This window comes from Pagrus major, chromosome 18 (assembly GCF_040436345.1).
Source record: "Pagrus major chromosome 18, Pma_NU_1.0".
Classification (NCBI taxonomy): domain Eukaryota; kingdom Metazoa; phylum Chordata; class Actinopteri; order Spariformes; family Sparidae; genus Pagrus; species Pagrus major.
The window spans coordinates 11,150,325-11,294,503 of NC_133232.1; the positions used below are offsets into that span (position 1 = coordinate 11,150,325).

Consider the following 144,179-nt stretch of genomic DNA (forward strand, 5'->3'; position numbering starts at 1 on the left):
TATTACTTCTTCTACATAAGGCCTCATTTACACTACCTGGTGCAAGTGGCCATTTTACCTGTAAGCAAAGACAATCTAAGTTTGCAGGCTGTATACATTAATTTGAATTGAAGTTCATGTACTATAATTCAAACACATGACACATTTTATATCCTTTTTAGATGCATTACTCAATTATTCCATGTGGTGGAAAGCCTGCAGTGGAACGCTGCACAACATGCTGCAGTCAGTTCCGCTGCCCCCTTTGTCCCAAAGGCATGTTTAAACCGAGCCAACCAGCTAGACTTCACCAGTATTTGGAGGTCCACATGAAAAATGCCATTGCATTTGAAGGTAATACCATTGCATTTTAGATTAAAGATACACACATGTGCTGTGTTCATGTGACTTGTTTGTCATTGTCTAATATAAACATTGTTAAGAAATGTTTATTTATTTCTATTGTTTAATCATTTTTTGAGCCATGGAAAGCTGTTCACCCACTGGACAGATGCATCAAAAGCCCTCCTGCGAGGTGAGGTGCCACAAGTGTTTAGGCTGATGAAAAGGAAGGTGGATGACATTACTGAGGTCAGATTTTAATTTTAAGTTCCATCTGAGTTTTTCTTTTGTTTCAGGTCAGAAACCAGCATTTCCATTTCCCTATTTTTTTTACCAATCTTTTTTCCAATTGTACTGCAATTGTGGGGTCGCTTTAAAGAATATGCCATTCACAAGTTAAGGTCAGACCTGCTGTCTGCAATTTAAAAATAAAGTGTCTAGATAATGCATGATTGGATTGGAAAATTAACATTTGTTGAGTTAATATGTCTAGGAGGGCACTGATGGGATCTTTTCTTTTTCTTCTTTTTGGAGCTTGTGTTTTGAATATTACAATTGATCATTTTGCTTATCTTTGTATTTTCAGGAAGAAGAGCAGCAGGCTGAGGTCTCAGTCAGATCTGCCGATGTGGACACACCAGTGGAAGGGGTAAGCTTTTTCACAGAATCTATTGGTCAGATACTGTTGGTGCAGCAGCTATGGTACAGACATCTTTCTTTCTGTTTTTTCCATAGGACTCGGTTGAAGATCGCATTCTTAACGATTGCAGACATGCAGCAGAGTGGGTTGAGGCCAACAAACGACTGTTCTCTGCCAAAGTGGACCTGCCTGATGTTCTGTGCATGGGGGAGGAGAAACAGGCTGAGGCTGCTCTGCAATATGGGAGGGTGTGGAAAGAAGAGTTGGATGAGCATGAAAAGGAAGCAATCCTGGAGCCCTTCAAGTTCACGTTATACAACACTGAGGACATTGTGTTCGAGAATAAAGGGCTACAGAACATTTGATCATGGTGTGACTGTGTGTTTTTTATGTTTTTCTCATTGATCACTTAATAATTCACTTGGATTATACTGTAGATATCAAGAGTTAGGGTAGTATTTAGTGGTAGCTACTTGGGTGTTCCAGCAGCACAAGAACATAATTAGCATAGACATAGAACCAAACATGACATTTATGGTGGTTAAGAATAAAAATACAGAATAATACAACAGAAAAACAAATCTAAAAAAATATATAGAATTAAAGCTGCAAGCAGCGATGAACGGGCCCTCGCAGTCCACGCGCGTCGGGGTGGGCTGCTGTCGGGGTGTGCTGCTTACCCGGCCCCATTGCCCGATTATTGTGCACACATGTCTTAACTGTCCGTGTTTGGGTAGGCTGCTCCTGACTGTAGTAAAGAATGTGTGCTGAAGTTCAAAGAACTCCCTGCAATCTACATGAAGAATAAATATTGAGACAACTACACTGCGTACCCTACAGATTGTTAAACAGAGGTTTGTATTCATTAGCAAGGCAGCACTGCCATCTGTTGGAGAAAGCCTGAATTTACAATCAAAAGTGAAGGCAGTGAAGCGGTTCTGTCGTCATTTAGCAATAAAAGCGCCATCTATTGGCCAATTGGCACCAAATTTTGCAGAAACCGTCAACGGGGGATGGAACACAATTAGCAAAAGTTTTGTGGTAATGGGAGTGTATTTGGTCAAGATATGCAAGACTGTCTGTTTGACCACAATGTGCAGGAAATTGTTGTTTAATATTTTGGGCGTTCTTTAGACTATCACAATTCTTTTAATAACTTTTTGTCAGGAGGGTCCACAGATGCTGTGTGCAAAGTTTGGTGCAAATCAGACAAATTGCCTGGGAGGAGTTCGAAAAAGTATGTTTGCGACATTTTGCGAATTTGCGAATGGAATTCTAGCGTGAAAGTGGGCGTGGCCTACATCATACATTTCATTGGAATTCAGGGAACACGTAGATATAAGGTTTAACAATGTGCGCCATATTATGTGGGAGTTATTAGCCAAAAACGGTTTTGTGTTGATAATAGCGCCACCTGCTGGTCATTTTTGGTGTGTGAGTTACAGGGGCCGGTCTATACCACCCCAATCAGTTTCATATTCATAAGTGTTATGGTGTGGGCACAGTGCCAAATATAAAATGAAACTGCCACCAGAGCGCCACCTAGTGGTGGATTGGTAACACCTTTGTCAGCTGTCCTCAGGAGGGCATTGGCAATGAGTGTACCAAGTTTTGTGTTAATCCGACCAACCGATGTGGAGATATAAAATACTTCAATTTAAAGAGCGCCACCTAGTGGTCATCGGGCAAAATTTAGCACAGAGCATTAGCGCCTCATGGGGAAGTATTATCCTGAGTTTCATGTCATTTGGACACACCAATGCGGAGATATGCAACACTTCCTGTTTTGACCCGAATCTACAGGAAGTTGTTGTTCAATAACTTGAGTATTCTTTGGAATATCAAAATTCTTTTAATAACTTTTTATCAGGAGGGTCCATAGATGCTGTGTGCAAAGTTTGGTGAAAATTGGTGAAATTGCCTGGGAGGAGTTCGAAAAAGTAGGTTAGCGACATTTTGCGAGATGGGCGTGGCCTATATCAGGAGATTCAGCACAATTCACTGAACGTGTGGATAGTATGTGGGAGTTATAAGCCAAAACGCACTTTCCTTGATTATAGCGCCACCTAGTGGTGAAAATTCAGAATGACAGCAGATTACAAAATTTTTCGCCAGGTCTGATCTATATTCCAAGTTTGGTGAGTTTTGGTGTATGTTCAGGCAGTGAAAAATGCGATCATTTGCGACAAAGAAAACAAATAAATCAAAAATAATCACTACAAAAACAATAGGGACCTCGCAGGTTTCCTGCTCGGGCCCTAAAAAGAGCAGTGCAATAAAGTCAAAGCTAAATGATAATGAAAAGGCAGTGAAGTACTCTATATACTGTATAGTACACAATAAAATGTATAGGCCTATGACATCTTATGAGATGCTGGCTTATGAATATGAGTAATAACTTAAAAGAAAATTTGTGCACTGAGCAATGTTATTCCTGCCCTCCATTGTTTTCATTTATCAACTATTTGACCTTCTCTTTTCAAGATCCTCAGCTTTGTAGTAGGCTACAAATAGACAATTGAGCCCCGAGTCATATCACCCACCGTTTGTTTTTCGTAATGACTAAGTTGTAAAATTACGCAGTGCAGTGTATATTAGTCTACATATATGGCAATCATTAATGAGAAGTGTTTTGAAAAAGACAAAGGCTAATGCTTCAATTGTCCAAATCAAAAGCTTTATTTTTTTCTTTGAATTAATACAGGTTATGGATGGCTTTTTGTCCTAGATTTGGACAGAATAAATCAAAATGCCCACGTTGGGGCTCATGCGCAACATAAAAGGAAAACAGAACAAAAACGACAAACAAAACAAAAGTTTACTATATAAATAAAAACGATATATACTATAGACAAGGAATTGATAGATTTTACGTCATATTGTTTACTAATTAATGCATTTGTGAAGAAAACAATTCAACCGGAAGTGCATTTGCGATTTTATTTTGAAATGTATCCCGTGCATTTCCTGTCCTGACAGTGGAGGTCGCCTGAGAGTGGAGCCTGCGGCAGTAGCGACCTCACAGTGGAGGTCTGCAGCCAGGACCTTGTGGGGCTTGGCCCAGGTTCAATGTTTAAATATTATGCAGCCTATGTTGATTTGATGCATTTCATTGATTAACTGTAAAATAAAATTGTCTTTATACTTTTCTAAAAACGTCTCTTGCCAGTGGTATTTCGAACCTGTAGCAGCCTGTAACAATAGTAAAGGTATTTAACTATTTTCTTTCAAATATTTAACTATCTCCTGGGGCGAAACTCCCCAGGTGGCGTTGTTGGTACAACTTTTCCACCCTTCACTTGCCACACAGACACTAATGGCAACTAAATCCACAGTTGTCTTACTGTCTAATGACCGTAGTTTAGCTGAAGCTAATATGAAGCTTCGTCAGTCATAGTTAAATACATCAAACAGCAGACAGTGTATCCTTGCTGAGCCACTGTTGAGGAAAAGTAACATACATTTGGTACCAAATTGTTACCTTTGAAACTTTGAAACTGTCACTTTGGAAGCAACCACTTGATTTTTCAAAGTCACACTGCTAAGCCCATTGTTACATTTAGCTGAACTTTGAAATGCATTTTTATCTCGAACAAGGACTGTGAATTTTGTCCCCAATCACCTAAACCAAAATTTCTTTGACAAATATGGCTTTGTCGCCATTAAATACAAATACACAGTGATGGAGAAAGTATTCAGATGCTTTACTGAAGCGAGGGTACTAATACCACACTGTAAAAATACTCTGTTACAAGTAAAAGTCCTGTCTTTGAAAATTATACTTAAAGCAGAGACAGACAACTTTTATAATTACCCCCTTCTCGTGTTTTCCTGCAGTATGATTGTTGACGCTGCTGCTGCAACGACAGCGTTAGCAACATGGCTACTGCTAACGGCCTGGGTACTGTCCAAAGCAAAAAACAAGAATCTCAATTTGACCAGAAACCCTGATCTCAGTGCTCTAAAAAAGACAGAGTAAAACATAATAAGTTGGCAGGTTTTGTTATTTACTTATCTGTTTGACCATCTCAAGTGTTGTTTGTAAGGGGAAACAGCCAGGGAAATAACTCTGACACAACACCGACAGTCTATATCGAGTGAATGCCCGTCCGTTCACTCTTGTTTTGCCTTGGTTTCTATCACACTCCCTCTTCACCCCCTTTGCCTCTTTCATCAGCATGGTTCTTTTTCTTTTGCATTGTAAAGTTTCCACAGTTAATACAGTTGTTCCACAGTTACCTGGAGACAGCAACCAGAGAAAACAATGTTTTTCCTGTTTTGGTTGCACAATGGCAGACATGCTTCCTTTGTGCTGTAATTTGTCCAAAAAATCCAGCCCAGTGGCAGACCGAATAGCATAGTGAAAGAGATTATTATAGGGATCCAATCTATACATGGATGGTTTCATTTTTCTACAGCTGTTACTACGACGGCCAACAAGGACTGAAGAAAACACATGGGGCAAATTAGAAAGACATCGTCATGACAACACATGCGCAGCATTTAGGAAATGCACTGCAAATATACCCAGCACAACCAAATACATGACACACTGCAACAGACCAAAACACTTTCATAAAAAAAATACAAATACAGAAACAATGCAAAGTCAAAAACACACAAACCCTGAATACACATGCAACAGAAAAACGCTGCATATTTAGGAAGTGCTCCAGGCCTCTAGGGGCAGCGTTCGCCACTGACTGCAAGAACCAGGACTTTATTTTGTTAACAGAAAACTTGTGTGGTTGATGGTGACTTCAAGGATACGTAAGAGAAACTCTCAGTCCTGCTGTACTGAGCTCTGCTGTACGCTATTAGCACCCTTAGTGGTTAGCTTCCACAGCCAATATGGCTTACTAGCTCTCCTCTTTTGCTGATTTCAATACATTTTTAGTATTTTTTTGATTTAAGCAGTGCAACATATTTTCAAGTCCTGCCAGCGAACCATTTGTTGCTGAGGGGATAGATGGATCGATACTGAAAGAATGTCAGTATTTCCAAGGCCGTGCTAAAAAGCGCAAAAAGAAGTTGACATAGGAGCAGATGACATAAAAGTTCGTAGAGAGTTGGAGGAGCCTTATATGACAGATTGAGTTACGGAGAATAGATCAAAATGGAGAAAGGAAATTCAGTTATGTCACTGAACACATCAGAGGACAACATAGAACACTGTATGAAAAGCTTGGAGTGAAAGAGCTTGGACCTGACTAGCCGGACATGGTAATAAAACAACAAGCGAAAGACAGAGGACGACGAAGTACACCCAGTCTTTTTCGTGAGGCTTGTTATAACATAGTGGATCAGCATTTGTCAAAGGAGGACCCAGGGCTTCAGTAATAGGTTTCTTGTGGCTTTAATCAAACATTTCAGGCAGCACAGACATAACATAACACAGGCCACCAGGGGGCCTCTACATATACCTTTCCTGGCAGGTAACTTCCTGCCATGTGCACTCTTACTCCGAACAAAGATTAAGCTTTCCACCATCTACACAAGACATCTCTCACCGATATAAAGAGGTGTCTGGCCCCCGGGGAAGCCTTCTGACCAAAAACCCTGGAGCACAGAGGACAGTTTAGTGTTTCATACTGTACACAATGACTCAACCAAACGCACACACTTATGGCACTATATTCTACACATGTAAGCCACAGTAATTATGGCACATGTTCCACCAAATACTAATAAAGTGATACACCATGTCCAATCTCCCTCTATTCAGGATCCTGACTATCTCCCTTTCAGGCGGAGCTGGTGTGATGTGTAAACAATGTTGTGTACGAATCCAATAAAGTGCAAATATCTCTACCGAAGTGCAAGTGCCATTATTCATGTGCATTGTTAAGTTGATTGTGCATATATGTATAAAAAATAATTGTAAAATATTTCCAAGGCTCAAACAAATCTGTCCCAAGTAAAAAATGTTTAATTTGTGATTACAGTCTGCAAAACTGAGAAAAATTGTTTGTAAGAGGCAAGTGAGAGTGTAACATATGTAACTGCATGTTGACTGTTGTTTCTTACTTTCTTTAAATAGAGAATGCTTTGACATTAAAATGTGCATTTCTTAATTAATTAATTTTATCTCATATTTTTCTGTTTTATTATTCATCTTTATTATTTATTGTGTTGTAGTTTATACTTGCATCATCATCAGTATGCTCTGCTGCAGATTGCATAATTCCAGGCCATCAGACTGAGACGGTTCAAACCGTAATAAAAGGTCGTTATGATAGGATGAAAAGGATATTGAACATCAGTCAAGGTGAGACCGAGACCCTGGTGACACACATCACCGAAACTATCACATGCATGGTAAATAACTTAGACTTTTACACAGCAGTGGCACTGGCAGTAAGTGAAAATGCGGTCATTAAGCGGGTAATTTAACGCCAAAATACCTTTAGAATTGCATTTAAAAATACATGCCATTAAAATATGAAACTTGTATCACAACTCTGTCTCGAAAAAAACTCACCCTGGAGTGGTTTAATTCACTTTTCCGACCGCGTTTAGCCCCGTTCAGAGCTGTCATTAAGCCAACAGGCATCCTCGCTCCCGAGACACAGCACGACCGCGCTTGGGAGTTCACGCACACAGCTGTGACGTCACCGTGGAAAATGAGACTTTGGGGGGGCTTTTCTGGCCTTTAGAAAACTTTTTGACAGTTTAAAAGTCCATGACTTAAAAATATGGAATACAAAGATTAGCAATTAACAGTGGTTACAGCTGGAGGTGTCCTGAGAACAGTTTTACAGGCTTCTCTTTTACTATTACGGTCTATGGGAAAAATGCTTTCTGGGCCCCATGGGATTTTTTGTTGCAATACCACGAGTGGCCACTGGGAAAAATCGGCGTGTCTGCTGAGAGGCGGCGCCATATTCAGGTCTTATAATAGATCCATGGTCTGAACCTGGCGTAGGCGGGTGCCGGAGCATGGTGCAGCAATTCTGCCGAATTCAGCACAGAGCCGACAGGAAGTCACACACCAAAACAACATCATAACATCCGGTTAAATTTCAAAATAAAACACTCTGTGTTGACGCCAGCACAAAAACCTAAAAAAGAGACAAATACAAATACTCTTCTTCTAATCCTTGGTTGGGAACACTTCGTGTTGTTGTGTTTATGACACATACCTATAACTGCAGTCACACGTGATTATGTAATTATCGCGGGAACTCCTTGGTCTCGTAACTCCAGCTGTTTGGCGATGCTGCGCGTAGCGGACTCAAAACGCAGCCGATGTGGGTTGCCGGACGCTGGATGACGGAACAAAACCGTACCGGAGCCAGAACGCGGCGGACATGCATCCAGTGGAGTCTTTTGGCCCTGCGTGGCCACGATGAAAGTGTACGCTCAGAAAATCTGTGTTTTCAGAGGACTTTTCACATTTTGACGTACTTATTGTAGTAATTTGTCAAGCTAAAATGTTAAACATTTGCTGTTTCAAGCTTCTTGAATGTAATTTTTGCTGCTGTTCTTCTTGTCATTTATAATAGTGAATGCAGAGTCTTCAGGTTTTGGACTGATGGTTTGACAAGCAAGGCTCTGGGAATTTGTAAATAAATAAAAAATGTTTGCAAAACTTCTTGAGTTTTTAATGAGGGTCATTTTAGTGTGCTAATTATACACATTTTGTGGAAAAACCATATCAGACAAATATTACTGTTTCAAGCAGAGTTTTATTTATTTATTTCTTTAAAGGTGCAGTCGGTAACATTGAGGAGAGAGAGGACTTAGCATTAAATTTGAACAAGTACAACTTTCAGATCCCTCCCCCTCCCTCTCCGCTGCACTCCTGCCCTGGCTGCCTCCAAAGTCCCTCCCCAGGAGGCTGGCCACGATGTTAGACATTACTGTTGTGAATAGTCAACATTGCTGGCCAACAAACAAGCAGAAATAAATCATGTCGACATGAAAAGTAATCTACAGCAATATGTATTCAGTAAAAACCCAGCACACACTGATTTCAGTAAGCTACTTGTTTTTTTTATAACCAAAACTGTCGGGAATATTGCTAAATGGCCAGTAAACCACGTATGACAACATTTAGCTGTGAGAGCACAGAAACGTTGTCAGACATTCCATCAGACACCATCCTGGCTCTGATTGTTTTTTTTTGTTCGGTTGTGGTGGATTCTGGCAAATTGCAGTAGGAGCAGTAGGTGGGGCTAAATGAGCCTGTTTTTTTTTGTTTGTTTTTTTACAGATTACTAGTTTCATGTAATGCTGTCTTTACATAGTGACAGTTTTAGCAAATATGACAAAAAGTTACTTTTATAAGACTTACCAACTGCACCTTTAAATAGACTGGTTGCTTGCTTTGGCGTGTCCTACTGGTGATATATGGTTATAGCGCATCTGACAAATGACTTTTATATACCTATGTGTGGTGTTAACTCAACAATGATGAGACGCTGGAATAGTAAACAAGTGCCGTTTACTTCAACAACTTTTAATGTAACATAGTTCTCAGTAACAGCATAGTATTGTATCGTACATAGTAGTCGCCATCTTGTTGCACTCTGACCTCTCTACATACAGCGCGTTAACTACGACCTGCTTTATACAACAGTGCCCCCTTGTGGTATAAAGTAGCAATAGTATATCTGTTGTATATAATAGAACACAGGATGTAATTGTCCTTTACTGAGAGCTCGTCTCTAATCTTGTGATATGGAGCCAGTGTGTCAGTCACTGATTTAATAGAAGAAGGCCAACCACACTCCAGTTGAGAACGTAGGGCTGTTAGTTCTGGGCAAGAGGAGCAGGTGGAGTCAAAGTCAGCAACTGGGAGGGAGCTCAAGGTGGCTGAAATCTGTGCCATTAACTCAGGTTCTGCATCCAAAGTGGAGTCAGGAGACGCAGACAAAGGGAGACGTGAGCGACAGTCAGCCATGTAGTTCTGGGAACCTGGACGGTATATGACATCATAATCAAAACAGAGCAAGCGAGCAGACGACACGCATTCCAGCCTGATCCCTTTTGTGCTGAGCAGGGTTGTCAATGCCTAGTGGTCTGTGCGGAGTGTAAAATGTCGTCCCCACAGGTATGTTCTCTATTTTTCCACAGCCCACACACAGGCAAGTGTTTCTTTTTCAACAACAGAATATTTACGCTCTGTTGCAGTCAGTGTGCGGGAAGAAAAAGCCACTGGTTTCTCTGTACCATCGGGTTGCACTTGTGCAAATACAGCACCAAGCCCATAATCACTGGCATCTGTGGATATCACAGGGCATAGAGCAGGGTCGAACAAAGCAAGTGCAGGACTGTCCACAAGAAGTTGCTTAACTTCCTCAAAGCTGGTTTGTGCTGCAGGAGTCCATGTGAAAGTGTCTTTGTTACTGGCACATTCACGCATAGGAGCCACAAGAGTTGCAAAGTTAGGCAAAAACTTTGAATACCAGTACACTAAACCCAGAAAGGGTTTAGTGTACTGTAAAGGAGGGGCTTTCAAGACAGCATCAATGTGCTCTTGGTCTGGAAGGATGCCATCTGCAGTTATGGTATGCCCCAGGAAGCATAGAGAGAGCTTCCTGAACTGACATTTAGCATCATTGAGTACCAGTCCAGCCCCTTTCAGTTTTTGGAGGACTGTGCTGAGGTTCTGGTCGTGTTCAGCAGGGGTACTGCCGTAGACAATGAGGTCATCCAGATAATTTTGGACACCAGGGAGGCCTTTGAGGATGTCGCCATCATTTTCTGAAAAAAAAATGTGGTGTTAACTCAACAATGATGGGACGCTGGAATCATGAACAAGTGCCGTTTACTTCAACAACTTATAATGTAACATAGTTCTCAGTAGCAGCGTAGCATCGTATCGTACATAGTAGTTGCCATCTTGTTGCACTCTGACCTCTACGTACAGCGCGTTAACTACAACCTGCTTTATACAACAGCGTCCCCTTGTGGTATAAAGTAGCAATAGTATGTCTGTTGTATATAATAACAGAACACAACAATATGACTTTAAAATACCATCCCCTCAGCTATAGGCAGCTTATTGGCAGGACTCAAAAATATGGAGAAACTAAAATTTGCATTGAAATCAGCAGAAATGGAGCTAGTTAGCTGTGAGCAGCCAAATACTGAGGGAACTAATAACGTAGCCAATAACTTACTGCAGAACTAAACACACAGTAGGACAGAGTTTCTGTTCTGTGGAACATGAAGTGTTAAATAATGAACTGCAGTTAATGTGACAAGAAGTGTACCCATAGTAAATAACTGCACAACATCATGGATCTAACATTTAGCACAACACATGTTTTGTTAACAGATATTATTATTTACAGGTGTGTGTGTGTGTGTGTGTGTGTGTGTGTGTGTGTGTGTGTGTGCGTGCACATGTGTGAGATGTATGGAATTTTTAGGCACTGCACAGCAATAAATGCATTTTATTCTTAGAATGATCAGTTAAAGAAAAAGTTTTGTTAAGTGTAGCATAAGGAGGAGAGTGTACTCAAAGGTCCCAAATGCCAAATTGAGCAGCACTAGTGGTTGCAGTCCAGCACCAGCATGTTAGACCAAATGCTTCAGTAACCAGCAGAGTTGGGAACAAGAAGCGTGCGTTGGCAGGTGGAGAGTAAAGGCACATCGAATGTGTGTGTGTTGCAACACTGCTCACTGTGTCTATTTATAAATGGGGCAGTCCAACGGTTCCGAAGGGGGCTCACATGAACTAACATACATGCGCTACCAGAACAGCTATCCAATACAAAAAAACAAAGAATCTCGATAACAACACATAAAGAGGGACTGTGACGTCACTCTCTGCTACACTAAACTGCCTAACTGAGCCGGTATAATAAGAAAATAAAAAACGGGACATGGAGACATAATGTTAGTGCACTGAGCAGCAACATGCTTGTAAGTGTGGCTCCGTCTCTTTTTACTTTTTAAACACACACTAAAATTATGGAGCGCAAGCATGTAGTTGACGCGTGTCTTCTGCCACAAAAACTCCACAGTTCTTCTTTCTCACGAGGGTTTATTGAAACCTTTCTTCAAGTTACAACAAATAATAAAAAACTGTGTAGCAATCCAAAATCAGGCAATAATCTTTAGCACAATTAGCACGACAGCACGGTCAAAAACTAGTGTGCTCTCCTCGCCTCCATAATCATAACTGAACCAAATTACGCATACATCACGTTACGCACGTCTCAGCCAATAAGAAGAGAGCAGCTGTTATTAACTAATAGGCACTCTTATAACCTCAAATACGGTATATAAAGGATAAATCCAACACATGTAAATTATTTATCACCTTATGTGTAATTCACAAAATGGCTCTAACATAACCTGCCCCTAATTGTTAGGTTAACAACATACCAATTACCAAATACAAACACATAGAGCCATTGTCTAACAATAAATCCTGTCCACGCCTTTTTTTTTTTTTTTTTTTTTTTTTTTTTTTTTACATATGATTCAAGGTCATTAAATGTCTTTATTCAAAACAAATAAATGTCCTTGTCTTATTCAGTCTCTTTAATCTTCACGATGCCTCCTCCAAGAGACATATCTTGGTGATGGGTCTCTCTAACGTGCTTGTCTTCGTCTGAACACAGACGCTGCGGACCGTCCCCTTTGAGTCCGGCATGATCTTGACAATTTTCCCTATCAGCCAGGAATTCCGTGGCGCGGAGGAGTCCACAATGAGGACGACGTCTCCCAGGCTGAAATTCCTCCTTGTTGTGCTCCATTTTTGTCTTTCTTGTAAAAGAGGTAGGTACTCTTGTGTCCACCTTCGCCAGAATAAATCTGCCATATATTGAATTTGCCTCCAGCGGCGACGCGCATAGAGGTCATCCTTGGAGAAGACACCTGGAGGAATATTTGGCTGTGTTCTCATCACCAGCAAATGATTTGGGGTCAAAGCCTCCAGATCATTGGGGTCGTTCGAGGTTGTTGTTATGGGTCTGTCGTTGATGATACTCTCCACTTCACACAAGAGTGTCTGTAGACCCTCATCATCCAACGTCTGTTGTTTCAACAGGGAACTTAGGACTTTCCTGACTGTTCTTATTTGGCGTTCCCAGACACCTCCGTGGTGGGACGCGGCAGGCGTGTTAAATATCCATTTAACTCCTCTTCTCAGCATTGATTCTCGGATCTTAGGCTGGTCCAGGTCTTTTAAAGACTCCTTCAACTCTCTCTCAGCACCGACAAAATTAGTGCCGTTGTCAGACCGGAGAACAGACACTTGTCCTCTTCTGCTTAGAAAGCGACGTAGTGCATTAATACATGAGCTGGTGTCAAGGGAGTGGGCTACCTCTATGTGAACTGCTCTACTGGTTAAACATGTGAAAAGCACACCATATCTCTTCACCTTGCTGCGACCTCGACTGACCTCAAATGGGCCGAAGAAATCCACGCCGGTGTTTGTGAAGGGTGGCTTATCTGGCAACAACCGATCTTCTGGCAAATTTGCCATTTTTTGTTCACCTGCCCTAGCATGTAGTCTTCTGCATGTGTTACACTCTGAAATCATTTTTTGTATCGCTGAGCAGGCCTTAGGTATCCAGAACTTCTGTCTCAGTCTGGCAAGAATGTAGTTTCTCCCTGAGTGTCCTGTCGCTTCATGTATGTGACGGAGGATGAGTTTGGCGATCCAATCATCTTTGTGCAGGATAGCCGGGTGTCTGGCATCCAACGGCATCGCAGATCGGCCTAGCCGTCCTCCTACTCTTAGCACTCCATCTTTCAAATAGGGATCCAACTTAAAGATATGACTATCTTTTCTGACATGATCCTTTCCATCCAGCAGGGCTTTAAGCTCCTCTGCATATTTTCCTCTCTGACATAGGCGAATTAACTCCGTCTCCGCCGTGGCGAGATCTTCAGTGGTGAGCTCTTGTTTTTCAAAACTTTGCTTGTATTTGAGCATCTCTTGCTGGAGCAAGGACTCTGCTTTAGATGTGTCATTTTCATGTTTCCGTATTGTTTCTTGGAGCTCTTTTCTTTTCTGCTTCATGTTGAGCAGGATCCCCTTTAGGCGCATCAGCCAAGCTGTCGCTTTCTTGAGTTTATACCAGCTTGAGAAGTGATGTACAAACTGAACCATTGTATCCAATTTTTCATCTGTTTGTACCAGAGACACTTGAGCTGACCTTTTGACCTCTGCTTCTTCTTCTTCTAAGTGAATAGGCTGGTCTGGGCGTTTAGGCCATTCTTCCTCAGGTCTTAGCAGGAACTCTGGCCCCTGTATCCAGTTCTTGCTCTGCAGCAGACTCTCAGCACTTAACCCTCTCGAAGCCTGATCTGCAGGGTTGTCTGCTGTGCTCACGTACTTCCACTGAGATGGCTTTGTAGCTTCTTTAATGAATGAGACTCTGTTAGCTACAAATGTTTTGTAGCGTGCAGCATCATTTTCAATATACTTAAGTACTGTCACACTATCTGTCCAGAATCTTGACTCACTCAGCTGTAGCTGCAGCTCACACTGAAGCATCTTATCCATCTTCACAGCTATAACAGCCGCTGTCAACTCCATCCTGGGAATGGTGACCAGTTTGAGCGGTGCCACTCTTGACTTTCCGATCATGAATGAGGTGAGCTTCTGGTCCTTTTCGTTGGTCAGCAGGAGATAAGATACTGTACCATAGCCGTCGTTGCTGGCGTCAGAAAAGTGGTGCAGTTGTGCTGTTTTGATGACGCCGAATCCTGCAGGTTTGATGCACCTGCTAACACAAAAAGATGACAACTTTTGTAAATCTGACAGCCACTTTTTCCATTTCTTTGTTTGTTCTTCTGACACTTCGTCGTCCCATGCTTTTTTCTCTTTGCAGAGTTCCCTCAGAAGCAGCTTGGCGGGAAGGACGAAAGGTGCCAGGAATCCCAGAGGATCGAAAGCTGAGCCCACGACTGACAAGATTCCTCTTCTAGTACATGGTTTTTGCTGTACTTCGATCTTGAACTTAAACATGTCAGAGTTTGTGCACCATTGGACGCCTAGCGCCCTCTCTGTGGGTAGCTGGTCATTATTCAGATCAAGATCTTTAATTCCTGAAGCTCTGTCTTCTTCTGGAATCGACATTAGCAGAGCTCTGGAGTTGCTTGTCCACTTGCTCAAGTGAAATCCTCCACTGAGGCATAGTGTTCTCAAGTTCTTAGCGAGCGCAACAGCGTGCTCATCTGATGACACTGAGCTCAGGTCGCCGTCCGGCCACCATAAGAAACGCAGCAGATCTGAATCCTCATTTGGTACCTTCACCTGGTAAAACATGGAGTCAATGTCTGCCATCATGCCCACCGTATCCTTCCTGAACCTTGTCAGAACTCCTACAAGAGTGTTCGTGAGGTCAGGGCCTTGAAGGAGTTTGTTGTTCAGTGATACTCCCTGATATGATGCAGTACAATCAAAGACAATTCTTAATTTCCTCTTTTTGGGATGGTAAACTCCGTGATGAGGAATGAACCAAAGTCTCCCATCATCACGGTGTAGTTCCTCTTCTGGGACTTTGGTGGCGTATCCCTTGTTTACCAACTCTGTCATAAATCGGTTGTACTCCTCGTAGAAGTCAGGATTCCTGTGCAACTTCCTCTTGAGGCTTGTGAGGCGCTGCTCGGCTAGAGATCTGTTGTCCGGCATTTTTATTTCTTTGTCTTTCAGTGGTAATCCGATACAATAGTGACCATCGACTAGCTGTGTGGATCCTTTGACTGAGTCGAGGAACTGATGATCTTCTTGTGACATCTCTGACTTGTCGTCATATCCTCTCTCTGGGAAGTCTGCATTGTACAGCTGAGTCAGTAGGTTTTCCACATTGGACACAGAAATGCGATTGACTGAGTGACTCACAACGTCTTGGTTAGCCGCAGCAGTGCCTCTGAGTGGGCCGTTGATAACCCATCCAAGGGATGTCCTTACTGCATAGGGCCCGTCACCTCTACTGTTTATTATCTGCCGAGGCTCCATGGCTTTATAGACATCAGTGCCAATAAGCAGGCCAACTTCTGCTTCAATGTGCAAGAGGCGAACTTCATGCAGGTAAGGCCACTGATCCACGTCTCTCTGCAGAGGAATGTTGTCTTTCTTCACTGGTATACTTGGTTGAGTGAATACCTGTGGAAGGTCTATGTAATTCTCCTCTTCCAAGCCACACACTTCCATATCTGACAGGACATGAGTGTTTACCTTCTTCTCAGCTCCCATAGTAGTGAGTAAAAGCTCTGCTTTTCTTCCTCGGAGGTTAAGCTGCTGCATAACTTCATCAGTGCAGAAGGTTGCCGTGCTTCCTTGGTCTAAAAATGCATAGACCTGCATTACCTTGTCACTTCTTTTGGACTTTATCTTCACTGGTACTATGGGGAGAATAGCTTCTTTATTACCTGCCCCAGTATGTCCTCTGCTTTCATGCTCTGCTTCTACAAAAGCACTGGTTACCTCCCCAGTAACTTCTGTGTTCCTACTTTCATCCCTCTCTTGCAGGGCTGGAGCATCCTTTGTGACGTGCAAAATGCTTGGATGTTTTCCTGGACATTCGTTGCATTGCATCCTTTTACGACAACTCTTACTCAGATGTCCTTGTGTGAGGCAGCCAAAGCAGAGTCCCTTTGTGGCTAGGAATCTGATTCTGTCTTTAGGAGTTTGTTCTTTTATTTTCTCGCAGACCTCCAATGCGTGATTCTTTTTACAGTACATGCAAGGACCTTGAAAAGCATCGGCTGATTTGACTGGACCATGCTCCCTCTGTTGTAGCTGTTGAGCACCACTCTGTCCTCCAGCTGGAGAGACAGTTGTAGCAAAGCTGCTCTTGGGGTTACTTCTCTTAATGTTTGTCTTGGGCTTCCCCTTTTCTTCTATGCTGAGGTCCAAGATGTCTCCAAACAGCGGGTCGTTGATAACCTCTGCCTGCCAGTTGATAAAATCCACTACATCAGAGAACCTGGCTCTTCTTCTTGATCTTGTTTGGATCTCATATGCTTGGTTCCTCCACCGCTCTTTCAGCTTAAAGGGTAGCTTTGAGATGACAGTCTTCATATTGCTGGGGTTATCCATCTCAACCATGAACTCCACGTCACTCATTGTGTTTCTACACCCTATTAGGAACAAAGCGTATGCATGTAGAGCTTTCCTGTCTTCTGTTTTTATCTGTGGCCATTGAAGAGCTTTCTTCATGAAAGCTGTGGCTATTCTCAGCTCGTCCCCGTAGTGCTGTTGGAGTAGCCTCCTTGCTTCGTTGTAACCGTCATCTGGTCTCATATGTTCACAGCTAAGAACAAGGTCACGAGGTTCTCCACTTGTAAACTGCTGCAGGTAAAGCAACCTGTCCTGTTGACTAGCAGTCTTCCTCTCTATCACTTGTTCAAACGCCCTTATGAATGAGTGATAGCTGAGCGGGTCTCCGTAGAATATTGGAACATCTCTCCTTGGAAGTTGTGACATGCGCTGATGCTTCACCAACATCTCTGTTATCTCATTTTGACGCTGCATTATTTTACAGATGCCATCAGATGTGACTGCTTGCTGCGATTGACCTATAGGTGCTGCTGAACTGGCTGCTCCATGAGTTGAAGCCCTGGCATGAACATTAGCAGTCCAGGCTGGTCTCTGTGTGGCTATAGGTGCATGTGCTGAAGCCGTATGATGAACATTAGCAGGCTGAGATGACTGGAGCGCAACCATAGGTGCAGTGTAACTCACTCGCGTACGTGTCTCCTCATCTTCATCTTTAACTTGACAAGCGTCCTTTCGGCCTGCTTTGTGCCTGCGCTCTGATTCATAATATTCATTCATTCCGTCTTGGCCATCTTCATAGTCTGCATAAACCTTTATCTTTGCATTTGATGCAGCGATCTTGGCGTCTATATCCAACTGTTCCTTGCGCGCCTTTAAGCGTACCTCCTCCATCTCAATATCTTGTTTTTTATTTAAGAAGGCAGCTCGTGCTCGCAGTTCTTCACGTTCTGCTTCCAACTTTAGGCGAGCAGAACTTGTGGTGGACACCTGTGATGAGCGACTTGCCACTGAGCCATTTTTTCTCCCTTTGGATGCACGACTGATAACCTCAGAGATGCTGTCACTTGGCTGTATATCATCGTCGCTGTCATAACTTTTCTTTTCTTCTTCAGGATAATTCTCTATCCTATCGATCCAATCCTCTGTTTCTTGAACAAAGTTCTCAATTTCCACACATTTGGGCATAAACCAGTTCACCTGGTCCTCTTTCAAATCTTCATCCTCAAGAAGAGGTAATAACGCAGTATTAATCTCTTTAAATTGTCCATAGAACTTGCCAAAAACAAACAGTGCTTCTTCTTTAACGGTTTCCACATTAGCTCTGTCTTTCTTTAAGACATCAATATCATTCCTTTTGCGAGTAATCTGAGACAACTTGCCTTTTCTTTCACTCTTAAGCCTGTTCAATTTTTCTTGTACAGCCTTTGCCGTGGGCTTTGGCGTCCTCTTCTGGCCGTCCGCCGCAACTTCCATTATTTACGGATGCACTCTTAATTAACTTTAATGCACACAAACTGTCCTCTTGCTTGCTTGACGACAGCTTCTCACTCTTCTACAATATTTCCGCGGAAAGGTCCAAGAGTTTAACTTCAAGTGTGCTCTAAGAGTTAGCCACCGCGGCTTAATTGCGTGACGGCTTCAGGCTCACCTGCCGCCGGCTCCCGTTCGGCTGCTGTACCGTGATCTCCGTTACTCACTCCGTGGCTTATCCACATCCAGAACGTGCACCTGGCTTGTTCTATTTTCTTTTATATTCCTCTTCTTCTCCTATAGAGGTATCCGTCCGTATGCGTCGTTATCTCAACGAGCGTAGTTTTTGACTAATGTAAGTGTGGCTCCGTCTCTTTTTACTTTTTAAACACACACTAAAATTATGGAGCGCAAGCATGTAGTTGACGCGTGTCTTCTGCCACAAAAACTCCACAGTTCTTCTTTCTCACGAGGGTTTATTGAAACCTTTCTTCAAGTTACAACAAATAATAAAAAACTGTGTAGCAATCCAAAATCAGGCAATAATCTTTAGCACAATTAGCACGACAGCACGGTCAAAAACTAGTGTGCTCTCCTCGCCTCCATAATCATAACTGAACCAAATTACGCATACATCACGTTACGCACGTCTCAGCCAATAAGAAGAGAGCAGCTGTTATTAACTAATAGGCACTCTTATAACCTCAAATACGGTATATAAAGGATAAATCCAACACATGTAAATTATTTATCACCTTATGTGTAATTCACAAAATGGCTCTAACAATGCTTCTCTTCCCACATATCACAAAGAACAACAAGTCTTTCCCTACGGCAACTCTGAGGGGACACACAGATGGACAGGGTGATGATTGGTGATGGATGATGGCCCAACCCTAATATACTATATCAATACATTGTTATTGTTCAGTAATGCTGCAGTAATGTAAAAGCAGGATATAATTTTTGTACAGGACTGCAATTAATGATTATTTTCATTATGGTCTCATCTGCTTATTAATTTCACCATTAATCGATTGATTGTTTGGTTTGTAAAAATTAAAAAAAAAAAAAATTCACCTTGACACCTTCGCAATATCTGTTTTGTCCAACCAACAGTTCAAATCTACAATAATTAAAAAAGGATATAAATAAATAAATAAATAATTAAAAGGAAAAACAGTAAATCACAATGTTTTTGTCATTAAAAATGACTTTAACACTTAGTTGCGAATGAATTGTCTGTCAATTAACGTATTAATGAATTGCCTATCATTCAGCTGTATTTGTATGAATTGATGGGAAGTTTAATTTTTAACCAAACATTAGATTTTTCATATGTTTTGTGTGGGAAAAAAAAACTTTATTAGTAAGGTTAAAAGAAAAAGATTAAATTTCATTAACAAAAGTACAAAACCTCCTTCTGAAAAAGTAGAAAGTGGCATCAAAAGACTAGTAAAGTACAACTACTTGAAATTTACTTAACTACAGTACATTCTACCAGTACACCTACAGTGAATAAAAACTCTTTCAATGTATGTATAGGCACCTGAGTCTGTCTCAGGACAGACATGAAAAAAATGTGAATTTATCCTTTAAACAAGCGCTGTGTTCTGTTCAAGTTAATAAGTTAATAATCAAGCCACTGGACTCTGCTGCCCTCTATAGGCTTTTTTCATGACAGCGCTCCAGTGAGGGGATCAGAGAGAGAGAAAGAGAGAGAGAGAGAGAGAGAAACAGAGAGAAACAGAGAAAGAGATGGGGGATCAGAGAGACAGAGGGATTGCTTTAAAAAGAGTCCCTCTTTGAGGAAGTAGGAACTAACACAGTAACAGAGACAATAACGGATACTGTCAGCATCCAGCCATGCAGCCACCACCCAGAAAGGTAAGGTAGCATTGAGTCTAATGTGGAGAAAGAGTTGGTGCTGAGTTGGTCTCTACTACTCAACTCCTTTTATTTGTGTGCCTCTACATTGCTTTAAAAATTCAAAATACATTGATTCTTCATTTAAAGAGTATTTCAATTTAACATTAATACAACAAAGTGCATTTCACAAAGCATGTTTCCAATTATGTCTGAGACATAGGTGAGATAGATTTGTGTTGCACAAACGATAGTGAAAGCATCTGTTGCAAGAACAGAATATGTATATTGGTCTATTGAGTGAATGCAATTTATAATACATATACTGACTCTTAAGGTGTTTGTTACATTTTCTAAATAACTGAACTGTACAAGATCATTTAGTGTGTATTTTAGGGCATTTGAGTCCTTGTAGACATTTGACACATTGCATCTTGCACTCCGGTCAGAATTGAACAGAAAACATGTCAAAACTTCCCAGCTTCCAAGTTTGAAGTCAGGTTACAGGCAGCTTGTATCGATCCATTCTTCAGCTTGCAGTCTGCAGTAAAATCCACACATCCTTGAGCTTGTGACATGAAGTTGCGGAGCAGTCTACAAGTAAACAATTGTTTGCACAGTTGATCTTGGTACCTGTAACTGCTTTGGCTCCAAACAACTTTCCTGACTTGTTCAAATCAATAATGTGCTCTTTCAGATCAATGCTGAGCTTGTTAGACTTTCCCATTGTAGTGTTTGTGGCCGAGTCTAATGGGTGTATGAAACGAGCCCTATTAAAATGGACACAGAAAAAAGTAATCAGCTGTTATCAATCATTATCGCTCAGAAGTTGAAAGGGCCATGCTACAAAGCTAATTTGATTGACACAACTTTCTATAATCACCAAAATTGATCGTTTAAGTTACTGTATGTATATTTTTGAGCCAGCAGATTTGGTCCCACATTCAGAAGACCTATGATAATTCATTATTGAACCAACTTCATGAATGTTTTTTGTGACAAAGTAGTATCTGTTCCACTCATTCAATCACAGAAAAATGAGAGTTGTAGAAATCATTGGAACTGCAGACTGCCATGATATGCATGTTTTTTTCGAGTGGATGTAAAATTTTGACCTCGACTGTACATGCTGGCTCACTGACATGGTGAGAAATGGAACAAGTGTGTGTGTGTGTGTGTGTGTGTGAGTGTGTGTGTGTGTGTGTGTGTGTGTGTGTGTGTGTGTGTGTGTCTGTGTGTGTGTGTTTGCGCGTGCGTGTGCATCGTGCGTGCGTACATGTTATTTTGTGCAGGTAAAGGAAAGCCAGCAGGTGAAACTGGTATTCTCAGAGCAGCTCAGCAAATTGCAGACCAAACAACATCAGAACACTGAGCTGCTGGAGGAAATCAGGTACAAAAGTTTCAGTGCCTCTGCATGAATCCACTTGAATCATGAGACAGACGGTGATGGGCATGTAGCTCAATACAGACATGGACAGTGAAAGCATGTTATTTGACATGTCTGTTGGTGTTGTGTGTTGTGTTTTTCTGTGTTTCCCAAGGTCTTTCAGTAAGCAGCGAGCAGCTATAGAAAAAGAGTATGGTCAGGTGAGTGCACAAGCTATTCTAGGCAACTATTAGTCTTCTTACAGGAACCTTTCATTTTTTACTGGAAATGCTCATCATTTATTGATTTGAGGTCCCATATCAGCACCTGAATGCTGTGCTGTTATTTATTGCTTCTAGTGACACTGTGTTAAAAGTATGTGTGTGTCAGTATGTTTCAACACACTCTTATGCCATTCTAGCTCGATTTATATGTTTTTTTCCTTCTCATATTTTTATTTATTTTATTTATTTACATGTTCCAAGTTTCCACTTTGTAAGGAATGCTCCAGAGTTTTATTGTTTTTTGCACCATTGCAGAGAATGTGTCACATATGTGTGTCCACACTAAAGTTTTAAGTAATTTTTTTCGTTTATTACAAGCAGACAGAGCTATTTGGGGCTCACAATTTTTTGGTATTGTTGGAGCCATGAGACAAAGGGTAGATATATCAAAAAAACTGGGAGGTACATTTAAAGAACAAATAAACTGCAGCCATGAAAGCTTTTTCTTTGCAGCTGTACCTCAGCATAGTTGTGCTTTGAGCTAAGTGCTAACGTTTGCTAATTAGCACTAAAGTGCACCAAGCACAGCTGATAGACTGAGATGAGGCACTCGAGAATGTGCTTAAAGTGACATCCTTTCGACTGTCGCTATTTGTGAGAGGACATTCCGCTAAAACAGTGAACAATACATGTTAATTACTACAATTTGTTGCATAGAGTCCATTGAAGGCAAAAACAAGACCAATGTGATAATGACAATAGCAGGTCAAAGCAGTAACAAGTCATTAAAACACACACACACACACACACACACACACACAATCCGTAATGCAAGTTTAGAGACAAAGGCGTCAGAATAAAATTACATGAAAACCAAACATACTCATCATGAGGCCTTGCTAGTTGTTGGACGTAATACAAAAAGAGTGTAAGGTATTGGTCTGCACCAAAATCCTTATCACATCATCATGAGCTAAATAAACACCTTTTATGAAAAGCTTATGTTGTTTGTCATACTAGTTATCAAACTGTGTATACGCAAAATGGAAGGAATGCATTTACCAAGTAAGCCTCATCTGGTTCTCATTTCAACTGGCGTGGTGTGTATTCAGTTTTTACTGACTCCTCCTACAGCTGTGATCCAGTTGTAAACTATGCATTTTCAGGCTCTTCAGAGGTTGGCTGTTCAGTACCAGAAGAGAGACTGGCAAAGAGTGCATACAGACGCTGTCACTTCTGGGTAACTGTACACACATATTGTACACAGCCCTCTCATCTGCTGTTTTCTTTTCCAGGTTTTTGATGGTGCTCTTATTCTCCACAACATACCACTAGACTGGTGTATCTGGCTAATCTGCTGTCATTTTTAATAAATACCGAAAGTTGCTGCCCATGTGCTGTTAGCGTAATTTTAACACCGGAAATATGACTTTTCACATTAGAAGATTGCCAATGAACATATCTTACTTTCCTCATTTCACACTGTCAGGACCAGAAGGGCAATCAGGGCAACTGTGGCCCTCTCACAGCTGCCAAACATCTTATTCTGCTATTGACTCTTGTTTGGTGTTGTTTGGTGGATTGGATGATTGAAGACTGAAGAAACAAGACATATTGGCAATTTAACAATTTATTAATTTAACAAACAGGAGCCTCAGTAGCATGTGGAAGAACCATACACAACCACAACAGCCTGGTACCCCCTCCTTATGCTGGTCACCAGCCTGGTCACACACAGAGCGGGGTTTCTCGGAGACTACCTCCAGAATTTGGGAGTGGAGAGGACTGCCAGAGTGACCAACACAACCACGCTGGCTGACTTGTAACAAATGCTGGTTGAAGAATGGGATGCCATCCCACAGCAGTGTGTGACCAGGCTGGTGACCAGCATGAAGAGGAGCTGTTTGGCAGAGAAGATTTGGCAAATTTTTCATGGGCGCAACCCACATACTCAGCTCTGCTGCTCATCCCACTAAATGTTCCTTACAACAAAGAAATAATCTACCAAACACAAATTTCCTTACTTTTTGTGCTATGTTTAGCTAGCTAGAAAAAGATAACCAGGCAGCAACAGCTTGTTAGTCAGTGTCCCATCTCTTGATCTTTAGACTACATTGGAAATGTTTTGACATTTGGTGGATTGTAACCTGGCTATTTACACAGAGCACTATCAGTAATATTAGATGAAACTGAAAATATGATGACATATGCCTGATTTAGTAATAAAGTTGCAGCAAGGTAGGGCTCTTTATTGACATCTACAGTACAAATTGAAGTAAAGCCAACATGTGTATGTGCAGGAATGTCCAAATGTGTTATTAACATTATAATATTCTAAGAACACGATACACATGTAGAGTCCTGCAGGAATGAGTCCTAAAACCCAGAGATATGTTAGTGTTTTTTGCACTTCTGATTTCCTTGACTCTTTCAATGGGAATTTTTTTTTCTGAAATAAGGTCTGTGGTTGACACATGTGGCTAAATGAGACTGCAGAAGTTGTCAGGACAATAAAGGCTATTACGCCATTACTTACTGGTCCGTCTTTACAGGCGGACTTTAGTTGCAAACTATTCCAACTCAAACTTTACAACTCATTGACAGATCAATTTATTGTAAATGTGTATATAGTATAGTGTAGTAAGACACTTGGTGGTGGCAACATTAAAGTCATGTGACTGCTATGTACTGCTAACACTCACATGAGCTTTTTTACTTCAGGCAGTTTCATTTATGCTTCAAAATCATGAAAGTGGTGTTCATCTGTGAAGATTATCTTGCTGAACAAAGTGTGCAAGTATCACAAACTTGTTTATTAATGTATGCAATAATCAAATTTCAATGGAAACATCCTCTTGGCTTTTTGACTGGCTCATTAGTTTCACACATATTTACAGAAAGGTGAGTGGATGTGCACTATAAGCTTTTAGTGAAAAGTGTTAACGACACTCAGCAATTATCACTCACTAGCCGTGTGAAAAAAAAGCATTTTCATGTGCATTTTGAAGACCATCGCATTTGAAATTTTATGGAAATGGCAAAATAACAAAAAACGTCCTCTTATTCGCAATTTAGTTTGCAGCTCACTTCAGGTGTTTTTTGTCTTTTGCAAATTAGAGTGAATGCGCAAAATGTTTGATGGAAACAGATTTGCAGAATAAACTGACGTAGCGAACGTTCAACTCACATGACTGATCAGCTGTTTCCGTGTTGTTGTCGTCGGCGTCTTATTGCCCTTGCTGTGTGCATTGTAATCATTGCATTTCTTCGTCGTCTCCGGACAACATGCGACATGGCCAATAATAGCTGACATGCAAGAATAATTACAGCTTGCCCTATGGAAAGTAATCCCTGAAGACCTCTCTCCATTTTTGTTTGTTTACATTTAGCCTCTGTTAACTTCCACATCCATGCATGACATAACCACGTAGCCTACACTGCATCACCCTCTAAAGAAATTACACTTTACGTAGCCTAGTTCATTCGCTTAAAACAGGTTATGGAAATGCATCAGATTTGCATTTTGATTTTCTTTTTTGGGAACTTTCAAGAGTTTGCTTAAAATTCGCTTGACATTTAATGGAAACATGGCTACTGATTTATGTGTTTACAGGAGTGTGTTTGGCGTGTGGCGGTCAGTGGTAGATGGAATAGCTCAGTCTGCTACATCACGACTTGCTGCTGCAGAGGAATACCGTCGACTGATTGGACAAGCCTCCAGAAGTCTTCACAATGCAAAGGACATCCACACTAAGAGAGTGAGAGAGCTCCACACAGTATACACATTCAGTTATCAAATACTCAAAACATAGGAGCTGATTAGGTGCATTTTCATTAGTGCAACACACAGTGACCATGAAATATTTACCAACAGACACCAATGGCCAAATAAATAATTTGCTTTGTGTGTGTGTTAGGGTCTGGAGCAGCTGCAGAGGGTTCAGGGGGAAGTAATGGATTCTCTGTGGGAGCTGCACAGGATCAAGAAGCGCTACCACCAACTCAGTCACATTGCCAATGTTGCCAGAGAGAAAGCTGCTGATGCACAGGCCAGGTCAATGTGTGTGTGTGTGTGTGATACCTGAGCCAAAGTTTTATGTTGAAAAAATCCTAAGACAGATTCAAATAAGTCTGTAGTACACGAGTCATGAATATAGTCATATGCAGTTACTAAAATTGATGATGAAATGTTATTTAAAAAAAACATATAAACTCACTCACACACACACACACACACACACACACACACACTCCCTTAAGAGGAATGAGGATAAAGGACTTTGGACACCCTGGCTGGCTGTATTTTTTGTAAAAGCTGAGCTCACGTTCTTGCACATGCACGCTCAAACATTTAGGACCATGGGTACGGCTTCAGAGACGGATGGAGAGTAGAAAACAAAGAGAAAAAGGAAAGTGACCTTGACACACATTAGGTTTAGAGTTTAAATATTGAATAGACCTCATAAAAAAAGTGCTGCAGCAGCATTTAGTATGTCTTTTTTTATTCTATGTCGAATGTAATCAGGATGTTTTTAACTTTGTCTTTCAGAGCCAGAAAGAGCGAACATGGGATTTTCCACTTTAAAACAGGACTACATAAGATGGCCACAAAGGTACTGACTTGATTGATTGTACTGCATTTCCCACAAAATGGAAATGAGAAGACAGACCAAAGTAATACACCATTTTTTTCCCTGTCTCTCCCCTTAATGCTGCTGTGAGCGTTGTTGTCATGGTTTTGCTAACTTCCTATCCGTTTTGCTCTTAGCAATCTCCTCCCTCCTCTCTATGTCACCACATGAACGTGCAGAGGCATTCACCTGACATAGTTGCAAACAAGGGGGTTCCTGCTCTCTGTGCATTCACAGGCAGACAGGACTGCTTTTTTATGGAGTTTTCTGTCCTGATTGGATAAAGTGGGCAGGGATACCAGAAAATTTCTTTTTTTCTCTTTTACTGCATGAGCAGGAGGAGGAGAGACATGGGTTTCTGAGAGACAGATTACATATCTTAATATTTCCCATACATCCTGACACTATACCTGTGAGATAACAGTATTGAAGATAATTCCAAACCCCACCCAGGCAACATCACGCTGACAAGATCAGGCCAAATTACGGCCAGACATTGTCCAGAAATGCCCTTTCACACTTTCACACGTGCCAGGTTTGGTTTGGGCAAGGGGTGGTGCCAGTATGCAGGAGGAGAACTTATCTGCAATGTTCAAGCCCTGCCAGAGCTTTACAGATAGAGTGTCTAGCGAACCCCTGGAAGCCCACTTCAGTCTACTCGCAGAGAGCACACCAGCCTTGGCTTCTGCACTGCTCCACCAGCTCCTGGTATTTGACCAGCTTCCTCACATGAGCCTCCTCCATGTGTTATTGTCAGGGCACAGTCAGTCCCACATGTTCACCTGCTTGGTGGAGTCTGAGAAGATGATCAAGTCACGGCGGAGTCTTGTGTGCACGATGTAATCAGGGAACATCTTTTCCAAGATCCACTCTCAGTTGCCAGTCAGGAATGGGGCTTCTCTCCCACCTTGAGAAAAGGGATAGTTGTCTTCCTGGGGTGTTGTTTACTGGACTGAATGGCTGCAGTGACTGTTTCCACAACTACTTTGAGCACCTGGTCGTGGTGCCAGCGGTAACATCTGTCGGTTAAGGATTTGGGGCAGCTGCTGAGGAGATGTTTGAGGGATCCTCTCCCAGCACACAGGGGCCAGGAAGGTGTCTCAGTCTTGCCCCAAGAGTGAAGGTTTGCTGGACTTGGTAAGGTGTCATAGGCAACTTGGACCAGAAATCGCTTGCACGGTACCCCCCTAGGCCCAGGGGCAGAGGCTGATCTTTCTGCCTTAATGACTTCCTGAACTTCCCTCCAGCTTTGTTCTGTAAGGGAAATTCTCCTTGTTGAGATAGAGAGTTGCTAATTCTCTGAAGAATTTCAGAATCAGTATCATGAATCAGATCTCTTTAATACATGCTGCATGGAGAGAAGACCCAAAGTGTTCTCTCTAGTCTTCCAAATGTTTCTGACTTAAATACAAACAGAGTGGGGGTTACAACATTTCTTCCCAAAACAATGACCCCTTGATATTTGGTTGATTGTATCTTTCCCAGGACAGAGACCCTTTGATGCTTTATTAGAATGTAAATGTCATCTACCATCTATCTTCCTGTAACACCTCAGGCAGAGACAATTGCCTCTCATCTGACTTTATGACCCTCACACCAAAAGGGGATTCTCCCCTTTTGCTTTCACATCCTGACATGGTCTTTACAGTATATTATATATTATATATATTGCTTACTGAATGGATAACTATTTAATTTCTCACATTCCTCCCTTTTGACACAAAGTGTCAACACAACATTTCTGGGAATTAAATTCAAATTAAAATAAAACAAATAATAACTACATTAATAACTACAAAATAAAACAAAAACAACAAAAATCACTGACTTGACTCTTCGTTACAGTAAATAGAAAAACAAAAAACAAAACAAAAAACATCACACTCTAAAACAAATAAATGAAAAATACAAAAAAAATGAAAACTATACCAACTCATCATTTGAATCATCATATGGGTTTCCTGGGGCCCATTCCATCATGGAATGAACACTTTGTTCATTATCGTTGGTTGACTCAAGTGGTATTTTAACATATAATGTCTTTTCTCCTCCAACTACCCCACTTATCCATCTGTATATGAGGGCTCGCATGCACGTGAACGCACAGGTACAAAAACATAAACCAATACCAAACACAATCACAACAGGAATTAAAACATGAATGATGAGAGTACCCCAGGGGCCAAGGTGGTTATTTAGCCATTTGTTGAAACTAAAACCTGCTGATTCAGAAAGACCAAATGCATCGCGAATCTTTTCAAGTGCTGTGATCACACTGGTAATATTTTCAGAATTATCAGGGATGAGTGTAACACATGCCTCACCAGTAAAGTTTAGTGTCATGCATAGACCTCCGGTTTTTGCCAAAATATAATCAAGCGCCATCTCGTGTTTTAACAGGGTTAATCTGTGGGATTTATCATTTGCACCTAGATACTGGAAACCTTTTATTGTTTCATTCGCAAAAGCAGACATCGAATGGCTAAAACAGTCATATTGGCACTGTACATTCTAGACTTCATCCACCTGATAAAGGAGTACCAACTATTTTTCTCTTTATAATTATCAATTAGTTCACCAGCATCGAACCCCCAGGGTTTCCAATCATTTTGTTTAAACAATTCTCTCTTTTTCCTGATCAGCTGCTCTGTTGTGACAGGTTTGATTTTATGTCCTTTTGGGATCTTCTGATCCTGCGTCGGTAGCATGTTAATGCCACCTGTCCTTTGTATGTCTTTTTTCGCTCTCATTGATAACATTCAATGATCATTCTCATAGGACGGCCAGTGAGTACCTCATAAGGAGACAGTCCAGTTGGCGGCCTCTCATAAACATTAATGCAAGAGGTAAAACCTCAACTCATGATAAATCTGTTTCTGCCATTAATTTTGTCAGTTTTGTTTTCAGGGTCTGGTTAGCCCGTTCTACTACACCTCCACTAGCTGGATGGTAGGCACAATGTGTTTTCAGGTTTATCTGCAGGCTTTCGAAGAGGCTTTGAATTACATTATTTACAAAATGAGACCCATTATCGCTTGTTAATTTTGAGGGAAGAACCCAACGTGGAATTATTTCTCTCAACAATGCTTTTGCTACTGAGACAGCTGTAGCATGTTTACATGGGAAACATTCGATCCATTTTGAAAACATGTCAACAATAACGAGGCAATATTTATATCCCCTACATGGAGTAAGTTCAATAAAATCCATCATTAAATGCTCAAAGGGACCTTCAGGTTTAGGATGGGCTGACAGGGGCATTGCTACACCTCTGCCAACATTGTTAGTTGCACAAATGACACAATTTTTACAAAAAATTTTAGCAAAAGTTGAAAATCCTGGCGCATACCACAATCTATTTACAATATCCAACATTCCCCCTTTTGATACATGGTCATGACCATGTGTCAATTTTGCCAGAAAAGGGAATATGGATTTTGGCAGTACTGGGAGGCCATTCACGCCAACCCAGAGGCCAGATGCAAGTTCTATACACTTTTTCTTTTTCCATAGAGTTTTTTCTCCAGCATCAGCTCCTGTTTGAAGTAAAGAGACATCATTAAGGGAAAAAACATCATGTTGGACAGACAAAGGCATTTGCAATGTGGGGGAGACAGGTGAAAGAGCAGCTGTCTTTGCCCTGTGATACTGGGTCAACAGCACCTGTATGAGCTTGACATTTGCATACCGCTACAGACGCAGGTAGAAGTAATGCAGACAAAAGGTTAATGATGAGACTTCTATGTGCTATAGGTTTGCCTGTAGAAGTAAGAAAACCTCGATTTTTCCATAAAGCATGGAAGTTATGACACACATTAAATGCATATTGAGAGTCAGTGTAAACTGTGATGTTCTTTCCTGTTCCTAGAATAAATGCTCGAGTTAGTGCAAATAATTCAGATGCCTGAGCAGACAGGTTATTTGGAAGTTTAGCACTTTCAATTACTGCATGCTCATTGCATACTGCATATGAAACACAAGGGGATCCATCTGTCAGATTCCTCATAGCAGAACCATCTACAAAGAAAACAGGATCAGGGTTAATGAGGGGTGTGTCAAACAATGCATCTCGTGGTTTTGACACAGTGTCAACCACTTCCAGACATGGATGTGGTTCTCCATCTTGAGCTATAGGGAGCAAAGTTGATGGGTTAAGAACAGTACATCGTTTTAAGGTGACATGAGTCAAGTCAAGTCAAATTTATTTATATAGCACATTTCATACGACAAGCGTAAACTCAATGTGCTTCAAAGATAAAAACAAAGATACATTGTATAACATAAAATAGCATATAGGATAAGAAAATATTACATGTATAGAAAGAAACATTTAGGACATTATAAAAACACACAAGAATGTATTATTATCATCATTTAAAAAGGGAGCTAATAATAATAATAATAATAATAATAATAATAACAATAATAATAACAATTCTTAAAGCAAAGGATAAAGACAGCAATAAAACATACGCTTTAAACATAACTAAAAGCTTGCGAAAAAATATATGTTTTTAGTTTGCTTTTAAAAGAGGACAATGTTGTAGCAGACTGTAGTTCATGTGGAAGAGAATTCCAGAGAGTAGGACCATAGTGGCTGAAAGCGCCATGAGCTGATTTGGAGTTGATTCTAGGTATAGTGAGGAGATCTTTATTTGATGATCTAAGGGATCTCTCTGGTGTGTATTTAGTTAGCATGTCAGCAACATAGGAGGGAGCTAAGCCATTACAACATTTAAAAACAATAAGAAGTATTTTAAAATCAATTTTTTGTTTTACTGGGAGCCAATGAAGAGATGATAAAACAGGAGTGATGTGCTCAAACCTTTTGGTTTCTGTTAGTACTCTGGCTGCAGCATTCTGAATAAGCTGGAGTTTATTTAATGTCTGTTTTTTCAGTCCAGCAAAAAGAGCATTGCAGTAGTCCAGTCTACTGGAAATAAAAGCATGAACCAGCTTTTCAGAGTCTGACTGAGACAGGAAACATCTAACTTTTTATATGTTTCTATGATAAAAAGCAGTCTTAGAAATATTAGAGATATGCCTTTGGAAGGTAAGATCAGCATCTAAAATCACACCCAAGTTTTTGACATGCTCACATGGTTTTACAGACAGTGGAGTTAACAGGGATTGAATATTTTGCCTCAGAGCCGTAGGACCTACCAAAAGAATCTCTGTTTTGTCCTCATTAAGTTGTAAAAAAATTTTGACCATCCAGAGTCTGATTACTGCGATGCACTGGATGAGATCATTCACTGGGCTTAGATTATTGATAGAAACAGAAATGTATAACTGTGTGTCGTCTGCATATGATTGATATGAAATATTATGTTGCTGTATAATGGACGCAAGTGGAAGCATGTACAAGTTGAACAACAAAGGACCGAGAATTGACCCCTGAGGGACTCCATATGAAATGCCAACCTCATCAGATTCACAATTACCAATAGACACAGAGAAGGATCTTCCAGTAAGATATGAAGAAAACCAGTTAAGAACTGTGCCTTTAAGGCCTAAACAGTGTTCAAGGCGCTGAAGAAGAATTGCATGATCGACAGTATCAAAAGCCGAGGTCGAGAAGTACTAGAATAGAAACTTCATGATTGTCTGTACTAATTTTAAGATCATTAAGAACTCTGATCAGGGCAGTTTCGGTACTGTGGTTAACTCTAAAACCGGACTGGTAAACATCAAACAAATTGTGGTTTGACAGATACCTATATAATTGTTGGTGAACAACCTTTTCAAGAATTTTCCCCAAAAATGGAAGGTTTGATATTGGTCTGTAATTCTTGAAAACAAGTGGATCAAGATTACTCTTTTTTAACAGTGGTGTTACAATAGCATGTTTGAGACATGAGGGGAAGATTCCAGAATGTAGGGAGGCGTTAACAATCTCAAGGACATCCTCTATCAAACAGCTAAAAACATTTTTGAACAATTTTGTAGGCATTAGATCAAGAGAACATGTTGCAGAACTGAGCTGCAGCACCACATCTTGTAGCTCACTAGACTGAATCAGTGCGAAGCTGGAAAGAGTGCTGGCAATGCTGTGTTGGGTGAAAAGAAAGTGGTCACACCCATCAGTCAAGGAAGCCACAATTTAATTCTAACATTGGAAATTTTATAGTTAAAGTATGTGGCAAATTCTGAGTGGAGCTCAGCAGGAATTGATCTAAGCGGATTAACCAGTTTGTCGATAGTACTAAACAGCACTTTGGAATTATGTAAATTTGCAGTAATAATTTGAGAGAAATAATGTTGTCTAGCTATTTTAATTTCTTTGTTATATTTACTAAGCAGGTCCTTATAGATACTGTAATCAACCTGCAATTTGGTCTTACGCCATTTGCGTTCAGATTTGCGGCAGGTACTTTTTAGTGCCCTCACTCTTTCCATATTCCTCCAAGGTGCTTTTATTTTACCAGAAATTAGTTTAGTTTTTATAGGTGCAATATCATCCATAATTTGTGTCACTGAATTTTTAAAATTATTGACCAAATCGTCACATAAGGATAGAGAGGACAAATTAAGACCAGACAAATTAAAACCAGACTGTGACCTACTACACCTAACAGAGTTTGTATATCTAGTAATAAACCTGTCAGATGTCTCTGCACAAATGGCCCGTCTTTTGACTAGTTTTAAATCAGGTACATATTCAGTCAACAGAGCGACATTAAAGAAAATACAAAAGTGATCTGAAATGCCAACATCTAGTATGCACTTAAGGGTTAAGTCAAGGCCTTTAGAAATAACCAGGTCAAGAGTATGACCATGATTATGTGTTGGCTCGGTAGTGTGCTGCATAAGTCCAAAGGCTGATAATGTGTCGGTGAACTGGTTGGCAAAACAATCAGTAGCATTATCAATATGAATATTAAAATCCCCAGAAATAAGGATTGAGTCATATTCAACAGTAATTTTAGATAAAAGCTCACCAAATTCAGATAAAAAGCCTTTTTTGAGTCTTGGAGGGCGGTAAACTGTGAGAACTAGACATGGATATACAGATCTGATTATTATAGCTAAATATTCAAATGTAGAATAGAAACCAAATGAGATGTTTTTACATGATAACATATCTGAAAAAATAGCAGCAACACCACCACCTTTCTTGTTAGATCTGGAACAGTGTGAAAATGGAAAATTAGATGGTGAAGCTTCAATCAGCTCCTTACTACCAGTCTCATCAAGCCAGGTCTCAATGAGGAGAATACAATCAAGTTGATGTGATTTTATAATATCATTAACAATGAAGGTTTTATTGCTAAGGGATCTAACATTGAGGAGAGCCATCTTTAAGGAGCTTGCCGAGTGAGAAGGAGTGTCAGTTAAGGCAGATTCTGGCCTAGGATGGCTACAGTTATTCACTGACAGTGTTTGAGGGTCAAAGCACACAGTGGCAGGACTCATGCTGTTAAGACTTGCTGTGTTATTTTGAGAAACAGAGGCCTGGATCGAGTCTTGCAGTGGTGCATATCAGAAAGAAAATGCTATAAACTGAATAAAATTAGTGGTCAACTGATTTGTGCCCTTTCTGTTAGGATGCACACCATCTGCTCTGTATAGGCTTGGATTAGTCCAAAAGTAATGAAAGTTTGAGATGAAGTCATATCCTGCTGCATAGCAAAATTTTTTAACCAGTGATGGAGACTGAAAAGTCGACTAAATCGTTCTGAGTTTTTGGAGAGAGTTGGAATGGGGCCGGACAACAGACAACATTTTCCCAGACTCTCAATTGTGTAGCACAGGGACTCCAGGTCTGTGTGCAATTTGCTGGAATTTCTAGCCATGACGTCATTCGTTCCCACGTGTGCTAAAACAATATTAACAGTGGGATGTAGGTCAATGAGCGTCGGAATGAGTTCGATTAAATCGACTACCTTTCCACCGGAGAAACAATAGGTAATAGCACCCGGGAGAGTCAAATACCTAACGATAGAGTCACCTACTATCAAAATCTCTGGATTGCTGCTTACCGCACTGTTGCTGTAGACGGCTAGTTTCGGTGGAAGCTGACAATCCGCACTAGCTAGGCTAGCCGGGTTAGCATCGGCGTCGGTCATGCTCAGCAGATTCATCGGTGCAGCCCCCTGGTTGGAGGGACCATTGCAGGGCTGGGACTGTAGACCTGCCGGGGTGCAGGGCTGGGACTGTAGACCTGCCATGGTGGCCGGAGCTCTGGATGTCGGAGCAGGAGCTCCATCACTGCCCTCCGGTGACAATGTACACACTCGGGGGCGCTTGTCAGATGGAGAGACGGCACCGGTGCTAGTGTTGCTGTCAGAAGATCTCAGCCTCTTGGAAGCACCACCAGCCCTGAGATTTCCTTCGGCACAAACTCCACTCAGCATCAGCGAAGGCGACGTTGGTAGAGCAGCCAAAGGAGCAAAGAAGTTTGACAGCTCCAATTCAGTGGAGTCATCCTGGGAATCATAGAGGGGAAAGGAGCGTCTATTTTTGCCTTTAACCACCGAGGCCCAGGTAGAACAGCCAGGAGACGGGTCGACAGAGTGTTTTACTCCCGCTGGTAGTGTGGTGGACTCGGGACACTCCAACGAGGATAGCCGGGAGCCGAGGACAGCCTGACGCTGGAGAAGGAGTGAGATGAGCTGCTCAATGGAGGCTAACTCACTCCTGATCTCAGAGACAAACAAGGAGGTGACAATCGTCATGATGCGAGCCAATGTTGAATAACTGTGGGTGATGAGACACTGTTAGTAGCACATTTGTTAGTGCAAAACTCATGCTTTGATTAGGTGAGTAGTTTCAGTGTTAAAAGAGCAGACAGCATGCAGAACATGACCAGTTAGAGGACAGATAGTGATATCAGCTGTGGCCATAACTTCTTTGGTAGCAACTGCTAGAGCTCTTACACAATCTTACTATAGCTCTCTCTGTGGTGGAAAGTTATTCTGATTAATGACCTATTAGGCCCTGTTTGCCACCATGGGCTAAGTAAGGGTTTTGACATAAACCACCACATTCAGAAAGAGTAGTATTTCCTCTTTTTTCAATTTTGTGTTTGGTAGGCCTAAACAAAAACAAAAATTGCATCAAACTTGATTTAAGTCAGTAGAGGCTGTCTCTGCCTCAAAAGTCAGTCAAAGTCAGTCTTGGTCAAATGTTTTCACCCATGTGTGATGTCATACAAGGGTTGGGAGATCTCCACAAAATTAAGAATTCATGGACAACAATAGCCTGCTAAATCCAATAAGGCAATCGTTTGTTTTCCTTGTTTGCAATTTTGGAACATCCAAGATTGTCTGGATGTGGTCAGGACCCAATTTTCGACCCTCCGGAGTATAATAGCGCATTAAATTTTGGGAAATAAGTTGCAACTTGTCCTTGTAAACTTTAGGATTGTTTTCTGCCAGAAAACAAAGTGGAGACACTGTCTCAGTTCTTCACAATGTCCCTGTATCGTAAAAACACATGCAAATTATCAATATACTGAACAAAAGCACTACCACACAATGGCTGCTAATGCAACAAGTTCTCAGCTCCATAGCAAATAGAGTTGGACTGGTGGAAACCCTATGGCATCTTCATCCAAGAATAAAGTTTACCATTGAAAGAGAAAGCAACCCAGAACTGTGAGTCGGGATGAACAGGAATGCTAAAATATGCATTTGCTAAATCAATAACTGAACACCCACAGTCTGATAGAAATTTTGACATTACTGTTACAACATCTGCTGGATGCTCAACAACTTCACGCCTAAAGTGTTTTACTGGTCTCCACCCCCCATTTGGTTTCTTTACAGGCAAGATGGGGGAGTTACATGGTGAAATTAGGGATTCAACAATGGCACCTTGATTTATGATAGACTGAATGACAGGAGCAATGACTTTAACAGCTTTAGGGCTGAGTGGATATTGTCTTTTACCTAGTCTAAAAGTTTATTTCGACTGGACAATAATTATCATAATAATAATTTGCATCTTTTGTATTCCCAAAAATCAAACTTGCTTAGAGCCCTCAAGCTATCAGATACTGTTAGAAGCAATGTTTAGTCTTTAGCAGTCAATCAGTGTTTCTCTCTCTGTGTGTCTATGTGTGTGTGTGTGTGTGTGTGTGTGTGTGTGTGTGTGTTATCATTATTTGTGTCTAAATGTTTTTCTCTATGTGTTGCCCAATACTCTGACCTTCCTCCACTGTCTCCTTTGGCTGTGTCAAGGGGAATCCTGGAGAATGAACAGACACCTTTCGGTGGTGCATGTGGCCAGGATTCTTCTGGACCTCGTCCCTCTTGTTGTTTAAGCTCAGGGGTAGCACGATCATATGACGTATGCCCATAGCCTTCCCATCTGCAGCATCGGTCTTTTGGTCAGTTCTGTTGCACTCTCCTTGATGCGTTGGATGTGCCCCCAGTCTCCTTCTAGTCTTGCTGTTTCTGTTGAGACTGCCATCTTTGTCCAGGACTCTGTGGCCCACCCATCTCCAGTCTTTTGGGTGCCAGGTAGTTCCTGCAACCTCCTTGAATTTGTTCGGCTGACATAGGGAACATTGTCCCCTCTGTGATCTTGACTCCGCAATCAGTAGTCAACAGAAGCTGCTAGTGGAGAAAAAGTCTTTCTTGGAGAAGAAAGGTTAATTTTTGTCTCTTTAGGAGGTAGGGAGAGGGCTGACAGGTCAGAGTGTATTGGTTCCCCTCCCCCCTCCCTTGCAGAGTCTTCCTGGGGTACTTGGCCTCATGTGGAGAAGGTGTCGTTGAAGGAAGGGCTGTAGGTATGGAGACAGTATATGGAGGAAGTCCATTCATAATTCTGGCCCTACATTCTTGTTTCTCCTTCTTAGACTTAGACTTAGACTTCACTTTATTGATCCCGTTGGGATGACTCCCTCTTACTCAAGCTTTCTTTTCCCATTATTGTTTCAATCCCGCTACTGATTTTACAAAAAAAATCATCAGTCTATCTTTTCCTGTCATTATTTTCCTTTTACCTTTTCTTCTAACATACTCTACACCATCTTAACATTCTGTAATTTGCCTTTCACTGGAAACACCCCATGGGTGACACAGTGCCAAAGTTGAACATCCTCAACCACATTATTTCCACATTTGTCTGCCCTTATTTCAGCAGGGCCTGTAAGACGGGCAGCTAGAGTTTTCAATTTCCCAGATTTGTTCCTCCTGATTTCAATTGACTCACTGGGACAGATGTGCTTAAACTTCCAATGGGCTTATCATTCACATAAACTTCACAATCACACTGATCTTCCCATGCTAGCGTATGGCTGGATCTCATCGAGCACACACTACCTTTGGGTAACTTATTCAGCCAGGTGGTTTGTATGACACATTCGTTCTGAGCAATGCACCCTTGTAGCATACAGGCTGTATACTAGTCACTGAATGTCACCACAAAGTTTATTCTTTACATTCTTATTTCATATATATATATATTTTCACTCATACGCCCATTTTATTGTAGTAGGGCTTATCATATAATACTATACTGTATCATATCATTATATTACAGTATCTCATATAGGCTCATATTATTATTATATTACCTGTTATCAGGTTTGCACCAAACACTCTTATTCAATTTCTTAGTCGCCTATAAGGACTATCTAGAACTCCTTCAGCCTCTTGAAATTAATATTGTATATATATAATAATCAGTTCTTTTGCAAGCTTTACTTGGTAGATTACAACAGCCTCTTGCTGTGTTGTTACTTTAGTTTCTTTTCTTTTTTTTCTTTTTTTTTCTCTACGGTTTTCTCTTTTTCAACACAAAAGTCCAATACCACACAGGAATTACATGGGAAAAAAGGCACCTCTCATGGACCCTTACACTCAAAAGTCCAATACCACACAGGAATTACACGGAAAACAGGTGCCCCTAGGGCCCTTTACACATATGAACTCACTACCACACAGGAATTATGTGAGCAACCTAGGTTTCAAAATGGAGCAAATGATTCAAAACGGTGTACTCACTTATTAGATGGAGCGTCCGCTGTCCGCCACCCGTGCCTGACTTCAGGTGGGATCCAGTCCTCCATTTGTCGGAGCGGAACTTTCTCCTTGAGACTCCTGCCGTCAGTTCAACCTTCAGTCCAGGCTCAGGCGTCAATCAGCAGAGCGTCCATCCCATCCTCGTCGCCAAAATGTAAGGGAAATTCTCCTTGTTGAGATAGAGAGTTGCTAATTCTCTGAAGAATTTCAGAATCAGTATCATGAATCAGATCTCTTTAATACATGCTACATGGAGAGAAGACCCAAAGTGTTCTCTCTAGTCTTCCAAATGTTTCTGACTTAAATACAAACAGAGTGGGGGTTACAACCAGTGCCGGCCCTGACCAATTTGGTGCCCTAGGCAAGATTTTGGCTGGCGCCCCCTTGCATCACAGTCAATTTTACAATTAATTTTCATACACTCACACAGAAACTACATGTATGTATTCAAGATTTAATTTCTTTTAAGTCATATCCAAATAATATCACACCAAATAAAAACTTAAGAAAGAAAAAAGTGCTAAATTAAAAATACAATATAAATAAGGTATTGCACAAACATATTAAAGAATATTCTATTTACATACAAAATAAAAACAGTCTATTCTTTGGGAGGAAACCTTTTGCATCAGAAGCAGTGCAAGCTATCATTCTTTTTTGAGTACATCAGCCAGCTTCTTTTGATTTTTTCCCCCTGACTAAGACTATGGTAAAAAAAAGTCATGTGGACACTTTCTCCCATCTTTGTTTTTGGGAAATGTGTAACTGTTTTTTATTTGAAATGGTCCTCTGTGAACTAACTCCTTTCTTACTTTGTCAGTTAGAAGAGATGGCCAGTCAACAGGGTCTATTGGTGCAGCCTTTAGTCCTGATGCTGTGTCACTCTGGTGTGCTGAGGTAGAGGGGACAGGAGCACCTGATGCTGTGTCACTGGGGGTGGTGGTGAAATATTTTAAAAGTGCATCTGAAGAGAGAAGAGAATATATGTGACCACTGGATGTTACATTTTAATAAAAAACAGATGCTTGGTGTGTGCTATACATAAGACTAATTTAGACTAATAATGAAAACACCTGAACAGGCCTGACGTTAACTTTCCAAATGTCCCTGATGAATTTAAGGTGGAGTAACATTAACTTACGTCGACTCAACTATTTACTGATTATTAAACAATGCTACTACCGTCGGAAGTAAGCTAGCAAGTTAACACTTTGCTCCAACAACGGTAACTACGATGCATTAAACTATTAATTTCATTCACTTCATCACACTGACGTTACTGTACCTCTTTCTTTTTCACGTTTTGCTTCCTCTGTTTTCCTTCTTTTCCTTCCCTGGGCGCCGGATGGTTTCAGTCTTTTGGACATAGTGGTTCCGCTACAGTACTGATTTAACTCTCTCTTGGTCTTTGGGTCACGGTCCGGTCAGATTCAGGCAGCTCGCCTCTCGACCCCGCCCCCCACCCTCATAGAGGGCAGGTACAGTGCAACGAGCCAGCCAGGACCCAGAAAAAAGGCCTCTCCATTATTTAATAGGCTTTGCTATAAGGTTATGTTGCTGTGGGCTTATATAATATTTCGAAATAATATTAGTAATAGCACTGGTAAAAAATAGTAATTTTTTTTTTTTTCTCCCCCCGTTTGCGGCGCCCCCCATGGATGACGGCGCCCTTAGCATTTGCCTATACTGCCTATGCCCAGGGCCGGCCCTGGTTACAACATTTCTTCCCAAAACAATGACCCCTTGATATTTGGTTGATTGTATCTTTCCCAGGACAGAGACCCTTTGATGCTTTATTAGAATGTAAATGTCATCTACCATCTATCTTCCTGTAACACCTCAGGCAGAGACAATTGCCTCTCATCTGACTTTATGACCCTCACACCAAAAGGGGATTCTCCCCTTTTGCTCTCACATCCAACATGGTCTTTACAGTATATTATATATTATATATATTGCTTACTGAATGGATAACTATTTAATTTCTCACAGTTCCCTGATCCTTGATGTCAAACTCAGTTGCTGGAGGAACTGGGCTTATCAGGGCCTTGTTGTGGCCAAGGTCCTGCTCTCTTGCTGGATCACTCAAGGCGTTGCGAAGGAAGGAGTTAACATCATCCGCTGAACACCCAAGGTAGCCATCTGTCAGTGTCGCCATTAGCTGTTGTTTGTACAATTTCGCACACATCGTTGCACTGCTGCCGTTCACTCTTGGTGGTTGCCTGCTGGTGGCCATTGATCTGCTGTCGAACTACTCTGCATGCAGGCGCACAGAGGTGCTGGGCTCTGTAGGGTGAGTGCTAGCCGTGCCCCTCCTGCGTCTCACCAGGAATTGGTCCTGTGCGTTGCACCCATTTCTCCCTGTCCAAGCACTTCATTCTGGCCTGATGGAATTTAAGGTCATGCAGATTCTTGCACTCTTTGCCGCACATGCATCTTGCATTCATTGTCGGCTGATATTTAACTTTAACAAACTAAGTTAAATAAACTAAAGATGTGTAACGTTAAGTTACTGTTCATCCTTGCATAAGCCTGAAGTGAAACATCGGTCTGACATATATGTTTATGCCCAGCTTGAAGGCAGTGTGGAGATCGCTGTTAATTAGCTGTGGCAGAGTGTAACTTTAACCAGTGGTGCAGGTATACGGTATATAACTACATATTTTTCAGTCGGCATTGTGTATACACACTTCTAAATCCCCTCTGGTGCGCATCTTCATTACATTGTTTGAGGGAATTATAGGTAACTGCATACTTTTGGACAACTGTCACTAATGCTAATGTAGCTCCTCAGGGATTTAAGCTGTTATTTTTCTAATTTTGTCGATCTAACCTGTGACCTGTTAAGGTTGTAAGGACTATGGTTGTTGGTAGCTGTTGTTGATTTTGTTCAAATACGCCAAATTGTAATTTTATGGGTTCCTGTTCTTCAGATGACAGGCTAAACTACATAATATGTGCTAACAGCAGTTGCCACTTGTTGCCATAGCAGCAGCAAACATCACGTAAGGTTATGGGCTGATGGAATGTGAATACTGTACTGAGTGCAGAATCAGGCTTTATAATACTGTGATTGTTGCCATATATTATTGTGAATATCTTTATTTTTAGGGCCCGAGCAGGGAACCTGCAAGGACCTTATTGTTTTTCGAATGATTATTATTGTTTTTATTTTTCCCAAATGATCGCATTTTTCACTGCCTGAACATACCCCAAAACTCACCAAACTTGGAATGTACGTCACACCTGGCGAAAAATTTTATAATCTGTTGTTGTTGTGAATTTCCACCACTAGGTGGCGATATAATCAAGGAAAGTGCATTTTGGCTTATAACTCCCACATACTTTGTCGTGAAAAGAAATTTGAAATTTGTTTTCATGCACCCTTTAAATTTCAACCCCATATTATTCTATTCGCACCTTTGTGTTCACTGTGCATTTGCCAAACAACATGAACTTAGTCTTACTTATATTTAATGATAATTTATTCCAGTCAAACCATATTTTTAGTTTAATGGGACATCTTAATGGGACAGTGCTTATCATATAATGAAGTAAATGTAGTCAATAATTTGTTGTATGCATTATTTACATCTGCTTTATTATATTCATGTTCTTCATGTTTTATAGAGTAGCTATTGCCTCCTCTGTCCTAATTCGTCTATATTGCCTATATATTGCCTATATATTGGTATTGCTATATTGTTTATAGCCTATACTATTTACAACACCAAGATCTAGTTTGTAAGCTGTCATGACCCGGCTCTAGGCAGGACAAACATGATGAAACGTACGGGTAGAATAAGAAATGAATAGATTTATTCACCAAAGGAATAGTTCAACATAACATAATCAACCAAATGAACACAAAGGAAATACGAGGATGTGCGGCGGAGCTGCGCCCAGCTCTCCCGCTGGAACAGAGTGATGCAAAACAAGGGAGAAGAGGGAGGACCGCCACACTCTTGTAGCCTACACCTGGGGACTGGCCAAGCCCACACAGGTGACACAGCACCACCCACCAGCGACCTGCAGACAGACGCACAGAGACAAAGGAAAAAGGACAAACACACCAACACAGACATCCAACAGGCACTACCGGCAGGAGGCCGTCACAGCCCCCTTCCTAAAGAACGGTGACCTAACCCCAAAACCACAACCCAAAACATTCAACTTTTTTTTTTTTCTCTCTACCTTAGGGTTACAGGAACACCCCAGCTGTCAGTGGCCATCCATTCCTCCACCCTGCCTGTCATCGACATCCTCTCACCTCAGCAACCTAGTACCAAAAGGAAGCACTTTAAGAGGAAAAGAGGGAAGAAGACAAAAGGGAGAGAGGAGACCAAAACATGCACCAATAATTTGTAGCACACAGCCTTATCATTGAAGGGCTCTGGAAAGTGCGTCCACTGCAACATTTTCAGAGCCTTTAATATGTCTAATGTCGAGCCAATGGGACTGCAAGAACAACGACCACCGTACTAACCGCGAGTTTGGACACTGCAACGAGTTCAAGAATGTGAGTGGGTTTTGGTCAGTGTTAACCACGACAGGTACCACACCAGAACCCAGGTACACTTCAAAATATTCGAGTGCCCAAACTAGAGGAAGTGCCTCCTTGTCAATCGTCACTGGTTTCTCCAAACCCAGATCATCCATCTGCAAAAGAACTGCGCCCACTCCCACATGACTAGCGTCCACCTGGAGGGCAAAGGGACGGTCGAACCTTGGAGCTGCCAGGACAGGTGCTTCACACAGAAGTGACTTTACCCTTTCAAAAGCCTGTTGGCAAGAAGAGGACCAAACAAAGGTAAGACGTGTCTTAAGTAAGTCAGTCAAGGGTGCCACTACCTCTGAGAAGTTTCTACAAAAACCTCTATAATACCCCACAAAACCCAGGAAGCGCATTAACTCCTTTTTGGTGGCGGGTAGAGGGTAACACTGGACAGCTCTCACTTTCTCTGCAATAGGTCGAACTTTCCCCTGACCTACAATCCGGCCAAGGTAGGTCACCGTAGCCTGTGCAAACTCGCACTTGGCGAGGTTGATGGTCAGGTGCGCCTCAGCCAAACGCATGAACAATGCATGGACGCACTCAACATGAGAGGGCCACGTATCCGAGAACACCACTACGTCGTCCAAGTAAACAGTGCACCCCTCCAAATCTCCCAAGACCCTTGTCATGAGCCTCTGGAAAGTGGCTGGAGTGTTTCGCAATCCAAAAGGCATAACATTATACGCGTAAAGTCCATTTGGTGTTATAAATGCAGAGAGCTCACGAGCACGCTCGGACAACGGGACCTGCCAATAACCTTTTAGTAGGTCAAATTTACTTACAAACGCCGCATGCCCAACCTGGTCAACGCAGTCCTCCATGCGAGGTAGCGGGAAAGAATCAGGTTTGGTCAAGGCGTTTAACTTTCGAAAATTGGTGCAAAATCTGGCTGTGTTATCCGGCTTCGGCACTAAAATGCACGGGGAGGCCCAACTAGAAGAGGAGGGAACAGCAATACCATTTTTCAACATGTATTTCACTTCAGCATCAAGATACTTCTTTTTCTCAGGGTTTACGCAGTAAAATCTTTGCCTAATTGGCTGCACATCTCCCACATCTTTGTCATGTTCAATTAAGGAGGTCTGCGTGGGGGTGTCACCAAACAAGCAGGGAAAGGATTTAACTACCTCGGACAGATCCGCTTGCTGTGACTCAGATAAATGTCCCAATAGGAAGGTAGGTTGTTTAGAGATTCTGAGTTTTTTAGCCGACCTTGCTGCATCGCAGTATCAGATTCAGGCAGTCCATCCTCTACCCCGTTAGCCACAGACTGCGGAGAATAAACCTCAGACACTCGACCCACCGAACACACTGGGCCGGAGAAGCCGGGACAGCTTTACCTGGAGGGACACATTCATAATAGGGTTTTAATAAGTTGACATGACACAACTGAGTACCTCTTCTAAGATCAGGCGTAGCTATGATGTAGTTATGGTCAGATGTCCTTTTTTTTATTTCATAGGGACCAGTATACTTAGTAGCGCCAAGACCCGGTCCCCCTCACTGAACACACGCTGCCGGTCATACAATGTTTTCATCTTACCCTGCGCAGAAACCAAATTTTTCTTTGCTAATACCCCTGCAGCATACAACCTATGGCGGAACCCATAGGGTTTAAAGGGCCGCGTACAGTGTGTCCGAACACTAGGTCATTAGGGCTAAACCCTGTGCTCTCTTGGGTCACTTCTCTCGCTGCTAACAGTAACCAGGGAAGCCCCTCCTCCCAGTCTCTATCCATCTGCACACAATAGGATCGTAACAGCGATTTCAGAGACTGATGAAAACGCTCCAGGGCCCCCTGACTTTGAGCATGGTATGCAGACGCTTTATTATGTTTTACGCGTAACTGTCGCAATACCTGTGAAAACAAATGAGAGCTGAAGTTCGATCCCTGATCTGTTTGAATACTCTTCGGGATGCCGAATATAGCAATGAATTGAGTCAGGGCGCGCACAACGGAACGCGCTGTGATCGTGCGTAAAGGATACGCTGCCGGATAACGGGTAGTTTGGCACATGACTGTGAGCAAATAGGCTGCACCCGACCTAGAACGCGGCAACGGACCCACACAGTCGATGATAAGGTCAAACGGCTCAAACGGCTGTCCGACAGCAGGGATCGGGAGCAGAGGAGCTGGCCTAATCACCTGATTAGGTTTCCCCGCAAGCTGACAGACATGACAAGTTTTAACGTACTCTGCAACATCTCTCTTTAACCTAGGCCAGAAAAAAAGAGTTTTAAAATCCGATCGTTTTCCTCACTCCCCAGTGTCCAGACTCATCATGGGCCCGTCTCAGCACCGTCTCATGGAGCCTGGAAGGCACAACAACCTGAAGGACAGGATCCCCAACAAAGTCGTCCCCATGCGGCACCCACTTCCTCATCAGCAGTCCCTTAAGCAGTAAATAACAGTGAGAATAATTCTTTACCTCATGTGCGGGCAACGCAACGTCAAACAGCCCGTTCAGGGCTGCATCTGCACACTGCTCCCTCTCTAGTTCCTCCTGCGTAACTGAGAGAGAAACATCGGACAGGGAGAAACACAACCCCTCTGCTGCCTCACCATCGCCCACTCCATGCTCGGGCACTGCTGGAGGGAAATTTCGGGACATGGAACGCGTCACAGCGCACGCCGTAAACACTTCAGGGAAACTCGTCGCATCATCATCAGGCTGCTTCCTCACCAGCGGAACGGAAGAAACCACCGGCGGCGGCGATGCACCACCCCACACACGCCCACCTGCAGCACCGTTCCCCAGGATCAGAGTGATCCCCTCGACTGGCAGTGCCAGCCTCACACCAACTGCTATCTCACCCTGGAAAAGATCAGAATGTAACATAACTTTGTGCAAAGGAACCTGTAAAACCTTCATTTCCATGCCCACAAGAGGCACCCAACAACCTGTGTGACTCTCGTCGGAAAAAGGCAGCACGGAAGCCTGAATGAAGGAATCAAAAGCCGCTGTGTCGCGCAGTATTTTAACCGGCACCTTCAAACTGCCCCCCACCAGAAAAACAGAGCCATCAGAAATGAACGGCAAAAAAGAAGCAGGCACGGACTCACTCTGTTCCGTCTCGCCCACTGCTGGCCCGCGACGCAGAGAGACGGCGCAACAGGCACCCTTCGGTTGCCCTGCTGGACTCCCCTGGGGAGCCCTCGCTTTAAGCGCTTAACAGTCAGCTCTGAAATGCCCTTTCTTATGACAATAACTGCATGTTTTCTCAAAACTCCTACCGTTACGTTCTTTAGAGTCAGTTTTACCCAAACGACCCCCATAACTCCCCAGAGTCGCCTCGGCACGCTCTCCAAAATTTCCATGAGTGCCACCATGGGTGAGCCACTCACCAAAGGAGCGCAGTAGCGCCGAGATCGAAAAGTGGCCAAAGGTATGTCGATTGCTGCTCAGCGGCATAAACCACCTGCTCAGCGGCATATACCGATCCCTACACTCTTATACCGATCCTCGGAGTGGTGGCCAAAGGTATGTCGATTACTGCTCAGCGGCATATACCGATTCCTAGACTCCTATACTGTTCCTCGGAGTGGTATGCCGCTGTTATGCCGCTGATATTCCACCGACACATGACGGTATGTGCCGCTAGAGACTGTTATGCTTCTGAAAGACTCTTGGATGAGTACCGCCCCCTGATGGATATGCAAATATAATGCCACTGGGCTGGTTTTACGACAAGTACTGCCGTAAATGTATAAATTTTTGTAGTCTTTTTTGACAATGTTAACTTAACACATTGCCGTAAATAAAGGAACGTAGGCTATGTATTTCTTTTGGATGTTATGTAGGTGGCATGTAGGCATATAGACAGTAATTACACGTGGGATTCTTGCGATATGATAGCAAAGTAGTATGTCTAAATTTGTGCCTATAAACTACTTAAAGCTAATGAAAGAGATAGCCTTAGCTAACATGGCTACTGTTAGCCCAGCCACCGTAGCCAGGCTGACTAATCGATAGCAGAAACTTTGAGCCAACCAACTAAACAATACTTACTGACAGGTTTCCTTTATTAGGAGAACACAATAATACATTACTTGATATAAAATCTACTTCGCCGAACATTAACCATCGTGGCATATTATGTATCATGTTCACTGTACATTGAGATATTTTCTAACTATTGTCAATCAATGTGTGTGTGTGTGTGTCCAACAGTCTTTCAGAAGCATAACAGTCTCTAGCGGCACATACCGTCATGTGTCGGTGGAATAACAGCGGCATACCACTCTGAGGAACGGTATAAGAGTCTAGGGATCGGTATATGCCGCTGAGCAGCAATAGACATACCGTTGGCCACCACTCCGAGGATCGGTATACCAGTCTAGGGATCGGTATATGCCGCTGAGCAGCAATCGACACACCTTTAGCCACTTTTCGATCTCGGCGTCACTCAAGGAGCATTTATGCATCAGCACATAGTCATCCGCCAGTGAAGCCGCCTCAGTCACACTTCTTACCTTGAGATCATTGATGTGTTGCGCAATTCTGTCGGGTATTGAATTTTTAAATTGCTCCAACACAATCAACTCAGACAAATCCTCAAACGTCTCCACCTTCAATGCGGAACGCCAACGCACAAAGTGACCGGTCAGGTCACGAGCAAACTCGAGATGCGTCTGCTTCTCCATTCTCTTCCACGTACGAAAACATTGGCGATAGGCTCCCGGAACAAGCTCATACACTTTCAACACCGCCGACTTCACACATTCATAATCTTGTCCATCCGACACGGACAGCGCAGAATACGCTTCCTGCGCCCTGCCCGTCAGTGCGCACTGGAGCATCACCGTGCGGGCTGATTCAGGCCACCTCCTCGCCTTGGAGACCCGCTCGAACAAAGAGAAAAAAACCTCCGGCTCTTTCTCATTAAATCTAGGCAACCAGCGAAGATTTCTCAAAACATCAAAACAGTCAGGTGACTCCGGCGGTGGGGACATACCCACATCAAAAGACTCATCCACCATTCCCACCGTTTTACCACTCTTAATCAAATCCAGCCTACACTGCTGCAGTGAAAGCTTAGCCTGCTCCATCTCACAGCGCATTTTCAGGGGTTATTTGTTTTTCAATTTCCGTCCTCTGTTTCATCTTATCATGCTCCAATTGCAGCAGTAACATTTGTTTTTGCTGCTCGAACGTCAAATTCGACGCCGCCAGAGGTGGTAGCCTTAACAAAATCAGCCACATCAGACATATCCACCAAAATAACGCAAACACCAGGACACTCACCCTTGCTGCTACTTACCAGGTAAACTCCAAAAGAGGAGCCCCCCACCAAAGCAAAACAAACAAAAAAGAGCCGAGACACCCCAACCCCTCACTACCTAACCACAATAGTACTTCCAAAAGCCTCACCTGGTCTTCGTCGGCTTGCCGAGCTTGAAGCATCACCAACCCCAGAATATCACATCTGACCTCAGCTGGTCAGCTGCAATAAACCAAGTTTAGCGCACCCCCTCCTCAGGATTACCAACAAAAACAAAAAACAAAAAAGAAAAAAAATTGGCAAGATCTGCTCGCCCGCTGGCTAAGCTAATCAGGGTGCTCGAACAAAACAACACGAAAATATTGTTTTAACATATAGCAGCAAGCATAAGCAAAGTGCCCCAAAGCAAACAAAACTATATACCATAATCCTACCCATACGATTCAACACAAAACGTGGCGAGCGACACACAGTCGCGGCTTCTCGATTCCCACACTACCTATAGTGACACCGGAGGTGCAATTCCATTCACAAATTATCCCGAGTCCATTCACAAACCTGGGCATCCAACCGGTGCGTAATCCCGGACGAGCCCCCACATTTGTCACGACCTAGCTCTAGGCAGGACAAACATGATGAAACATACGGGTAGAATAAAAAATGGATAGATTTATTTACCAAAGGAATAGTTCAACATAACATAATCAACCAAATGAACACAAAGGAAACACAAGGAGCTGTGGCGGAGCTGTGGCGGAGCTGTGGCGGAGCTGCGCCCAGCTCTCCCGCTGGAACAGAGTGATGCAAAACAAGGGAGAAGAGGGAGGACCGCCACACTCTTGTAGCCTACACCTGGGGACTGGCCAAGCCCACACAGGTGACACAGCACCACCCACCAGCGACCTGCAGACAGACGCACAGAGACAAAGGAAAAAGGACAAACACACCAACACAGACATCCAACAGGCACTACCGGCAGGAGGCCGTCACAAAGCTAACAAAATATAGGTTTGTCCAGTGGCAGCTTGGCATGGAGTCGATGCATGATTACACATTATGTGCAATAAACTAACCAACTTGAGATAGTCCCGAGTAACAAACTAATATCCAACCAGGATTTTTATTCCGACACACAGTAATCCGCTAATTTATGCGCTTCAACACACGCCTTGATACGGACTGAGTCAATGAGGAAATAGGACAGTAGCCCCATTCACACTGCCTTTTGAGTGCTTGGATCCTGCGCAAATTACCTGCATCCTCTGTGTGAATGTTTCAGATGCCGCGAGGGGTGAAATTTCGCTGCACTTCTGATGAGGCACTTCAGAGGTGAACCGGCGTCTGTGTGAATGGATAGGCGCGGAGCGGGGGCGTGTCGATCTGATGGTGTTCACTTTCTGACAGCTAAACAGAGCCTTCGCTCAACAAATAAAAGAGAAATTACCTGCAAAGCAACGTTACAGGACCAAACAACAGTAATGTACTAACTGGCAGTGTCTTTGGCAACTTATATGAGGAAAAAAATATCGCAGTTATACGTGGAAAAGCCTCTGTCATCCTGTCTGTCCTACCGACTCTGTGTCACATTTCCGCCCGAAAAACAGCGTATGCCCCTAGCAAAATACTTTAACTCACCAAGTGTTTGTCTTCTTCCACTATTGTGTCGTTGTATATAATTTAGAGCGAAAAACATAACTATGGTATGTATGGTGGGTCAGGATCTCAATCACAACACATTATAACAGCATCCATATGATTATAAACAGTCAGCGGGTACTGATAGGTAGACACCGGGGGAAACACGTTGAAAAAAAACACAGACGTTATCATCTCGATGCTTACCGTCACGCCTCTTTTGGATCCGCAGTGCCGGCTTGCTGTATGAATTGACACACTGGTGCGGCTTTACGCCGGAGCTACTTGGTTCTGTGTGAACAAACAAAGATGGAGAATTGGCGAACCTCCGCTGCGGAAATAATGCGGAGTCTCTGTGTGAAAAGGGCTACTGTGTCCAGTGGGAGGAGAGAAAAGCTCAGGGGCCTGATGTGTTCACTGTAGTCTGGACTGCTCACATGTGCCACCTGGTGGTTGTTGGTGCGCAGTGCAGCTAATGCAAAATCAGCTGGATAAAATGAAAGCCCCCCCTCCTTTCCTGCCATGTAGCGGCACCTTTAACGCCGCGGCAATAGCATCCTCTGAAAGGAGAGACATCTGTAGCTTGGGTCGGTTTCCTCCTCACAGAAGACACAAGTTGGGGTTCTAGCCAGACTTGCCATCGGGTCTGTTCCCAGACGTCACTGGTTGACCCAGAAATTAAGGTTGCAAGGTACATCTTGAGGATGCGCTGGGATGCATCATCAGTGATGTTCCTGGGTTCATCAGGGATTTTAGGGCTTTCAACACCAGATCCCCTCACCCAGGTGACACATCGTTGATAAAGTCCTGGATTGCATCCCAGCAGCAGCAATCCACAGGATCGCCCTCTTTATCCAAAGCCACCAAGTGGCTTTCTCTGCAGATTTAATGATCGTACATATGGCCCCCCTCTTTGCAGCTCTGGTTATTCCAAGCCCTGCCAGAGCTTCACAGTTTAAGCACCCAGCAACCCCCCGGCAGCCCACAATCTGATGAATCAATCACTGTCCCAACAAGGGCCTTCTGCCTTAGCCGTGCCACTGCCACCTTCCTATTAATACCATATGTAATTCACTTGCTCGTGAATTCTCAAGATAATGACCTGCACTCAGTAGAGTGCATATATCTGCCAAGGAGGTATGCAGTCCCTTTTAATCCCCTCAAGCCTAATCCAGTATCAAATAAAAGATATTACAATCTGCCAGATCGAGATTTTTAATTGTCCGTGCATTATTTAATGAAAAATTAACGAAGATTTCCAAAATCACCCTGTCTCACAAAACATTCCTGGGTCCATTAATGAGGTCTATTGTTGGCTGAGACCCACCCTCCATCCAAGTTTAGTGGAAATCTGTACCGTAGTTTTTTTGTAATCCTGCTGGCAAATCAACCAACCAACAAATGGACATGGGCAAAAACATAACCTCCTTGGCGGGGGTATTTACTCCTAAGCTTCCTTCTATAGAGCTCAACAGCGCAACTTTTTTAACAGCTCTTGTTCTAAAAGTGAATTTCCCACTCTTCCCCTCCAAATTCTTATTAAAATTTTAACCCTGGAACCGAGCCAACCAATTACAAGATGAATAGTGACAAAAAACCTTTAATTTGGAGCAAAAAAATTGGAAAACATCAAAGAAAAGGCAATGGATCAAGACTGTGTACATAATTATTTCATGACTATTATGTGACTATTCATCACATAAACTATTGCGACTGATTCTTTTCCAATGATTTACAACACTAGAACATGGCCTGACTTATTGGGATGCTCACCCCTTTGGACACTTTTCCTCATCTTTTAAAGAAAATGCAGCATGTCAAAAAGAGAAATGGAGGCTCTGTAGTAAATATAATGTAAACAATGTGATCCTGGTAGCAGTAATTTGCTAGCCAACATGACTTTCGCAGGTGCAGTAAACATTTCCATGGCAACAGCAAGCTCCACCAATCGTCTAGAGACACTGCTGTTACACTTTAGGTTTGTGAGTAGTGTGGTACTCTAAAATATTTTTAGAGGAGAAGATTTTCTTAAAACAAGATTGATATCATACAGGCTTGTGGTTTCTAGAAGGAGCATAAACCATTGCGTCATTCTCATAGCATGTGGTAAGTCGATCTTGGATGGTTACTTATCAACATGCTCAATTCAGAGTGCTACACGATGAGTCTATAATTAAGAAAAAATGTTAGTATTTTATGAACTTCTGGTTCCCTCGTCCTGGAGTCAATGGGTTCTTTGAGTGGGTTTTGGTTAAATGCGTGAAATACGGTCTGTGGTGAGCACAAGCCTAGGATATTTTCACGTATTGTTCTACGACATAAAATATGTCGGTAAATACCCCACGTTTAATTATAAAGCGTTTATGTTGCTAACAAGTGGTTCAGTGAAGCTATTGGTGGGGACATTAAATGTCATCACGACGAACACAGAGACTGATTTACTCACTAGTCCATCTTTACAGGTAGACTTTAGTTGATAACTATTCAAACTCTAACTTTACAACTCATAGACTGATTGTCACAGTCTGCTCATCTCCTGTCTGCTGGTATCATTCCACTCACCTGTCTCTGCTCCACTCTGCCAGTCAGCCACACCTCCTTATCAGGCCAACTCTCCACACCTGTGACAGCCCTGGCTGCATTTAAGCCTGCTCCTGTCTCTGCTTCAGTGCCAGATTGTTCTCGTGTCATGCCTGACTTTCCAGCGTTTTTCCCCGGACTGATCACCTGTTGCCGACCTCGTCTCTGCCCTGGATATTACCTCAGCCTTCTGTCTTCGACCACGAGTTTCGCCTATCCCCTCCAGGTTACGCACTGCTCGGCTCGGTGGCCACACAGCTCACCACTGGACCTGTCTGCCTGCTAGGTAATCCACCTGTTGTTGGCTTTGACTTCAGTCAGCGACGCCAGGCTCACTCCTTCTCAGATCTCGCAGATCACTGTGAGCCAAGACTTTTCTCCCTGTCACTGTATAAACTGTTAAAGACTCCAGTGATAAATAAAGGTCATTACCGACTGATATCCTGTCTGCCTGTGCTGCTTTTGGGTCCTCACCATACCCGTGACACTGATCAATTTATAGTAATGTGTGTAGTATGGTGTAGTAAGATAATTAGTGGCTATGACTGTTTGGAACTTAACTTTTGAGCTCTATTGTCTCGCCACTGTTTTGTTTGCGTCCCCCTGGGGAAATAAACTCTTCAAGATATAGAGCTTGCATACTGTCAGTGAGCAAACTCAGGAGCTCGATCATGTCGACTCCTATCTCATAACTGCAAAGCATATCTCTATTGTGGAACAGTTTTTTTTTTTATCTGACAGAGGAGGTAAGATACAAGCAAATTATGCTCAAAAAAAATATACACCCTGCTTTGGGCACTCTGGCTGTTTACCAAAAGTTGACCAAAGTTTAACTCTGTGGAACATTAAAAATCCTGATGTGTCCAGGACTTTAAGCCAAAACAATAACCTATAAAAGAGGCTAAAATTGCAGTTTGTCCATTATCAAATACTCTATAACAGGTTTTTTTTTAGTGGTTTAAACTGGTCTGTACTATATAAAAGTTGCACAGTTTTGCATTACTAGTCACCTGCTCACTTCTGCCTGCCCAGTCTACCAGCCATTCCCTCCTAACCAAGTCAACGCCACTCACCTGGTCTCACAGCTGCTCCTGATCACCAGTTAACCCAGTTCATTCCCTGTTCCCCCTATGTTTCTGTTATCTGGACCTTTATGGGAACCTGTCAGTCTGTTTATTTTTCCTGTGTATCTGCCTGCCAGCCTGAACAATCTCCACATGCTCTCATTAAAATACAGTATCACTAAAGCTATCCTGCTGCCTCGCCTTTCTTCTGTTTGGGTCCAACCCCTGTTGCTCACTTACCAGCTTTGACACAAAAAAATATTATATTTGTTCCTTTTTCATGTTAAAGTTTATGATGTGTGGTGCATTCATCACTTGAACTAAAACAATAATTTTGTGTTTGTGCTTGTGCAGCTCAGTGCCAGGCAGACAGAGTGTGACAACCGTTTGACTGAAGTTCGTAATGAGTATCTGCTGACTTTAGCAGCAGTCAACACTCATCACCAACACTACTATACCAGTGACTTACCACATATTATGGAGGTAAAACACACACACACACACACACACACACACATGCTGTAACAGTTTGGGGCTGTGTCTCTTTGTTGATATGGCTTGGTGAGCATATCAGAAGACAATAGCCATAAACTCACAGCCACATACAGTATGTCTGGGGTTTCCACAATACTGTTTTTTTTTTATACCAACACATCATTTTTACCAGGCCCGGTTTTATGGGTACTATTTTATCACACATAACAAAACCAAGGCCACACATAACCTACACTCAAGAGGCTAAAGGAAATGGAGGCTCAATAACATGCATCCATCCATGAGCAAAATAATAACAAAAAAAACAAGACAATGTCTTATAACGCTGCTTCTCTTGTATCTTGGCAACACAGTATGTCTTAAAGGTATATTGTTCTAACTGTTACAGCACACACATAAACTGACAAATATAAACTGGAGAAAAGGAAGCTTAAAAAAAAACCTGTATCCGTTGTATATCTGATAAAACACTGACCACATCACTTCCTGACATATTGCAGGCTCTTGGTCTGTTGAGGTTGCACTGCAAAGTGCACAAACAGTCTACTTTCCCCTTTTTCACTCAGTCTCTAAAGTCCTAGAAAATATTTGTTTGCTGTCATTATCACTTCCTTCCTGATGCTAAATTTTCAAAAAAGAAAGAAAAAAAAAACCTCCCCCCCATCCTCATTTTCCTCATGATTAGCTGTCACATTGAACTGCTCAGAGGTGCTTAGATTAGAAGTTGTAGAAATGTTCACAGGTCCTCATGTGACTGAACAAACTGGTTGATCATGATTATACATCCAAAGGGAATACATTTGCAGTTAGCAGTATATTTTTATTTAACCTTTAGTAACCATGATAGTTGCATAAGATCATGGTATCATTTTTTTAAAAACAGCCGTATAGAAAACCCAGTAAATAACACCCAAAGGCCCCAAAACGCCTAGGCTGAATTGCAAATTTGTTGTGTATGTTGTGCAAATACCCCACCATGGATTGATGATATTAATTAATTAATACAAAGCTGGTAATTTCTTTAACACATTTCCAAGAATCTTCCAACTAGTTTCTGCTAAACTTTTGCTCATCATGCCATTTTAATTTCTAACTAGTATCTGCAGGTCAGTAAATTGAAGTGCATTTTTAACAATTTTCATTTTCACCAATTCCCATCAATTCATCAGATCAGTCCTACATTACATACCTTTTGTCCTACATTTTTTGTTTATAGTTAGTCGCCATACATTGCTAATAGAACTTCATAAACATAAATCAAGTGGCTCATTTTCCATTTTAGGTTGAATTCTTTAATTGCTTATCGAGGCCTTATAATGTCTTCACACTGCTAAAGTTGAATGTCACTGTTTTTAATTTTGAGACAACAAAACACAAGCGAAAAAATTAATATCAAGAAAAAGGTTAATATTTACAAACATCTGAGTGTGACAGAAAGAGAAACTGATTGTTGATTGCTGAATTGGTGAAAATTAAGCTACAACAGTTTTAATTTAGTGGCCTGCTGAGGAGAAGTTGGATAGTTGAATTTGGGTCTCCAATATATCAATCCAGTCACATACAATTAGAACTAATTGAAACTGACTCTTGTACTTTATTTTCCTCCTCAGCAGATGGACGGTGATGTTTATGATGATTTGAGAAGCCATTTCACCCTGCTGTATGAGACGGAGATGGATACCTGTCTGGCCACAACCAAACAGTACAGCAGGATATGGGAGACTGTTGTCAAGGTGTGTGTCTATGTTTGTGTTATGTATACAGTATGTTGATTTGTTTAAGGTTATGGGTGTTCAAACACAGGGATTAACTATGATTTTGTGTTTTTTTGTCAAAAGTTGTTACTTTCAAAATGTGAGTGGGTAGAAACCATTTTAACACCTAGGTCTTCATTTTTGCGATGGTACAAGGCTGGCACAGGGGAAAGCATTGGAGGAAACCACAACCATATTACTACTCATAAAGCAAAAACTGCAGCAGGCTGTGCTGCTTTGGTGGCTTCATGTGTACCTAGAGACCTTTCCTATATTTTCCAGCCTTCTCTGACAACTTATGGATCTGTTCTTTTGAAAGGGATAGTGTAGGACATAAGGATGTAATGATACAAAAAAACTGTACGATATCATCACGATAAATTGTCCACGATATATTTATCACAATGTTGTCACAAAACAACATTCACAAAAAGGCGATTTGAACAATGTCCTTTTAATAATAAATCGGATATGTACAGCATTTATTATTTGTATACTTTTAGTTTTTACTTGAGGTACCTCTGCTTTCCTTCTAGTAAAATAAAAGTAGCTGGCCATAAACGGCCTGCGGTGGAACTGATGCAGCAGATTGTGAGCCGTCAAACAGAACAATACAATGACAGGGAGAAATGGTAGAATGCATTTATACTAGGGCTGTCAATTGATTCAAATATTTAAACCCGATTAATTGCATGATTGTCCATAGTTAACTTGCGATTAATCGCACATTTTTTATCTGTTCTAAATGTAACATTCCTTAGTAATACTAATACAATGTAGTGTCCAACTTTAGGCTACACTTGTAAAGGTTAACTATACAATGTTAATTGGCCTGCAAGCTGTAGCCACCCATTAGTGAGGGGGAGGAGGGCTCTCTGCATCAGCTTTGTGCTTGGTCAGCGAGTGGTATTTAAGACTAGACGTAGTCTGGTGTTAACTCAGTTCTTCACATTGAGAGTAAATACAAATAACTTTCAAGAGAACCATCTGACAGGGCTGTGAAGCTGAACTTCACGTTCAAAAGACCCTTTTCTTTATCCATTTCTGCTCAAGGAGGTTTGTTTCTGCTTGCCATCCACAACGTTACTGCTGCATCGCTTCCTGATTTCCCAAACTAAGGGGCGGGCCGAGGGTCATAATGTGCATTGCGTTAAACACACGTCAAAAAATTAACAGCGTTTTGAGGAATTTGCGTTAACGCGTTATTATCGCATTAACTTGGACAGCCCTAATTTATACTGATTTCCTCTTGTTGGATTTATGAACTTAACGGGCAAAATAAACTAAAGTGATATGTTAGTAGATATGGTCACAGTCCCATAACGGTATTGCGCCATTCTTATATCACAATATTGCGAAATTCTGTATATGGTTACATCCCTAGTAGGAATAATTACTCTTGATTTGTTGCTTTTTTGTCAGGTGACAAGAGAGAAAAATGTTCTGCAGTTTCTTCAAGAATCTGTCTCCTTCAGCAAAACACCTGAATTCACCTTCCAGTCAGCTCCAAGTGACAAGGTGTGTTTGTATGTTGGTGTGTAACTACTGGAGGGAAGGAGCAAGGTTTAGATATCAGCAGTTTGGAGTAATCAGGACCAGGAGAAACATATGATGAAATTAATTCAAAATGCTGTTTTATTTGTCTTAAAGTGAAACTCACGCCAAAATGCAACCTAGGCTTTTTCTGTGAATGTATTTGAGTCAAACCTTCATGTAAAAGCATAATTACGGGAGAGGAAGGAGGCGGCTGGCACAACCGGACTGTGAATGGACAGGAGATGGCAGAAGGAAGTGACGGATCAGGAAGTGAGTTAAGGATGGAGCCAGGTGGCGGGAGAAATGAAAGTCGGAATGAGGTGAAAGCGGGGAAAGCCAAGCAAAGAAAACGCAAGAAAACGGGACAGAAAGGTAGAAGCTCAATGTCAGAAGAAACAGATAATGAGCAAGTGAGAGGGAGTGAGGAAGAGCATAAAGTAATCATCAGACTGGAACAAGAAGGTACTTCGTTTGGTGAGTGGAACCCGGTTCTCCTTACCAAAGGGATAAACAGGCTAGTGGGAGAGGTGAAGAGTGCGAGAGTTTTGCGCAGTGGAGCATTATTGATTTTTTGTAGAGACAGTGCACAGCTAGGGAAAGCAATTAGGATGAATAAAATCGAAGGGAAAAAAGTTCAAGCAACGCTAGCTAAGAGTGGGGGTCTCACTCGAGGAGTGATCTTCGGTATTCCCCTGAATGTGTCTACTGAGCAGATAAAAGAGAATGTGGAGGGTGCAAAAGTGAGGGAAGTCAGACGCCTGAAAACTACTCGTGAGGGTCAAAAATGTGATAGTCTATCGGTAGTGTTTACGTTTGACGAGGATCGGCTCCCTGATAAAGTGTTTATCGGGTATATGAGCTACGATGTTAGACTATACGTGCCTCCGCCATTGAGGTGCTTTAAATGCCAGAAATTCGGGCATGTTGCAGCAGTATGCAAGGGTAAACAAAGGTGCGGGAGATGTGCTGGGGAGCATGAATATAGGAAGTGTGAAAGAGAAGCTAAAATCAAGTGTTGTAATTGCGGAGGGGAGCATACTTCTGTGTACGGGGGATGCGAAGTCAGTAAGAAAGCAGCGGAGATGCAGCGAGTGAAAACATCCAGCAGCATCACATACGCAGAAGCGGCTAGAAGGGTGGGGATGCAGCCAAAATATAATAGTGTCAGGGTGACGGACGGACATGAAGCGAGAACATGTTAGGGGTGTAGAAGAGTTAAGGAAGATACACTGATTGTGGGGAAGAGACAGTTTATACTGTTCATGGTTGATGTAGTTAACTGTACTGCACAACCTGACAAGAAAACGGAAAAAATCTATATAATAGTGAGAGCGGCAGAGAAATATCTAGGAGTCGAGACCATCGGGTGGGAGGAAGTGGAGGACATCTTGAAAGGAGGGTCACCCAGTTTGCAGACACCATCACAATCATCAATATGGGGTGGGGGATCTTCATGGTCCTAAGTATATTGCAGTGGAATGCAAGAAGTCTTGTAACTAATGGGCAGGAGTTTAAGAAGTATATTTCAGATTTGCAGGATAAACCCAGTATAATTTGTGTTCAAGAAACATGGATGAGAATGCAATGGGATTTCATAGTGCATGGGTACACGGCAATAAGGAATGACAGGAAGACTGGGAAAGGTGGTGGGGTAGCCACTTTTGTTAAAGATGGGATAAGGTTCAATACTGTTCAATTAGGGAGAGAACATGAGTCCATAACAGTAAAGATCTGGACAGGTAGATATGAGATAGCAGTAATTAATTACTATAACCCATGTAACAAATTAAGTGTAGATATATTGAATATGGTATTGGGGGAAGTGCAGGGGAAAGTACTGTGGTGTGGGGATTTTAATGCACATAGCACTCTTTGGGGGGTTAGTATGTATGAATGATGGGAGGGGCACGAGGTATGACTGTGTACGAAATAAGGAGAGTGTGATTGATTTAACCTTGTCAAATGAAATAGCTGGCGTCACTGACTGGGAAGTGCTGGGTGAAACGTTGATGGGTAGTGATCACTATCCAATCAGTATTAAGGTTGGAGTAGAGTTGCAGCGAGAGGAGGAAAGGAGGTTGCCAAGATGGAAAATTGATAAAGCCAAGTGGGACATGTTTCAGGCACTGAGTAGAAACAGTTTTGAGCAATTGCATGAAGAGGACGGGTCAGGTGTGGATGAGTGCAACAAGAGAGTAGTCACAGCGGTAATACAGTCGGCTAATAAGACGATACCAAAAGTATCAGGGTGCAGAAACAAAAAAAGTGTGCCATGGTGGAATGACAGTTGTTGACTAGCAATAAGAGCACGGAATAGGGCATTCAGGCTGTTAAAGAAACATCATACAATGGAGTCGTTAATTCAGTCTAAAAAATCGCAAGCAGTGGTTAGAAGGACGATTAGAGCAGCTAAGCGCAGGGCCGCCCCTGGCCAAATTGGGGCCCTAAGCAGAATTTTATTTTGAGCCCCCCCCCCCCCCCCATTACAAAATGACTGTATCATGAAAGGCCATTTAGGTTTACAACCTTTATTAGTAGGAACAAATCAAATGAACAGCCTCTTTCAACAATGGAACAAGCCTTTTACAGATGCAGGCTGCTTCAGTAGACATGGTGCTTGATGGCCCTTGTGACGTACTGGGCGCTGGCTCCGTGTCACCCTTAGTAACAAACTTAAGCATTGACCCTGTTATGACAAGAAATCCATCATACAAGCAGATTATTAAGATTTGTTTTGGTCTTAATGGTAAATTACACAATGAAATTAATGTAAACACTAGCCTCACAAAGATTAAAATTAATGCAAATAATAATTATATTCATTATGATTTGATTTTATTATACTATTTTAATCCCACAAGGCGGCGCCCAATGAGCATTGTTAGGGGTCGGTGCCTTGCTCAAGGGTACCTCGGCAATGCCCAGGATGTGAACTAGTATTCTCCATTACTAGTTCACATCATACTTTTTTTTTTTTTTTTTGTCCGAGCGGGACTTGAACCAGCCACATCTGAGCCCCCAAGCCAAGTCCCTACGGACTGAGCTATTGCCGCTATTTGATACCTCTATATTTAAATATTTTTATATACTTATTTTTACATTTTGTACTTAGGTTCTATATTCCTATACTGCTGTTTGCTGCTGCAACGCTTTAAATTTCTCCATTGTGGGTCAAATAAAGGATTATCTTAAATTCACCAAGAGATGGCGACATTTTACCTCCATAAAAATAGCCCAAAACTTCTATTGATAGCATAGATTGATAGGCTATAAACCTGAGCCAACATACGACCACCAACTGGTCAATTAACCACTCCTTTTTCAACAGAGGTGAATGTATATGCAGTTAACAAGACATTCAATAAATGATAATCAGGGCCGCTGGAAAATTTAATCTCCAGTCCAGAATTATCCTCTCTTCTGTCTCATGATTAGCAGGCTAGCAGCTGGGGTGTTCCTCCTCTTGTTTTGACTTTGTCTTTCTTTTGCTTTCTCCCGATTCATATTGCCGTTTGGAGGCCATCTCTCCACCTGCATCCAGCTGCCTGTCGGCGCATCTGACCGCTGATTGGTCAGATGCTGCGTGCTGTCAATCATTGCGCCAACGTGTGCGGTGTCAGATTACTCTTTTTTTTTTTTTCTCTCCTGCCTCGGGCTGACTTGGTGCTCTACGCGCGCCTCACGGCAGCGATGCGCATCCTTTGCGCATTTGCAGAGAATGTGTCCCCTTGCGCAAAATGGGGCCCCCCATGGATCGTGGGGCCCTACGCACAGCGCGTGTTCTGCGTGTAGGGAGGGGCGGCGCTGGCTAAGCGTGCATGCTGGAGACAATATTGCAGTGGGATAGGTCGGGAGGTACAGTTGTCAGATGTTTGGGGAATGATCAGGAAAATGAGTGGAATAAGAAGGAGCATAACGATCCCGATGCTGACAAATAACAACAGAACAGCGGTTAGTGGGTTAAAAAAGGTGACGCTATTGGCTGAAACAATGATTAAAGTTCATAGTTCAGATAATATCTCGGCAGAAGCAAAGCAGCAAAGGACTACTATGCTGCCGCAAAATACCTGGGTAAACAAGAAAAAACTTGCAACAGGGGATAATCTAGATCTACCCTTTAATATGTATGAGTTAAGGAGGGCCATCTCCAGCACCCGGCAGTCAGCACCAGGGAAAGATGATATATGTTATTGTATGTTAGATCACATGGATGATAGGTCACTAGAGGTAATATTGAAGTTATTTAACAAAGTATGGGACTCAGGGGAGGTTCCAGGTGCGTGGAAACACTCGGTTATAGTGCCAATTTTAAAAACAGGTAAAGGCGCGTCAGACCCATCAAATTATAGACCAATTGCTCTTACATCCCAATTAGGGAAAACTATGGAGAAGATGGTAACAGAGAGGTTGATGTATGTCCTAGAGAGTAGAGACCTTTTTTCTTCGTATCAGAGTGGGTTTCGTAAAGGAAGAAATACAATGGACTCAGTACTGAGTTTAGAATCAGATATTAGGAAAGCACAGACAAATAAAGAGATAGTGGTGGCGGTGTTCTTTGATATAGAAAAAGCATATGACATGTTGTGGAAAGAAGACCTGCTAATCAAACTGGATAAGATGGGAGTGGGAGGGAAGTTATACAACTGGGTTTTGGGCTTCCTGTTTGGGAGAACTATAGAGGTAAGAGTAGGGACAGAATATTCACCAGTGTATAAGGTTGAAAATGGAATGCCACAAGGGAGTGTACAGTATGTAGTCCAATATTCTTTAACTGTATGATTAATGATGTATTTGAGGAGGTGGGTGGAGGAATAAGTAAATCATTATTTGCTGATGATGGAGCGTTATGGGTAAGGGGGAGAAATCAAGAATATCTGCAAAAGAAACTGCAGGTAGCAGTTGATAAAGTGGAGCAGTGGGCAAATAGGTGGGGGTTTAAATTATCTGTAGCAAAAACCCAGGTGATATGTTTTGCAAAATGGCATAAAGAGGTGTCAATAAAGTTATATGGTCAAGCACTGGAGCAAGTTATTCGGTTTTTAGGAGTGCTGTTTGATGAAAAGCTTACTTGGAGGCAACATATTGAGAAGGTAAGAGATAAATGTAAAAGTGTTAACAACCTCCTGAGGTGTCTGGCAGGTCGGGATTGGGGTGCAACCAGGAAGTCTCTGCTAAACATATACCAAGCCACGATGAGGGCCAGGTTAGACTATGGTAGTGTTGCTTATATGTCAGCAGCAGAGAGTCACCTTAAGAGGTTGGATGTGGAGCAGGCTAAGGGACTGAGGATATGCAGTGGGGCTTTTAAGACCTCTCCAGTAGCAGCCCTGCAAGTTGAGATGGGGGAAGAACCTCTGAGAATAAGGAGGGTGAAGCTCATGTTGGCATACTGGGTGTATCTGCAGGGCCACAAAAGGTCTCACCCAGCAAAGGCCATACAAGAGGAGTGCTCAGAACATAGCAAGACAAACTTCTGGAGTCTGGGCTGGGTTGGAAATGTAAAGGCTGAAAGTATTGGTTTATGTGATGTGCAGTATATGTTGAGTGTTCCTCTACCAGAAATTCCTCCTCGGGTGTTTCAGGAACCGTCGGTGGATTTTAATATTCAGCACAGACTCAAGAAGAAGTCAGGATAGAGTGATACTGGCGTAATAGTGCAAAACTATATTGGAAAGAACTATGCAAATAAGCTATTGATATTTACAGATGGATCAAAAGATCCAGAAACTGGGCGTACGGGGGCAGCCGTTTACATCCCAGAGTGTAAACTGGCAGTGAAGGAGAGAGCAACAGACCATGCTTCAGTGTATACGGTCGAACTCTTAGCTATTAAACTTGCTCTAAGGTGGTTAAAGAGAGACAGTAGTGTTAATGCACTAATTGCATCAGACAGTTGGGCAGCCCTAAATAGTATCAAAACAATGAAATCATGCAGACAGGACCTAACTATGGAGATACATCAGCTGTTGTATGAACTTCAAAGCAGGGGGGGGACAGTCTGCTTTCTGTGGGTTCCGGCTCATGCAGGGGTTGAGGGTAATGAGGATGTGGACATTCTTGCAAAGCAGGCAGTCAGGTCACAAACAATAAACAACAATATCCCGCTAGGGAGAGCTAAAGGAAAATCAATCATAAAAACACAAATGCAAAAGATATGGCAAGAGTACTGGGACATAAACGAGACAGGAAGGCACTTTTATAGCATACAAAAGCAAGTGGGGGGGGGGACCGATGCTGGACAGGAGCAGGAAGGAGGAGGTGGTCATCACCCGCCTCAGGCTAGGGCACACAGGGCTCAACAGTACATTACACATAATTGGGAAACATCCTACTGGCAAATGTAGAACCTGTGACTAGCATGAATCAGTACAGCATGTTCTGATGAAGTGTAAGGCATATGAGAGAGAGAGGAGAGAACTGGAAACAGCCCTGCAAAGGGAAAAAGTAAGGTTCACAATAGGAAACCTGCTGCAACGGTCAGAAAATGTTAGTAAATATGTAAGAAAATACCTGAGGAAAACAGGGTTAATGGACAGGATTTCGTTATTATTACTGATATTATTATTATTATTATTTTTTTTTTTTTTTTTTTATTTATTTATTTTTTTCTTTTCTTTCTTTTCCTGCTAATTGAATGTACCACACTCCAGTCTGGTAGGTGGCGGCAATGCACCATTAAGCTGGATGCCAGCCGCCATTCAAATCCAACAGAAGAAGAAGAAGAAGCAAAGCACAATTACGACGAAAAAGCCACTTTTAAGATTCACCGTAGTTTTGTTTTCGGGTCAAAATCATTTTCAATAGTGTGCAGGGGCAACTTTACGGTAGCATTAAAATCGCTATTTTTAAAACACTAAGAAGACTCGACACAACATGAAACTTTGCTCGTAGCATCACCGGGGTCTCTACACATGAACACGAGCATTGAGAACATCGTTTGTGTACACAAAGTTTGCTAAAAAAGAAGGTTTTTGAACAACTCACGTTAGCAGTAGCTTGCTCCGCTCGTCGCCGTACTGCCAGTCGAGAAGCATCGATCCCCGATCCCCAGCGTAACATGGAGCTTTCTCCTCCATGTTACGCCGCACTCGGGGATCGACGCATCTCGACTGGCAGGACGGCTACTGCTACTGCTAACGTGAGTTGTTCAAAAACCTTCTTCAAAAACCTTTTTTTTTTTTGGATATTGATATTGGGAAGTAAAAATAATAAAAACCATATACACAGAATACATACATAAACACATTTTTTGCAGTCCTTCAAATGGGGTTATGAAAATATATGTAAGTAATGGTGACAGGATATTTACAGCTTAACAATAATCTTAATTGTCCAAAATGACATCTGAGCACTGTAACATTAAACTTCAGTGGGAATTAAATAATTATGAATCACCAAAAGCATCTTTTTTTCTGCATTATGTTCTGTAAAAAAAAACAAAAAAAACAACGCATACACCAATTCCGATCTGTGATAGGCTAATATCGGCTGATAATACCCACCAACCAATATATTGGTCAGGCTCTAATTTACACCCCTTTTTAATCTGAGATATTCACTGTGGCTGCTAAGCTAACAGTGTTAGCATGTACCCTGTCTGAGGTGGGTGCACAAGCTCGACCGTGCATCAAGAGTTTAAATAAAAAAGCTGTATTAAAGCTATGGTCTACGATCTGAGAAAGATTTGAAAAAAGCATCCCCCCACACACACACCCCTCCCCTCGGTGCTCCTTAATCCCTCCTCTTCGAGCTCGTATCGTCCTCCCTTGGAGCTTCCCACGACACACCCCCTCCCGCAACAAGCACCAAGAGCAACAAGCCAGCCGGCAGAAACCAAATACGGCGTCAGCTTTGAATGCGGAGTAACGATGTCGGATTCACAGGTAAAGTTATTACAATGTACGTTGAAACTAACGTAAATCTTGTAAATCATTACAATGTCCACAGCTAAGCTCCACAGCCAAGTTAGCGTAACGTCATTAGCATTATTAGACCACGGCCGCGACACAAACATGCCCGTAAACTGTAATCTCTTGTTTATGACAGATAAGACACACAAATACACACATTATTACGCGAAGCGGAAGCGGAGGGGTTTCATCCATTCATTCATCTTACTTGCATTACTTGCTGCTTCAGCAAGTACAGTAGCTAGCAGAGGCCGCTTGCTACTGTCGCTCTGTTTTCCCTCGTAGTTTCAAATGCAGAAGTGGGTCGGGACGAGACGTGACCAGGAGCAGGAGAGTGAGTGAGGGGAATGGATGGAAAAATTGACCAATAGCAGTCATGGGGGCCGCATGGCTGCTATTGGTCAATTTCTTTGCAGATTTGCAGGCGCTAGAGAGAATGGATTTGTTTGGTTCCTTTTGCTCTTCACATTGTGTAGGTCGTACTATTGGGCCATAACCACCATCTAAATAATGTTAATAATAATGATCAATCTTTCTAATCGTAGACCATAGCTTTAAGCCATTTTTTGTTGTCGTTGTTTTTTAAGGTTTCAAAACAAGTCCCCATCCATGGCCATAGCCAGCTATGAGGTCACCGAGGTCCGGACCTCAGTAATTATTTCCCACAAAAAAATAGGCCTATAATTATTTGATAGAATATGTAAAATTAGAATAAAAACTATAAATATAAATTTATAATCAGGAGATGAATCCGGTGAATCCTTTAGGCCTCAGTGTCTGTTTGGCAGCACTACTTTAATGAATCTATTATTTTAAAAAGTCATGCACATTACGTTAAGAGGCTGTTGGTAAGCTGGTCCCAGGTCTGCTCGCGCTCTGTTATTCCGCCACGCCTCCACATGACTGTTCAAAGCAGAAGCTGCTGCAGGAGGATGGCTTTCAAATAGCTCTGACTGCTTATATTTACAGACAAATTACTAGTGCACAGTGCAGCAGGCTGCAGGTGTGAAGTCATCAGAGCACCGGGCTCTCAAGTGTGTCAGTTGTGTTAGACGTATACATTTAATGTATACACACCGTACATGCTTCAAAACTACTATAACTCCTGCTTTCTGCCTTAATGTAGCAAAATATTCAAGCTAACATATGCATCTAATTAGTCACGCTCATTAGTGTAGCCTGATGAGGACAAAAGCAGAGACCAAATCATGCACACACAAAAAAGACTACTACTACTAAAACTACTGATGATATGTTTCAACCACAGAGGGTTTTCATGTAAAAGTTAAGACATAAAGTGAAACTTTCCATCAGCATGGGGTTGAGTAGATAATGAATCATTTTTCATTTGGAGGTAAACTGTTCCTTTAAGCTTTTAAGAGGATAGTCTTCAAAATGGGCTGTTGTGCTGAGTTACATTCTGCTGATGTATACAAATGTAACTTGGAATACTCAGGAATGAAGAAAAGAGGGACGTTTCTCTGTTGTGCAGGTGTCTTCTCTACAGGAGTTCTGTGCTTCAGAAGCAGAGGGGTGTCTGGTTAAGGAGGCCAAGAAATGGGCTTCAAAAGCTGCTAAAGACTACAAGATCATCACCCATGGAGAACAGGTCAGACATTGATTTTGTCTTCCTGACATCTTGAAATGCATAAAACATCAGCAGTACCAATGCCACTTATACCTCCACCAGTGATAGCAAGGCCCAGAGGCATTATGTTTTTGTGTTGTCCATCTGTCCTATATAGGCATAATGTCCTATTTACTGATTTTAAAATTATTGTCCATGCAGTTAGTGCTGACATGTTGCTGATACATTCTGGTATTTGCCAAATATTTAGACGCTATGTTAAAACATTTTTGTTAATGGAACAGATAACTCTATAAGCTGTGGAAATAACAGTTGTTTTGTGTTGTACTTGTTTTAATCCACATTAGCAACACTAGACACTGATATTATTTGAAGTAAGTGAAAAGTGTTTCCACTCTACTGTGAAATGTATTGTATGTCTCTGCCATGTGACTCCTTCAGGCCCTACAGACGTTAGAGAGTCGTCTGAAGCTATTGTCAGGGGAGACGGGGCTCAGTGTGGCACAGAAGATGGCAGAGGTACAGGACAGTGTCAGGAAAGCAAAGGTACTTAAGTTTTAATAGTTTTTTGTGCTTTTCCCCACAGGTAAAATATCTAACATATGAGTTGCCTCTCCCTCTTTCAATTTATAAAAGAAAGCATATCAACTCACACGTTTCCAATTAAAATAACGGAATCAAAAAATCTTTAAAATGCAAGACATTAAAATCATTTGGGGGTTGAATTGTACAGCTAATGACATTTCATCACTAAAACATTCAAGACTATGACTTCATACAGCTCGTCCAACATTATCCACGTTTCCAGACATTCCAAGATTACAACCTGATTTGGCTGGTCTGTTACTTCAGTTGTTTAGGAGGAGGATGCAACTCTGTTTTGCTGCGAAGCTCTAGAAATGTTTTGTGGGCAAAGAAACTTCACCTGCTACTACTACTTTACATTGAAATGAGGGTGAGTATAGTTGACTGAATTTTAATTTGGGGTAAACTTATCCTTTAATGTAGCATAATTAATACAGCAACATTTTATCAAATAAAGAATGTGTCTTCTCTTCGACCAGTATTTCAAGTTCACCCACAGAAAACACTTTAATTTGTATTCCAGTGCTTTACAGATATGTGCAAAACGTGGCAGCCTTTACACATCTGACATTATTTTACAAAAGAAGCCACAGACATTACAAAATCTTTGGGATTAATACTTCACCAACATCAGCATAGTGTGTATGACTCTGGAATCTACAGTTGTACAGAGACCACTCACTTTATTAATAATTTGAATCTGCATCTTAAAGGGCAGCTGCTACTGTCTGTGTGTCTTGTTGATCAGCTCAGCAGGGTGAAGGCAGAGGCCCGTCTGGCTCTGTTGTCAAACACTGTCACAGGAACTGAACTGTGGCTTCACAACGCCATGAACCAGGCAGAGGAGGAGCTGGAAAGAGAGAGACACATCAGTGAACAGAGGAAGTCCACGGAGGACTTCTCAGTATGCAAACACACACACACACACACACTCACACACCTTGAATTTCTTAGTCAGCTCTGGCAGCTCAGTGGTCTAATGCAGACCTAATGAGAATCTAGGACCTTTTTCACATGCCATTTCACCAGTGTGTCATTGTGCCTTATCTCCATTCTGAATTAATGTGCTCAGCCACACACTGTACACCAATCAGGCATAACATTATGACCACCTGCCTAATATTATGAAGGTTCCCCTTGTGCAGCCAAAACAGCTCTGACCTGTCAAGACATGGACTTAAGACCTCTGAGGGTGTCCTGTGGTGTCTGGCACCAGGGCGTTTTATAGTGGATCCTCTGGGTCCTGTGTGTTGGGGGTTGGGGCCTCCATGGATCAGACCTGCTCCAGCACGTCCTACAGATGCTCTATCAGATTGGTGTTTTTCCATTTATTCCTTCACTTGTCCTTTTCCCTCCTCATTCCACCTGTTCCTCATCCCATCATTAGTGTGTCTGTATGTAGTCTTTGTTCTCCCGCATGTCTTTGTGAGTTCGCTCCGTGTTACTTCGTTTCCCGTTCGTGATGTCTCGTTCCTGTTGCCGTGCCCTTCCGTGTTCTTCCGACTTCGTCCGACTTAGCCTGTGTTAGCCTGTGTCCGTCTTCGTCTGTCATCCTCCGTCTTGGTCTGTCTTCCCCTGTGATGCGCTCCAGTATTTCCTCCAGTGTCTCCTTGTGTCTCCTGTTTGGTATGTTTCTGGTTTTGGTTTCTTGTTTCTCTTTTGATTTGTACTTTGCTTTTGTTTGCACTTTGTGTTAGCTTTTTGTTGCTACTTTGTTTTTGTCCCCAGTACTCGTTTTGGCTTATCTGTATTCCTCATTTTTTGTATCATTCAGCTTTATTTAATTAAGGCTCGCCTTTTGTTTCCCCCAATCCTGCCTCCTGTGTGTGTCTGCACTTGGGTCCTCACCTTACAAAAAACCACAACATAACAATTAAACGGCTAAACACAGTTTCTTTGCATTGTTACAGCCACAACAATGTTTTTTTTTATTTGAAATTACACCCCAAATACACTGCTCAAAACAATTAAGGGAACACTTGAATCATTAGTTAATCAAGTTCTCATGTGTGATTAAAGTTGAAAATCTTTATTGATGTACATTGTGTAAATTCTTGAGAACAAAATGACATAACAACAGTCAATGGAAACCAAAATCATCAACCCATTGAGGGCTGGATTCAAAATGACAACGAAAATCAAAATAAAAAACTGAAATCACAGGCTGATCCAACTTGCGTGAATTTTATCACAGCAACTCTTAATGTGACTCAGTAATGTGTATGGTCCCTGTGTGCCTGTAAGCACTCCCGCCAAAGTCTGGGCATGTTCCTGATGAGTCGGTGGATGATGTCCTGGGGATCTCCTCCCAGACCTGGATCAGGGCATCAGTGAGCTCCTGGACAGTCTGTGGTGGTACTTGGTGGCATCGGATGCATGATACATAATGTCCCATAGGTGCTCAATTGGATTTAGGTCAGGGGAGCAAGGGGGCCAGTCAATGGTATCAATGCCTTCTTCATCCAGGAACTGCCTACACACTCCTGCACCAAGCATCCACTGCACCAGCATAAGGTCTGACAATCGCTCGCAGTCAGGGTACATGGAGGTCTGTGTGACCCTCCAAGGATATGCCTCCCCAGACCATCACTGACCCACCACCAAAAGGGTCATGCTGGATGATGTTATAGGCAGCATAACGTTCACCACGGCGTCTCCAGACTCTTTCATGCCGGTCCCGTGCTCAGTGTGAACCTGCTCTCATTTGTGAAGTGAACGGGGCGCCAATGGCGGACCTGCCAATATTGGTGTTCTCTTGGGAATGCCAATCGAGCTGCATGGTGCTTGGCTGGGAGCACAGGTCCCAGTAGAGGATGTTGGGCCATCATGTCACCCTCATGGAGTCTGTTTCTGACAGTTTGGTGAGAAACAGGCACACCAGTAACATGCTGGAGGTCATTTAATAGGGCTCTGGTAGTGCTCCTCTTGTTCCTCCTTGCACAAAGGAGCAGATGTTGGTCCTGCTGCTGGGTTGATGCCCTTCTGGGGCCTTGTAATGGCTGGTCTCATGGTATCTCCTCCATGCTCTTGAGACTGTTATGGGAGACACAGCAAACCTTCTTGCAACTGCACATATGGATGTGCCATCCTGGAGGAGCTGAACTACCTGTGCAACCTGAGTGGGCTGCAGGTACAGCCTCTTGCTACCAGTACTGAAGATGTTAGCAGCGGATCCTTTAAGTCCTGTAAATTGCAAGGTAGGGCCTCATTGATACAGACTTGTTTGTCTAGCGTATCCCACAGATGCTTGACTGGATTGAGGTCTGGGGAATTTGGAGGCCAAGTCATAACCTTGAACTCGTTATTGTGTTCCTCAAAACCATTCCTGGACCAATTTTGCGGGGTGGCAAGGCTCATTATCCTGCTGAAGGACGCCACCACCATTATAAATGTATTTGTTTGTTTATTGACAGGAACAGTGCACAGCTTCTTAGTTGTTAGCTAAAAGTTAATTTACATCTGCAGTTCCTCGGCAGGAGGGACAACACATAATCACTGTACAAAAACATGAGCAACTTCAACAAAAGGATTTCAAAACATTAAAGCATGACAACAATAACAAACCACAGCTTGTGAGATTAAGTGTTTATGTTTTTGTATGATGAGTACACGATGGAGTTGATTTTAGCAATGATTTCATCTGAGATTTAAAATCAGTATAGCTGCAGCACTCTTGAATTTTAGAGCGTTGCACACTTGTTTCACATGTTTCTTTAAAGGACAGCAGTGAGTCGATAAGAATCCCATGTTTTAAAAACAGTCCTTTCTTCCTTTTACAAAGATATCTGGGTGGCTTCCATTTTTCGGACTACATACAAGCAGTCTTACTCACATTAAGTGTCAGGCAAGACTCTGAAAGCCAATAGAGATCTTGGCGATTGCTGATGTTAATTTGGCTGCCACTTCATGTCTGGCTTTACCATGTGCAAAAAAGAGTATAATTTGCATATATTTGGGTTTCAATTTCAGGGCATAAAAGTGACAGCTCGTTAACATATAAACTAAATAAAAGGGGTCCTGAAATTGAGCCTTGCAGGACTCCAACAACGCAACCAACATATGAAGTCTTGAAGTTTGTCCTGAGTTTAGGAAGCCAGTTTATTGTTCAGTAATCACTTTCTTATCGATCTACTACTGGTAAGATGCTGATGGGTCTATAACCACATCAGTTGGATCACCAGTCTTATAGATGGGGACTACAAATGCAGACTTCCATGCATTTGGGAATAGTGATTGATTAATTGACAAGTTAACCAAGAGTGCAATGGGAGTGCTGAATGAGTTTGTATTGTTTCTTTTAAAAAAGTTTAATCCTACTGAGATACATCTTTCGCCTTTGAGGTCTTCAAAGTGCTCAGGATTTTGCGTATCTTTCCTTCAGGGACTATAGTTATATTAAAAACATTCTGGTGGGGTTTGGAGTTGATTTCTTTTTTTCTTTTTTTTCCCCTTTTTTTCACTTTTTTAGGATTTCCTGTATTTTCAGTTCATTTCTATTTACGTGATTCTGCTTTTAGGTCTTTGTTAATTTATTAATGTTCTTACAAATCATTTTGCTGTTTCCTTTTGCCTCTTTAATGATATCCATAAAAACAATTGGCTTTTGCCTTCCTCAATTCACTACTTTAGGAAAGTTTAGAAAAACATGTCCATCATTACTTGGTTTGGGCTTTAGTGCTGTTTTTAAAGCAAAGTCACATTTTTTTATCAGGTCACACAGTTGCTGATTAAACCATGGCAGATTGTGTCTGTTCTTTAAGGTTTTTGTGAATGATGTCTTTGATTCTATTAATTGTGCTGGTGTAAGGATTCAAATGAGGTCTCTGGAGTGATTTTCTGCTCACCAATAACCCAATCAATTTTTTCTAGTTCTTCCTCGAATTTACTCATGTCCTGTTTTGGTTTCTGTGAGAGTATTTATGTGTTGTTGATAAATAAACCTACTTTTTGTTAGTTTCCTTGCAATAAGTTTCATCATGGTCTGACAGCCCAGTGAGAAGATTGCAAGATTTTATATTTCTCTCGGGCTTATTACTTAAGCTCCTCAATACCCAAGAAGAACTTCTGTTTGAGTGACAGCTATCACTGTCTCTGCTAATATTCATGCTGCTTGACCATGCTAATATCGGTGCTATCACTAATCCATGCTAGTGTTGTTGATCTTGCGAGAATAGCAGTCTGGTTGCCATGGTAATAACTACGTATCATTATTAAACACACCTCTATTCTCTGTTTGAAAAAGAACATTGACAATTGGACAGGAAGGAAAAACTGACTGGAGGTGGGCTTTAAACAGGTTATCAAAATGTCTATAAAGCGTAGTGTCGGGTGAGGCAAGCTATATACACCAATGACATTAAATGACATTTGCTGAGACAAGGTGATGGTCACACCGATACATTCCATTTCACTTGCGCTTACCAGGTCAATTTGTTTGCATTTAAGGTTTTCTCTCATGTACATCAGAGGCCCCTCACGTCTCTCTGTATTTCTGTCTTTTCTGAAAACACTGAAGCCAGGCATAGTGAAGAAAGCTATAGGTGATGATTTAGATAACCATGTCTCAGAAAGACACAGGAAGTCCCGGTTTGAGTCGGTCAACAGTTTTTTAAGATGTTCGCTTTGTGACGTAACACTTGGATATTCAAATGTCCCCCAAGAAGACCTTTTGGTTTTGCATGTGGATCCCAAATAATTTTAGAATGCTGGACAGTTTGGAAGAAGCCGATGCTAAAGTCTTTTGTGATGGTGGGGTTTTGGGATCTGCCATCATTTGACAAAGGAGATGACTGTAAATTGGTGTTACCTGGAGTCGCCAGCCAGGAGGGTCGTCTAAAGGTAACCGAGCAGCTTCCTGTGCAATCGCAAAGATTTGTCTCCCGCTGTGTTACTCTGTTCATATGGTGCAGTTGTTCGGCTGTCTCATAAAATAGTAGAATAGGAAATTAGTTGGCTCCATGCATTCATTGAGACCGGTTGTACAAATGGCGTTGCACTTTTTTTGTGGCTTCATCAATTGGTTGATTGAAAGGTCAGTGAGCAGGTCAGCTTTTCCTACCAGTCCACCCACCTGCTCTGCCTTCTTCAATGAGGGAATACCGTTTCCATGAAGGGGTGTACTTGGTCTGCAACAATGTTTAGGTGGGCGGTACGTATCAAAATAACATCCACATGAATGGCAGGACCCAAGGTTTCCCAGCAGAACATTGCCCAAAGCATCACACTGCCTCCGCCAGCTTGCCTTCTTTCTATAGCGTATCCTGGTGCCATCTCTTCCCCAGGTAAGTGACGCACATGAGTATGGCCATCCATATGATGTAAAAGAAAATGTGACGGTGGACAGGGGTCAGCATGGGCACTCTGACCAGTCTGCAGCTATGCACCCCCATATGCAGCAAGCTGCAATGTACTGTTTTCTGACACCTTTCTATTAGAACCAGCATTAACCTTTTCAGTAATTTGTGCTTCAGTCATTCTTCTGTGGGATTGGACAACCACTGCAGACCTGGAGCACCCAACAAGACCTACAATTTGGCCTTTGTCACAGTCATTTTCCCTGCTTCCAAGACATCAACTCCAAGGACAAAATGTTCACTTTCATCAAACGTTATGCAAATGGGAGGAAATATTACATTTACAGGGGACTATTTCTAAAATAATTCACGTTTGGTGCTCTATTTGCTGCAGCAAAACTGTGTGTATGGGACTGGGTCAAAATAAACCATGTGTGGAGGTGGGTGTGGTTAAATGAACAAAAATGGGTTACATTTGGAGGATTAACCATATTGAGAGGAGCCATATTGTATCTTTCTAGAGATATAATCCAGTTAAATTTGTGAGATACATTTTGCATTTTATATCTTTTTTTTAAGCAGGATGAGTTTGACCTGACTGACTTTGAGGACTACAATGATGAGAATGGAGACGTCTTTTCAGATCCTGTGTCAGCGTCTGGAGTGTGTTTTTACCCAGCAGCCTGCAGGGTTATCTATAGCTACCAGGTAGGGATATTTTTCCATCTTCAAAAGGTAATTGCTTCACATAGTGTTGTAAGATAGACAAATGGTGTTATGGGAGACTTCTAAGAGTGGTTTATTGAGATTTCAGCAAAATGTTTAAAATCAAAAACATTATTTTCTTTGTAAAAACATCACAATTTCTATATTGCATTCAAAACGTTCTCCATGCTTTTGAAATAAACAAAAACAAGCAATACTCATATATATGGACACTTCAACTTGATACCTTTCTAATTGCTGCTGCCATGACAATTTTTAGAAGTGAAGTGAAGTCACAAGCCGGAAAATATTGTGAAACCCCGTGTTACACACTTACAAATCAACAAGGAGAAGAGGAAAACGTTAAAATCGTGCTTAGCTTGGTCCCTGTAAACAGATATTATGTAGATAACTGGAAAAAATATTTCTAATGTCATTAAAAGCATGGAGAACGTGATGCTTAACCTACACATTGTTGACCTTATCTGGATCATGTTGGTTCATAAATTCAGATGCAGAATATTGTATCTCCATAACCAAAAGCATTTTACGTTCTGTAGACTAGCCAGTCCAATGAGCTGTCAATCACTGAAGGGGAGGAGGTTCAAGTGATTGAGGATGGAGACATGGAGAACTGGCTTAAGGTAACAGCCTCTCTGCTGTTAGACCAGTGTCAGGACAATATCAGCCTTAATTTTTTTTTTTCTTTGAAAAAAATTGGTTTTAATAATCCTTGATTTAAGATATGCAGGACAGATGTATGTTCTCCAATGTTTCTGTCCAGGTGTGTAACTCGTGTGGTCAGGTGGGGTATGTTCCTGAACGTTGTGTGCAGTTCCTATGTGTACCAGCAGAGGACACCACTCAACTGGGCAGTTCTTTCAGCTCAACGTCATCCACTGGGACCACAGAGAGGGCAGCAAGCAGAGGTCAGCGCTGTATGTGTGTGTTTTTTCCAGTAATGCTGAATATTACTGTACTTACATATTGTATTTAAACACATAAAGCACGTGCATGCAAGTGTATGTGCCAATTAATCATAAAAAGGTCATGATGTCATGTTAATAATTCAGTTTGACTTGAATTCTGTGTCAGGTGTAGCCAGAGCTCTGTACTCCTATCAGGCTCAGAGTGCAGAGGAGCTGTCCTTCCAGGAGGGGGCACTAATCCAGCTGAAATGCTGTCTACACAGAGAGGTGTGTGTGTGTGTTATAAAGCTGAAGAGTCAGACACATGCACTCATGTGTTGACTAAATTTAGAAGAGACAACACATGCAGGCTTGCTCATAGACTCACCCCTTTTAGTCAAGTTGTTACATTTTACCCACGATGGTCTAGGGCTTAAGGGAAATACTGTTTGTTAGACACCGCTAAAAAAATAAATATTGAATAAACAACGATATTAGTTAGCTTTTAAAAAAAACTACCATCCTTATTTAGACATAATGAAATGAGCCACGGAGGGGCGGCTGTAGCTCAGTGGATAGAGCAGGTGACCAGCAACCAGAACGTCGCTGGCCCAAACCCCGGCTCCCCTGGGCAGAACCGAGCCACACGCCGAAGCATCCCCGAGCAAGATACTGAACCCCGAAATTGCCCCTGACGCGCAGCCGGCACCCTGGGTGGCAGCCCCCGCCGCCAGAAGGGCCCTGCGATGAGCTGGCGACTCATCCAGGGATATACCCTGGCCTCCGCCCATATGAAAAAAACTGGGATTGGCTCCAGCAACCCCCGCAACCCCCCGAAAGGGGGGGATAAAGCGGCAACATCCCCGCAACCCTCACGGATAAAGCGGCTAAGAAAATGAGAGATGAGATGAGAAATGAGCCACATGATAAACTGTTGAGAAAGGTTCTGTTCCAAGCCTGAATTTTGTAGTTATTAGCATAGTTACCAATGTCAGCAGGATTTTGAAAGAGGTTTGCTTACTCCTGTTTCACTCAGGAAAAAACTCTGAACACTGATGATGGCCATAAGATGTGATTGAAAGCTTGAAAAGGGCTGAAAATGGACTGAAGTGCTTAAATTGTTTTGTGGAAGGAATAGATGGATTCATGAGGCAATTCTGGAATTGTTAGTATTTCATACCTTCATCTGTTCTTACATTTTGTATGTTGTATGTATGCTTTATATATGTGATTGTGTCGTTTTGCAGGTGGATGATGGTTTTTGGGAAGGGGAGCTGAAGGGACGGATCGGTGCCTTCCCATCGTTGGTGGTAGAAGTCGTCTATGATGAAGGGGAGGGGGAGGTGAAACTCTCTGTATGGTTTCCTAAATAAACCTGTAAATCATGCTTCTTATTGGATCCCACTGCCTTTCTTGCTAAGACACTCCCTATTCTGCCTCTGATTGGCTTACCATTTTCTTACCCTTAACCTGACCTGTCTCACTCCTCATGCCTCAACCTAACCAACCCAACCAACAGGCAAATTCAGCAGTGGGATCCACAATAAAGCTTAAAAGTCCTTCTCCAGGTATTAATTAAACCCCTGAAAACTCACCTCTGTTCCTCACATATTTGGAGGTTGGTTTTTTTTTCATTTAAAAAATCCCTACATGGTGTTAAAATGGCTTGGGTGTAACTCTACAACTTTGCCTCATTAAGTATACAAGGTTCTATTAATATGCAAACGGATTCTAGCCCCACTCCCGTTCCAGAGGAGCTGGTATGTAACTGCATTTTTTGAAAGTAGGGAAACTCAGAATGCAAAATACAGACAATAGCTACATCTGCAACCTAACTTCCTCTGAATACAGCTCGTTTCCCAGCAACGTTTTGTTAATGAGATGGAATGCCCCACTGTACAAGTTGACAGGATTGGTTCCTTAGGTTTATGACATTAAAAAACCCTGGGCGTCTGCATATGTTTTTTTCAGACTGTCCTTGGTAGACATCAGTTCTAAAGCAGAATTTTGCTAATGATTTGTACAATATAAACAACACCATTTGGACGGGTTAACAAGGTTAAAAACTTAAATCATGACTTTTATAGATGCTGAGGTTACAAATATCACACAACGCTGAAAGTTTTAGTCAACTTACCACCTGACATCTGCCCAACTTATCTTAATTGTTTACTAATTATCCCTGTCGCTTGTTTGATGTATACCTTTTTTTTCCAGACCCTCCCCACTCCGACCATGCCTCCCTTCTCTTCCCCGATCCCAGCCCCTGCCGACCCTGGCTGTAGTTCAGCACTTGGTGCTACTTCCCCTAGCTATGTGGAGGACAAACAGCAGGTTTTTTGCCCAGGATTTGCAGACAAGACTGTAGGTGAGTGGTTTCAAACTGCAGAGTTTACTCTTTTTCTCTGCTTCCATTCCAGCTTTTCTTTTTCCTACATGAATTGTGTTACTTAAGGTGGTAATGGTTGTTTGTGTGTCTGTTGTCCCATCAGAGGATGGAGGTTGTGGCCACAATTTTCCAGATCTCTCCAGCAGTCAACTAAGACCAGTATGTGTCACTATCAGTGATTGAATGTAATTAAGTGCATTTTCTCAAGTACTGCACTTAAGTGTACTTTACTTGCATATTTCCCTTTTCTGTTACTTTATACTTCCACTCCACTACATTTTGAGATCAAATATTGTACTTTTATTCTCCTACATTTTGTTGATAACTTTAGTTACTAGTTTCTTTGCAAATTTCAGGCTGCATCAGAGGCAAATTAACACATTTTGTCAATGTATTTTATCAGCAAATGGATTAAAAACAACAAAACACTGATTCTAATAATCAGAAAAACGCTGAGTAGCTGATAAAATAATCGTTCAACCCATAGTATACAGTACACATGTAAATACATGTGCAATTTACTTTTACTTGTAGGACTTGTGATACTTTATAAGTAAGTATATACTTAAGTAATATTTAAACACAATCTTTACTTTTACTCAAGTATGACTTTTCAGTACTTTATACAAAACTGGCAGCTTTCTGTATTTATGACATTACTGCGCGTATTCAAAAACAAAAATTATGAATGATTGATGAATGCTAATTATAATTGTTGAACTTGGCCTTGAACCAACCTGGATCAGTGATAATCAACTCATCTCTCTCCTCTCTCTGGACTGTTTTAGTGTCGGGCACCTCCTCCCCCTCCAACACAGAAGCCTTCACCTCAGCATTGAGACAAAGACTGGAGCTACGGTCAAGGCTCACAAGAATACGTCACATGTTAGGACCAAAACAACACTTGGATGATTTCTTTATCTGGTTTAAATTCAAATCAAGTGACCCATGTATCACTTCCTAACAGTGGAACTAACCTCTATGTGAGCAGAAACATGGTAGTTGCTTATACAGATAAGTGCACCAACATTAATTGTAACAGTGTTGTAATATAAACATTTAAGTATTGTTTTAATTCATTCTAAAACATCTTGTAATTGGGGGAAAAAATCATGAATATTTACAATTTTAGCACATAAGAAAAATCAAGTGGTGTGTAGTTTTAGCTTTACTGGAAACTGTGCTTTTACGATGTTAATTTCCCAGCTCGTTCTCAATCCCAAGGCCTCAAATACAGCAGCCTGGTCTGTGGCTACGCTTATAAGTTTGACACTGTAATTACCCCTCTAGCATCACTTCTTGAAGCGCCCCGCTAGTGCAGAAGTATAAAGAGCGAGAAAAGTCAAAGTCGAGGTGGTTGGGTTGGTGGGGGGTGGTCATACAGTGGACTTTCCCTGCAGAGACTGGAGTTTGCGTCCTGTTTGTGACCAAGAATCAAGATTGATTTGTTTTTAATTTATGTAATATAAGTAGGTTACGTCACTTATTTAACTTACGTTATGAGACTGCATGTTATTGTTTTGTATGATCTTTTCCTAAAGCTAACCAAGTAGTTTTGGAGCCAAAACCTAACCAAGCCATGATATTTTTGACAATGTTAATAACAGTCCGAAGACATGGCATAATATGTGAACTGTTAGTCAGCAAGCTTTTTTTAAAAGTCTAATTGGACATTGCATATTACATATCGGGCTAACTTGACCACGGAGCCCTTCACTTGTAAAACTGACACAAGAGGGGCAGGTAGAGCATCATAGTTTGAATCTTAAGGCCACTGACCAGGCTGCTGTGTATGACGAGCTAGGAGTGAGAAATTGTCGAGCTTTCAGCACATGACACGTAGAATCCTCCATATTCCATCATAGTCTCATTCTTTGTAACAGGCAATATAACATATAATTAAAGAATAATGAATTGTATGCTCTGTGGGTTGTTAATACTCTGTGGGTAGTGGCTCTGCCAGTATAAGTGCTAGACCAAGTAAACATTGTATTGTTGACAGTAAAGTATGAGAACAGTTTGAGAATTTTTTTATGATGTGACTAGAGGAAAGTCCAAGGGTGATGTTTTTTTTATATATTGTTTATATCTCTACAGAGATATTAGTATCATTTTACATTTTAGTAATGTTTAACTGTTTAATCTTTTGCAAAAAATACTTAATACTTTGTATAACTGCTATTGTACTGTACTAACATAGCACAAAAAGTAAGGAAATTTGTTTTTGGTAGATTGTTTCTTTGTTGTAACCATGCTTCTTGGCAATAAATCTTATACTGTTGGAAAGCCTGTTTATTTCCCTTTTAAATGGTGCCACATTTGTAAGGAACATGCATTTGTGGGATGAGCAGCAGAGCTGAGTATGTTGGTTGCGCCCATGGCAAATTTGCCAAATCTTCTCTGCCAAACAGCTTATTCTGCTGTTGACTCTTGTTTGGTGTTGTTTGGTGGATTGGATGATTGAAGTCTGAAGAAACAAGACATATTGGCAATTTATTCATTTAACAAAAGGGAGCCTCAGTTGCATGTGGAAGAACCATACACAACCACAACAGCCTGGCACCTTCTCCTCATGCTGGTCACCAGCCTGGTCACACACTGCTGTGGGATGGCATCCCGTTCTTCAACCAGCGTCTGTCGCAAGTCAGCCAGCGTGGTTGTGTTGGTCACTCTGGCATGAACAGCACGCCCAAGCTGATCCCACAAGTGTTCAATAGGGTTGAGGTCAGGACTGCTGGCAGGCAGTCCTCTCCACTCACAAATTCTGGAGGTAGTCTCTGAGAAACCCTGCTCTGTGTGTGACCAGGCTGGTGACCAGCATGAGGAGGAGGTATGCTCATCCCACAAATGGATGCTCCTTACAAATGTCGCACCATTTAAAAGGGAAATAAACAGGCTTTCCAACAGTACAAGATTTATTGCCGAGAAGCATTGTTACAACAAAGAAATAATCTACCAAACACAAATTTCCATACTTTTTGTGCTGTGTTTAGTTGTAATTAAAATAATCAGTAACACTTCATTTTACTGGCTTGCGAATTTCATGGTATTAAAAGAATGACATTTCATTTGAGTGGTGTGAAGACATTATTATGAGGTCTCAATGGGAAATTAGGAAATGTAACTTTTAAAATGGGAATAAGTCACTTGATACTTGATTACGAAGTTGTGTTTGTTGGTAATTATCAATTTATGTTGGCTAATGATAACAAAACTGACTTCAGGAAAACTGTTTAAAAGTTGGTCTGACCTGCAGAAGTTGCATAGAAACTACTTTTAAATGAGCTGCAACAACTTACTTCAATTTAGTTGCTTGCTGAGGGGAAGTTAGACAGAAACCAGTTGTAAATTAAAATGGCATGATCAGCAGAAGTTAAGCAGAAGCCGGTTGGATGTTTCCTGGGAATGTATTAAAGATACAACCTGCTATTTATTAAAGTTGCAGTATGTAAGAATTGGCCACCTGTTGAATTCATACTCAAAAAGTATTCACATTCTGTTGATTTAAGTGAAGGTATGAATGTTTTCAACCAAAATGCTTAAATATTGCACCTTTAACTCTTTGATGGAAAATAGCGGAGTATTTTTCTTAAATATTGGGATGATTTTCAGTACATTTTGAGATAATTACTGTGGTAATCTGGGGGTACTTTCAAAGAAATGTCAAATATTTTACTTGGTAATTATGACCCATGTACCATGAAATTGTGGACCTATTAAATGAAGTGTTACTTATTTGAGGCTTTCATTGTGCATTATACCAATAATATAGCTATTTATATAACATGTTGGTGTTATATACAGTTCATCACTACCTGAATTGTTGACTGATGTCATGTTTTGATGTCGTCATCATCATATCACAACAAGGACAAAACACACTCACACAGATTTGAAAAGCATAGGTCTTGTATTTTATTTCATCAGAGTAAATTATGATACAGGTACATCTGCATATTTAAATGTCCCTCATACCATGCTCATTATACTCAACAGGTTCTCTTGGCTTTGATCACACTGTCGATCAACTCTGAGGATTATGGGGAATAATGAGTTTTGAAGATTCTTATCTTTTGTGGTTTGCAGTGGTGCTTCAATATGTGTAATTCAATAGTTACTGATCAGTGAAATGCTTGACATCTCACCCTTTTTGGAATATTGCCAGGAATTTATTACATTTATAATAGTGCATACATTGCTGCACTATGAAAAGAAAAAAAAAAGCTTTAATTTTCTTGGAGCACACAGACACCAGTGTTGGTGTTGTTGCATGTCAACCTAAAGCAGAAATGAAGCTACAAGCAACTGAATTGGAAACTGTACGAAAAAAACACATCTCTTAGATGTACTGGATTTGTCCTCGTTAATATTCATACATTCATACTGTTGCTGGTGTTTAAACCCTTGGGCTGATAATGACTTGGCCTTTAGGAGGCAGTTGGCCCACTTAAGGCTTCATATGTAGGAAGTTTTGAAATACTGTCAACAACAGGTAACAGGTAATATCCTTCCATCTTATTTCCAAGTAATCATCTGCAGTGTTAAGGCCTCAGTGGATCTAAATAAAATGCTCTGCATATAATTTCCTGATATTGCTTCGGCCTCATTCATAGCCAGCAGTCATGTCGCAGTTATGACAGTTTCATGTCAGTCTTACGCACATGCCCTCCAATAAAGTGTTACCCCAAATTTATTGCCAAGAAAATTGTGCTATAGTTTTCCACTCAAGTTGGCAGACAATGTATAATTATTCTGCTATAAGATTTTGTTAATTGCAGGCATATTAGTTTGTTAATTGTACTTGGTTTAAGTAGACTTCAATCATCAATTTAGCATATTAACATATATCAATTTTGGATTGTATTTTAAAGGCTTGTCTTTCTTTTAAAACAAAATTTTAAATTTTTCCAATGCAAATCAGCCTGTGTCAAACATTTTCTTAAATCAGTTACTTTATCTGGACCCTTTTGGTCTTCAATTTGTACTTGGGAAGACTAAAAACCAGAGAAGAAAGAATACAATTACTCAATACGCCCTGTTGAAATGGATCTGGATCTGAATGCAGTGCAGCCACTAGTTTTGTTTTACATTTACAATCTTATGACCCATCTGTTTTTTTTAACTGCACGCATCTTGCAGGACAGGCCTTTGACCAAAACTGTTAAAATCATATTGGAGAAAGTCAAATTTTATATTTATAGCAAACTGCTGTTTATTGGATGGAAGGAAATATGGACACACAGAGCTTCACATAGATATGTGTGGATTAACATGGCTACTGATAGCACCATTAAGACATCTTGTATCTTTTTATACACATAATTATATATTTGCAGTGCAGTGTACATATATGATACAGTTAGGTAATTGTCAAAGTTCTAAATTTGCTTTATATATAGTTCATAAGTAGAAAACATACATACTTATTGTTAGCAGTGTAATTTAAATGATTATTACGTTTAACTTTTTATCAGGTTAACACATGGGCATGAACTATGTTGAAAAGTAACACAACGGCCTTTTGCTAGTGGAATAAATATGTTGGAGATGACACAGTAGTTTCAGAGCATATTTAGTGTCGTGTTAAAAGTGGGTGATGGAAATATATTGCAACATATGAAGGTGTGATGTGTTTGGTGACCAGCAGAGGGTAACACGCAACCTATCAGGATCACACTTTGAAACATTTGTGATTAAAAACAAAAACAAAACAACAACAGATCTATATATATATATATATATATATATATATATATATATATATATATATATATATATATATATATATACATATATATATATATACATAGATGATGACAGTGATGAAAACACGACATTAAATCATAATATTACAAAAGAGCAAAATGTCTTATGAGACTGCATGGATTGAAATACTCTCATTATTTTTCACTTTATTCTTGATTTGTATTTTCTCACAGTGGCCCTAGTACTCAATTATAGTTCTTAAATCAATCTAGTTTTTAAACCTTTATTGCATGCCTTTCCTTCTAAAGAACATACATTACTTAAAAGTGGTAATCGTCAAAATCATTTAAAATAAATTTAAGTGCTGTGATGTCTTTTTATTTCTGACTTTCAGATTTCTTTAGTTATTTTCTTCAGTCATGATGGCTCACTCACTGTAGTTCTTTTCCTATGTATTCCTAACAAACATACATGTACAAACCTAATGAACTTAATAGGGAATTATATAAAAGTTCTTCGGAATATTACTTAAATAGTTGTATTTCTAGTCCTTAATTGCTGTAATATTAAAAAAAAAAAAAATGGGGCAGGCAGTTTTTGCATTTATCAAGAGTGCTTTTGCAGCCACTTTTTTTCACTGAAAAACATACAACCTTTCATCAATCAATCAATCAATCAATCAATCAAAGCTTTATTGTCATTTAGCTGTACCTACAAAAGTAGTGCAGCAAAAATGAGATTGCGTTTCTCCAGGATCCCATAACACGAACACAATAAATACACACATGTTGTAATTGTGTCAATGTCATGTTCATGTTGTAATTCAGTGGTGGTCGCTCTTGTAACATGAGTGGTCAGACAATCAACAGAATTTAAACAAACCCAGTCTCTTTTGTGCAATTACTTTTTCTCTTTCTCCAGATTTCATCATTCTAAACTAAAAGATTAAATTGATGGTGTAAAAAAAAAAAAAATATTTTCTTGAAATTTCATCAAAATGGACATAGTTAAACATTACATGCACTAAAGGCCCCACATTTAGATTATTGTTACAAGATATGCTGTATATTCCCTTATTGTAGCAGTTTTGAATTTAGAGAGTATGGAGAAGTACTGTAAAGGTGAAAGATGAAGTTAGATACTTTACATATGATGTCATACAACTGTCACAACTTAGTGAGTTCTTCTGTACAATAAAACAAGGGGGAACAAAACCATATATCAGTGAAGAGTTCCACTAAAGCAACCAATGTACAATCACTTGTCTTTGTTCTGAAGTGTAGGCCTGACAAATTAAACTCTAAAATACTCCATCATAATTAAAAAAACATGTTATACTTTAAAATACATTATTTTGAAGTTTCACAGCTTTTAAGGACTGCAGAGTCTATACTTCAATTTCATGTCTCTGTGATCTGAGTGCTTATTTCACAGATACTACTCCTACACTGTCATGCCTTGGCATGTACTAGTTGTTAGTAGAAAGCCTATGGCTGTTCTTGGCAGTTGTCATTTGTTACTGTTTTTCCCTTTCCTCGTAAGCATTCAATATATGTTGACAACAAAATATCATGAGCAGAAAGAAGTGCTGTGAATATTAAGACTCGTAGAAAAAAGCAAATGTTTTGCAAGATATTCATTATTATTACAATTCCAGAAAACTGATATGACATAGTCTGGGACTGGAGTGACTGGTATGTAGGAAAAGTAGTATATTTACTGGAGGAAGTACATGATTACACTCGTACAATAACAATATGCTGTGACTACTCTATATGGTCACGTCAATGTGACTGTTGGCTCTGTGTTCAGTGGTGCTAATATAAAAAATGCACTTGCACACCACATGACCCATGGTTAAATCAACTGTTAGTGTTGGTATGGTGGGATGACAATAGCAACTACGTTATAGGATAGGGACAAACATCATTACAAGAACTTTCACTAAATTGATGTGAATTGTTAATCTTGAATGACAATCAGGAGGATCAATAAATGGTATTAGAGGTTGCCGGCCCTTAACACCTTAATACATCGATAAATTAAATTACAAATCAATAAGTTAGTGAAGGTTCTTAGTCATCCAGGTCATGGTGATTCTAAGTGCTGTATCGTAGGCAATTGGACTTGTTTCAGTTTCGTGAAGACGTTTCACCTCTCATCCAAGAGGCTTCTTCAGTTCTAACTAACTGTAGGGGAGTTTCAGGCTTTTAAACTCTGTGTGGGAGTGTCCTTACAGAGTCATTAGGGTCGTTGACTTATCCGGCCTTCATGTGGGTTGCTAGGGCTAGGTGAGCCCGGTGTGAATGGTTGTTAAGCTGTCTGGGGAGGGAACTCAGTACTGCATTGTAGGTGGGTGATAAGTAATGTCGTAGGCCACCTCCTCTGTTCAAAAACGGTCGTTCCAGTTTGACATCTATGTCAGCCTCTTGGATGAGAAGTGGAACGTCTTCAAAAAACTGAAACAAGTCCAATTGCCTACGATACAGCACTTACAAGGACAAATCAATAAATTCAATCACACAACTCTGGTTAACTAATCAATCAGCAAGGCAAATAGTCACATATAAAACTACAATGGCACTCAGTAGAGCACATACTTCCGCCCAGGCCCCCCTTTGATTTAGTCAATCTAATATCAACTCTATGAATCTCTATACCTCTAATATTTAAACCATAACTGCTTAACCATAATTTAAGATAATCAAATCTAGGATCTTCATTAGATTTTACTCTCTCTTAGATATCAGCCACCTAAAATACGCCTGATTTTTTTTTCATCAAGATCCATGCATTATCCACTGAGAAATTAACAAAAAGGTAAAACAAGCGCTATCTCACAATGTTAAAGAAAGTGAGAAAAGAAAACCTGGATCCATCCCTTTATCTGGATCATAAGTATATGTTAGCATGCTAACACGAACGGATTTCATTTTACATTAATAAACTTGCTTTGATTGGATGGTAAATTATGATGACATGAAAAACACTGTCATGTTGGCATAATGACATTAGCATTTAGCATTTATCAGCATGTTTTTATCCATTTATAGGTTTTTCCTCATCTTATTAAGCTCAAACCACCTAAGCCAGGGGTCTCAATCTCAAATAGCTTGGGGCCACTGCTGGTATTGTCATCTCATAGGAGGGCTACTTCAGCGTTAAAGTATTACAATAAAGCTCAATATTTCCAAATATTTTATGATTAGTTTTTAACTGATCTTTTTACTTTTAAAAAGCCTAACTTATTGAAACCTTGCTCAGAACTAACGTATGAAATATATTTGTACTTTATTTCACCTGGCAGCACTTCTTGCTCATGTTTTCATATTATTTTTCTTATCTATTTACAAATCTTTTTTCCTTATAAATAACTTGCACTGGGTTTGCTGCGTAGTTGTTATTCCTGGTGTTACGCGTTGGTCTGGCTTACACGGATTACATTTCTTGCCAAACACCCTCAACGTCATTTTCCTTTATAAAAAATCAATAGCCCGACGAGGGAAGCTGCGATTACAAGAGCATCAGTTCGGTGGAGCAATCGGGCCAGCAGCAGAGACGCATCACAGAGTAACAGGAGTCACAGTTAACTTTAAGATTTGTTGTCAAAAGCAAAAGCGCCTATTTGACAATATGTCAGATTTAAACTAATATGGAAGCTGATAACATAATGAGGGAAAAGGAGTTTTTACCTCACTGAGAAGCTGGGGCTGTGCAGCCAGTCACCTGCAACTCTTCCTCAAACAGCTCCTTCTTGTTCAATACTCCCACAGACTGAATAAAAATACTATTATTACTACAGATATATTTAAAAATGGATCTGCTGTCAACAAATGCCGAAAATAACCACAGTTTTGCTCTGTAGACACATTTCTGATGAATGACGGGTGCTAACTAAACACATTGCATTCCCTGTGACGACTGTAATTCAAAAGTCAACTCACTATAGAATTGTGTTTTTATTTCAATTGAATATGAAAGTGTATTTTAAATTAGTGTGAAACAACAAAAAAGTATAAGTACATTTTTAAAAAAATTGGGCTGAATTATATTATATTTCTGACATTAGGTCACAGGCGTGATGGAGGAGCAGTTTGAGAGCACTGACCTGACTCTAGAATGGGAGTGGACTTTTTTTTGTTTTTGTTTTACTGTATCATAATCACCAAATTTTGCAGTATGTCAAGATCCCAACAAAACAGGCTCAGAATCTTATTATACTCCACTGAAATGAATGGAAGCCTATGGCTGCCTGCGAAAGTAGGAATCAAAATTTAAAAATCTGAAACACAAAAGCACGGTTAACAAATTGGTGAGCCATTAAGTGATTTGTGGTGAAAAGGGCTAAAACATGCAATACCCATTGTATCCTCCGTTAAGCTAGCAGTGAGAGAGTATTTTCCATTAGCCAACCAACCCATCAGTTAACCAGCCAGTCCACTCATGCAACATATTCACTGCTGCAGTTGATTAAATGCATGTTCATAATTACTTGATTTAATTATTACTACATTTCCTTTCCTCATCACTTCTTTCTTTGGATCATCAGATGACAGTTTTTACTCTAGACACTAGTATTATGAGAAATAACAGTTGTGAACATTCAGTGTTTCAACTAAATGTTCACCATCTTCTCCTACTCCTCATTCACTTTATCTGCTCATTCCACCTGCTGCACTTGGCAGTCTCTAATATCTTCCATCTCTACCATATCATCCTTCTCTTGGTATATTATTGGCCTATCCTCTGCTCCAGAGGTCTCTCCATGCTGAATTTCAGATTGTCCTACTCCTGAAGCAGAAAGCTTTCCTCCCTGACTATCTGCTGAACTAATTCCTACTTTGTAAGTAGATGATTCTTCCTCCTCAACCATAGTGACAACAGAAAATTCTCGCTTGCTGTCAGGGCTGGCTTTGACGATGGTCACATTACTTACTCTGTTTCCTATGGGTGAGGAAGGAGACATCAGACTGGAAGGGGACAGAGGCAAAGTGCTCAGTCTGTCCTTAGAAAGCCAATCAGTGGGGGAAGAAATTTTAAGTGTTTTGATAATTCCTACTGTCTTTCTTTCTGTCTTTCCTTCTGACTTTGGGATTGTAGCTCCTTCTAGCTCTTGTTCCTTGAGAGATAATGGACTTGAAACCATATTCCCTTTGGTCATGGATGTTATAGACGTCACACTTTCTGACTTCAAAGTCAGACAATGTGGACTTTCAAAGGCTAGGTTTTGGTCAGCTGGAGAAGAAGTTTGTGGTGATACTGGCATGGTGTCAAGTTTGGGGCTAGCAACTGGAGCAGGTGAGGGAGCTCGGGCTAGCAATGGACTAGCACTTGAATATGTAGTGGGGGATTGGCTAGACATTGCTCTGCCTGATGGTAATTTGGGGCTTGGAGTGAGGGCAGGGGAAAAGTCGGTTTTAGTATCCTCTGATAGCATCTTTGTTGAACTTAGTTTGGGGCTTGGTGTGACTGCTAGAGGTGAAGTAGGAGTTCCTAACAAAGAGACTGAGGATACGGTCTTGATTTGGAATGAAGATGGAGGTGATGAACCTAAGCTTATTAAAGCTAGGCTAGCACCAAAATCTTGCTGCAGATTGGGGCTGGGGCTTGGGATAGGGGGTGTTTGGGTAATTGGAAAACCTGTGCTAGAATATGGTTCAGGTTGATCTGCAGGAATTACCGGAGTAAAACTTGAAATGAATCCATGCATGGGGGCAATAGGTGTTGAGGTCTGTAGCGGCCCAGGATCGTATGCATCTTTAATTTTTAACATCTTATCCTCGACATCTTCTCCTTTCTCCATTGTCTTAAAAATCTGTCTAGATGAAGCAGGAGATGGAATGGGAAGAGAGCTGGGGCCAAAAGCTGCTGTTCTCCCAGTGGTAGGTTTGATCATAAGATTTGTACAAGGTTCAAGACTGGGCCCATGTTTAGAGCCAACTTTAGGTGCAGGGCTAGAGTCATTAGTGACATTAGTTTGGGAAGAGGAGGAATTAACAATACCTATAGTTTTATCCTCAAGATGGGGTGGAGCACATATTTGATTCTTTGATGGCTCTGTTTCAGGTTTGATACCAGGCTTAGTGCCATGTTCAGGGGTGACCTTGGTGTCCTCTTTCTGCAGCAGTTCCTCCAGCACTACAGGTTGCTTCTGAATAACAAATCTAACACCTCCAGTCTCTCTAGCTGTCCCCTCAACGGGGTCGCTACCCCGCCTCAGCCCGAATATGGTCACACTCTTCCTGCGTTTCCCCACATTTGGGGCAACCCCATTGGAGCTTTCTGAGGGCGGTCGTGCATCCTTAAACATGCTTCTCAGATTGTACCCTTCCTTCCGCTCCTCGCTGTCCTGGGATTGGTCCAGCTGGTCTCCTGAACTGACCATTGGATTAGGACCTCCATGGAGCTTCTTATCATGATGCGTCACCCGGAACCTGGAAAATTATATATTTAGGATGCCATATTTCTGCTACTATATCCAATCATGCATGAGTGGTTTAATCTTGTGTTGTTACCTGCCAACAGAGAAGACAGTCTGCTCTCCAGGTCGATGTTTGGAGCGAGGGGTTCGGCTTTGTCGTCGGCCCTTTTTAGATCGCACCTGGGCACAGAGGTGGCAGGAGTTGTGGTCGGAGCCTGAGTGGACTGTGTGGTGATGGGATGGAATACCACCAATGGACTCCTTACGCATCCTGTAGATCAATATGATCTTTCTTATTAAAATGGACATTATTCCTATTTTATCATTATGTGTATTATATGTAATGTACTCTAAGCTGGAATTATGCTTTCAGTGAATGTTCAGGTGTTGGGGTATACTGTCTGTGTCCACAAGGAAGCAGTGTAATGTTTAGCACACACAATGTAAAAAATGTGGAAGGAAACGGAAATCAGTTACACCTTGGGGACAGTATAACCAAATCACTGCATCTTTGAAACAAACATGAAGACAGGCAATGATTAACAAGTACTTTGAAGAGGAACTTCTTTTCCTCTGCTCTGCCAGAAGATCATGTGGGGTTGTACTATACTGAACTGTACCCCCAACTCTGACAGTAAAAAATAGAGAAAACTTTCCAATGGCATGTTGGATCGGTCAATCAGCAAATTTGGATGGTATGTGCAGAGGCTGTAGGTTCACAAAGGCTTTTACGTGAATCTCTGTAGATGTATAATTCCAGGTTAAAGTTAGGGTTGTTAAGTTATTCTAGAAACATTTTTGTTTTATTTGTAGAAAATCATTTAACATCAATAAATCAAATGCTCTTACAAATAAAATTTTATTTGTTAGAGTGGCAGCAACAGACTCCTTTAGCAGCTAGCTAGTTAGCACAAAGGACACAGCCCCTGAGCCAAAGAACAGAGCTGTCGTGGCAGCATTTAGCATGTATTTATTGCACTAAAAAAGGTAAGAGAGCACGTTGAACGTAGCAAACAAATGTTGGTTTTAAAATGATAATCATGTTGCATGTAATAGTCAGATATGGGTAACTTAGTTATATAGTATGACTGCTCTGTGACATTCAAGCTGCACTGTGTATGTACTGCATATGTTGTGTGTAACATCAACATGCAGTCAAAGACAGTAAAAGTGTGACACTAATACGGACAGAGATATATGATTTTACCTGGGGTCATGGCGCACACAGACATTGTGGTTTCCCAGCATCTCATTGAAGGCTTCCATATTAGCTAGAGGTGATATAAGAAGAACCCATTTGAGAGTAGAGGTAATCAAGTATTGTTGGATGGGTTTGCTAATACATACTGAGTTAATCTGATAAAAATAAATATGTAGGGCCATAGATATGTGTATCACCTTTGTATTTTTTTGGCATGAAATTGTTAAAATCTAGGAATATTAAACATCACATCAACAGCTCTCATTCAAAAATATGTCCATTACATGTATATGACAGATAACGGTAAATCACTGCAAAGGAGGAACAACCCAAACAATTAGAAGAGATTACATTTGATAAACTTTAACTTGAACAAAATGAAACAGAATCTCAAATACTTGTTTTGATTTTGTCACCTTCATTTTCAATAATGCATTTGAGGATCTGCTCCACTGTATCCTGGTTCTCCTCATCCTCATCTAAAACACAGCAGAGCAACAAACAGATTATTTTTGGTAATGGTCTCAATCCAGCAGATATATGTGAGAACAATGTGTAGTTAATCCCTGGTAATAATGTACATAAAGTTAAGCAGTGTTGTTTTGCAGTAATGTTGTGAAAAAAAGATGTTGAGCTACACAATACTATGCTTGGCGAGCAGACCTGTTGTCAACAAATATGGAGCTACTTAGATAAATTATATCTAAGTAGCTCCATATAATCTAAAGTTTTTCTGTGCGCTTGTTTCTCGTCGCAGAATATAAGAGAAAGTAATACAGTTATTAACAAACTGGTGTGAATTTACTTATTACTTGATGTTGGTTTGTATTTTTGTTTTATCTGTGCTCAAGTGATAAAAATACCAAATATGCTAGGTTTGAAGTACAACATCTAAGAAGTTTAGTTGAAAAAATTCAAAAGTATTATGTTGAAAAGAATATCAACTGAAGATTCTGTGTTAACCAGTTAGCCCAGGTGGACACCAAACATTAGTGTGAAAATCTGAAATCTGGTCACAATTTCCCCTTCTGTTACAGCAATGTGTTACGGTGCTGAATTATGGAATTTTTTTGCAGAATATTCTGATATCACAGTGAAGTTGACCTTTGACCTATTGGATAACAAATGACACTACTTCATCATTTTGTGTAAAAAAAATAGCATATTAATTTTTAAGTTATTTTGTGAGGTCAGTGACCTTTGACCACCAAAATGTAATCAGTTCTTGCCGAAGTCCAAGTGGACATTTGTGCCAATATTGAATATATTCCCTGATATTGTTCCTAAGATATCGCATTCACAAGAATAGGATGGACAGATGGACGACCCGAAAACATAATGCCTCAAGCCATGGCTATCTTCGACCCCCTGCCTCTCCGCCTGTTAATTGTCCGTGCCTTTCAAACTCCACACTCCTTGTTTGAGATGCAGGCGTTCTGCTGTGAATCTTAAGCCTTCAAGTACAAGATAAGCCTGATGACAGGCTTATCTTGTGTTATCTTGTGTTTTTACAGGTTGAATTGTACTCCCCAAGACTACTACACTGATTATTTTATGCAAGTAATTATGACCTCCTTGTCAATTCAATTTTTTTTTTACCAACCGTCTGCATTTCCTCCAAATTTCTTCTCCTCCTCCTCCTCTTCCTCCTCAGCATCGTCCATGTCTCCAGTGCGACAGCGGTAGCCCTTCTTCTTCAGCAGGTGGCAGATGAGGAAGCCAAACAGTCCAGTGAGGAAGAAGAGGAACACCACCACAAAGATTATGTAAGGCGGGGGATGTTCCTCCACCCCAGAGGCTTCTAATTCAGTCATACGTAAATTCAACCTGAGTCACTGAGAGAGGGGGGTAGGATGAGAGAGAGAGAGAGAGAGAGAGAGAGAGAGAGAGAGAGAGAATATGAGTCAAATGTTAATGTTTAACTGTTTTATTTGGCCCTCACTCCTTTAAGATGATTTTTGAGGGCTACAAGTTGGATTTAGGGCTAAGATTACAATTAGGTTTAGTCAAATTAAATACTGAGACCCCCATCTGTTCAATGAGTGATGGAAGTACATCTTTGGACATTAGAGAGAAAAATACATCTGTGTAACTGTTTCATAATCTATCTCTATTAAAATACCTATAATACTATGTTGTTTGGCTTTAATTAAAAAAAAGGTGAGAATGATAGGCTCTCACTTCATACAGTGCCACATATTTCTGATACATTATAATTACTGATATATATTAAAATAGGAAAATGTTAAAAGCTATATTGATGTAGTAATAATGTCTCTTTACAGGCAGTCAAGCTGTGAGAGTTTCAGCATAGAAAAAGACCCTAGAGGACAAAAGAAACAGAATGTGATGGGAGTTTTACAAGACTGAGGAAGAAGCCATCTTCCTTATAGTTGCTTAAATATACCCCCAACCTCAATGAAGAGAGACAAAAACATAGTGTGAATTATAAAACGTACAGGCTTTCTGGGTTGGTTAAATCATTTTCAAGCCTTCTGTTGCAACTGGTCAACATCAAGAGTCAGTCTGTAAGAAACAAAGAAAGGGAGAAAGAGATTTCAGTGAGATTATTAGAATTTCCTTATAAATCCATATGAGATAACTTTAATCTGTCACTTCTGTGTCTTTATACACAATTTGAGACTGAAAAGAGGAAGAAATATAAACAGAGAGACAGAGAAAGGGATGCATTGTCATTTTTTATTTCACTCTTTCCTTGTTAAAATTTTTTATTCATTTTTTATTTATTTTTTTCATTTTTCAGGGCACAGGCCATTTAAGTGTCCCTGCCAAGAAAGACTTAGCCTGTCACTTAACCCACTTAGCCCAGGCTGTGTTCAGCCAGGTAGAAGAACTGCTGACCTGGACTGGGCTGGCTGGAGGGGTCATGGGAGTTTGCCCACCAGTCTGCATGTGTTTTGTGAACCTGGAGAAGGCCTTCAACCTGATGAGTACTGTGGGGGGCACTGTATGAGAGTATGGGGTACTGGGGCCATTGCTACAAGCTATCCGGTCCTATAAATTAAAGCTATGTCCATATACTAGCCACAAAGTCAAACACTTTTCCAGAGGGTGTTGGAATTAACCAGGGTTGTCCCTTGTCTTCTATCCTGTTTGAGATATTCATGGAAAGGATCTTTAAGTGCAGCCGTGGTAAGGAGAGTGTCCAGTTTGGGAACCTTAGAATTGCATCCCTGTTGACCTCCAGCAGGTACTGGGGTGGTTTGCAGCCGAGTGTGAATCAGTCCAGATTTTAGAGTCACAATCTCTTTGTCTGAGGCCATGGTCCCCTGCCGGAAAACAGGAAATTGCCCCCTTGGGGGGTGAGCTCCAGTCCCAAGCAAGTATCTTGGGGTCTTATTCAGGAGTGACAGGAAAATGGAGTGTGGGATGGACAGGCGGTTTGTTGCTGCATCGACAGTATTGCGGACATTGCACAGGACCATCATGGTGAAGAGGGAGCTGAGCAGGAAGTAAAAGCTTTTGATTTAACAGTTGATCTGCGTTCCAATCCTCACCTATGGTCATGAGCTTTGAAAAGTGACCAAAAGAATTAGGTTGCAGGTTAACCCTAACCCTGCTCGAAGTTACACAAGTCGCCAGCCATTTATAGTTATTGACTAGTTGTGCAGTAAAAATCTGTTAAGTTACATACAGGTGGTGCTGGAAAGTAGACTGAAAAAATGTCATTCAATTCATTACATTGTGACTACTTGGCATTACTGTTATGAGATGAGGCAGGATTTGCAGTTGGGAAAGTTCCCTATACATTTTGTGACATTACAAGTTTTATTTCGCATGTCTAACTGTAGCACTGACACTGTTTGACGTTGTGTACAGTTAGTAAATCACGAAATGGATCAGCTCCGGCTTCTACCCCCATGAAGAAACGACCAGGCCTGCAGAGCTAGAAGATCCGCTTGATCAAGCACTGGACTGGATCAAGCATAGTGACAAGTAAGTCTAAAGTGGCTGAAGATTTCACTTATTTGTACTTATAAATCATATGTCCTGTGAAAACCATGTGGCTGTCTGATAAGTTTTTTTACTCTGCAGTCCATGTTTCCTCTATGTGATAATGTAATATTCTTAGTTTTGGACACAATTGTTCCTTACGTTTCTCCCTAAAAGAGGGCAGATGACACTGTGATATATGTATTACAAGTACTGACATCATCTGAGTGAAATAATTAATAAATCCTGTCTGTACTATATTTGTATTGTTCATATCTTACATGTACAGAGGACTTTACAAAAAACATTACAAGCACTACAGTGTACACACTAGCTTAGTCTCATCTTATCACTATTCACACTGTATAACAAACACAGTCCATACATGTTGATGAAGGTTCTCAGTCATCCAGGTCATAGTAAATCTAGGTGCTGTATCGTAGGCAACTTTCAGTTTCTTGAAGAATTGTCTTCAAGAAACTGAAACAAGTCCAGTTGCCTATGATACAGCACCTAGACAGTCCTTACATGTCTGAACTAACTGCCCTGCCACATCTTTGTCTATTCAGGAGCAGAATTCCAGTCCAGCCGACCCCAGTGATGAATTACTACCCTGGCCTTTATTCTCATCTGCAGCTGGTCTCATCAACAAGCATTTTAGTGTCCACTATTGCACTGATATTTTTGTTAATTTTGTAAGCTTTGTATTAATGGCAAAACAAAGAAAGGCTTTTTTGTGTAGAGAAAAGCTAATTTGTGCCAGCTTTACTCAAATGGAGGTTACAGTAGTTATCAGTATGCCTGCTTACACAAACCTGTGTTTGTTACACCAATAGAATGAGCTGTGAATGTAAAAATGCAACTGAGGAAGGGTGAATCTTCCAACAATGAAGTTGAAAAGAAACAAATGAAATATATAAAATAAATAACAAAAAGGATTTGAACTAAACATTTAGAAGGAAATAATGTCCCCTATTAGTTTTAAGCAGCTGGCAGGGAATTACAAATACGTCCTTTAAAGCATGTTTATAGGAGGAAGGTATTTATAAAACTATGGATTCATAAACTGCCTACAAGCAAACACTAATGCAGCCATACTTTATTTAAGAGATTTTTCTTTTGTGGACATAATATACAGGAGCAAAACTGCACAGAGATTTTCACTTTAAATGGCCTCTGGTTTACTAAAAAAGGGGGGAAAAAAGACAGACAAAAGGGAATTAACCAAAACTGTTAGTCCAGCATCTCTGGACACCACACAAACATATTCCTGAACACATCCGCAGACATATTCGAGCTTTAATTCTTGTTAATTTTTTTTTCTTAACATTATTTTTTGTTGTTTAAAATACTTTTCATGCATGTTCATAGACATTTGCCCATGTAGCCCATTTACCCCTAATCTTATGATTGTTTTTTATTTAGAGATCTTTCGATATGGCAGTCAAGTAACTTTTGCTAAGTTCAAAACCTCCCCTTCAGTGCACGAGCCTTGCAAAATAAAGTATCTCTGTAATATTTTTCTTTATGCCTGAGAGCTGACAAATAGATTCTTCTTACCATTTTCCTGCCCCTCAGCAGTGGATACATCCGAACATTTGAAAGTCAGCATGGTTGATTTTAAGTGTGCCAGCAAAAACACAGAAAGCTGCTGTTGGCATTTGGTTGATAAACAATGTAAAAATGTGTGTGCTGGATAAGACGCTTAAACCAGCAGACAGCATGTGCCCCTCCTATAGAGTATGGGTTCCCTTTAGCCCCACCCTTCTGTATTTACACAGAAAGACAGGGACACAGAAACGATGTGTGTGAAGGAAAAGAGAAAAAGATTAAATGAGGGAACCTAATCCTCACTGGTTTAACAATGAAAACACACATGTAAACATGTGGAGGTCTTTAAACATAAGTTTACTTCTGTAAAACAGTATCTGCTTTACTTGCAGGTACTGTACATAACCCTAGCCCCTAACCCTAATGTATACAGATGATATAGATTCATATACTTTTAGTATATAATTATGTGTATACAGTATGTCACATAACATGTCATTGTGAATGTGCAGTAAACAGTAAATATATGAGTTAACATACAGCACTTATCAGTGTTGCCCTCCTGCTAGCTTATCAGCATCTATAAACGCCCCCCACACAACATGCAGTCATGCACACGTGCGCGTGCGCACACACACACACATACACACACATTTATCAGCACTTGTCCCTTCTGAAACATTTTAGGGTGGTTTAGCCTTGATAATGCATATCATTAGCCCTCACTACTAAGCATCCTCAAAATGGCTGATTTGTAATTCGCAATCTTTGTTAGTTTAAATAAATGTTTGTTGATCATTAACAGTGAAATCAGCATTGCAGCAAGTGGTTTGAAGATGATATTTTCAAAATGAGATTTAAAAAATATGGCAACTTCAAGGTGGATCTGTCTGTGGGCGTAAGTGTTGAGTATAGGCAAGACTTTGCAATATAATGAGTGCAGATTTCACAAGATGTGGGGCACAACCAAGATAATGCTGTATTTGTATATTTACTGAAATGAATGCCAAGTGAGAAAAACCCCATGAAAATCATTCAGTGAAAGTAATTTTGTCAGCCCTGTGTAGTGTGTAAAGTTTATCCTTTCTGGCTGTGTTGCCTCAACAACCTCCAACAATCACAGGCTTTGTGCAGCCTGCATGTCTCCTGAGACGTGAAACCTGAGACAAAAGATGTCTATAGATCACTGGCTGCTGCTGGTAAAGCTTATTGTTATGAGTGCACTGTGATAACTGAAGGCAATGAATGTCTGATTTGGCTTAACCGATGGATTAAGACATCTGAATTTTTTTTTTAAAAGTATCCTACACCGACCAGCCGCGACATTAAAACCACCTGTTTAATATTGTGTGGCTTCCCCTTGTGCAGCCAAAACAGCTCTGACTCCTTGAGGCATAGTCATAAGATTTCTGGGGGTATCCTGTGTTGTCTGGATCCTTTGGGTCCTGTATGTTGGGTGGTGGACCCTCCAACGATCACTCTTGTTCCCGCATACCCCCCAGATGCTGGATCGGATTGGGATCTGGGGACTTAGCACTAGCTCAGTCTCGTCGGTAGCTGCTGTGGAGTTTGTCCCTGCTCGGTCGCGGCGTGGAAGGCGCAGGAGCAAGCCACCGGTTGTGTGGTCTGGTCAGCAGTCGCCCCTCCCGACTGCTAACCAGTTTTCTGTCCTCACTAGCCCAGTTGTTAGTACTGCTGGCTCGCGTGCCTCCCCAGCCCCCGCCGACGGGGCTAAACACCACACACTAGTAATAGGAGACTCCATTACCCGCAACATTAAGTTAGCGATGTCAGCCAGTGTTTACTGTTTACCAGGGGCCAGAGCTTCCGACATAGAGGCTAAAGGGTCGAATATACTACTCCTACTACGTAATACGTAATCCGACTCCGTAACCACAGAGACCCCTCGAGCCTTCGCAGTTCTCCGTCGTGGTGCTGGATACGCAATGCAATTTCCCGCCCGATACAAGGGTCCTTGTATGTCTTTAAGGAGGTTACATAAAGGTTCTCGTATTTTCAAATTTTTCCGGCTAGGCGTTCTTCGATCGGATTCATTCTCGTCTTGATTGCGAACTGGTCAAACTCTTTCGAAAACGGCGGTGGTGGTGTTTATGTTGTCGAGAGAGTAGTCAAACCAGAAAAGTAATTCCGGAAATGATGTTTTTAGAGGACCAATCACAGCCCTTGCCGTCTCCGTTTCCCCTCAACGGAGTGACAGACATTTAAAAAATATTTCATGCGCCCGGAGAGTATGGAGAGGGTCTCCGACAGGCTCTCCAGCGACGGAGAGGGCTCTCCGTGTCCGTGTACAGCACTTTCCGCAGTAGTAAAAATTGGGCTTAATCTTAGGGTGCTGGCATCACGCAGGGAGAAACAGGGAACTCAGGCACACAGCACCACAAGCTACAGCAACATTGTAATTCATGCTGGCGCCAACAATATTCGTCAGAAACAGTCTGAGATCACAAAAGATAGCCTAGCTAGGACTTTTCAGGCTGCTAGAAAGATGTGTCGGCATCGATTAATTGTCTCTGGTCCTTTACCCCAGCGGGGTAATGATGAGACGTACAGTAGGCTTACAGCTATGAACCGCTGGCTGGCGCGTCACTGTAGGGAGCAGGGATACAGGTTCATGGATAACTGGCCCTCTTTCTGGGGTCGCCCCCACCTGCTGACAGCAGACGGCCTTCATCCTACTGGAGTCGGCGCTGCTGTTTTGTCTAGCAATATAGACAGGTGTTTGAAGCAGGTTTGACATCAGGGATGTAGCACTCGGCAGGTCGCAGGTGACTAGAGAGCCTGCTAGTGATACAGTCAATGCTGGTGTGGAGTCTACTAGCCTAGTTAACATGGTTAGTCAGGGACATAGTGCAGAGTACCAGACTGATACCCTAGTTTGCAACATTGAGACTGTCACCTTCCCTCGCCACTCTCTCATTGAATCATGCTCTAAATATGTAAACCACAATAATTTAATCTTGATCTCCACCTCTGACAGTGGGGAAATGTCTCAGCAAGCACCTTAGACAGTCTTACATAATAAAATACCAAAGCTAATCACAATGGCATCCCGTCATCCCTACCTGCATAGGCAGCCAAAACTTACTACCAAAAGGTACCTTGTTCCAATTCCTAAATTATCTAGCATGAGCTCCACTGAAAGGCCTATCACTGGAAACTGCAGCTCAAATGAGCTCAAAACCCTCAAATTTGGTTTTATTAATATTAGATCATTGTCAACCAAAGCCTTACTGATTAATGATTTGATTACTGACCATTAGCTGGACATGATTGGCTTATGTGAAACATGGCTGAAACCTAATACTTTTCTGCCATTAAATGAAGCCTCCCCTCCTGATTATAACTATGCCCATGTTGCTCGGGCCTCTAAACAGGGGGGAGGTGTTGCTCTAATCTACAAATCTATTTTCAGTTCAGCTCCAACCAGGAAATTAAATTTACTTCTTTTGAGGCTCTGGTGTTAAAACCATCTCCATCAAGTAGTAACGGCCTTGTCCAGGGAACAGGCTTTCACCTGGTGGTACTCTACAGACCTCCAGGACCTTACTCCCAATTCCTAGAAGAATTCGGTGAATTTATTGCAGATCTTGTAACTCGTTCAGATAAGATCCTAATTATTGGGGATTTCAATATCCACTTAAATAAGCCTTCTGACCCTCTAAGTAAAGCTTTTTTGGGTCTGCTCGATATTTCTAGCTTTACTCAGCTCGTTCATGAACCTACTCATTCCAGTGGTAACACTCTGGATTTGATCCTTTCCCATGGATTAGATGTGTCAGCCCTGAATGTTGCTTCCGTCTCCTCTGCTGTGTCGGACCACTCTCTTATTACATTTGAAGCGTCATTAGCCTGTCCCTGTATCAATGACACAAATGTTTCTACCTCTCGTCATATCAGCCCGGCAATCATAGCAACACTCAGTGATAAATTGCCTGGGGTCCTGGCCCCTTTTGCGATTGCGACAAAGCCTGTGGAAAAATTCACCAATGAATTTAACTCGGTACTCGTTTCTCTCCTCGATTCTGTGGCACCAGTCTCTACCAAGACAAGACGACCAAAGAAATCTTCTCCCTGGTTTACTGATGAAACCCGAGATCTCAAACAGGCATTTCTTTTGCAATAAAATTGATGATATTAGAGCCAAAATTAATTCATCATCTCTGGCTTCCTCGTCAAAGTTGATTATAAAACAGCCTTCTGCCGATTCTCAGTTAGCCTCAGCTCTTAACAATTTTGAAAATATTTCCCTTGAGATATTGTCTAAAATTGTCTCATCCTCAAAGCCAACTACCTGCATCCTGGACCCCCTTCCGGCAAAACTGTTTAAGGATCTATGGCCAGCACTGGGACCTACAATGTTGAATATTGTTAACTTATCGCTCATGACAGGTGTTGTCCTTGCTAGTTTTAAGTCTGCTGTGGTTAAGCCTCTACTTAAGAAACCACACCTTGACCCAGGATCTCTAAATAATTATAGGCCAGTATCCAACCTTCCCTTCTTCTCCAAAATCTTGGAAAGAGTTGTGTCCCAGCAACTTTCAGGCTACCTAACTAATAACAATCTCCTGGAACCTTTTCAATCAGCTTTCAGAAACTGCCCTTACTAAAGTGGTAAATGACATCTTACTTACTTTAGACTCAAACTCTACCTCAGTGCTTCTGTTACTAGATCTCAGTGCTGCATTTGACACCATAGATCACAGCATATTGTTAGACCGACTTGAAAGTCAATTTGGCATCTCTGGCCTGGCTCTAGCCTGGCTAAAATCTTACCTGTCCGAAAGAACACAATGTGTTTCTTATAATAGTACTAAATCAATATTTACTGATGTGAAGTATGGAGTTCCCCAGGGCTCTGTTCAGGGCCCTTTGCTCTTCTCTTTATGTATTACACCTCTCGGCCAAATTATTCGGAGTTATGGAATACATTTCCACTGCTATGCAGACGACGCTCAGCTGTATGTGCCCATCAAAGCTGATGATAAATCTCAAATCACCAAATTGGAGACCTGCCTGTGTGCAGTGAAGAACTGGATGTCAGAAAATTTCCTGCTCCTAAATTCGGATAAAACTGAGATGCTGGTCATTGCTCCCCCTCGACAGAGACACCACTCTGATCACATGACAGTAACTCTCGACAATTGTGTTATTTCTCAAAGTTCAACTGTTAAGAATCTAAGTGTTACTTTTGACTCTAGCCTCTCTTTCGATCAGCACATAAAAGAAATTACCAAGATCGCTTTTTACCACCTGCTCAATATAGCCAAAATTAGGTCCTTCCTGTCCGCGGCTGACGCAGAGATCCTGATTCATGCCTTTGTTTCGTCTAGGCTGGATTACTGCAATGCCTTATTTTCGGGTCTTCCACATGGTAGCACTAAAAGTCTTCAGATGGTTCAAAATGCTGCAGCTAGAGTCTTAACACGTACAAGAAAATTTGATCATATTACATGTAACCAGGTCAAAATTACCCTACATTGTAATAAAAATGATGTTGAGATAAAGGTAGGTGACTTTGTTAAAACAAAAACAAAAAAACACACAGTCAAGGTTAAATGTTACATCAGGATAAAAATGTTAAAATGGTTTAAAGGTACATTATAAAAGGGTTAAAAAAGCTATTTCATGGATGATTAAAAGGGGAACGATGTAATAACTACATTTAAAAAGATGCAAAGGCATTGTTATAAATATTGTGTTTTATTTTGAAGAGTTCATGGTTGAAAAAGGAAGTGGTGTTGTGAACAAGAGTAATTCTGATCATTCATTGGTTGAGGTGGTTGATGGACGGGCGGGCAGTAACAGGAAGTGAGAGTCTGAGCTAAGTTTGTGTAGCTTGTGGAATAAAAAATCGCGACGGAGAAAAAAGACCGTGAAGGGTTTATGCAACTAGTGTGTAGTGGGTGTCTAAGACTTTCTACTAGTGAGTCCGTGTCAAGATACTCGTGCTTCATGCTTCTGTGAGCAGCTAAAGATATTTCTACTCGAAATGTGTTGTACAGTTGTTCATGTGTGCAGACGCGGATTAATGCACAGGCTTCCCTAGGCTGCAGCCTAGGGGCCCCACGTGTGGAGGGGCCCTGGCGTCACAGCCGTGGGGGACTTTTAAAACAAGGTGATTTCATCCCCCCGACTTTCTCCTAAGGTATTAAACCGCTTGCCCGCACTCGCGGTGTACCAGCGTACTAAAATGGAGCGCACCTCAGTCCCCTATACATGAAAACCCATTGGCCAAGTTAGATTGATTGACAGCCATCAAGCCAATCACAGCCATTTGACCAAACCCACTAGTCCCGCCCCCCGGGAAAGTAAACACGTACATGCTGACACGGAGCTGCAGTCACTCGCTGCCGCAGACAGCGAACAGAGCAGAGGTGTGAAACGGTTATTTAACTAGTTAATAATGTAGGATTGTGTCTGTAAATAACTAAACTGTGTCTTGCTTTGTGGCATGTCCGCTAATATTAAGCAAGCCAGGTGGCAAACAAAGTTAATGCAAGCCAGGTAAAGTTAATGGTAACTGACAGATAGTTTTCTAGAGACATCCACTGATTTTGATATTATTCAACATTATCATTGTTCTTTTTGTTAGGAATGCCAAACAGGAAGAGGCAGCAGAAGATTGACTTCTTTTTCAAGTCAAGTTGTCATTTAATTGGAGTTATGTGACAGGAGGGAAACAGAAAGCTAGCTTTCAATCCATAAATGCACTAGTTCAATTTTATGGTAGTACATTCATATTCTTGCATTAATGCCATGTAGGTGTTCATTTACGTAACTTAAAGCTATTTGTTGGCGCTTAAAACCTTCTTTTCAATGAAGAAAATCTCCTACATCAACTCATCCCTGTTACTGCTCTCAGAAACTAGAAAGGAATAGAAATGAAGACAATGAAATGCAATAAAACTATTAAAATCTTAAATAATAAGAGGAATAAAATAATATAGAGTACAATAAAGGCTAGGATGAAAGATTAGTTAAAACAGATTAGAACAACAAAATATATGTAAAATAATTAATAAAAAGCAGATAAAAGAACAACAAAAGAATTGAATGTTTCCTAATCAAAATCAAGGCTGTTTGTTCTAAGTTTACATAAAATATTTCAACACTTCCATGTTCAGGAGTATTAACACTGAGTTCTTTATGTAGGATGTTTCTGAGGAAGGGAAGTTCAGGAGTCAGGAGAAAGGAGAGCATGGAGAAGATGAGGGAGAGAACAGGAGAGAAGTTGGAGAGAAGACAAGATGGGGAGAACACAGGAGAAGAGAGGGAGAACACAAAAGAAGGAGAAGGGGAGAACATGAGAGAAGGAGAGGGAGATAACACAAGAGGGAGGAACACAGTGTTCTTGCCAATTTCACTCACTCACACTTGTTCTTTAATAAGACATATACATTAATTTCTTAATACCATGGTATGTGATTGCTTGTAAATATATAATATCTCAGGTTAAAGAGCGTTGTGCTATAATGTACATTTTGAATGCAATATTATTGGCATATCCTAGTGAAGAAAATCTAGAAATGCATCGCATTAGTTTTGGAGACTGAAACAGGGGCCAAAGGTGGTTGCGGTGCTCATGTGCTACCCCAGAACCCCCCCACATTTAAAATTGCTGCTCCCCCCTGTGGAGGGTCCTTGAATTGGTCAGATTATTTTTTAGAAATTTAAATACACTTGTATATCTATGGTACTTGTACAATAATGGAAAAATTCATTGACCTCTATTGGTCCATGGGGTAATAAACAAACAAAACAGCACTGATTGGGCAGACACGGGTCACCTCATCCAATCAAGCTCATCGATTTGATTTGACCTACCTGTGTGCTAACTGGAGTGTGTGTGGATCATGTTTGCCAAATATTCTCCTGCACTGTTACACATGGTGCAAAATTACATTTTTTCTGGGAGAGCATGATGCATAAGGGGGGGCCCACATAAAAAATAGCCTAGGGGCCCATGACTACCTTAATCCTCCTCTGCATGTGTGTGCATTAGCCTCACGTGTTTGTTAGCTCATTAGCATACTGAGTGTATGTTGTTAGCATTCATTAGCAAAGTGAACAGACTCGTAGCCACTGTTTAGCTAACCCAGCTAACGACAAAGGCTTTAGTTCATCGTTTCTGGCGTGGAAACCCTGAAGATTTATCAGAGACTGCTTTGAGCTGACATTACAGTATCAACTTAAAGCTCAGTGCACTTCGCTGGAGGAGACAACGCTGTCGCTGGACACCTGTGTGTCTTCTTCGTCACCGAGACTGAGAGACTGGTTAAACTGCAGACTGGACTGGTAATACTGGAATAAGGTACCACACTTTTATTTTGCTCATTTGAGTGAGCCGGCCATAAGTTTTGGGCCGCACCGCTCCCAAGCTACGTATCAGGCCTGCAACAGGGGTTTCTATATTTTATGTTATTATATGCCGGCTTAGGTGTGTAGTGAATGAGTGTGGGCCCACTGAGCTCAATGTGCATGTGGATTAAGTGGCTTGAATTCGGTTACATTGTGTGTTGCAATTGAAAGGAAATATTGCCATGACATCTGAAGTTGTTGAGATGTGTTAAATATTATTTCATTTTGTTATTTGACAATTTGAAGAGTAAATAAGAAGTTCGTTAATTTTAAAAACGGATTTCAGTCTGGTGATTCATTATTATTTTGTTAAAAGAGACCCAAGACAATTTAAAAGAGTGCATTAGCACAAGAGAAATATAAATATAGGGATGTAACGGTATGAAAATTTCACACCACGGTAATAGTGACCAAAATTATCACGGTTATCGATATACCGCGGTATTTTTAAAATGTCTTCAAAATGTTGAAAAAACACTGATACACTGATAAATTGAAATAATTTCACCAAGATTTATATTTGAATAGATTTATTATATATTAAAAGGGCTAGGGTATAAGCAGCCTGTTTTTGAAACGCGTCCTGTAATGTCTGCGTTACAGAGGTAGAATGAGATGTACTGGCAGTAGCACTCGATTGGCCAGCAGACCCTCTCTGTGAAAAAAATGAATAGAAAATTTCATTATTAATTATTACTGTCATTGTTACTTAATACTAAGGGTGCAACCAACAGATCACAAAACTCACAATCTAGATCATATCACTTTTGTGAGAAACAGGTTGGATAATCTTTTAGATCAAAACAAAAAGGATTATTGTTAAATTAATTATGAACACTCTATTTTGGCTCTTATCTCTATCTAGACACTTGTTATATTCACCATTTTATATTATTCTTTATATATAGTCTATTCTACAAATAATCCACAAGTATTATATATTTCTGATATTACTGATATATATTGGCTGTCTGTCTCTTTGTCTGCTTGCTCGTCTGTTGTCAATGGACTCGGTCAATCTGATTGGTCAAATGGCTGCTGAGCCACAGGTAGACGCTGCTCCAGTGAACGGAGCTGAGATGAAAGTCAGTCATCTCAGTCAGTTTGCATTCATTAACTCAGTCCACCCAGTACGTGTTTGTCTCAAATCCTCCTCACTGCAGCTCTGCATCAATATCTGGGGAATTATTAGGTCGACTTTAAAAAGTGAAATCTACAATTAATAAGCGGTTCAGATAACGTGCAAAATCATGGATCAACTTCGTTCAGTTATACCACTATCTGGTCAGTTTGCATTAGTGACAACAGCAAATTAGACAGAGAAAACTCGACATACACACATAATTCACCCGAGCTTAAGGTTAATTTACCTTGCATTCACTTAACAGTTGAGGGTGATGGTCGCGCAAATGAGTAAGTAAATTGGATGTGTTGCCGCCCCTCGCAACAACTTTCTTCTTGCAGCTCCTGCAGATACGGCTGCCATCCTCGACCAGCTGTCCCTGAGCATTCTCATAATAACCAAAATACGCCCAGACTTCAGATTTGGTTCTCTGTGAAGGCGGAAAAATGCCTTGAGGGCCGCTACGATCACGTCCTCCCTCCGCCATGTCTTCTTCACTACATAACAAGCGCACGTTGCACGCTGCGCCTGCGTAGGGAGACTTGGATAAAGTATCTCGCGAGTTTTCCACACCGTGGTTATCGACCGCGTCGGTTACCATGGTAATTAAAACTTAAACGGTAACCTTCACCGTCGGGAATTTTACCATGGTTTACCGTGACACCGGTAACCGTTACATCCCTAGTTAGCATGCTACTTACTGTTGTCGTACCGAGTTGGTTGTAGTTATTACACCAAACACGTCAACTTGCGATTGTATTTAGTAACTCCCGAAAACATAGTTATATTTTCAGACGTTACTAAACACATTCACGCCCAAGCGTCGTGTTTTGGAAGTAACTTAGTCGGTGCAAACTCGGTATGAGAATAATTCTAGCATGCTAATGTGCTGTGCAGCCTATATGCTAACAAATACCAACTGCTATCTCTGAATCTAGCTTGTTGTTGGCACTCGATTGAGGTTTTTTTCGCCGGCTCCGTCAACAAATTCACGTGTATTCATTTTCCCCAGGGATGCTCATACAGCGACAGTATTTACGACACTGGTAACAGATAATTGTGCTTCTCAACCAGCTGGGGGTAATAATGAGTCCAAACTACCTAGTGTTGCTTTAATGAGGTTTAGGTTGTTTTAAAGTGCTAATTATAATTTTTTGTGGAAAAACCGTATCAGGCAAATATTACTGTTCCAAGCAGAGTATTTTTTATTTTACTTTATTGAAATAGACTGGTGTGATGCATCAGTAGGGTGCTTTGGCACTTCCTACTGGTTATAGCGCATCTTACATACTGTCCATACATAGGGTCTGAAATGATGGCAGATGTTAGTGGACATATAAACAAGATGATTTCTGATCAGTGATTAGTAGTTAATAATTGTGATGAAGTACTGACATAAAGCTTTTCATACAAATGTACAAAAGTAAGGAAATTTGTGTTTGGTAGATTATTTCTTTGTTGTAACCATGCTTCTTGGCAATAAATCTTATACCGTTGGAAATCCTGTTTATTTCCCTTTTAAATGGTGCCACATTTGTAAGGAACATGCATTTGTGGGATGAGCAGCAGAGCTGAGTATGTGGGTTGCGCCCATGAAAAATTTGCCAAATCTTCTCTGCCAAACAGCTTATTCTGCTATTGACTCTTGTTTGGTGTTGTTTGGTGGATTGGATGATTGAAGTCTGAAGAAACAAGACATATTGGCAATTTAACAATTTATTAATTTAACAAACAGGAGCCTCAGTAGCGTGTGAAAGAACCATACACAGCCACAACAGCCTGGCACGTCCTCCTCATGCTGGTCACCAGCCTGGTCACACACTGCTGTGGGATGGCATCCCATTTTTCAACCAGCATTTGTCACAAGTGGTTGTGTTGGTCACTCTGGCACGAACAGCACACCCAAGCTGATCCCACAAGTGTTCAATGGCGTTGAGGTCAGGACTGCTGGCAGGCCATTCCATCCTCTCCACTCCCAAATTCTGGAGTCTCTGAGAAACCCTGCTCTGTGTGTGACCAGGCTGGTGACCAGCATGAGGAGGAAGTGCTAGGCTGTTGTGTGTATGGTTCTTCCACACGCTACTGAGGCTCCTGTTTGTTAAATTAATAAATTGTTAAATTGCCATTATGTCTTGTTTCTTCAGTCTTCAACCATAGTCAAATGCATTCCTGGGGACAGAGTGGGCGACATTGAGTCAAATTTAAAACTGCTGGCTAAGAGTAATCGTAAATATGGTAAGATTGTTGCATTAATGACCAAAATTAATGTTGAATCGGTGTGTACTTTCGCTAAAACAATGTTGGACTCAGTTTTCTCTGACCAGTGATGACATGTTTAGCCGCATGTTGTCATTTAACCACTGGCTGTCGAGGTGGTGTCCAGTAAACGATGTGGGTTTGGTAGACAGTTGGCAGACTTCTGAGGAGTTTCACATAAAAAACTTGATAAAAGTCAACACTACAACTGTTAAAAAAAAAAAATAGGAACATTAAATGTGGACTCTTTAGATCTCTGTCATCCAAAGCTGTTTTAGTAAATGATTTAATATCATGTCATACTTTTGACTTCCTCTGTCTCATTGAGACAGCGGCTGAGGAGGTGGAGTTGCAGTCATATTTGACTCAAGCCTATTAATCAATCCTAACCTAAACTCGATTATAACGTGTTTGAATGCCTTATTCTTAACTTTACCACACTCCTGGTCCTTAGTCTGAATTTTTATGAAGTTTAGTTCTTAAAACAGCAAAAGTCATTCTCATGGGTGATTTCAATATTCACATTGACATTGATAATGCTTGGTACTGCATTTACATTATTATTAGATTTGATTGGTGTCAGTCAACGTGTACATTAACCAACTCACTGTTTTACACCCTCGACCTTGTTCTGGCATAGTTTTCCCACAGAACCCTATTTTATCAGACCATTATTTAATAACATTTGATTTCCTATTACTGGACTACACACCACAAGACAGACATTTCTATTCTAGATGTCTGTCTGACAGTGCTGTAGCTTAATTTAAGGAAATGATTCCAGTGGCTTTTCATTCAATGTCATGTCCCAACACAGCAGTTGACTCCGGTACTAATCCTGGTCCCTCCCAGATTTATCATCTTGTTGATAGTGGTGCAGGCTCTCTATATTTATCCTATAATACTTTTTTGGGCGTATTTAATGATAAACTTATACTTATTAGAAACAAAATTCTGCACCTTCTGACTTCAGATGGTACCAATTTAGCCTCTAACACAGAAACCTGAGAAACAGCTATAAAACCAGATATATTTCTAGAATTATTTTCTACCATTTACCTTTACCAGCTAACTTCAATAATTTCTTCATCTAAACCATCAATGTGTCTGTTAGACCCAATCCCAACTAAATTGCTTAAAGAAGCTCTATCTTTACTTAGCACTTATATACTCGAAATGATCAATCTGTCCCTATTAACAGGATATGTACCACAGTCCTTTAAAGTAGCTGTAATTAAACAACTTCTTAAAAAGCCGACACTTGATCCAGAGGTTTTAGCCAACTAAAGATCCATATCTAACCTTCCCTTTTTCTCTAAGATTCTTGAGAAAACAGATGCCTATGTGACTTTCTACATGACAATAGTTTACACGAGAATTTCCAATCAGGTTTTAGAGTGCATCATAGCACCGAAACAGCATTGGTTAAAGTTGCAAATTATCTCTTGATCACATCTGACGAAGGTCTTGTCTTCGTACTTGTCTTATTAGATCTGAGTGCAGTTTTTGACACTATTGACTCTAAGTTCCTATTACAAAGACTTGGACATTTAATAGGTATTAGAGGAACTGCATTGAGCTGGTTCAAGTCCTATATGTCAGACTGATCTGATATATATTCTTCCTTTAGGGAATATCATTAGAAAACACTCCATTAATTTTCATTGTTATGCAGATTAGGGCTGCCCGATAAATCGAATTTTCATCGTCATCGCAATATGAACATGTGCGATAAACACATCGCAAAAGACTGCCTGACACGCGATGAATAAGAAAAATCATTTTGTTTACATGCGCCATGAGCATGCTAACATTTAGCCTATCAGACGGAGCCCTGGATACAAGGGCCAATCAGATGAAGCCCCAGGTAGCCGTTAGCTACCCTGACAAAATTAATCGGCATCAGTTTGGTGGTGATTGTCAGGTTATGATGGCTGAGGGAGGAGAAAAAAGCGATGAAAATGGTCGACGAAGGCCTTGTGGTGAAAAGAAACAGCACTTCTGCTATATGAACTTATTTTGGATTCAGGAGAGACGACGTTGTAACGTGGGCTGTTGAAGGGGAAGGTGATGGTCCACTTTAGTGCGGTTGCTCCGGTTACTCAAGAGACGGCAGGCAACATGTGGGGGTTTCCGCATGGCACTTTTATTCATAACACTGACCGCACCATGCCAGGTCTCTACGGCACTAATGTTACAGGCATACATGCAAATGAACACAGGCCGAGGTTCTTCTACCAACACTTGGCAAAATAAAGACAAAATAAAAAGGGAAGTCTTCGCTCTGTTAGCGGTATCCTTTCTCATGAGGAGCGGAAGTACACCTGCTCTTCTTCATCGTACAGGTTACATTACCCACTAAACAAAAGGAGGCGCCACCTAGTGCCACTACATTAAATAACTGACTGTTACAGCGTGTCACAAAGACAGGTACTGTGTGAGCACATCAGCACATCTGGGAATGTGGTAACAACCTAACAAAGTTAACATGCTGGTTTTCTTGGCCAAGAACTTGTGTTAAGGGAATAACTAAGGTTGTAACTTGCCCTAACGGGTAGATATTTTTTCCTGATTTTATTTTCTCTTGATTTAGTGGGCTGGCCCTACTCTATTTCAGTTTTGTCCCTCATACTATAGATCTCTGCACCTTGTAAGGCAGAGTCAAGGGCCTTGATGATTGTGATGAGAGACATTACAGTTAATTTAAAGTGCCATGTTTAATTTATATTTATTTAATTATTTAAGTTGTTTCCCCCTGGATGTTTTATTTATTTCAACTCTGCATGGTAAGAGATGTTTTGGTTGAGTTTACAAGAAAATAGTTTAAAGGGAGCAGGGGAAATTAAACTTTTATTTCATATAAGTATAATGTCTTATTTAAATTAATGTTCTGCTTAATTGGTTGGGTATTCATGTGCAGTTTGTTCAATAAAAGCATGTTCGAAATAATTTATTTCATTCTTTATTCAGTGGACATTGGCTATTCAATGTTTGGGGTCTATGTTAGCAGTGTACCTATTAATGCGGAAACACTACTATTAACTGTATAGTTAATAATATGCAAACTTCAATATTTGTTTATTTATCGCAAGTTATATCGTCATCGCAATATTGAACAGTGTTATCGCACATCGCAGATTTTCCTCATATTGTGCAGGCCTAATGCAGATGATACACAATTATACTTATCCGTTAAGCCAGATTACATTCATCAGTTAGTTAAATTTCAGGCATGTATTTAGGACATGAAAATGTGGTTGACCTGCAATTTTCTGCTTCTAGACTCAGACAAAACAGAAGTTATTGTGCTGGGCCCTAAATATCTTAGACACTCATTATCCAATGATATAGCTACTCTGGATGACATTACTCTGGCCTCCAGCACCACAGTAAGGAATCTGGGAGTTATCTTTGATCAAAGACTGATTTCAAAGACTGCCTTCTTCCACCTACAAAACATTGCAAAAATCAGGAACATCCAGTTTCAAAATGATGCAGAGAAATTAGTCCACGCTTTTGTTACCTCAAGGCTGGATTATTGTAATTCACCATTATCAGGCTGCACTAATAAGTCTCTAAAGACTCTCCAGTTGATCCAGAATGCTGCTGCGCATGTACTGACAAGAACTCATATTAGAGCACATATTCTCCCATATTAGCCTCTGCACTGGCATACATGGCACACATTCATGGCACACATTCATGTCTCATTAATACATGTTACTGACTTGGCTTCTTCCCCGGCGTCTCTGTGCTCTCTCATCTCACAGGTTTCCATGAATGGTGGTTGGCCCTGCTGCTGTGGTCCTGCTTGACTTCTACTATCATTATTATTATTATTACTATTGTTATACTTTTAATATTTTAAATATTCATATCTTAATTAGTAAAGCTCTTATTACTGCTTTGGCTGCTGTATCCCCCCTCCTCCTGTCTTTGCCACAGCTTCTCCTCTTTCTCGCCTTATCTTTCACTCCCTTTCCTTCTCTCTCTCTCTCCCTCGCTCTCTCTCTCTCTCTCTCTCTCAATTCAATTCAATTCAATTCAAAGGGGCTTTATTGGCATGAAAGTTTTACAACAATGTTGCCAAAGCATCAAAACACAACTTGTCCAAACATTCGGACAGAACATAACAAATAACAACACAAACACAACACCAAGGTTGATTTAAATTAATTATATATATAGTATATACAGTGTGTGTGTGCGTGTGCGTGTGCCTGCGTGTGTGTGTGTGTGTGTGTGTGTGTGTGTGTGTGTGTGTGTGTGTGTGTGTGTGTGTGTGTGTGTGTGTCGGTCATTCACTGTCCCTCAGGTTGTGGCATGTTGACACATATTGGGCAGCTGGGATAAACTGGGCTCTCCCCTTCTCTCTCTCAACCCACACCATTGAGTCTGGTTCTGCCCCAAGGTTTCTGCCTGTTAAAAGGCAGCTTTTTCTCGCCACTATCACCAAGTGCATGCTCATGGGGGAAATGTTGGGTCTCTGTAAATAAATTAATTAAGGAGTATGGTGCACACCCACTTAATTAGCAAAGTGTCATGAGATGACTTTTGTTGTGAATTGGCGCTATACAAATAAAGATTGATTGATTGATTGATTGATTTGAGCAAAAGTGAGAGAACAATACTTTTTTAAAAGAGGGATTTGAAGAGTAAATTGTCTAATTGATCAATCTATGAAGGTGTTTTGATTATTTTTCTAAAAGGTAAAAAATAAAAAACTCATGGCAATCCGAAATGACATGGAGAGAAATGGACTTCTTCATTGAATTTCAGCCAAAAGCCACTTTCAGCCATTTGTTGTAAATTGTAAATCTAAGATTATTGTATAATTGTTATTTTCATTTTTTCACAAACACATTAAGGTTTCACAAAGTCTATGGAGTTTCCTTCTTACTGTGGTCAAGATTTGCCTCATCTAAGTATGGCGGTTTTCGACCTGGACCTTGTCTCATGTGATCTAGACATGAAAAAAGCAGTGAAATGGCCCTTTTTTGTATAATCACAGTTAGAATAAAGGTTTCACAAATCTGAAACTGTATTTCTTCTACTGTAGAGTGAGTCTTCAGCCTCTCTGAGACAATGTAGTCCAGATTTGATGAGTTTAAGTATAGTTTTTCATCTGGACCTGGTCTAATGTGGTCTAGATGTGAAAAAAGCAGTGAAATTATCCGTTTTTTTGTAGTTTCACAAATTGAATTAAGGTTTTTAGGAGAAGATAAATGCTACAGTAAAAATAAACAAAGGTCTGGATAACACCTTGTGGTGTTCCCTGTCATATTGGAGCATACTGGGCAGGTAGAACTACAGCAAATAGGTAGGAATAAAAAAAAAAGACTGAAAATCAGTTTACCATGAGCAAGGACAATAAGAATTTTTTTTTAGAGGATTGTAAACCAATTACAGACCGTTTTCATTGTCATTTCATTTTCCCCATATTTACGTTTTTCAGTCCACGAACTGAAAACGACTGAACAACGCCATCTATAGGCAGTATGCCACTTTTAAGGTAGACTGGCAAATTCCAATAAGAAACTGTAAATCGGATGCCAACTTCAGCGTCGTTGCAAAATCCGTTAATAACAATTTCCTTACTGAATTTATCTTCCCTTTCGCTGATTGCAACTGGCCAAGTCTGTTTTGGTGGAAGAGTTCAAGTAATGTGCGACACATTTCTAAAGTTTAGGACATTGACATTAATTGATAATGGAGCATCAAATGACGCCGAATTTAGCAGTCGACCCCATACATTCTTCAAATATCCTAACCCAAGTGTGCTTTTCGACGAGAAAACATTTAAGTACGACAGTTTTCCACTGGAGTTCGGCTTGTCATTTTTCACGTAGGATAAAGGACGGTATACATCGGGTCTATAGCCTACTATAGGCTCTCATCGTCTTCAGTAACGCTGATTCACTGCATCATCCTCTCCACCAAGTCAATAACACCTATACCACACCGTCATCGCCACCGCTCATAACTGAGCCAACACTGAGCACACACTCAGACCTGATATGCATCTGAAGGTTAAATACTTAGTGAGTCGGTATACTAAGACTGCTGGCTCCCAGGCCCCACAAAACAGAGACATCCAGCAGGGATATTCACCTCGAGTCCGGCAGAAACACAGCCCGGTCCTCTCCAGTGCTCCTGTTGGTGAGATGCTGTCCCATGGCTACAGCCTAGCTACTCTGTGTCCTCTTGTCGGAGCAGAAGGATGCGACTGTCTCCCGAGGAGGGCGGAACTACAGGAAGCTGCGGGGCATCTGTCTGTCTAAGCCATAGGCTACTCCTGCTGCAACTTTGAATTTAACCTTTGTTCATCCAGAAGAGTCAGCTTCACATTGACTGAAATATGCTGCGCCCAGTTTTATTTATAGATGTCACCCTGCATGTAGCACACACACTATTTTACAATGTATGTTAAATAATGATCATACATATAAGGATACGACATATAAGGAGAACAATTCAATTATCTGGTGATCAACTAAATTGATTAGCTGACTGTTGTCAGTTAATGTACAATGCTTACTCCAAAATCATCTCTAGAGGTTTGTATGTTGATATAAAAAATGATGCATATACTTTCAGAGTGGCACTGGGACACTGAGTGCTCTGGCTAATCAAGCGAAGAAATCATCATATCAGATAAGAGCAGTATCAGAGGATCCACTGAGAGGCTTTGGCTTGAATATGTTGCCTCTGTGTGGCTATGCCAGCTCAGGAGAGGGGGTTGTAGCCAAATCAGTTGTCCACGGTCCATGGCACCACCCCTGCTGCAGCTCCTCCACATACCCTTTTGTATTTCGCTGTATTGCATCTATTATATTTAGTCCTGATATTATCCTTCTTGACATGCACTCTCAAATACACAGGGAGCACTGAAATTAATTACCAATTTTATACAATAACCTCTTCAGATTCGATATGCATCTGCTTTTGGCCTTGGCTTTCAGATTGTTGCTTGTAATAAACCTTACCTTTTTAAATGTAATCATCAAGTTCCCATCCTGACTCTATCTCAAATAGTACAAAAACATAGTTTTCACAAGGCACAGGGTTGTAGAAGGGCTTTAAAATTCATTAGGTGGTTATTGTATTGGTTGTTCATGTATTTACTTATTTTTTGTTAACTGAAAGGAATTTAAGTATGTGTGTGTAGATATATGTATGGTGAGGGGTAAGTGGGATACATATAATTCATAATGTATATATTATATATAAAATTATCATATATAATTAATGAGGGGAGTAGTACATGTTTATAGAAGACAAAATAAATCAATATATAAACTATAATCAAAATACAAGTTATAATACATAAGTTAAATGTTTGATAAATTATATTTTGCAGGACATATTTGGTTACAAATTTTATATTTGTATGTTTACATATTTATGTATATATATTACATATTTATTTATTTATATATTCACAAGTAACGATTAAATAAGGAAGCTTATGCTGAATTATTAGCTAAATAATAATAAAATAAAAAATAAAATATCCTTTTTGAACATGTAATTAAAATTGCCTGTTTTCTTATGCAATATAATTTTGTTGGTTTGTTTATGATCTTTAAAAGAAATGTACATGTTCGACATAAAGATTTAAATCAGTCAATCAATCAATCTTCTGATTACAATCATGTCTTCATGTTTGTTTGAGCCCTCAACCCTTGGGATTTTGTAAGCCTTTTATTTCTTTGTTAGAGACAAAGATTACTAAAAGACGACTCCTGAACTCATCCTCAACATTCCACCATATTTTATTTTTCTTGTGAAGCATAAAAGGACTAGAACTTACATATCATTCACAATTATGATTACAATAATGAACCATTGAATGTTTAAATTAGCTCTTCACCTGTTCACCTGCCACTCTATCTCAACTTATATTTAGTAGGGATGCACGATATATATCGGCCTGATAATGGAAAATTTACATTATTGGTTATCGGCAGATAATGAGATTAGAACCTATAATACAAAGTCAAATTTGCTTTAGTTGACTTGACAAATGCAGCACTTACACACAGTATATAGCGGTATGCACCTTAATGGTGGTTTGCCAGCAGCCAATAAACACAGAGAAGAAGAGAAGAAGAAGAACAATGCTGTTGTCGTTCATGACATTGAGCTGATGCACTTCTGTAACTTGCAATATGTGTTCCGCAAGTGTTCGGAGAGGAGGGAAAACGTCTATGAGTTTAACACAGTAAATCTTAATAGAGCTATGAATAATAAATCATCCATCTTTGCCACTACATCTTCATCTTTTTATCCTCAGGGGTGCATAAACTACAGGTTATGAACTTATTTTTAAAATACAAAAATGTGAAATTATTATCGGTTATTGGTATCGGCCCTGAGAATCAGTTAAAGGTATCAGCTGAAAAAATCCATACCCTGCATCCCTAATAATAAGCCTTTTGGACCAATCATTATCCATGCACTAGTCTTAGTTTAATCATTCCATTGTCCATGGGAGAATTATGCCAGCACCTGTCATTGTGCCCACTGAGATGTTGCTGCCACATCTCATTAAAATCTTTGTTTATGACCACATCCTAAATCTCATTCTTTTGGTGCTAATCTCATCATTGTCTTTTGTGGTTCTGGTTCTTGGATTTTTCATCACTTGTCTTGCTCGGTAAATTCAATTTTACAGTCATTTGCAAACAATGTAGTTTGTGAGGTAGGACTTTCATTCTGAAAGGTCGAACCGGAAGTGCTACTCAAAGTTCTGCCAAAGGTAGCTAGCTAGTGTCGTTGCTTCAGCAACGGCTGCTAAATTAGCTATTATTTTCTGCTTCTGTCGATATTGACACATTGGCGACTAGCTGTTGGATGGTGACCAGCGCTGGGACTTGGCTAAAACGAAGGCAGGCAGCTTTAAACTAAACGTGCACTGACGGTTATTTGCTAGTTTAAATTCTCAACCTCGCCCACTAGCATAGCGAACTGTTAACCTTGGTCTGCTAACAGCCTGTGCAGTGCAGCAGCTAACTCAACCAAGTTAGCTGCACATAGCCTCTTTACCAGTAAAGTTGAAGTGATGCAACAAAGGTGCGTTGTCGTTTAACGTATTTTTGAGTTCAAATCTTTATTACGGGTTTATTGAGGATGTTAACAGGACAACAGCAATGCCAGTAGCGTTAGCCGAGTTAGGTTATCCAACTTCCGCTTTCGTCTTAATGGTTTCTGTATTCATGTATTTGGCTAGCAAAATATCAAGAACATGATGTGTTAACCGCTTTTTGAATGTAGAGTAGGTTTTTATATGATTCAGAGAGGTCTTTGTCCAGAAATGTGTAAACCATAGCGCTTCTGTAGGATGTAAACAACTGATGTGTCACTGTTGGCAGCTACTTATATCAACTCTGCTTAGGTGGCGCTAACCATTATGTCTTGTGACCTGCAAGTTGTCTGTCTGTCCACGATGTGAATTTTGTCTTGTCATTCCTCAATGATGTCCACGCACGAAGTTAATATTATGTCCAGAAATTAATTTTAGTCTACTTTAACATAAAAATAAATATTTTGTCCCCAAAGGTTTTAGAAACAGAAACAATGTAAAATAGTGTTAGAAGATATCAGTGCATTATAGCTAATCTAGAATCCATGATAATCTGAAAACACCATGCGAATCAAAAGGAATATTTTTTTTCTTTAATAATGTATTTCTGTTACAGAGATGTTTCTCTCTTGTGTAGGTATAGCCATTGTTGAACCCTCACGATGGCAGGTTCCCAGTGGGAGCTTCCTCCAGAGCTATGTTGTCGGCCCATGGCCTTTGTTGCCTTAACTGGTCTGGATGTGGTGTATAATGCTGTGCACCGGGCCATTTGGGATGCCTTCTGTGCCAACCGGCGTGCTGACAGAGTTCCTATCTCTTTCAAAGTCCTCCCAGGAGACCATGAGTACCCCAAATGTCGCACTAAGGTCAGTAGTGGATAGAGAGGTCTAGAAACAAAGACAATACAATATCCCAACAAACTGAACCTATGGCATGGAATTGGAACACGTTTTCTCACTTGGATATTACTGCCCCAGTGCTAAGATGTGGAACATCTCTAAAACAAAAGAATTGTGAAGTCAATGTCTCTGTCTCTTAACAATCAATCTTCTCTGTCTGCCTATCTAGCGAACATCCTATGAGTGGTACATCCCTAAAGGCATCCTGAAAACAGGTTGGATGAATAAACATCTGAACCTAGTGCCGGCTCTGGTTGTTCTCTTCTATGAACTGGACTGGGATGACCCACAGTGGAAAGAGAAACAATCCGAATGTGCAACTAAAGTGGAGATTGTCAGGTAGGTGTACATTTAATTTGCCTTCTGAAAAGGTTTGATGACAGACTAACAGTGAGATAAAGAAGATGTACGGGGTTTTGTTTTGTCAGGCTCGATTGCTACATTTTACTATATTCAATATGTGTGGGTCTGTTCTACACACAGACGATGGTTTTAATTTCTGCTGGTTGTTTTTTTTTTCTTGTTCTCTTGACTATGTCCCAACCAGTCTTTTAAAGATGTTTTTAGCTCACTTGGACCATGCATTGTGAATAGCTCTCTTAGCTCAGGTTTGTGCCTGATTAATTTAATAATGCAATTATTCAGCCACTCTTAAAAAAGGCCAAACCTTGCAGTATTTGCCGCAGGATTTTGTGAGACTTTGGTTAGAAAATGTTGCACATTTTAAAGTTAATTGCATCAATCTGGTGCACTTTGAGAGGAAAATTAAGAAGCTAGCTTATAGATAACATAACCTTAAATGATAAATTGTGGAAAGTTGAAATGTAGAAAATAATCAAATATAACACCAAGCTTTGGCTCTGCTGCCTGTTGATTATTCAAATTTTCACAATTTGCTCTATTACACAGCTCTGGCTATACAATGTTAACACATGCCTATAAGCTATAGTGAATAGTCAATATCCATCCATTGCTTTTAATCTTGTAGCCTATTAGTCCTGACGTGTAACTAAATGTTGACTGTGAGACCAGATAATCATTGTCTTGTTTCAAAATTATGAGCACCCGTGAGTGCCATCCTAACTTTGTATTCTGTGTGGTTGAGGTTGCTGCTTGAAAACGCCAGAGTCATTTCATTTGTGGTCATGTGAATGCATGTACAAGTGCAACACGGTTATCTTTCCGAGCCACAATTCATTAATACAGCTGCCCGTTGGCATTTATCAGACGTAATAAATAGCGTGAGTTGTATTTCAGTCTCATGTTTTTCAGAGTCTGGAAGTGGCTGACAGAGAGATATAGGCTATGTAATGCCCAGCTAGGTTATAAAGACACACAAACAGACTGGAGGGAGATTAAGTACAAGCTAGCACATCAACTTAACGTTATTGTAGAGACCACAAGTTTACCTGACAGCTGTAAGACTTTCTTAGGTTAGGTGGGCTGCCAGAGTCTCGTTAATTGATGGGAAACACTGGATTCTATAGTGAACTACAGAAATGTAACAATTTGCAGTTGTGGCTCCCAACCTCTGGAACCATCTCCCCTTATTCTTTAAAGTCAGTTGTTAGTTTTAAGAAGCTATTAAAAACTCAGCTGTTTCATAAGCACTTCGTCCTTAATGTGTGTTTGCCTTCTGTGTGATTTGTCTTTTAATAAAAATAGTTTTATAGTTATTTCCTGTCCTGTTAATGTTCTTTTTTTTCCTCAATATTTGAATTGTACACCAATTTGTAACTCTGGTTTTGAAAGGTTCTTTATAAATAAAGATGAACTTATTTGGCATCAAATACAACTTTTTTTGTTTGTATGGATACTTGATTTACTTTTAGAAAAATGTATAACTTGATATGATAACTTGTATAAATAGCCCCTTTCACTTGTGCACTCTGGATTTATCCACAGTTTACCTGGAGGAGCTGTATGTGTGAACACAAATGTCTGCATTATTTGCCCCCGACTTTACCCTGCCAGCTCCCTAGTCCTAAGTCTGGGTGAGCCACATTTGTGAATAGAGCAGACAATTGTCCAGAGTGAATTCACAGAGAGCGAGTGGACATGTCGATGACGTGTAATCTTCCCTGTTAGTGCTGATTTAATACACACTCAGATGTACACTGAGGCAGGTGAAAATGGTGTTTAAACTACTCATCGTCAAATTTCTGCAAAACATCTGCCCAGAGTATTTCCCCACTCGGTCTCTCTTGCTTACATATGGCCCCTTCATGCCGCTGCTGGACACAGATCCAAAATGCTGCAGCTTTCTTTCCACTGTGGGATCATTGTGCATGGTGTGTAGCTGCTTCATACACTTTTCTGCTTGCCTGCATATTAGCCTACTTTCCACTCTTTCATTGATGTTGCGGATACATCCAAATACATGCAATACAAGCAAATGTGGACAATATCCGGATCTGATTCTCTGGATATTGCCCTGAGTTCATATCTGAAAGGGGCTTATGCTAGGTCATACAACTCTGCGAGAAAACTGTGGTTGTAGCGTCATAAAAAGTGTTTCCTGTTCCATTTTTCCAAACCTTGTTCAAGTATTCACTGAATTTGAAGGACAGAATTATTATTTCAGTGGTGAAAGCATTTCTGACAGCTGTCATACTTGGAAAAAACAAGACAAGAACTGGGAACCGTGTATGTAACTGACTGTATCCTGCAGAGTAGCTCTGGACACCCCTCACAGAAACATACCTGCAGTAAATTTAATCTGAAATCATCTGTTGTGTTTGTTTGTCTTTAGGACCAGTCTTCAGGGCAGGAACACCAAGGTGGCTGTGGTTCTAATCCAGAAGAAAACTCCTCTACCTCCAGGTATAGATCACTACTGAATGATTAGGTTATGCACGTGTCATAGCCCATGTATTTGCAGTCTATCCCAGGCTCACTTTCTAACTGGCTGAAGTACAAATATTTGTATTTTGCATCTTCTAAAACATCCCACATGTACTGGAAACGTAAAAAACATTACACCCGTTTTGATAAATAATTGACTAAAGTTTTTTCAAACTCACTGTCTAAAAGCCAAAGTAGCTTTAGACATAATGCAGCATCTGTACATCTACTGTTTAACACAATTGTAGCAACCTGCTCTGTTTCCAGTTTCTATAAACTAACAAAACATCACTTATCTTCTTGTTTGTACAGGAGAGGACCTGGTCGCATCAGAGAGAGCAGCAGCTCTTTGTAACGCCTGTGATCTGTCTGGCAAGAGTCTCTTTGTACTGCCACACACAGACCACTTAGTGGGCTACATTATAAGGTAGTTAGCAATTCACTAATGCTAAATAGATACACATTTTTCTACTGTTTACAACTGTGGGACCACTTGTAAATTTCCTTAATTTTTTAAACAAAAGCACATTTTTATCAAAGTAAAATAACATTAAATTGATCAGAAATACAGTCCAGATTCAGGGTTAATTAACTTAGAGCGATGCTCTCCTTTCCAGAAACGCCTGATAACAGTCACACAGTTAGCTGCCCAGTACAACCACAGTCTGATCTGTTGGCCTCAGAGCAGTTCTACTGGAGGTTTGGGGTTAAGGGCCTTTGTCAAGGGTACTTCAGTGGTGGTAATGAGGGAGGGGGAAGCACCGTCTTTCACTCCAGGGATTTGAACCGCCGACCCTCCAGTCACAAGTTCGCTTCTCTAACCTGTAGGCCACCACTGCCCTAAAAGGCAAATTGTGTTTATGTAGTAAAGAAAAGCTAATTGTTTGATTGAAGAAAACCCTTGTGCAATAATTTCAGCACAGCTGAAAACTGTACTACTGATTAAAGAAGCAATGAAATTGGCCTTCCTTAGGATATATGAGTATCTGAAACTGAAGATCTCCCTTCAAAGAACTGTGCAAACTGGATCTAACCAGAATAGAAAGAGAAGTAGGAGGCCTCACTGTACAACAGAGGAAGAGGACAAGTACATCAAAGCCTCTAGTTTGAGAAACTGGTGCCTCACAGGTCCTAAACTAGCAGATTCATTAAATGGTCTCAACATCACCAGTGAAGAGGAGACTCCAGACGGATTAGGCAGAGTAGCAAAGAAAAAGCCTTATCTCAGAAATAAAAACACATAATAAAAGGAAAAGATTAAGATGGGCAAAAGAGCACAGACATCAGGCAGAGGAAGACAGACAAATCTAAGTTTGAGGTGTTTGGACCACAGCTGTTGTGGGAGCAGCTTGACCATATGGTACATAGTGCCCATCAAGCCAATCCAGCTTCTGGGAGGGACTTGTGTATGTGTGTATGTGTATGTATTGTCATTTGGCAACTCACACAATTATGAGAAGTACACTATGATATTTTGCAATTTATGACCTGCCAATTGTCTAAATGGCATCTACCATGTGGCTCGCCAGTTACAGTCGTGGGCAAAAGTTTACATACACTTGTAAAAGAGCATGTAATCATTACAATGATTTCTCCAGCTCTTATTTTTCTGTCATAGAATGAGTGTCACACAAACATTCATGAAGTTTGGTTCAATAATGAATTTATCATAGGTCCTCTGAAAATGTGACCATATCTGCTGGGTCAAAAATATACATTCAGTAATTCTAATATTTGGTTAAATGTCCCTTGGCCATTTCTTGGACTTAGGAAGTCAGGGCCTGGAAAGGCCATTCCAAAACCTAATTTCTAACCTGGTTTAGCCATCCCTTTACCATTTTTGATGTATGTTTGTATCATTGTCCTGCTGGAACACCAAACTGCAGCCAAGACCCAATCTTCTGGCTGATGATTTTAGGTTTTCCTGAAGAATTTGGAGATAATCCTCCTTCTTCATATTTTCATTTACTTTCTTTAGAGCACCACATCCACTGGCAGCAAAACAGCCCGAGAACTTAATACTACAACCACAGTGCTTGACAGTTGGTATTGTGTGTACCTGTACCTGTCTTCCAGCAGCTTCTAATCCATCGAAGAATTGCCTTTTGCTGGTTTTTGGTTGACTCTTGACCATCCTGACCAATTTTCTCACAGCATCAAGTGATAGTTTGCGTTTTCTTCCTGATCATGGCAGTGACACAACTGTGCCATGCACTTTATACTCACAAACAATTGTTTGCACAGTTGATCTTTGGACCTGTGACTGCTTTGAAATGCCTTCAAGTGACTTTTCTGACTTGGTCAAATCAATAATGTGCTCTTTCAGATCAATGCTGAGCTTGTTGGACTTTCCCATGTAGTGTTTGCGGCCGAGTCTAATGGGTGTATGAAACAAGCCCTATTAAAATTGACCCCGAAAAGTCATCAGCCGTTATCAATCATAATCACTTAGAAGAAGTTAAGAGGCCATGTTACAAAGCCAATTTGATTGACACAGCTTTCTATAATCACCAAAATTGATCGTTTAAGTTACTGTATGTATATTTTTGACCCAGCTGATTTGGTCACATTTCCAGAAGACCTATGATAAATTCATTATTGAACCAACTTCATGAATCATTTTTGTGACAAAGTAGTATCTGTTCCACTCATTCAATCACAGAAAAATGAGAGTTGTAAAAATCATTGGAACTGCAGACTGCCATGATATGCATGCTATTTATAAGTGTATGTAAAATTTTGTTTAGACTTGACTAGAGCTTGTGTTTTGATTATGAAGATTTTGATTGTGATAAACGTATAACGGTGAAATACATTTTATTGTGTTGACCATCTCTTTCATCTTTCATGAATTTAATATGCAGCTTTGCAGACATTTGCAACATTGATATATATGCATATAGGTTCTAGAAATGCATTCTTATTAATATGGTGATACTGATCGACATTAAAGTATGTAGCTTTAATGTTGTGCAGTCTTCAGACCGGGGGACTAATCACATGTGTGTTCAACAGTTTCAGCAGATAAATACCTTGAAATCTCTTGCACACGTTGTGTCTTAATTAAATTATATTCTTCCAACACTGTAGGTTGGAGAATGCTTTCTATGAACATGCTCAGACATACTACTATACTGAGATACGTCGAGTCAAATCACATAAGGAGTTCCTCAACAAGACAACACATCAGGTAGGAAGGCACACATACTATTGTGTAAGTATAACCATAGTTTCTATGTTTGTACAAATAAAGCTGTTTGGTATGAAGGTAACATTGGACATTGGTCGTATAGTAGTATGTTATGCCTCCTCCTTACACTATCCTCCTCTTCATCTCTTCTCCACCTTCTGATTGTGTTCCCAGCTGCTGTTTGTCAGACACCAGTTTAAAATTGCATTCTTCAGTGAGCTGAAGCAGGACACCCAGAATGCTCTCAAGTAAGTCTGAGCCTATACATTCCTAATGGATCAAAATCTCCGTTAGGACTTTATGAGACTGACTATTAAACAGCAGTAGTGTATTTCCATCAACAGAATAAAATAAAGAAAAGAAAAAATGTTTTTAATAGGAAATTGGAAAGTCTTTAAAACTGTCTGAAAAGATCACCAGTGTTGGGCAAGTTTCTCAGGAAGTGTAATAAGTTACTTTTAACTTATTACCCCGTTAAAAAGTAATAATATTACCTATTACTTGGTATCAAAAGTAACAAGTTGTCACTTGTAATATAACTTTATTACTTTCAGCTGTCAGCCAAACTGTGTAACTGCATACACTGCAGCCTCTCAACCTGATGCTTTTGTTGTCACCTGTCTAGTCTTCAGCTGTGGTGAGAAAGAGAGAGACACAACAGTCTTCTGTAAACATGGCCTTCAAATTAGTTTCCATCACCACATATTCTCTCTTGAGGTTGCCAGCAAGCGTCTTTCTGTGTGGCAGCCTGACATTATTATTCATGGGTATTTTCTCTATAATGCATAGAGAGTGGGTCAACTGTGAACACAAGTAACATCTCCTTCATCTTGTGCACTTAATGTCTCTCCACAACCGTGTCCAGCTCTGAAATCCAGATTCTGTTGTTTACCCAGAGTGTATGCTGCTTCACTGGCAGAGTTTTCACAAGTTTCAGATTGCTGTGCTGCCGTATCAGATGCTTCAGTAAATAAGATATTGTATTTTTGTGGTTTAAAGCATTTTGCTGCTTTGCAGCAGACCATAGTGTTCTTTCCGTCTTTGACTGAGACAAACTCAAAATAAGGACAATACCTCCAGCTGTTATAGCATACCTATTCCCTCATCCTCCATCCTCCATCCTGCGTTCAGCTTTTTGGCTAGTTGTCGATGTGACCTATCCTCACCTGCAACGCTTACACATCATTGTAAAACAGCCCACCTTGGGTAAAAAAAACAGATCGCGTTCTGGTAACAGAGTATGCAGTGTTATTTACTGATTTGGAAATTATAATCCCTTACACTACTCGTTACTGGAGAAAGTAATGATATCATAATTAATGAGTAACGCGTTACTACCCAACACTCCAGGAGACAGACCAAAGGGCCGTGAAATTGAGTTCTTATTTTTTTCCATCTCAAATTTTGTTTTAGTCTCAAATTAAAAACCGGCAAATTAATTTGTGGCTTCTTACCTAAGCATCAATTTTTAGACTTTGCTGGTAGAATAGGCAATAGGTAGAATAGGTGCTAGTAGTCTCACAATTAGTGAAATAAAGATCACCTGAGTGCAGTGAATGTGTCTCAAGTGATTGTAGTATAAAGACACCTGTCTCTGGAAGTTCCAGTCACTGATAATCAGTATTCCTGGCTACAATTACACCATGAAGACAAAAGAACACTCCAAGCACCTCAGTGAAAGTGTTATTGATAAGTATAAGTCAGGGGGTGGATGCAAAACATTTCCAAGTCACTGAGCACCCCCGGACTTCAGTTAAATCCACCATTAAGAAATGGAAGGAATATGGCACACAAGTAAATCTGCCTAGGACAGGCCGTCCTCACAAACTGAGTGACTGTGCAGGGAGACTAGTGAAAGAAGGAAGACACCTATGACTGCTCTGGAGTTTAAAGCTTCAGCAGCTGAGATGAGAGAGACTGCATACAACAACTGTTGCTCAGGTTCTTCACCATTCAAAGCTTTATGGGAGAGTGGCGAAGTGAAAGCCACTGTTGAAGAAAGCTCATTAAATCTCGTCTGTAGTTCACCCAAAGGCATGTGGGAGAATCCAAGGTCAACTGGAAGAAGGTTCTTTGGACTATTGAGACCAAAATTGAGCTTTTTGGCCATCAGACTATATTTGGCAGACACCAAACATGGTACATCACTACAAACACACCATCCCCACTGTGAAGCATGGTGGTTGCAGCATCATGGGAATCATAAGGAAATCCTGGAGGACAACTGGATTCAGTCTGCAAGAGAACTACGACTACAGGAGAAGATTTATTTTCCAGCAAGACAATGACCTAAGGCATACAGTGAAAGATAGACAGAAATTGTTTAAAGACAACAAGGTTCTGGAGTGGCTGAGTCAAAGCCCAGACCTCAATCCAATAGAGAATTTGTGGCTGGACTTGAAAAGGGCTGTACGTGTCCGATCCCCGTGCAACCTGAAAAAGCTTGAGCAGTTTTGCAAAAGGGGATGGTGTAAAATTGCAGTGTCCAGATGTGGAAGCCTGATTGAGACCTATTGTCAAAAAACCCAGATTATATTGAATTGACCATGATTCCATTTATAAAAGCAATAAAAGGGGTGTTCACTTTTGTATAGGCACTGTGTACCTCTGTGTTCTCCTCTTTTCTCTTATTGAGTAAGTTTATTTGTGTCTATAGGTACTACAGAACTGCATACAGTCTTGTTCATGAGCTCAGAGCACATGAGACCAACATGTTGGAGATCAAAACTATGGCTGGCTTCATCAACTATAAGGTACAGTTCTGTTTGTTTATGGTTGTTGGGCAGAAATGTTCTTTTGATCAACACTTTGGTCAGTGACAAAGTTTCTCAAACACTAATGGATGTATCGATTCAGGAGGAGAGAATGAGTGGCCGCTGTTCTTGTCAGGCACATGTGTACAAAAATGATAATCAGTATTGGAAATAAACTTCAGCTCCAAAGAGACACAGGTGGAAGTAGGGTTGTATCTGAATCAGAATTTTCTGAGTTGTCTGAGCTTTTTCTTCAATTCATCTTCAGAATCAGAAATTCCTTCATTAGTCCCACAAACGGGGAAATTTGCCTACGATTACGAGAAATGATTAGTATAATTCATTATTCACTACTCCATCCAGTTATAGTTCATCACCACACCAATCCTCTAACAGCCTAAATGTCAGGTCTCAGCTCTTACTTTTAAGACTTTCATTTGAATGCATTTTCTTCATCATCTGTGTTGTGAAACAATCAGATTTACACACAGTCATAAAAATAAAAAGTGTGCATCATGTTCATCGTACTAGCAGTGTACGATAATTTGACCACTTAGTGATGCTTATATAAGTTGTTGGTTTTAGTCTACACTGTCTCATTTCAGTTCATTATGGACACTCCCTTCCACGCATCATAGCTACATCATCTTGCTTTCAAAGAAACCCAGATATGGGTAGTTTTGTAGGCATGTCAAATATTTGTTCTGTGTTCTGTAAAGTTCCCGTTCTGGCTCGCATACAATAATTTTCCCCGAATTACAAATATTTTAAGTCTCTGGTACAATAGTTTAACATTTCCCATCTGGCAACGCTGGTCCTGTTCATAATTTAGTTATTAAAACTTCATGCAGCCTGAGCGTCTCTCCTGCTGGGTTGCAGACAGGGCTGTTGTAGTTTATCCAATGACGCTGCATTTGGTACCTGGCCTGAGAGTGTCAGAGAAGCAAACAGAAATAAATCACTCATGCGTCATATTTTCATTGCAGTTAGTTTTGTAGTTAGTCCGTTTTGAGACAAGACTGAGTTTGTAAAAGTTTACATGCTGTTCTCCTGTGTTTCTCTGTGTTAGTCAAACGATGCAGGGATTTGACTGACTTGAGAGGACTTGTGCGCTATTGCTTTGTATCATCAATGTTTAGAAGGTCTAAATTAGATGGAAGTTTGCAGTTACTAACCATTTTCCGCCTTTCATGTCCCTCTGCTCTGTCTCTCTTTCTCTCTTGATGGCTCTCTTTTTTGTCTCTAGATCTGTCGGCTGTGTTTCCAGCATAACACTCCTCTAGATGCTATAGCCCAGTTCAGGAAGCACATTGACCTGTGTAAGAAGAAGATCGGCAGTGCTGAACTGGCCTTTGAGCACGCCGCATGGATGTCTAAACAGTGAGATACAACTGTATATGAATACACAGAAAATCACATATATACACTGTGTAGTCATGAGTACATACCTAGCACACCCTGTATGTAACATGCTGAAGTAATGAAACCTTAATTAAGAATACACAAACATCTGTTGCAAATGGTAATGGTTTATTTACTTGGCTGCATGACTGAAAACAATAATGATATGTACAGCTGATAAACCTAATCTTTCAAACAATCAAGCAGGAGTCATTCAATATTTGTAAGGTTGCCAGGCTTGTTCTGTTGACATAATAGAGAGAATTCAGACCTGTGGACATCACAAGTGGACACCTTGTGATGTCATGACATCACAAGTGGACACCTTGATGCCCATCAGTTCACACCTGACATTAACGTGCGTCTCGAGTGACCACTTGTGATCGGACTTTACTTCCCTTCTTAACATGCAAAACACATACACTGGAACAAATGGATACAATTTTGGTCACACAAATAAAGAAATTTCTTCACGTATATTATTTGCAAAATGAACAAGAAGACCCAAATAGTTAAAACTGTGTTGTTGACAACATTTCACTAAGTTTGTTAACTTTATCCTTTTGTAACTACTCTTTAAATCATGCGATCTGTAAGGGTGTCTGCGGATACTGTGATTACGAATTGTAAAGAAAGCTGACTTGTATATCTGCTGTTTAATGCCCATATATCATGATCCTAAACCCCAATTATTCCATTCGTCTTTGCTTCTTAAAGGTTCCAGTCCTTTGGTGAGCTGTTTGATGAAGCCATAAAGTTGGGTCTGACTGCCATCCAGACCCAGAACCCTGGTTTCTACTACCAGCAAGCTGCTTGTTACAGCCAGGACAGGAAACAGCAGGCACAGCAGCTTTGTCAGGTGATAATAATACAGCTACTGTTAATGATCTCTTAGGGCCAGGTTATACTAGAAAAGAAAGGGTTTATACGATGTGTTGTCAGACCTAATCAGAAATCTAAAAGGTTTTAATCTGAACAGCCACATTTAGTGATTGAGTTTAGAGCCAGCCACCAGAGAGAAGGAGGAGACATTGTCCTGATAATAGTTTTCTGTTGTCGTACAAATCTGCTGCAAGGTCTTTACTTTATTGTAAAATATAAATGTGAATCTTATTTACCACCTTTCACCTGACTTGATGACCGTTTTGGTTATGAAGCTTCTATGTATTTCCTTAGCCACAAAAGACCAGTTGGTTTAATTTCTTGGGTTGGTTGTTCCAGGCTGGAGCGAGTTATCCCTCCCCCGAACCATTTGACACTCAGAGTGGAGGACTGGACTTCTATGGCCAGAGACCCTGGAGACAAGGACACCAGAGTATGTTCAGTTTGTATGATGTCCAATTAAAGTGTTAGAGAGGATATTTTTGTCCATCTGACATGATGTTAGAAATGTAAAATAGGCTTGTGTATTATTGTTTTTCCAGGTATTGATCCTCCAGATGCAGAGAAGGAGAAGGCGGGGATTCTGGCCCTGCAGATTAAAGAGAGGGATGTACCACATTCTGTAAGAATGCACACACACACACACACACACACACACACACACACACACACTGAATACACACACACACTGAATACACACACACACTGAATACACAGCTGTGGCCATAGTGTAGCTCACTGTTTCACTGTCCCATTTAAGTAGGGCTGTGGCCACCTAATCAGCATCATCGATTATGTAAATACGTGGGTTTGCAAATAAGTAAATCAAGACATATTTTACTTAATATACATTCTTGATTAATCTTGAGTACATAGATGCTTGCCCTATGCCATAGACATGCACCTTGCCAGAAATGTCTGTACATTGCAACGACACGGACCAAAAGGAATGTGATGTCCGCTTAGTAGCATCAGATTTTCCATCTTCTCCTTGGGTGCTTAGCGGTTCTGTTAACACAGGTGATTGTGACCTGTAGTTACCCCAGTAAATGCACCGCTGTCTTCGGCTGTTGAAGTCCCCTTCTGACCAGCTGGCTGCTGCTCATCTTGGGTTATACTACTCCTCCTCCAGAGCTGCTCTATGCTGCTGGAGTGTCTTTGGGCTAGAGAGAGTGGACAGGCTACAGTCATGGTGTAAAGTTACATACACTTGTAAAGAACATCTATATTATGGCAGCCTTGAGTTCCAATGATTTCTTCAACTCATTTTTCAGTGGTTCAATAATGACTTTATTATAGGTCTTCTGAAAATGTGACCAAATCTGCTGGGTCAAAAATATACATAAAGCAACTTTAATGATTCATTTTGATGATCATAGATAGTTGTATCAATCAAATTTGCTTTGGAGCATGGCCTGTAAACCTCTTCTTGGTGATTATGATTGATAACGGATGATGACTTTTCTGGGCCCATTTTAAAAGGGGTTCTTTGATACACCCATTAACACAAACACTACAATGGGAAAAGTCTAAGGAGCTCAGCATTGATCTGAAAGAGTGCATTATTGATTTGAACAAGTCAGGAAAGTCACTTGAAGCCATTTCAATGATTGGTAAGGATGGTCAACAGTCAGCCAAAAACCACCAAAAGGCAAGTCCAAGATTAATTAGAAGCTTCTGGAAGACAGGCCTCAGTGTCCACACACGTGTGTTTTGCATTGCCATGGGCTGAGAGGCTGCCGTGGAAGGAAGAAGCTCTTGCTCCAAATGCGGCACCTTAAAGAGCGACTGAAGTTTGCTGCTGATGGACAAAGCGAAAACCTTCTGGAGGAAAACTCTGTGGTCAGATGACACAAAAAGTGAGTTGTTTGGCTACAATGACCAGCAATATGTTTGGAGGTGAGAAGGTTAGGCCTTTAACCCCAAGAACGCCATACCTACCGTCAGGCATGGTGTTGGTAGTATTATTCTGTGGGGCTGTTTTGCTTCCAGTGGATCTGGTGCTCCAAAGAAAGTAAATGGAATAATGAAGAGGGACCATCGAGAACATGCGGACTGTGCTGAAGAAATAAGTCTGTGCCAGGAAGCTAACAAATTTGTGTGAAATCACACGCTGATCCAACTTGTGTGAATTTTATCACAGCAACTCACTATGTGACTCAGTAGTGTGTATGGCCCTTGCGTGCCTGTATGCACTCCCGGCATCATCTGGGCATGCTCCTAATGTGTCGGCGGATGGTGTCCTGGGGGATCTCCCCCCAGACCCGGATCAGGGCATCAGTGAGCTCCTGGACAGTCTGTGGTGGTACTTGGTGGCGTCGTATGCACCGATACATAATGTCTCATAGGTGCTCAATACAATTTAAGTCTCGGCAACGAGAGGGCCAGTCAATGGCGTCAATGCCTTTGTCATCCAAGAACTGCCTACACACTCTGGCCACATGAGGCCAGGCATTGTCCTGCACCAGGAGGAAGGAAAGGTCTGACAGCCGCTCTGAGGATTTAATTTCGTTACCTAACAGCAGTCAGAGTACTGTTGGCTACGACATGGAGGTCTGTGTGACCCTCCAAGGATATGCCTTCCCAGGCCATCACTGAACCCCCACCACCACTACATCTCAAGACTCCTTCACGCCTGTCATATGTGCTCAGTGTGAACTTGCTCTCATCTGTGAAGAGAATGGCGTGCCAATGGGACGGACCTGCCAATTCTGGTGTTCGTTTGCGAATGCCAGTCAAGCTGCACGGTGCTGGGATGTGAGCACAGGTCCCATTAGTGGACGTTGGGCCCTCATGTCTTGTTGTACCAAACAAGTTAAGAAGCAGCAAAAGGGCTGCACAGTGAATGGTGAAAAAATGGATGGATCGGTCAGATTAACACCATAGTCCGACTTTTTCTAGCATCATGTAAACGTACTGAGTAGCCTGCTGAAGGTCATTTTGTAAGGCTCTGGCAGTGCTCCTCCTGTTCCTCCCCGCACCACCAGATACCTGTCATGCTGCTGTGTTGATGCCCTTCTACGGCCCTGTCGAACTCTCCTCGTGTAACAGCCGGTATCTTGGTATCCCTGCCATGCTCATGAGACTGTGCTGGGAGACACAGCAAACCTTCTTGTGACCACACGTATGGATGTGCCATCCTTGAGGAGCTGGACAAACTGTGCAACCTGATTTGGCTGAAGGTATCGCCTCTTGCTACCAGTAGTGACAAGGACACTAGCAGAGCACAAAACTAGAGAAGAACCAGTTAGGAAGGATAAGGAGAGAGCAATTGTCTGTGGCCACTACATGCAAAACCAAGGTAATGATAAATACACCTTTAAATTGTATGCAGTGGACTGAGTTTATTCAGGCAGGGTTTTCTCATGTTTCTCACAATACACTACAAGCAGGGTCATTTTAAGTTACATGACCCCTTGGAATTTTTTACCATCTAAATTCCTTGAAGGACACAAAATGAACATTGTGCAAAATAGTAGAGCCTGACCGATTTATCGGCCGATATGAGCCTCTCACAGATATCGGTTTCAGTGTATATATTGTCCGATATGCATCGATATGAAAACTTTATATTTAAAAACTATAATGGAGAAAAACATGCTTGGGGTAATATAAAATTGGTGTAATGACATAGTTTGTCCAGCAGAGTGCGCTTCAATGGGGGATAAAACAGCTGGTGTCAGGAAATGTAACAGCTACCTCACTAATGGTTACACTATAAACCAGCACAAAAATGACAATTACCAACATAACATAAGCCACCATGTTCTGAACAGACACACTAAAAACACTAACAAAAAGTCACATTTAACCTGATCAACTCTATGCGAAGGAGATGTGAGGCAAATGGTGGTCACACCAGATACTGACTGGTTTTCTGACCCCCCCCCCAGACCCCCCCAATAAAGCAAAACTGCACATTTCAGAGTGGCCTTTTATTGTGGCCAGCCTAAGGCACATCTGTGCAATATTCATGCTGTCTAATCAGGATCTTGATATGCCACACCTGTTAGGTGGGATGGATTATCTCGGCAAAGGAGAAGTGCTCACTAACACAGATTTAGACAGATTTGTGAACAATATTTGAGAGAAATGGATCTTTTGTGTATATAGAAAAAGTTTTAGATCTTTGAGTTCAGCTCATGAAAAATGGGAGCAAAAACAAAAGTGTTGCGTTTATATTTTTCTTCAGTGTAGTTTCAGGATGATAATCAAAATGAATCTTAAAATTAGTCATTAAATTAATCGACTAATTGAGCAAATAAGCATTAGATTAATCGATAAAAAAATAATCGATAAGTGCAGCCATACATTTAAGGCAGCCATTACTCAACTTGCTACTTACAATGGGTCTCATTCATGAAACGTTAGTAAATTTGTGCGTAGATTTGCACATAAAAGCCTACGCTACTAAAAACCTACTCCGGATTCATGAACACCGCGGGAAACTCAGATCTGATCGTAAACACGTGTGTATGATCGTGAATGCCAATCCATCGTAAAGTGACAGCGCGCTCCCGGTAATCAGCTATTAGCATAAATCCCCGCCCATGAATTGCCAATGACCACCATATAAGGAGGTGTAGATGCATCCAGTCGACCTGTCAGTCATGGCGCAAACGAAGAAAGGGAGAGAAAGAAAAAAGAACTTTGCGGAAGCGGAGATAGAAATACTTTTGGGTGAAGTGGAATTAAGAAAAAAAAAGTATTTTCATCTGTTAGCAGTGGTGTGACAGGGACAGGCAAAGCGAAGGCCTGGAGGGAGGTGACAGATGCCGTCAATATTGTCTCTGTAGTCCAAAGAACCATGTCCGAGGTGAAGCGTAAATGGTTTGACATGAAACTGGAGGCAAAGAAACGCATAACCTCACACAAAAGAAATATATCAGCCACAGGAGGAGGAGGCTCACAGTCGCAGCTATCAACTGCAGACGAGCGCATCGCGGGGATAATTGGGGAGACCTCTCTGTCAGGAATTATACCTGGCGGAGACAGCGACATGCCTCCACTGGAGCCTATATTTTTATTATCATCATTCAACATGTAGAAAGAACGTGTAATCTATTGAGTCGATTTACATAGATAATTCACAATCACGAACCTAATCTGGATCTTAAACCTGCCAATTGCCAACTACTTTAACTAAATGTGTTATATTTTTATCATATGTTTAGGCTATATCACGTGTTTCAAAGGCATCTGCGTATTGTGTACATAACAGAGCGCAATATGAATTTAAATTGTAATTTCCAATAGTGACAAGCATTATTTATGTGCATTCTTAAATTTACACAAGCACTACACGTGGTCAGCAGCATGTGTAGATTTTGTTAGTAGCTACGAAAAGATCGGAGCTACTAAAATATTGATGAATGCGAGATGCTCGTAAATTTCCGTCTGCGAACAGTTTACACACAAATTCGTTCTGCTCACGTTTCATGAATGAGACCCACTGTGTATTCAATTAATATATAATTTTAACATCTTTCATATTACACACATCCTAAGTGTAAACAAAGGAGCACAGTAGCAATCTTTACAATTCTGAGGAACAAGTTGTTTGAAGCAAATGGCTTCACACACATCAGAAAGCTGCACTTCCTGCTGCTGTCAATTACCTCACAATGTGAACCCCCTCTAGCTACTGTTAGGTTGTACTGTACTGCCACATTAAGACATGTCTTTCTTTCTCTGCCCCAACAGGAGCTGATAATAGCACTTCTCAGTAACGCTGTTGCACAGTTTAAGAAGTATAAGTGCCCTCGAATGAAGAGTCACCTCAGTGAGTATAATTGTTCTTTCTTGTGGCCCATTCACATTAGAGATGTTCCGATACCATTTTTTCCTTCCCAATACTGATTTCGAAACCTGGGCTTTGGGTATTAGCCAATACCGAGTACCGATCCGATACCAGGGCGTGTTAAGAAAAAAAAAGAAATAGAAGACTTTTTTTTTTCTTTTAACAACTGTATATACCAGTAACCCTGTATGGATGTGATATGATTGCTATCGTTGTTGTATGGCCTGGCTCAGGTAAAACCTTGCAGAGAATGATTTCCATACAACATTCTTTTATTATTTATTTTGACAGTCAGTCATAACCGACAAAGAACAATTAAGGAAATCTAGGAATAAATAACAATTCCTTTAAAAACTTAAAGTGCAGCCAATTTTTAAATAGAACAGCCTAGAACAGTAGTGCAACAGCAACTTAAATAAATAATTCCCTTAAAACTTAGTCACGGAACTCTTTTGCTTGCAGCACCGCACTTTGAAAGGCAAATGTTGACGGTGATGTTAAGTTTAATAATCTGTGTGCAAACTCAGCAAAGACATGGGGCACACGTCAGAGGTCCAAATGTCAGTAGTAAAGCTGATTGCCTGCATGCCTTTCAGCCTACATGAAATGTGTTCCCTCACTTTCTCATAAAGTTTGGGGAGTGCTCTTTCGCATGATGCGTCTTCAAATGCTTTATAAGGTTGCTGGTGTTGAAATTGGCAACACTCGTGCCACCCCTCAAAATTACAGCCTTGCATACTGAACATGTCGCCATTTTACTGGTGGGGTTATCCATAGTAAAATATTGCCATATAGTTGACATGTTGCTAGCCCTGTCTGACTCACGTGAAATCAACTTCTTCTGTGCCGCTCTATAAGCAGTAGTTGCCAGGGGCAACTTCCTGTGTTGGCTTTTAGAGTAGCGAAGAAGAATTGATTTCTGGTGTGTAACGTTAAGCAGAGCTAACGGAGCTAACTGGGGAGTAGCAGGGTCCTGTTTCTACATTATGTGGTATCAGATCGGTACAAAGACTGACATACCCGCCGATACCGATACCTGCATTTTTGGCAGTATCGGCGTCATTTCTGATTTCAGAATCAAAACAACTCTAATTCACATAGACTCTTTACGTTGCCGCGAAAACGCCAGTCTTCCCTTGCATTGGAATGAGACTTGTGTGTTTAGGCTGTGGCTTACATTCCCCTTTTCTTCCCCTTTTCTGTCATTATATACTGCATGTTGAAGTATGCACTCATGACATTTTTTATACTTGGGTGAACCATGTAGGATATGAAAATTGTTGACCTTATGTTGGTGTCATGTGATCACAGCTCATCAAAGCACCCTTTTTAAACATTTTATTTTTTCATCAATAAATTGTTGCTTAAAGGAGCTCCTTTTGTTGCACTTATCATTTTATTTGCCCCCTTTTGTGTTTAAGCTAAGCTAAGCCCACTAAGTATTTTATGTCATTCTCTGTCTCTTATATAGTGGTGCAGATGGGAGAGGAGTACTACCACGCAAAAGACTACACCAAAGCCCTAAAGTAAGTCAAAATACATTCTGGGCTAGTAAAGGACTCTCCAACTTTCATGTAGATGCTCAGAAAAGTCATGGGAGTCTCACCTTAAAGTGATACTGCACCTGAAATCTTTTAAACTGTAAGATGTGCATGCTTAATGTTTCCTTAATGTCTGTTTATTAGCAAGTGGATCTGAGTATTTGTGTGTGTGTGTGTGTGTGTGTGTGTGTGTGTGTGTGTGTGTTATGTTATCAGGCTGTTGGACTATGTGATGTGCGACTATCGCACAGAGCGGTGGTGGGGCCTCCTGACAGCCATATTGACCACAGCTCTGCGTTGTGCTTATCTAATGGCCAGTGTTAAAGACTACATCATATACTGCATGGAGCTGCTGGGCAGAGGTAAGCTGAAGGATATACTGAGCCATTATAAGTAAATCTGTGTCACCCACTTCCAGTATGATGGAAGTAATGCAGTTTTACACAGACTATATTAACTTTTCATTTGACTTCCAACTGATATCTTTGACAGTTTGATAAGATTCCACAACTGTAGCCACAAGTGTAGATGAATTTATATTATTATTCCTCAGGGTTCATTAGAAATGCATTGTCCCCTGAGGCCCTTCTAAGCAAGTATAACATTGCGTTTGAGATAATATGGCTGAAAGGAGAGGTAACGGTGCAGGCATCTTATCTTTCAGCTTCAACCTTGAAGGAGGAACAAAAGTCGAGGATTGAGAAGAATCTCATCAAAGTCCTGATGGTGAGTAGAGGGCTGGTTGAATCAATTCAAACTGGCAACCAAAAAATTGAAAAGAATTTCAGCTTTTCTTTTCTTCTGTATTCACCAAAGATTAAAAAATACTTTTGTTTTCCCATCTTACACTTGAAAGGGAAAATCTAATAAATAAGGAGACCAAAATGAAATAACATTAAATAACATTTCCTGAATTTTTTCTGAAATGTGTCTGTCGATAAGGGCAAACTCTTCAGCTTTTGTGTTTTTAAATATGGCAAAATTACTGTTGTGTTAAATACACTCTGTCAAACTCAAATAAAGTATGTGCAGATAACACAATTTTATTACTATGACAGTTTGATTTGAAGTGTCCTTACTAGTGTTGTTTTTGGCGGCCTGTTTTAATTTTAGTTTTAGTCTAGTCTTTGTGTCAAATTGTCATTTTAGTTTTTATTAGTTTTAGTCACGTTTATACTCTTTTTAGTCTAGTCAAGTTTCAGTCGACTGAAAGTCTGAGCATTTTAGTCTTATTTTAGTCAGAATTATCCATGACTATTTTCGTCTAGTTTTAGTCGATGAAAACTGATGACATTTTAGTCTAGTTTTAGTCAATGAAAATTGTACTTTAGTCTCTTTTTAGTAATGCAATTCTATTTAACCCAGTTAATATAGTACAAGTACCTAGTATAGAATAGACCAAACCAACATTTTCTTTAAGTCACCCATTTCACAAGTCAAACAAGGTTTTCTTATTATTATATTATTGTTACCTTACAGACTCAAGAATACATTCAATTCCAGACACGGAAGACGCTCTGATTTGAATTTACAACACATTTATTTTACCTACCAAACATGTCAGAAGTAGCTACACACACATAAATTTAAATAAAATAAATAAATAAAACAGCTTCAAATGACAATGCCAGAAAAAATTGACATTACATTCAAGTTTAACTTAAAGAGAAACAAGGTGCTTGAATGCTCGAGCTACAATAACATAATAAAAAAGTGCAAATAAAATGTGTGTGTCTGTGACTTGTATTGCTTGTAAACTGAAGTCAGATTTTGCATCATAAAAACTATTACAAGATATAACACTACAAATGGTTTGGACCTTAGGGAGATATAATGAGATGGGAATTCGTTGACAGAAAAGAACAAATAACAGATAGTAGGCTACTGAATTCTTTGTGTCAGACTTAACTTTGTGTCTTGAGTTGTCGTTAACGTTAACCCACCGCAGCTGCATCGTCTAAATAATGCTGTGCGAGTGGGGATTGAGGAAGCGACGTCGCCTGCGTCTGCGCAGTGCAACCTGATGCAGCCCCTGAATTGAGACTCAGGAAACAGAAATATTGCAAATTAATAATAATAGCGAGACAAAATAACGTTAAAACATTTCGTTTCGTCTCGTTTTGGTCAACGAAAATGAAGAGATATTTTAGCAGAGTTTTTATTTTGTAAACCACATTTAGTCCCTTTTTTATTTGTCAACAATATTGCATTATATATTTGATTATAGTTTTCGTCACATGACCACCATTTACGTTGCGTCTCGTTTCCGTCACGCGATAAAGGTTTGTTGACGACGATACTAAGTCATAATTTTTGTTGACGAAAGCAACACTAGTCCTTACTGAGTGTTGAGGGCTGAATCCATTATTTACCAGAACTATTTTTGGCTGTCAAGTAATCCCCTGTTATTTAAGCTTTGGTCATTGACCTGATATTCAAACTGTCGGGTAAAAATAGTACATATATGTGCTGATAAAACCATTTGGTTTGTTAATCTCCAGGAATTAAATTGCAATGTGAATGCATTATCAGCAGATGTTTTGTTTTTACTCGACGAGATTTGCATCCACTTGTTTTTTTCAGCATAGAACACTGTTAGATGTATCAAATTCTTGATTTCCAGTCAAAACAGACCAGATCATAAGCTAGAAAACGTGTTTCATCCTAAAGAGTCTTAAAAAAATGCATGCATTATTTGTTCACACTCCTGCGAGGTGCACGCAATTGGCAACAGGCAGGCAGAACTCATCAAAAACACCAGTTGTATACACACAGCAGGAAGACAACATGAGAGATAGAAAAATAAATACATAAAAATAAAGAATGTAAATTTGACTTCTTATTTCATTTAATTGTCCTTATTTATGAGATTTTCCCTTTCAAACGGAAGACAGGATGACAAATGTCCTTTTTAATTTTGGTGGATGCAGAAAAAAATACATTCTAACTTGTTTTTCATTTGCCAGATAGAATAATGATTAAGTAATTATTTAATTAATTAAAAATAATGAGTGAACATATGACACTGACCAAGGGCTCCACCCTGCTCACGATGTTCATCAAATCAAACAGTCATCCAAGGTAATCAATACCAAAATATCTGAGATTAGAATATCTGAATTAGTAGCCTCAAAATGTATGGCAGCATCAAAGCACTAAGACAGCACGGAGTGATGTCAGAATATTACTGTCTTTAGGGAGGACATGATTTAAATGCATGGAATGTAGCTTTCATGTGACAGGGTAGCAATACTGGTACAAAAGAAAAGATTATCTGCGGGGTTCTAAATGCTGTATCATAGACTGGGGGGATGTCCCAACTCTTTTTATTGAAAAGTGTCATGGATGACTCCTTATGTCGCATGCAGTTCATGAAATTAGTCACACATCAAGGCGAAGCCACACTTTGACCAACAAATGATGAGCTGGCCCACAGGTTGACCAGTTCACACACCAGCAAATATATTTTAAAATAATTCACACACATTTAAATTGTCTTTGTATTTTCAGAATGAGGTCCCTGATGCTGAGCCTGAGTGTGATTCATCGTCTGTCAGTGCAGCCAGGTCACTGTGGAGCGACCACATGTCTTTGGCAGGATCAAAGGAGCTGACTATAGAAGTGCAGGACTATATCCCATTCAGTTAGTAAACACACACTCAGTCAAAGGAACCATGTTATTAGGTTTAATGAATATAATGTAATATATAAATATAATGTCATAAAAATTACAAACATGGATAATTTTTCCTCCTGAAATACTACTTTTTTAAAGCTTCAAGCATGAGGCTAATAATTTACCTCTTAAGCAATGTTTAGTGAGACATACGTGACTGATTAATTTTAAAAACTGTATCATAATTATTGTTCTTTCCATGAGGATGTTTCCACTCTGACCTCTCCTTTCTGACTCCAGTCCAGTGTAAGGCCAAGTTCCAGTCTCCCAGTTTCAATGTAGACCAGCCAATCCAACTCCAGGTTTTCCTCCGAGCTGACTGTCCTCATCCTGTATCATTCAACAAGCTGGCTGTCAGCCTCAGTAACCAGGTAACTTAACAAATGTAATAAAAGGCAAAATAATTCTCCAGTATCAGCCATAGTGACTGGTTCTAGGACTTTGATTACACAGGAAAGACAAAATACAGTTTTTCTCCTAGGATGGAGTTGTAGCAGCAGAGGTGTCACATGCGTGCAAAATGTTTTTGTATGTTCGCAAAGTGTGACGTCCAGGATTTTTCTGTCGGTCTGCCGGCATCAAAAGGGCTGTAAGTACAGATGAGGTGTGAAGAGACAGTTTTTTAAACATCACATCACTGAAAATTCAAACATGCAGGTGCAAAATCAGACATTTTATCAAGAGAAACTCCTGAAGGGGACACCAAATGTGTGCTGAAAGAAAAATGTGTCGTAGCTCTGCCAGCTAAGAATGACTACATTGCTACTGCAAACACTGCTAGTTGTGTTTACAGTGATAAACTGGGGGGAGAATCATATTTTAACTAGGATGAGAGGTTGCACCTAGTGATGTGTCGGTCGCGAACGAAACGGCTCTTAGAGCCGGCTCTTTGAAGTGAACGATCAGAGCCGGCTCCTGCCTGGGAGCCGGAGCTGCTTTCTTTTTCTTTTTTTTTCTCTATTTTTTTTCTGTCCAAGACGCACGTGATTGGTCAACTACATGATGTGTGGTGGTGTCTGTGTGTCCGCACTGAGCGGGGGGGGGGGGGGGGGGGGGTTACAGACACAGCGCACACACGCACACAGAGAGAGAGAGAGAGAGAGAGAGAGAGAGGCTACAGAGACAACACGCTGGAAAGGTGAGAAAATGAATGTAGAGTATGCAAGGTTAAAGTCTCATATAGAGCAGGCTCTACAAATATCCTGCACAGGCACATTAGAACTGTACATCCATCAGTGCAGTTGGAAGAAAAAAGACAAACAAGTGAACCTGCTGTTAATGAAAGTGCCAGTTTGTCTGCTGCAACTGTTGCTGCTGCTGCTGCTGCAGCGTCTACAGTGTCTACAGTACACCACCACCTGGACCTACAACCCAGAGCTCTGAGACAGTTTGTGCAAAAGGCTATGTACTTAAAATTTATTTTTTGTAGCACTCTGTTCCATGTTGAGTATAATAAGCCATATAAATAATAAACATTTGATATAATGTATGTTTTGTACATTAGTAATTCAATTTACACATCATTTTACATTATTTTTGGTAATAAATTAATTGAAGCAGCAAAATATCTGAGGAGCCACTTGGGAGCCGAAAGAGCCTCTTAAAAGAGCCGGAATTCCCATCACTAGTTGCACCCCCCTTGGATTTAGGCCTATGTGATTTGACAAACAAGCTAGCCTATTATTTATTGTGTGACCCCTATCACCCACTAGGTGTGGGCTAGCTAGTTGTCAGTTTTTCTTAAATTATTCATTCTTAACTCTCCTTTTCTCTAGAATTAACTTGCATCACTACGATGTTGTATTATTAAACGGGGCTATTTACGATTTACTGAAATGTAACGACATTTTCAGTGATAAAATAACATTTACTCAACAATTACATTTTTGACGATTTTTTATGAATTTTGTCTAAATAATCATTAATATATCTGAGGGAATCTGTCAGCTATCATTGATTGACAGCTGTCACGTCACAGTGCCCCTTGCACACAGTAGGCCGGCCTCCAGGATGAAGAACACAATCGGTGCATGTGGAATATTTCAGATAAGTGTTTACTTGCGTTTTCATAACAAATGACTGCGTTTGCTTTTACGTTACTGTGTGCCACTCTCGTGAAGTTGTAGGACCTCTTTTTACCTTCTGCAAGAATGATGATCCTGACTCCATGTTCAGCATTGCTTGCTTCAGTGTTGACATTTACCCGATGCTTGTTGTTATAATCATTAAGCTGACATTTTATATGACGTTTATATGCTTAATGCTTTACTTGGTAGTAAAGTGAGTAAAGTCAGTAGTGAGGAAAAAATACAACTTTAGTTTCTAAAGTTATAAGACAGAGTCCTCTTCATTTCTATGCTTTACTTACAAGTGTGAGACAGCGCAAAATAATATAACATTAGTTTCTAAAGTTGTAAGAATGCATCCTCTCTTTTCCGCTCATATGCTTTTACGTGTGTTTATTGACCTGTAGCTATATGAAGCTTCCATAGGGCAAAAAAATATAGGCTACCTGTAAGATGAAATGCAGCCCTCTCCACTCCTCCTCCTCCTCCTCCTCTCCTCCCCTTTCCTCCTCCTCTCCTCTCTTAAAAAAATTAAAATTCTGCTACATGAATATAGGGGAAACACTGAAGTATTAATGAAAAGAATTACAAATAACCAGTGGCGGTGGTAACAGTTGTCGCTGGAGTCTATCAACGTACAATATATGTGAATCTAATAACAGGTCCAACTCTGATTCACAACTGTTGTGTTCCATGTTATAGAACTAGCATTTATATTCTAACAGTGTTATTTTTAGGGTGTTAACAAAGAAGCGAAGCAGCAGTTTCAGTGAGAGCTAAAGGACAGCTGTTGGAATATTTTTTAAATTCCTATTTTGAATTTCTAATATTATTTTGGAAATTTGCAGGTAGGAGTTAATTGCACCTGACTCGACACAAATATCCCAACCAGTCCTGGGACCAAACCTTCAAACCAAAGGTTATCTCTTTCTGAAAATGACAAAGCTATTATGTGTTTGTGTGTTTTCTATTTATGTGTGTGCTTGCAGGAGTACAACCAGTGGTGTGTGGTGGAATCTTCAGATCATAGGAATATGAGCCTTTTGCCAGGAAAAGCCAAGTTCTACAACTTCAGCTTTGTAGCAAAAACTGAAGACGTTGGCAAGAAGATTGAGGTGGGGTGTGTGTCTGTGTGCCTGTGTCTGCATGTGAGAAAGACCGAGAGAATGATTGTTACTGACTGTGTGTTTTGCTGGATATGCTCATTTAGATGACAGGTGTTGAACTAATGCTGGGCAATGAAGGCCGCTGTGTATTTGTGAGCTGGAGAGGGGCGGGTGGAGATGCAGCCTCTGCCCATGAAGCCTTGCAGGCTGGCAGGTCATCACGTCGATGGGGGCGCTGCATGGAGGCACGTCAAGAGCCAGACTGGGACAGCCTGAGCATGCAGCACAGTACCATGTAATTTTTTCAGACACAACACAATCCTAGTGGTTCTAGAAATGTTCTGACATTATCTGTCAGTGTCTTCAGTATTAGATATTATCCACACTGCATCGACAGAAATATTTGTTTGTTTGTTGTTTGTATAGGATCATCTCCAGAGTCCCGAAGATCTCTGTTCAGCTGGGCCACCAGCCTCCTGCACTCAACAATGAAATGTACTGCATCAGCATCACCATCCAATCACAGGAGCAGGGCATGGCAAAGGACGTCAAACTGACAGCTGGCCTCAAACCAGGTACACTGATGTCACTGTAACTACAACTGGTTGATTTTATATTTCTGTTTGTGTACAGATCAAACACCTGGGGGGTATTCCAGAAAG

At 40.8% G+C, this 144,179-nt stretch overlaps 3 protein-coding genes across 4 annotated transcripts in view; 2 read left to right on the forward strand and 1 right to left on the reverse strand.

Annotated features, from left to right (window-relative positions):
• The first annotated feature begins 20,270 nt into the window (after nucleotides 1–20,270).
• On the forward strand, nucleotides 20,271–78,619 carry LOC141013486 (F-BAR and double SH3 domains protein 1-like). Its single transcript, XM_073487237.1, has 21 exons — nucleotides 20,271–20,291; nucleotides 21,563–21,660; nucleotides 21,812–21,857; nucleotides 23,027–23,100; nucleotides 25,474–25,618; nucleotides 25,778–25,914; nucleotides 26,410–26,473; nucleotides 53,875–54,003; nucleotides 55,626–55,748; nucleotides 57,192–57,287; nucleotides 66,708–66,824; nucleotides 67,245–67,349; nucleotides 68,137–68,292; nucleotides 74,261–74,389; nucleotides 74,947–75,030; nucleotides 75,171–75,315; nucleotides 75,482–75,582; nucleotides 76,542–76,637; nucleotides 77,512–77,662; nucleotides 77,787–77,842; nucleotides 78,472–78,619. The coding sequence occupies exons 1-21, from the start codon at nucleotides 20,271–20,273 to the stop codon at nucleotides 78,520–78,522; spliced, it is 2,124 nt and encodes a 707-aa protein (XP_073343338.1). The 3' UTR covers nucleotides 78,523–78,619.
• An 8,712-nt stretch (nucleotides 78,620–87,331) lies between these two features.
• rell2 (RELT like 2) lies at nucleotides 87,332–96,680 on the reverse strand. Its single transcript, XM_073487544.1, has 7 exons — nucleotides 96,526–96,680; nucleotides 93,471–93,537; nucleotides 92,615–92,846; nucleotides 91,428–91,490; nucleotides 91,018–91,081; nucleotides 89,905–90,081; nucleotides 87,332–89,823 (listed from the first exon to the last, which is right to left on the reverse strand). Exons 3-7 carry the CDS (start codon nucleotides 92,823–92,825, stop codon nucleotides 88,050–88,052), a joined length of 2,289 nt encoding a protein of 762 aa, XP_073343645.1. The 5' UTR covers nucleotides 92,826–92,846; nucleotides 93,471–93,537; nucleotides 96,526–96,680; the 3' UTR covers nucleotides 87,332–88,049.
• Nucleotides 96,681–117,010: 20,330 nt separating this feature from the next.
• trappc11 (trafficking protein particle complex subunit 11) overlaps nucleotides 117,011–144,179 on the forward strand; it is a 36,916-nt gene continuing 9,747 nt past the window's right edge. The window contains exons 1-21 of one of the 2 annotated variants that reach the window (XM_073486640.1): nucleotides 117,011–117,165; nucleotides 117,997–118,225; nucleotides 118,428–118,597; nucleotides 121,011–121,081; nucleotides 121,415–121,529; nucleotides 124,193–124,292; nucleotides 124,467–124,540; nucleotides 126,949–127,045; nucleotides 128,292–128,425; nucleotides 129,164–129,305; nucleotides 129,668–129,761; nucleotides 129,871–129,950; nucleotides 135,032–135,110; nucleotides 136,600–136,654; nucleotides 136,886–137,031; nucleotides 137,334–137,395; nucleotides 140,180–140,312; nucleotides 140,586–140,716; nucleotides 143,401–143,526; nucleotides 143,622–143,812; nucleotides 143,944–144,092. In XM_073486640.1, the coding sequence (XP_073342741.1) occupies nucleotides 118,022–118,225; nucleotides 118,428–118,597; nucleotides 121,011–121,081; nucleotides 121,415–121,529; nucleotides 124,193–124,292; nucleotides 124,467–124,540; nucleotides 126,949–127,045; nucleotides 128,292–128,425; nucleotides 129,164–129,305; nucleotides 129,668–129,761; nucleotides 129,871–129,950; nucleotides 135,032–135,110; nucleotides 136,600–136,654; nucleotides 136,886–137,031; nucleotides 137,334–137,395; nucleotides 140,180–140,312; nucleotides 140,586–140,716; nucleotides 143,401–143,526; nucleotides 143,622–143,812; nucleotides 143,944–144,092 (2,353 nt within the window). In that variant the 5' untranslated portion in view covers nucleotides 117,011–117,165; nucleotides 117,997–118,021. Of the gene's footprint in view, nucleotides 117,350–117,996; nucleotides 118,226–118,427; nucleotides 118,598–121,010; nucleotides 121,082–121,414; nucleotides 121,530–124,192; nucleotides 124,293–124,466; nucleotides 124,541–126,948; nucleotides 127,046–128,291; nucleotides 128,426–129,163; nucleotides 129,306–129,667; nucleotides 129,762–129,870; nucleotides 129,951–135,031; nucleotides 135,111–136,599; nucleotides 136,655–136,885; nucleotides 137,032–137,333; nucleotides 137,396–140,179; nucleotides 140,313–140,585; nucleotides 140,717–143,400; nucleotides 143,527–143,621; nucleotides 143,813–143,943; nucleotides 144,093–144,179 lie in introns of both variants that reach the window. The other variant, XM_073486639.1, reaches the window with a different exon arrangement.

Excerpts from the sequence above, each read along its gene's own strand:
- LOC141013486 (XM_073487237.1), top strand. The coding sequence starts at position 20,271 with ATGCAGCCACCACCCAGAAAG. Across the intron at positions 25,619-25,777 it reads AGGACATCCACACTAAGAGA|GGTCTGGAGCAGCTGCAGAG; the intron begins GTGAGAGAGCTC and ends TGTGTGTGTTAG. Across the intron at positions 57,288-66,707 it reads AGTCAGCTCCAAGTGACAAG|GTGTCTTCTCTACAGGAGTT; the intron begins GTGTGTTTGTAT and ends TCTGTTGTGCAG.
- rell2 (XM_073487544.1), bottom strand. The coding sequence starts at position 92,825 with ATGACTGAATTAGAAGCCTCTGGGGTGGAGGAACATCCCCCGCCTTAC. Across the intron at positions 91,491-92,614 it reads ATTTGGAGGAAATGCAGACG|ATGAGGATGAGGAGAACCAG; the intron begins GTTGGTAAAAAA and ends GCTGTGTTTTAG. Across the intron at positions 90,082-91,017 it reads TGTGTGCGCCATGACCCCAG|GATGCGTAAGGAGTCCATTG; the intron begins GTAAAATCATAT and ends ATTGATCTACAG.